The sequence below is a fragment of the Mixophyes fleayi genome, chromosome 6, assembly GCF_038048845.1.
Source record: "Mixophyes fleayi isolate aMixFle1 chromosome 6, aMixFle1.hap1, whole genome shotgun sequence".
In the NCBI taxonomy this organism is placed as follows: Eukaryota; Metazoa; Chordata; class Amphibia; order Anura; family Limnodynastidae; genus Mixophyes; species Mixophyes fleayi.
The window spans coordinates 80,449,871-80,594,049 of record NC_134407.1 but is presented as its reverse complement, the minus strand read 5'-3'; the positions used below and the strand labels follow the sequence as shown (position 1 = coordinate 80,594,049).

Sequence of the window (144,179 nt, the reverse complement as noted above, 5' to 3'; positions counted from 1 at the left end):
ATCACCATGGCGCCTGTGATCCGCTGTGCAACTGATTGACAGTTGCCATACTTGCTTCCTCTTGCAAAGGATTGTTTAACACTCAATTGTTGTAAACTACTAGTAGTCTTCTTCTTGGTCTGCTTCTTGGTTGAAGATCCACCCCCAGCAGCAGGTGCAGCAGCAGTGGGCCTAACGCTCAAGGATTCTTCTGAGGAGTCCTGAATAGGGAAGGAGTCAACTTGCCTTATAAACTTGTGAGTATATTGACGATGAAGGTGTTGGGGGTGTAGATTGCAGGTGCTTGGAGCTAGCTGAGATAAGGGAGGTAGCTGATGCTGGACTGCTTGTTGTTATTTTTTAGCATAAGTTTCTGATTCTCACAAAAACTTTCCATGAACTTGCTTCAACTGGCAATAACATGGATGAGGTTCCTAGATGGTTAAGGTCCCTACCTCTACTAACTATGGCTTTACAATGCTACAAATGGCTAGACAACTGTTGTCAGGATTTGTGTAAAAATAATTCCACACATAAGAGGTGGATTTTTTGGTTTCATGCCCAGGCATGACAATGGCTTTCTTCTTATCGCTGGTAAGAACTGTTTCCACTGGTGCATGACTTGCCACAGTAGAGTTCATTAACAGCACTGTTTGTTTAGGTGCCTTAAGCCCATTGTTAGCTTGTTTTGTTGGGGCCCAAACAAACCAAACAGTTCAGCCACTGAACTGCTTGGTTGCTGCAATCTTTGTTTGAAAGTTTATGAAAATAATATTGTGGCCTGTGAGGTGGTCAAAATTGACTGCAAATGACTTGAAAAGTAAAGGTACGGAGGCAAAGGGAGGAAAACAAAGGCACCGAGTGATGAAGAAGGGGAGGGGGGAGAGAAAGGCACTGAGTGATGAGGGGGTAGGGGGGGATGGTGAGCAGCATGGCACAGTAATGAAGGAGAGGGGGAGCAGCATGGCACAGTGATGAAGGAGAGGGGGGAGCAGCATGACACAGTGATAAAGGAGAGGGGGTAGCAGCATGGCACAGTGATGAAGGAGAGGGGGGAGCAGCATGGCACAGTAATGAAGGAGAGGGGGGAGCAGCATGACACAGTGATGAAGGAGGGGAGGAGCAGCATGGCACAATGTGATGCAGGGGGGCCAAGTGAAAGGGAGAGCAGCATGGAGGGCGCAATGTGATCATTAGGGGGCACAGCGTGGTTGTAATGAAGGGCCACAGTATGATGTTGAACGGGCATAGTGTGATCATAAGGAGGCACAGCGTGTTGATGATAAAGGGTCACAGTAATGTGTGTGTGAGGGCACAGGGGGCTTGTGGCAATGTAGTGTGTGTGAGGTAGGTGGTGGCTAATTAATGGGTGCTATTTTGTTTTTAGGGTGATGGTGGGGCAATTTAATAGCGGGGACTATTAATTTAAGATGGGGTGGTTTGGGTGCTATTGAATGTGGGGGTGAGTTTGGGGAGAATGATGTCTCTTTATTAAATGTGACTATGAATTGTTTAATGGCAGTCATGGTTGAGGGAAATAGGTTTATTTATGATATGTAAATACTATTAATTTATTGCTGGGACTGTTTGCAGGAAGGGAAATAGGTTTATTTATTAAATGGGAATACTATTATTTTAATGTAGGGTCTGGAGGAAGGCCTAATTATTACTCGTTAGTGCTATTGATTTAACACCAGGGCTGGTTGGAATTTTCTAAATGTACCCGTTATTTTATCCAAATAGGGCCCCCAACATTCCTGAATCCAGGCAATCCGCAACTAAAGAAACCAGCAGCCACAGGAGGTGAAAGTTACAAGAACAGCTAGGAGGAAGCAGAACAGTCTGTGAAATGTTGTGATTCTAGTGGGACAATCCCGATTTTTGGAGAGGGCACTGCACCCTTGTGCCAAAGGTGAACACAACAATGCAGATTTTTTTTCTGTAGGAGGGTGGCCTAGCGTTTTTCACCTGCTAGCCACGCCCCAACCGTGTGAATTCTCTCACTTTTGCCATGCTCAACTATAAGGGGGGCCCCATGAAGTTGTTGTACCGGGGCCCTGAATTCCTCTTGGCAGCCCTGGATCTGTCCAACATGGAACCATCAGGAGGATGGGCAATATTCCTGCAGAGGTTTAGCAGAAGACCTGAACATATAAGAAACCTGAGACTGTTTAATATAGCAGTTTCCTTTCTAGTCAGCCAGAGGTGACTGGGATTTTCTGTACTTACTGTATTTACACTCCTGCACCTGCTGTTAAATCCTGTCTGAAGTGTGAGGCTTATGTGTGTGGTAATCAGCTTATTATGGTACACACAGTAAATCAGCAGAACATGTCTTCACTGAACACTTCACGTCCCTAAATAATAGCAAATGCTCTATCCATAAAAAGTGCCTAGAATATCCAAAGATGAATCCCAAATCTGTGTTCCCTGTCTTTCTTTTGAAAAAACAGTAAAGAATTCGGTAGAGCTACTGGATAAAGCCTCTGTGAAGAAGAAAAACATCAAGAATCTAGAGACATATAAGTACGTCATTGGTTAGCAGAAATGCTGTCTATCTATTTAGTTTCAAAATATCACATACAAACAATACACTATATGGACAAACTATTTGGCCATACCTGTTAATTATTGAATTGAGGTGTCTCAATCAGACCTGTTGCCAGAGGTGTATAAAATCAAGCACCTAGCCATGCAGTCTCCATTTGCAACATTTGTGATATAAAATGGGTCGTTCTGAAGAACTCAGTGACTTCAAGCGTGGTACTGTGATAGGATGCCCCCTTTGTAATAAGACGGTTCGTGAAATTTCATCCCTGCTGAATATTCCACTGTCAACTGTAAGTAATATTATTAGAAAGTGGAAGCATTTAGGAACAACAGCAACTCAGCCATGATGTGTAAGAGAATGTAAAATCACAGAGCAGGGTCAACGACTGTTAAAATACATGGTGTGTAAAATTCGCCAACGCTCTGCTGATTCCATAGCTGAAGAGTTCCGAATTTTCACTGGCATTAATGTAAGTGGCAGGAGCTTAATGGAATGGGTTTCCATGGCCAAGCAGTTGCATGCAAGCCTCACATCACCAATGCCAAGTGTCGGATGGAGGGGTGGGAAGAACACCGACACTGGACTGTGGAGCAGTGGAAACGTTTTATGTGGAGTGACAAATCACGCTTCTCTGTTTGGCAGTCAGGAGGGCGAGTCTGGGTTTGGCGGATGCAGAGAAAACGTTACCTGCTTGACTGCATTATGCCAACTGTGAAGTTTGGTGGAGGAGGGATAATGGTATTGGGCTGTTTTTCAGGGTTTGGGCTAGGCCCCTTATGAAGTGAAGGAGTAATCTAAATGCTTCAGCATACCAAGTCATTTTGGACAATGCTATGCTTCCAACTTTGTGGCAGGCCCTTTTCTATTCCAACATGACTGTGCCCCAGTGCACAAAGCAAGGACTACTCTTTGGTTTGATGAGTTCGGTGTAGAAGAACTTGACTGTCCCGCACAGAGCCCTAAGCTTAACCCAATCAAACACCTTTGTGATGAACTGGAACAGAGATTGCGAGCCAACTGTGGCAACCTTTCGGAGAACCTGCCCTTTTCTACCCACATGGTCAAAAAGAGACAGGTGGCTCTTGTGGGCCCTTTTTTTCAAACATGTACATATTACAACAAATGGGGATCCAGTTCTCCTTGTGGCCCTTGGTTTCTCCGGGCACACAGAATTGGCCAATCGAATTGCTGCACCTAATAACGCTATTTACATAAGATCATTATTTTATGTGCTTTAATTCTTTACAACATAGGTTATGGTTGTAGAATGTATTACACTTATCAAATAAGCTTTTGAATGAATATAAAACCCATTTTCATTGGACTGAGAAGTTTATATTTAGCTTATAATAAAAGAAACATCTTATCATTCAACACTCCAAATGTCTTAGTGGTTATTTTCCATGACAAAGTTATTGTCATCACAAAAATTCATATGTGCCCCCCAAAACTTTTATATGGAGATTATCATTCTTTTCCTCCAATATTCCTGGACAGCTTATCGCTCTTTATCTCTAGCAACTGGATGAGATTAAAGACTGAGGGGTATATTTACTAAACTACAGGTTTGAAAAAGTGGAGATGTTGCCTATAGCAACCAATCAGATTCTAGTTCTCATTTCTTTAGTACGTTCTACAAAATGACAGCTAGAATCTGATTGGTTGCTATAGGAAATATCTCCACTTTATCAAGCAGTTTAGTAAATATACCCCTGAAGGTCTGAGTTAGAGTGGGACGTAAGTCCAACTGCAGGCCACAAAAACCTGTTTTGTTTAGTTTTTGTGTGTACGTGCAATGACCTCATTTATATTCAAATCTAAATCACATCCAAATCCAAGCCTCAAAATATATTGTCACCTTACTGTTTCTAGGAAATTATGGATTCATTTAAGACTTCTTGTGTTGTCTCGCATAGCTTTTTGACATGATGTCCCTTGTGTTCTGCAGTCATACAGCATGACATATTTTCTGATCACAGAGGAAATGGTAAATTCAATTTAGACATGTTCTGCTGCCTGTGTATTCTGAGGTGACTATCAAGACATTGGGGGGAAATCAACTGTCCGCCAGGTGACGCAAAGGGGTATATTTACTAAACTGCGAGTTGGAAAAAGTGGAGATATTTCCTATAACAGCCAATCAGATTCATTTTGTAGAATGTACTAAATAAATGATAACTAGAATCTGATTGGTTGCTATAGGCAACATCTCCACTTTTTCAAACCCACAGTTTCTTAAATATACCCAGAAGTGCCTCCGGAACAGTCTGCAGATTTTACTAAAATCTCAGCCCATTTTCCATTGCGTCCCGTAGAGATGCGAGGAAAAATGAGCAGAGATACTGTACTGTATTAGCTGGCAATGTGTGCATCCAGCACCTCGTGGCTAATTGAATTCCCCCCATAGAGTCTTCATACATCAGGTAGGGGCACAAGGGTGAATGGTAAGCACAAAATATTCAACTCTTTTTTTTTTTTCTCTGGCTGAGTAGAACAGACTTATTAGCTATGCTAACAGTTTTGGGGTTGTTGTTTTTTTTTTTTTTTTAAATACTTTCTATTAATAACATCAAGTGCAAAGAGAGACATTACAATAATTCAAGGGAGGTTCTGTAGTAACATTACATAAACACATTTTGGATACATGACACTGCTCAACAATACTTTTGCATTATGAAGTCAGCTATATGCCAGTCTTGCACTACAGTGATGTTATAGTTTTAACATTTCAAACAGGTGGGTTAAGAAGGTATAGGAAGCAGAGATGATAGAGGTACAGTTCAGGGTTGTAAAGGGAGTGTGGGAAAAAGAAGTTCACGCAATAAAAATGCAGGAGTGGTCTAATTGGGAGTCCAGCTATAAATCCGGTATTGATTAGAATCTGAGTAAAGGTTTATTGTGATAGGAAGCCCATGGGACCAGGTTTTCTAGAAAGATACAGAGGAGCCCCTCAGAATGCTGGTAATATTTTCCATCTGTTAGGTGTGCCGACCACAGACCATTTGAAGCGCTGGAGGAGTAGGATTCTTCCAGGAAGCAGCTATTTGACAGGTTGCTGCATTAGTAATGTCTGAAAAGTTCATGGGCATAGGAAGGGAGATTTGGGATAGGTAAGGGCAAAAGTACGTGTTTAGGTTTGGATGGTAAAGGGACCTCGAGAATTGTTGAGGCTAGAGAAAGGACAGGTGCCCAGAACAGGCGTAGTTTGGGACAGTCCCACCATATGTGCATAAAGGTTCCAATATGGCCACATGTTCTCCAACAAGTAGTGCTCGTCTGCGGGTATATAGTGTGAAGCCTGGAGGGGACATAGTACCATCTATGGAGTAATTTATTGGCATTTTCATTAATTCATATATATCTGACCAGTCTTCGTGGTCTAAAGATTCTCCCAGATCAGCTTCCCACTGTGTATGGAAACCATCCTTAACCTTCGTAGTGAGAGGAAGTATAGCATTATATAGTACAGAGATAAGACCTTTTGTTGATAGTCCAGAGAGACAGAGGTTCTCGAACACAGTGGGCGCTCTAGCCGACAGCTGGGTTTTGACCGTTTGATGGAAATGCCTGACCTGCAGATATTGGTGGAATTGCCCCATGGTGAAGTCACAGTGCTTTGCCAGATCAGAGAACTGTGAAAATAATGCAGTCCTAGTGATATGAGATAGGAGTAATAGTTTGCTCTTACCTGCCCATTTGCTAAACATAGGTCGGGATAGGCCAGGTTTAAAGTCAGGGTTGGACCAGAGGTGTATTAAAATGGGGGGGTAGGAGAGAGAGACCATTCTGTTACATTGGGACCAGATTGAAAGGGAGAAGGCCACCACTGGGTGAGATTGTGCAAGGGTTGGGTGCTGTGTGGTAGGAAGCCAAAAAGTGGAGCAGATCGTCGATCCCTCCAGTAGATCTGACTCTATATCAACTATATCTCTCTATATCAACCCAGATTCTGGTTCCAGGTGGACAATGCCACTGTACACATTAGGCTAGATGGGCTGCATAGTAGTAATTGCGGAGATTGGGAATGCCGAGGCCACCTGTCATGGAGGTGCTTTGGAGAATGCGGGCGAAGACCCTGGGCCGTTTGTTTGACCAGATAAAGTGCATTAGAGAGGTCTGCAACATTTTGAGAGCTGAAGGGGGGGTGCTGATGGGGAGAGCATGGAAGAGGTACGGTAGTCAGAGTAGTAAATTCATCTTCACTGATGTGATCCGACCCACCCTTGATACCATGAGTTTGTCCCACGATATCAAGTCTTTTTTAATACAAGTTATGAACTGGGGATAGTTAGCCTCATATAGGTGTTCCAAATTTCTGGTGAATGCCCAGATATCTGAAGTGATCGGTGATCCAGTGAAAGGGGAAATTCAGTTCCAAGAACTGTTTCAGTTTGAGGGGGGAGGATATGAAAATCTAGGATGTCAGTTTTACTCATGTTAATTTTGAAATTTGAGAGAGTGGAGAAGGTTTCGAGATCCTGAAATAAATTAGGGAGCAATGTTAGGGGGTTAGTTATTGTGAGAGGAAAATCATCTGCATAAAGTGTAATCTTATGGGTGTTTGAGAGTAATTGTATACCAGTGATATCAGGGTTTAGACTTATTTTTGTAGCTAGGGGTTCTATGATTAGCGCAAAGAGGAGTGGGGATAGAGGGCAACACTGTCGGTTCCGTTTCGGATTGGAAAGAAGGGGGAGGAGCAGCAGTTCACCTGGACTGAAGCGGTGGGGTTGTAATATAGGGCCGAGACCCCAGTGAACAAATGGTCCTGAAAGCCGTAAGTTCCAAGAGTTTTCATCATGAAGGGTCAGCCAACGTGGTCACATGCCTTCCAAGGACAATAGGAGGGAGGGATGTTTGTGCTCGTTTATATGTGTATAAGATCTGTAGTCTTCCTTGCGTTGTCCGTGACCTGTCTTCCTGGGACAAATCCGACTTGGTCGTGGTGTACTAGTTTCGGGAGTACAGTGTTGACTCAGTTTGGGAGGACTTTAGCATATATCTTCAAATCGACTTTCAACAGTGAGACGGGGCGGGAGCTACTACTAAGAGAGGGGTCTTTGCCCTCTTTTGGTATGACCATGATCCGGGCTCAAGTTGTGACTGGGTCAAAGGGGGCTCCATCAAAAATTTAGTTGAACCAGAGGGTAAGCTTAGGACTAAGGATGCCAGCGAACGTTTTGTAGTACTTAACTTGAAAGCCGTCCGGGCCCGGAGCAGAGGCAACCTTCATGGATCATAGAGCTGCGGTGGTTTCTTCCTCCGTTTTATCTGAGGTGAGAAATTCGACAGCAGATTCAGAGAGTTGTGGGAGGGGGCAGGAGCACAAATAAGTGCCTATCCTCCCCTGCAGGTCAGGGGGCGGAGGGTCTGAGGCGTTTAAGTCATAAAGCGAAGAGTAATAGTTTTGGAATTCTTTAAGGATCAAACTTGGGTTATATGTTATTTAACCTGTGAGTTTATAACAATAATAGGAAATTGCATTATGTGTGCGCCTCTGTCACAGCCTCTGAGCCAGGAGGAAGTCAGCCTTATCAAAAAGTTGTTGAGTCCATTTATGGGTGTGGGCTTTTATTTTAGATAAGACCGCGTTGAGTTGGCCCCTCACTATCGCCAGCTCTCGCAGGTGTGATAGATCTAGTGAGCAGTGAGTGGAGCAGAGTTTCTAATGAAGCTCTCTGTTTTCATTCTTCCCTTTGTCAGTCAGCAGCTATACTATTTATCTGTCCATGGATAGTGGCCTTGTGTGCCTCCCAAACAGTAGATGGAGTTAAATTGGGTGTCTCATTTAGGGCAAAGAAGTCTGTGAGTGCCTCTGCTAGCTCTAGACGGGTAGTGGGGCTAAGTAGAAGAGTGTCATCTAACCTCCATGTCGGACATCGTTTAGAAAGATTAGCTATATCTAGTTGGAGCAATACTCCCATGTGATCAGTCCAGGAGAACGGCCGCACCTCGGCTCCGTGAAGTTTAGTGCAAGTAGAGAATCCACTAAGAAATAGTTGATTCGGGTGTACACACCGTGGAGATGTGAGTAGAATGTGAATCCTCTGTCAGTACCGTTGACCACCAGCCAAGTGTCTAAAAGAGAGTATTCTTTGAATAGGAAAGCAAATTGTTTGGTCAGCTGGGTTGGGTGTGTTTGGGGCATAGAAGGAGATGTGGGCGATGGAGATTTATCCATGATGGGGTCTATGATCATGTTAATGTTGCCCCCCCCCATGAGCAAGTGGCCCTCAGGATGTTTGCTGACAAGACTAAGTAGCTTCTGGAAAAAGGGGATCTGACCACTGTTAGGAGCATAGCAACAAACTAGGGTGATTGGGAGTTGGCCTAAGGTGCCCACTAAGATGAGGAAGTGGCTGTCTGGGTCTGCAATCGAGTGGCACATCACCAGTGGTATAGATGGGCGTACAAGGATGGCCACCTCCCTATGGTTAGAGGCGGCTGAGGCAAAAAAAAGTTTGAGAAAGAAGTTTGCCCTGGAATGTCGTATGTGGCGGAGTGAAGTGGGTTTCTTCAAGGAAGACTATGTCCGCATGTGATTTCTTTAATGCAGCCAACAGTACGGAGCGTTTCTTGGGCATAGTCAACCCTTTAACACTAACAGTTAGTATTTGGATAGGCATTTTTTAGAGGGGAACTTGAATCGTGCTACCAAAGGGCTGCTCGGAATTAGGGGCCCAAGAATGCCTCTAGGAGAATGCCTCTAGGCCCAAGAATGCCTGTTGGTCAATAGGCATAGTAGTAGTCAAGAATCATGTGATGAGGGTTAAGGAGGGTAAGAGTTGTGTGGTAGGGGGGAAAGGTAAGTGTACACTGTCGGCAACCAACTAGGGAGAGGAGAAGTCCGGTCATAGTATGTGCAACCTATGGTTGCTGGACATCGGAGAGAACGGAGGCTGCTACGACAGGTTGCAGCACCGAAGGAGAGTAATGGGGGGTGGTTTAGCAAGAGTCAAGTTAGAGTAGTAGGTTTGGATGGGGGGGCGTCAACAGATATAAATTGAAACTGTGGATACAACATTAACATAGGAGAGAGCTCTATCATCAGCCGCCGCCTCTCTTCAGCCCTGGTTACCTCCTCCCATGCTCGCATCCAAGACTTCTCCCGCGCTGCCCGCTCCACTGGAACCAGCTCCCCCGCTCCATCAGAACTTCCCCCAACCTGTCTAGCTTCAAACGGGCCTTAAAAACCCACCTCTTCCTTAAAGCCCTCCAGTCCCCCACCTAATTGACCTCCTCTTAGTCTCCCCCTACCACCCTCCCACTCCTGCCCTCCCTCCTGTCCCCCTCTTACCTCCCTCCTTTTCATTTTCCTCTTCCCCCCCTCCGTCTCTGCCTCTGTTCTCCCCATTCCCTCCTCCTACCATTGCGTCACTGTCCGTCCTACCCTCCCCATAGATTGTACGCTCCTTCGAGCAGGGCCTCCTCTCCTTCTGTTCTCCACCACCTTAACTCTGCTCTTCAGCTCCTTGTCTCTTCCACGAGGTCCTCCTGCCCTTCTACCCCTCTCTCTACCCCGCTTAGGGCTCTCACCTCTCATCTAGCTGTACATTGAGCTTCGGAGTTACTGTGCTTTTTGTTAACTGTACCGTGCCGTCTCACCCTGTATTGTGTTTCTATCTGTCCCTGTACGGCGCTACGGATATCTAGTGGCGCCCTATCAATAAAAAATAATAATAATAATAACCGTGATATTTGGAAAGGCGATGTTCCTCAGTGGTAGCGGATGATGAATACAGTGGGTGGGGTGAGATGTCTCCTCCTATCAGCAGTACAAGTCACAGTTGATCACTTTATGATGTGATCTTGGAAGTGCAGTCGTCGTGCCTGTATAAAAAGAGAGTAGGTAGAAAAAGACAATGGGGAAAAGGAGAAACAATGGCAGGGACCACCAGGGAGAGAGAGACTCTGAATTTCAAGTCAATGTTCTGTGTCATCCAAAAGCACTCATCATATCGGCATGAGGGAATTATCAATTCAATCTCCTATAGGTGTAACCGTACATTAGGGAGAAGTATAAGAAAACAGCCTCGTCCGGTGGGACGGTCAGGACAAAGATTCGGGAGTAATTGTGAGTTACTTCCTTAATCGGCTCAGGCCTTTTCCCATTCGGCAAGCGGCGGGCCCCGTGATGTTCGTGGTGCCACTGATGGGGCCGGAGAAGCTGCAGGGCCAGGTGGAAGTCCTAATTTAAGTATTAGGACACAGTCAGCTGGAGTCTTGGCAAAGAAGGGGTCAGGTTTCTGTGAAGACCTGGAGTCAAAAGGGAATACACCACTGATAGCGGTATCCATGCTGGCGCAGTATCTTTTAACTCCCAATGCTTTTGAATGGTGAGAGGGGCCAGGTCAGCAAACAATTAAATGTCCTTGCCGAGGTACAAGATGGAATTGTGATTACTTGTAGCCTGCATGATTTTCTCCTTTATATAGTAATAATGCATACGATGGATGACATCTCTAGGTTGCTAGGTTGCTGGCCTGGAGCCGATCGGTGCCGGAGAGATCTATGTGCTCTGTCCAGTAGGAGATCTGTATCCGTAGTATCCATTAGAATAATATTAAAAAAGCCAAGCAGGAAGCTGTTTAGGGCTGATGCATCCACAGTCTCAGGGATATTTTTGAGACTAATGTTGTTCCTTTGTGCCCTATTTTCGATATCTTCACATTTCTCTGTCAGAGATGGTACATCTGAGGGTAGCTAGAGATCTGCAAATTTAATCTGTTTTGGTCTCCAGTTCATCAGTGCGGTCACCTAGCTCACTGATATCTTTTCGAAAGTCAGAAATCAAGAAAGCTTGATGGAGTTCTGTGTGAAACCTTGTCTTGATGTCTTAAATCAGAGAGTTGATTAAATGTCTCATGGTGGAAGGAATTTCATCCTCTCCCATTGTATCCAAACTTGGTGAGCGGTCTATCTTTAATTGGGCCACTGTGGCGGTTTGTGACTAAGATTGTTTGTTATTTCTGTCAAAAAAGTTTGGAGGTCAGTTTCGTCCTGGCCGCCATATTTGATCAGTTGTATCCGTGCAGGTTAAGTTGCTAAAGACAATAAGTTGACGCCCCTACATAGGGTAATTAGTACTTATTAGCTGGGAGAAGGATCAGAAAAGAATGATTGTGAGTGGTCACTCTGTGATGCCGTCACCAGGCCACAAAGTGTGCTGTGGTACTTACAGGTTATGCTATAGTGGCGGTGCTTAGGGACCAGGCTATACCGTATTTCTCCATGTATAAGACGCACCTTTTTCCCCCAAATTTTGGGTCTAAAAAAAGGGTGCAGCTTATACAGTGCAAGGGCTATTACCTGAATGAAGATGACGACCCCTGGTGTGAGGATAAGGGAGAGGAGTCCCCACTGAACCAATTTGCACTTCCTAGTTTCGGTAAAAGGACCTTCAGGTGCCTCCCATAGTCTCTGATGTCTCGGAGCTGTCAGTCACGTGACCGGCAGTTCCAATGACCGCCGATAATTGAGCCCAGCATGTTTGTAGTATGTATACAGTAGACTGCACAGCATTGATGACAATAGACAAGTCACGTAGACACGCATGTAGAGAGTGCTGTAGAAGGAATAGTTAATTTGTTCGTTCTGAGACAGAATATTTCGTTTCAGAGTCACAGAAGCTAACAAAATTCGTTAGGACATGTGGATAGCTATAACAAGGCGGTTTTAATCAGTGGGACAATGTGACAGTAGTGAATGAATGAATATTGTGCTGTTATTCTCCGGACTAGAGGACCAGACAAAGGACCAGATGAAGAGCACAGATCTGAAGGTAAATAAATGTCAGTGTGTATGGATGAATCGCCAGACTGATCGGACCTTCAGTCGTAGGTATTATCCTTTGAGATAGCACGTCGGTCTGAACAATTCTTCAGTGTGTACCCAGCTTAACCGTCCAGCTTTATCCTGATATGTGAGACATTAGGGAGGTATTACCTGTTCACTGCTGCTCTGAGACCTGTCTAAAGCCACAGCTGTTGTCACCCCAATCCTAAACGACCAGGTGTCATAGTTTTTAGGGTCTAAGCCGACAAAATTCAATCCACCAAACATCGACGGCCATTTAAAATCACAGCCTCAAATTGCTCTATAGTAAATGCGTCAATTTGGAGCACTAAACCACCAGCTTTGTGCAGTTTAAAACCGCCACCAAACATGCTTTTCAGTAGATCTACTGCTATGCGTGAAAGTAACACCAGCGTGGTCTCAGAGGCCGAGTGGCAGCATTGTGGTTTGTTCCTTCATCATTGTCCCTTATTGTCAATATAATGCGCACTTCAGACTTCAGTATGTTAACAGTGGAAAAGTTAAGGCACAAAGAGTTAAGCTAAGAGTTTTGTAGCTGGCAGCTGGATTGGAGGCTGTGTTACTCATCCAGAGTGGGGACTGCAATAAAACACACCCTTTCTGTACTTCTCAGAACATGTGAGTTTCAGTTTCGTTTCTTTTCATCTACCTTCAGCCATGGATTCTGCTGATCTGGGAGACGAGCTGAACTGCTCTATCTGTTTGAATGTCTATACAGAGCCCGTAACATTGAGCTGTGGACATAACTTCTGCCAGGTGTGTATTGTGAGTGTGCTGGATACACATGAAGGATCTGGAGCTTATACCTGTCCTGACTGCAGAGCAGAGTTTCAGGAGCGTCCTGCACTGCACAGAAATGTAACTCTGTGTAATATAGCAAAGCGATACCTGTCTACTCATTCAGAGTATGAAGAGACTCGAGTTTGCTGTACTTACTGCATTCACTCTACTGTACCTGCTGTTAAATATTGTCTGATGTGTGAAGCTTATCTGTGTGATAATCATCTGAAAGTACACAGCAAATCAGAAGAACATGTCTTAACTGAATCCAGTACTGCCCTGCACAGCAAAAAATGTTCCGTCCATAAGAAGGCCCTGCAGTATTACTGCATGAAAGACTCTATTTGTATTTGTCTCACATGTTGTCTAGCCGGAGAGCACAAAGGACACCAAGTGGAGCCACTGATTGAGGCCACTGAGAAGAAGAAGAAGAAACTGAAAAATATTTTGAAGAAACTTATCTCAAAAGAAAAGCAAACAGAAAGAAGTCTCCAGACTCTGCAGGAACACCAAAGCAGAGCACAAGAGAAAACAGCTGATGAAGTAGAGAGAGTCACTGCCCTGTTTAGAAACATCAGGAGACAGCTGGAAGATCTAGAGAAGATAGTCCTGAGTATGATCTCCAGGCAGGAGGAGAGGGTTTCACTCATTTCTGATCTAATCCAACAGCTGGAAATAAAGAAGAATGAACTGTGTTCTAAAATATGTCACATTGAGACGCTGTGTGACACTACTGATCCATTAACTTTCTTAGAAGAACAGGAAACAAACAGAGAAGACTTTTGTGATGTGAAAGAGGGAAACATAGAGAAAGAGAGTAAAAAGTTCCTTATTGTAGATGATCTAGATAAAGATCTGATTTTAGAGACCTTGAACAAAGGTTTTTGTGATATAATGACTGGAGCAAAGAAGATGATCTCTGGTCATAACGAGGAAGACTTATTACTGGATGTAAACACAGCTGGCATCAACACAGAGATATCCGCTGACTTAAAAACTGCATCTTGGTCACAAATAAAACAGATACTACCAGAAACATCAAGGAGATTCCAACGCTATCAGGTCTTAAGCACCAAACATTTTTCCTCAGGACAACATTTCTGGGATGTGGAAACTAATAAATTAGGGGTATGTAGTTTAGGTATGTGCTATCCAAGTATACCTAGGAAAGGGGATGTTGCAGACATAGGTTATAATAATAAGTCCTGGTCTTTGTGGAGGCCCTATAATAGTAATAAGTATTTACTGGTACATGACAGTAAGGAAATCCAAGCAACTCACAATATTTCATGTCAGAGATTCAGAATATATCTAGATTATGAGGCTGGGCAGCTGTCATTTTATGAGCTATGTGACCCAATCAGACACTTACACACATTCACTACCACTTTCACTGAGCCTCTTCATGCTGCATTCTATGTATGTAATGCCTGGATCAGAATCAGGAGCTAAGGATCAAATTGTGCTAAAAACAAGTCAAAGATGCTATTTGTTTTGAATGCAATCAGTAATGGTATATATTACAACAATAGGTTTAGAAGAAATATCAACTCTTTTTTTATACATATCCTCCAGTTGATATTATGATTTGCAAACATTATTATTCACTGCTCTGCTCTAGTTTACTACTTATCAGCTTCTCTTTACCACAAAGGACTTGTTCCCGCATGTAAAATGTGCAAAACACCTAAAAAATGAATGCATGCCTTAGATGTGTTAAATTGATGCATTTCTATCTTTTACCATGCACTTTTGCTAATAAAATCTTGTAGTGGTAGTGCACATTAATGCATGAGAAATAAGTCATTCTAAACTCTAAATATTTAAACTTTATACACAGCATTAAAGTTCAAGAATTCAATCGTGGGAACGATTCCATAAGAAACCATTCATACTATTTTTATGTGGTTTACAGGCGATAAGCCCGATTTGCTTTTGACAACATAAACTATTGCTCTCAAACTTCTTTTGGCTTTTACACCTAGAGAAGCAGGGGTGAGTAAACATCAAACTAAGGGGGTACCGTGCATCAGGATTCCATTGTTCTGCTAGTTAGTGGTAATACAAAATGAATTTATGTGACTGTAGTTTTCTTTTAAATAATTTAAACATGTCTAGTATAATTACTGACACGTCTCTTGTGCCTTTTCATATTGCAATTGCATTTGGAAAGACTACAGGCAACGATTTATAATCTATGACTTGAGTCAAATAACCTGGTGAAAATGTGGGAAACTTTAACCAAAAGGACAATTGTTTTTTCCACTCTGTGTGCCCATGTACAAGAAAGTACTTTTTTTCTCTCTTGTTTTGCTACCATGCTGTAATATTAAAATATGTATAACCTAAACATATTCTCCCCATTATTACAATTACAAATGTTTGTGTATAGTTATAATCTGCTAATAAACATTACAAATTCTGCTCAGGATTTTACTTGTCATGTGAGGGGAATTATTCACTTACAAATGTTATTTGCCAGGTAATATTGCCTAACCCAGGAGAATACCGTGCTGTTGAAGCTCCTGGCTAGTGTGAAAACCGATGCAATGCTAGTGGTGTGCAAAGACAAGACATCAATGTCAGTGGTGCAAGTGTAACTAAGATTGTATTGTACAATAGCATGGCCTAATTACAATGGGAGATTATGAAGATGTAGCTACAGGTCACACAAAATAGACTCTTCAAGGTTTTGCTGAGGTACTATGGATTGCAGCAATCACAGGAGTTACTCTTACTCAGAGGGCCCAACTACCATATGTAGAACCCATGATGCTAGCCAGGGCCCACTAGAAGACCTCCGACGGTCTAGAGACAGTAGCCTGGGGGAAAGCACAGTAATGGAATGTTAGGGAGTGTTCAGTAAGTACTTGATTGATGTGTTTAGTATGCAGTTTAGTATGCAGTCTAACAGGCTTATTTAATAAGATGACAAAAAGCAGTCTATCTTTGCTCCTATTAGCTAGCACAATTTAGCAACAACAAATTTGTTAATTAAAATGTATTAATAATCTAGGCACTTATATCATGCTTGCAATAAATGTTAATCATATTTAAAAGTATACAAAAAATATGTTTGGTAAATGTCCACGAAAAACATTTGTGCACTTAACCCCTTCAACACCCAAATTATAACTTCATAACACAGTGTTGTGGGCCTAAAAGACAGTTTTGGTTTTTTTAACTGAAAATTTTTATTGAGTTTTAGAAAAACAATTCACACGCATAGCAGTGGTTACACATCAGCAGATCCAATACAAAGGTCATTAGGCACTGCTCAGATATACAATCAAACATAGAAACAGTAAAAGGCAATAATATGAAACACTGCTTATATCCAGGGCCGCCGAGAGGGGGGGGGAGCGGGTACATTTTACCCGGGCCCGGCCATGCCAGGGGGCCCGGGCCGGGCCCTTGCTGCTATTTTTTGTCATTTTTTTTTTTTATTTTATTTTTTTGTATTTTGCGTATTTTTATTTTTTAAAAAAAAAAATTCCCGCGGGGTAGGGGGAGGGGGGGGGGGGCGTTGGTGGGGGGAGCTATAAGAAATAATAATAAAAAAAAAAAAATCAATACTCACGTGACCGCGGCGCCGCGTCCCTCCTCTCCTGTCTTCTCCATTCACACTGACTGTCGGGCGTGACGTCATCAAGTCACGCCCGGCAGTCAGTCAGTGAGGAGCGCCGCAGCCTGACAAGACCAAAGAAGAAGAAAGAAGAGAAGACAGAAGAGAAGAGAAGAAAAGAAAGAAGCTGACAAAAGGTAAGGAAAGAAACTGAGAGGCACAGAGGAGGAAAAGAGAGGGACAGAGGAGGAAAAGAGAGGCACAGAGGAGGAAAAGAGAGGCACAGAGGAGGAAAAGAGAGGCACAGAGGAGGAAAAGAGAGGCACAGAGGAGGAAAAGAGAGGCACAGGGGAGGAAAAGAGAGGCACAGAGGAGGAAAAGAGGCACAGAGGAGGAAAAGAGGGGCACAGAGGAGGAAAAGAGAGGCACAGAGGAGGAAAAGAGGGGCACAGAGGAGGAAAAGAGGGGCACAGAGGAGGAAAAGAGGGGCACAGAGGAGGAAAAGAGAGGCACAGAGGAGGAAAAGGGGGCACAGAGGAGGAAAAGAGAGGCACAGAGGAGGAAAAGAGAGGCACAGAGGAGGAAAAGAGAGGCACAGAGGAGGAAAAGAGAGCCACAGAGGAGGAAAAGAGGGGCACAGAGGAGGAAAAGAGGGGCACAGAGGAGGAAAAGAGGGGCACAGAGGAGGAAAAGAGGGGCACAGAGGAGGAAAACAGCGGCAGAGAGGCACAGAGTTATAAAAAAAAGGGGCAAAGAGGCACAGAGTGAATAAAAAGGGGGGAAAGCAGCATGGAGGGCGCAGTGTAGTTGTGATGGGGCTTGTCGCAATGTAGTGTGTGTGCGGTAGGTGGTGGCTAATTAATGGGCGCTATTTTGTTTGTAGGGTGATGGTGAGGCAATTTAATAGTGGGGATTATTAATTTAAGATGGGGTGATTTGGGGCCTATTGAATGTGGAGGTGAGTTTGGGGAGGATGAGGTTTATTTATTAAATGTGACTATGAATTATTTAATGGCAGTGATGGTTGCGGGAAATAGGTATTGCTAGGCTGTTTGCATGACGGGAAATAGGTTTATTTATTACATGTGAATTCTATTATTTTAATGTTGGGGCTGGAGGAAGGCCTAATTATTAATCGTGGGTGCTATTGATTTAACGCTGCGTCTGACTGAAATTTTCTAAATGTAGCCATTTTTTTCCCAAATAGGTCCTTCTACATTCCAAGATCCAGGCAAGCCACAACTAAAGAAACCAGCAGCCTCGGGTGGAGAAAGTGAGAAGAACAGGTAGGACAGAGCAGCATAGTGTGTGAAATGTTGTGATTCTAGTAGGGACAATGCCAATGTTTGGTGAGCCCAGTGGGCGCAGGCCAAGACTGAACTGTTTGTGTACACACTGCATTCTTTGTATACTACACTGTGGTGCTGGATGTCTTAAAAGTCAGGAGTGCTTGGACATATGTGACGCTGTGGTGAATTCAGGAGCTAGTGATTTTGATGTGCTAGCTATGCGCCCAACGGTGCATTGCCACGGCCCCAAATGTATGACCACATTCCCGAAAATTTTTGCACCGTCGTTAGGCTAGCCACGCCCCAATGGCGCATTGACACGCCCCTGAATGTATGACCAAACCCGCGTCGTGTTTTTTGCGCCGCCTAACGGCGGCGCAAAAAATTTTTAGGGCTTACTCAACTATGGGGGGGCCCCATGAGTTTGTTGTACCCGGGCCCTGAATTCCTCTTGGCAGCCCTGGATTTGGGGCTATTAATTGAATATGAGGTTAAGTTTGGACAGGAGAGCTATTTATTAAATGTGAATGTGGATTATTTAATGCCAGGGATGGTGGTGGAAAATGGTTATATTTATTAAACTTAAATGCTATTTATTGCTAGTCCTGCTTGGAGGTAGGGAAATGTTGGGGCTGGTTGGAGGGAAATAGATCTATTTATCAAAAGTGAATACTATTATTTTAATGTTGGGGCTGGAGGGAGGCCTAATTATTAAACGTGTATACTACCGATTTAACGCTGGGGCTGGTTGGAGTTTTCGAAAAGTCATGTACCCATTTTTTTTACCAGATAGGACTCCCAACATTGCAGGATCCAGACAAGCAGTAACTAAGCTAAAGACACCAGCAGCCACAGGTTAAGAAAGCAACAAGAAAAGGACACACATACTCAGGTACATACAGTAGGCGCACACACATACTGGGCCCCACCTAACATTTATTTGGCCCCATCTACATGATGTCACTTTCAGGCTTTTTTTCCAGGGCCACTTTAATTTCCCAATCTGCCCCTGCCCTTTTCTATGTAGGTGGGGCCAACCCAAGTCCAAAATTTGCAAAGCGCAAGTCACCTGCACCTTTAAATGTTGCATACATCATGACGTTGCGATGCTGGCAGCGTGCAGGAGCTGCGAGGACCCTGCCCAGCTGACCACATAGAGCAGATGAAGCAGAGGTAAGTCATATTTACTTTATTTTATTGTAATTCTTTTTTTTTCAAGCTTCACAATGTTACTTTTTTACCTGGGGGGTAGCCTGTTCTTGGCATAATATTGCTTGGGGCACTACTCTGTGGCATAATATTGCTTGGGGGCCTAATTTGTGGCATAATATGATTTGGAGATATTATTGTGTGGCATAATATGATTTGTGGCATAAATTGAACAGGGGCACTACTGTATGGCATAATATGATTTGGGGGCTTTACTGTGTGGCATAATATGATTTGGGGGCATTAATGTGTGGCATAATATGATTTGGGGACTTTACTGTGTGGCATAATATGATTTGGGGGAGGCATAATATGATTTGTGGCATAAATTGAACAATGTGGCATGAATTGAACTGGGGCACTACTGTGTGGCATAATGTGAACATTTATTTGTTGGTTCCATTATTAATAATAATTATATATATATATTATATATATATATATATATATATATATATATATATATATATATATATATAAAATCTCTCTATCTAAATGCACAATTGGCACACCTGGGCTTGACTAGATTGTGGCCAACCCCTGATCTGCAGCAAAGGTAATTCCCATGGAGCCAAGGTTGGGGGTGGCACTGTATATTCTCACTAAGGGTAGTAATAGTATGCGGACACACAGGTTAAGTGTAACTATTCTGAGACAAGGTGCCCTTCTGCTTGTATATGTGTTTTGTGTGTGTTTTCAATTTTTGTCTTTCCTTTAAACATTTTTTCATATTTGTCTGTGTCATTATAACATCTACACAACTTCCACTACGTATGTAGTGCTTTTAGGGCACTGTCCCTGAAACTCAGGACTTCTGTTCTGCCTTCCGGGAGATATGTCACACTTCTTTGAGCAGGCAGTGTACACTTCTGTCAAAGGTGTACGCAACAATGCAAGTTTTTTGCTGTAAGGGAGTGGCCTGGTGCTTTTCACACTCACACGCACCCTTTAAACGTGAGATCTACTGATTTAACATTGTGACTGGTTGGGGAAGGCAGCTAGAGTGTTCCCTCATTGCTAGGCTTTCCATATTTTTTTTTTGTAAATCTCTTTTTTATTGAAAGATTGAACAGCTTTTACAAACATATCTATTTTGTATAGAACAATGCATTAAGGATATTCAAAAATATTACGTAAAGACATATATACATGAACACGATTCAACAATAGTTCAGCATAACAATATAGTACCATTTAGTATTCAATAATACATCATGTAGGGATGGGGGAAAGACAAAGAGGGATAGAGAGAGGGAGAGAAAGGTAGAGCGGGAGGCTTTCCATATTTAATGTACATAACCCTTTTTCAAAATAGGACCCCAACATTCCAGGGTGCAGACAGCAACTGAGCTTAAGACATCAGCAGCAGCAGGTAGTGAACGCTGCAAGAACAGGTAGGAGAGAGCAGGACAGCCTGCCAACTGTTCTGATTATGGTGGGGCAAGACTTTGTCCCGATCTAAGGGGTGGAGCCTAGACTATGCCCTCTTTATATACATTGCATTCTTTATATACTATACTTTGCTGCTAGCCATGCACTTCATGGGCTGACCACTCCCACTCTAGTGTCTGTTCTCACCTCTATGGTGGCTGGCCCACACTCTCTGGTGTGCCCCTACCGTATATATATATACACACACACACACACCTGCTAAAGCACCTTCATACTCCCAGGAAGTGCAAGAAACAGGTACCTATTAAACTCAACACTGGTAACTGTACACCACTACTACTAATGTATCTGCATTACATGTACTTTGTTGTTATTAAACTTGGATGTGCAGAGATACCTGTTTCCTCCACACCCAGGAGCAGGCTGGGCTGGGGGGAATCTGCCCCCCGGGCCAGTGTTATAGTGGGCTACCTTGGGCTGGGTGACTGGGCCACTTTAATTTTTTCCTTTAAAATGTTCCTAATAGGCTGCTGAGTCGAAGGGGGCATCAATAACACAATTTGCTGTGAATGCGGGATCTTCAGGAGGGGAGTTAAATAAAGTTGGCAAGTGTGGTCTACCCACATGTAACCACAAGGAGTACAGAGGTAGGTGTAATGGAGAAAAACACCACCACCCACAAGGCAAACAGGGGGTTGCACACATACAAGCCGAGGAATAAGGTTGAATGCAAAAAGGAGTTAACAAAATAATGTTTAAATAAATGAGTCAAAACTGCCATCTACTGACTCAAGTCTTTATTGCAGCTAATATAATGTACTGTATGAAAATGAATAGATGGCCAGTAGATTGTGTTCGCTATACATTCTACTTATAGAGAATAGGGAGTTATTTACTGTAAAATTTACAAGGCAGGTCACATCTAAATTTCCAGAAGTTTTAAAGGTTTTTTATAAACTCGTTTCTGTATTCAACTGCTGTGGCATTTTTCAGGACTGCATAAAAAAAGAGTAAGTTACAATTTATGTTGAGTCAAGGCAGGGGCTGATTCAGTCCTCCTCGCTGATGGCCCAATTGGCTCTCCACCTATTTCACCCTATTCTCTGTGTTTCCCACCCCAGCTTCCCTCCCTTCAGCTTGGGCTACTGTCTCTTCCTTCATCACACATGGGGCGGGTGTGTGCAGAAAACATGTCTCTTATAGCAATCATCTGCAGAGCAGCTTAGCAGATAATTGTGATGCTGGGGTATTAATGTAATATAGTCTGGATTTTAAGATAATGTCGGGGTTGGTGAGGACTATTAATGTCCTCATATCCTGTCCAGTATATCCCGCTTCACATTGCTTACCCCGTCTGCCACTGCCAGGTGTTCTTACCCTTCCATGGTGGCAGGTGGAGAAGTGATCAGAGTGCTCCATTGTACTCAGGGCCGGATTAAGGGAATGGAGGCCCCTGGGCTAAGGGGCCCTCCATTCCCCGCGAGGCCCCCAATGTGAGCTGTCCGCCGCCCCCCACCCCCCACGAGGACCCCCCCAAGCACTTACCTGTCAGTGCAGTCCTCCGTCCCGGCGCGCTGTAAGCTCCTTACTGAGGAGATCTCGCGAGAGTTCATGAACTCTCGCGAGATCTCCTCAGTAAGCAGACTACAGCGCGCCGGGACGGAGGACTGCACTGACAGTACTCAGCAGCATCGATCGGGCCGGGGGCGCCCCCGCCCCCGACCGATCAATAATGCTGCTGAGGAGTTTGAAGGGCCCCCTGGATGCCCGAGGCCCCTGGGCTATAGCCCAGTTAGACCTCGGGTTAATCCGGCCCTGATTGTACTATGTTTAAGCAACTCACATTGCTGCTCCATGATGTTGGCGTTCTGGGCAGAGTGCTCCTGACATCATCGGTGGGAGTCAACAGTGTTTTGTGAAGAGTAGAGGTTGTAGCTGCTGTGAAAACCAGAGCCCTTCTCCATATGTCACATCACATATACCTTCCCCAATCTACCATTGTCACATGATTCCTTCCACATTCTCTCCCAGTGACATATGGGGTGATGGCTATGTGCAACTCTTGCACATAAGTCCGCTAAGTCCATAAAAATCACCTGAAGTTATATGAAGTTCCTGCTGATCTTTTCACACAACCAGGGCCATCTTTTCCATTTGGGCACGATGGGCAGCTGCCCGGGGGCCCCACGAGCAAGGGGGCCCCATAGGCATGGCTCTTAATGAGAATAAATAATCCTGCAAAAGAAAAAAACCTGCAAAAAAAACCTACAAGGGTCACTGAGCAAGTACATCTATCTATCTCTATCTCTATATATCTATATCTATATCTGTATCTGTATACATCTATATATCTATATCTAGGGATCCTGGTGCACTGCTTTGCCCGGGGGCCCATAATGTTGTTAAGATGGCTCAGTCCACCCCCAATCAAGTTTAAAGTTCGTTAACAAACTTTTTACAGCACCAGACTATTACATTACATCATCACACCTGGTAAACAATGACACATTTGCTGAGCAAATTTACTAAGGATACAATGAGAATTATTATATTAAAGAATATATGCAGGAATACATAACTGTAGTATGACAGCACTGTAACTAATTAAACATAATTATCCTTCATCATACAGGAAACATTCTCTGTATATAGGTCAGTAGAAAGTTCTTTACATTGCACAGAGGTCAGTAGATTCTACTCTCAATATTATATATCAGTCATTAGTACGCTTTCTGCATTTTATATCTATATTGAATATATATCACTAGAATGCTCTCTAAACAGCACTCTAATGCTGTCTGTATTGTATTTTAGTCACATAATGCTCTTTGTCTTGTGTAACGGTCACAGAATGCTCTCTGTAATATATACCAGTCACTAGAATGGTCTGTATTTTATAGTGGAAATTATGCTCTCTATTTTGTACATCGCTTACTGTATTGTATATTGTCATATCAATCACCAGAATGCTCTCTGTATGGTATATCTGCACATTGGTCAGTATAATGCTCTCTGCATTGCATATCAGCATATTGGTCACTAAAATGGTCTCTCTATTATATAAAGGTCAGTAGAAAGCTCTCTGTATTATATAGTGGCATTTTCTCTGAAGAAAACAAGTGAAGCTATGACCTCTTACATAGCAGGAGCCCAGAGCAGACAGGCTCTAGGCATCTAAGAAATATGTCCAGAGCTATGAGGCATATCCCCCTCCCCACCCCCCTTTACAATGCAGAACCTCTTGGGGCATATCAATAAGTGTGGATGGATCAGAAGATAAAAGAGTGGGTCTTGGAGGTTCCTGGAGTGCCATGGGTGTGGCAGCCAAAATGGCAGTGATGTCTGCAGAGCAAAGAAGACAGTAGTCGAGGCAGAGGTCGAGGCAAATGGCATAAATATAGAGAAAGCAAATACAGCCACCCCAACCTGTATGAGAAACATGTGTGAGCCTGTGTGTTCACTCAGAAAGGTACCCAGAAGCCTAGAAAGAGGCATGTGTAGTGAACATGGGGCTACGAGCTACGACTGAAACTGAGAGATCATCTCCTATGGCAAGAGGTGATTGCACCTGTTGAAAGTCAAAAGTTAATTTGCTTATTACAACTGTCCTTTTGTAACAAACTGCTAGAGGGGGTCTGGCACCCAATATTTCAACACCTGGAAACTGTACACTGCTCCTACATTAAATATACTGTGTTGCTTTCAAATCTGCACGTGCAGGTGCCCTTGAGGACCTAAGATCAGAATCAGATAAACTGAGCTAGAAACAGGTGACTGACCCAACTGCACTTTAAAGGTAGGTGCCAAGGTGAAATGTACACCACCCACAAGGTGATTAGGGGTTACAAATGGCTCCCATCATGCATTGCAGGGCAATGAACATCCCAAAGAGGGGTTATTGGCTCAAGGTGAGGTGGTGTTACAGTTGACCTAGCCAGAGCAATACCCGTAAGACATCATCTTTGGATGTCTGCACCCTACAGTGCTCTCTGTATTGTCTTTCAGTCAATAGAAAGCAGTCAGCACTGTACAGAGGTCAGCAGGAAACTATGTATATTAGTATTTTGGTCACTTGCATGATTTTTGTAAGATATAGAGATTAATAGAATGTTTTCTGTATTGTATTTCAGTCCTGCTAGAGCCCAATGATGATTAAGCCTTCTGAATTATTTTGCACCTAATGGATACTGCAACCAGGGATATAGCAGGTTAATAATAATTCATAAAGGTGAGGTCTGTGACAGTTTAGACTCACCCAGATTTGGAATATTGTAAAACAAGCTCCACTAGATATTTGAGACGCTTACAGCTCGTCTTTAATATTTGTAATGATGGCTGACTTGAAAGAAGACCTGATATGCTTGCTCTGCCTAAACATCTGTAAGGATCCTGTACACCTGAACTGTGGGCATAACTTCTGCTGGGTCTGTATTGGGGATGTGCTGGATACACAGGAGAAAGCTGGAATTTATACTTGTCCTGAATGCAAAGCAGAGATTCAGAAGTATCCAGTGCGGCAGAGGAACTACTCCCTGTGTGACAAGATTTTCTGTACGTACTGTATCAGCTCTCCTGTACTTGCTGTTATATCCTGCCTGCATTGTGAAGCTTATCTGTGTGATAATCACCTGCGAGTACACAACAAGTCAGAGGAGCATGTCTTAACTAAACTGAATTTTACATGTTCCAAGAATGTCCACATTAATTACTGTTCTGGAGATGCTGCCTGCTGTCTTTCTGAAGAACATGAAACACACCAGGGGGAGCAATTGAATAAAGCTTCACAGGAGAAAAAGGAAAAACTGAGAAACGTCCTGGAGAAGCTTACCACAAAGAGGGAGGAGACTGAGAAAAGAGTGCAGGGTCTACAGCAGCGCAAGAGAAAAGTACAAGAAAAAGCATCTGGTGTAACAGAGAGAGTAACCGGACTGTTTATAGACACCAGAACACAACTGGATGACTTAGAGAAGAGAATACTGAATGACATCTCCAGACAGGAAGAGCAGATTTCCCTCTTAGTCTCTGACCTGATCCAGCGGCTGGAAATTACGAAAGACGAGCTGTGCAGGAAGATGCGTTACATTGAGGAGCTGTGTAACACGACCAATCCGCTATCTGTCTTACAGGGATGGAAGTCAATCAAAAATGATTTTTTGGAAACTGATAAAGACCATAATAAGGACAGTGAGACGAATGCTGTAAAAGATCTAGATGAGGGTCTGATCTCAGTGACTTTACACACAGCTTTATCTGAAATTATTAGTAGTGTGAAAAGGGGATTCTATGTCCAGCAGACACCAGACATTGTGCTGGATGAAAACACAGCTTCTAATGATATATGTGTTTCTGGTGACTTGAAAAGTGCATCAGGGTCGGCAATAAAACAGAATCGCCCGAAAACTGCAGAGAGATTTCAGTATACACAAGTTTTAAGCACCAGGAGTTTCTCCTCAGGACGACATTACTGGGAACTAGAAACATGTGAAACCGGGAACTGGAGAGTAGGAATGTCCTATACCAGTATCGCTAGGAAAGGTTATCCCTCTCTCATTGGATATAGTTCTAAATCCTGGTGTTTGTGCAGATATTTCAATCTATATTTTGTTATACATGACAGAAAAGTAATCCCTATTCCTCATAAACCATTATGTCAGAGATTAGGCATATATCTGGATTATGAAACTGGCCAACTATGTTTTTATGAGGTATGTGACCCAGTAAGACATTTATACACCTACACTGCCACCTTCATTGAGCCTCTTCATGTTGTATTCAGTGTATTTACGGGATGGGTAAGAATAAATTAAGCTAGGGTAAATTAGTGATTCTAATCTGCCTGGTGATATGTGATATTATGGAAAGGTAATATTTATTGGTTATATATGAAATATTACAATGAATTTTTTTTTTAGTTTTAAACAATTTGTGGTAGAGAGTTTCCCGTAGAACCAAACGAGGTTGCTCTCGTGCCAGAGAGATAGTTTGTTTATAAAGTACCCATTACCTATACACATAGGACACAAAAATTTTGTGGCATGAACCTATATTCGAGAAAATGAAGCCTGTCAATTTACTAGGAACTAGTTTCATCAATGTGACACTTTGTGATTCCACTGTTTCTGGCTAAGCCGATAGGCCTCACCTCACTGAATATAGATAATGACTAAATGTTAAATTATATTAGTTGGTAAAGCATCCGCATTTAATACCACTTTCCATTCAGATTCAATTACTGGGAGACTTTTGAAGACTATATACATGATAGATACAGAGCCGGCTGAAGGGCATGATTACTGAGGCAATTGCCATTGTTTCCAACTCATATACCATGAGACAATATTATTTACAGATGGTTCCCACCCACCATATTAGAAAGCTATGACAGCACACTAGCACCCTACCTAACCATGATTGAAAAATAAAAAAATAAATACATTTACTGTGTTTCTGTTTATTTTAAAGAATCTTTATCACTGAAGACACACTATACGTTATGGACCAGATCAATTTTAGCATTTTTGTTACATTTACGTTCAACTGAAAATATTCATTAAAATTTCAATTTGTAAGGGTATCAAAGCAAAATACAATTTTACATTATCGGATTTTTGTCTTCACATTTAAGGCTTTGTTAAAATATTGCGATGATTGGTTCGGAGACTTGGAGAGCGCTAGTTTAGTGGGGGTTGAGGGGATGAGCTGCTTATTCTTTTTATTTTATGCCTAAGAGAAGTTGAACCAAGTCTAGATAGATATTTAATTTTACCTCAGCTAACACCTTAATCTAGTAGTCAAAGGCTAGTTACTGTCTGTTTGCCTAGCCATAAGAATGACAGAAGTACAGCAAGAAATGAAGTGATACAAGTAATGTAAAATATCATTTGCAAAAGTTTCAAATAAGTTTCCCACAATAGTGTAGAAATACACAGTATAAACCTTAAAACAAAAACATCAGGTAACCAAAATATACATTGCTGTATGCATAATTTTCTGCTTCCAAATATAAAGCAATTAAAATTTGTGAAAAATAGTTGGAAATTACAAAGTAGTGCTGAGTTGTGATAAAGGGATTCCAGAATCTCCTGGAGGTATATTCACTAAACTGTGGGTTTGAAAAAGTGGAGATGTTGCCTATAGCAACCAATCAGATTCTAGCTGTCATTTTGTAGCATGTACTAAATAAATGCTATCAACAGGTTAGTAGGGTGCGCCAAGAGGAGTCACAATTGGATAATCATAAAATATAAAAAATATATATAATATATTAGATTCGAAAAATATTACTAGGATGGCGGATCTTGTAAATATAACACATTTATTGATACATGAAAATCAAACCATAAAGGTTTACAAATCAACTCAATCTGAACATAGCAGATAATGAGCTTATAAAATTCAATGTAATATACCTCTATATATAAGTGTCTGGACAGTAGACGATAAAAAATAAAAACCTGATGTAACACATGTGTTGTTAAAAAAAACTTTGGATCCGTTTTTGAAAAAACAAAAAATATATGATGGAATAATCTCACCCACTCGATGTGTTCCTCTGAATAAACTGGGTATATCCTTTCATTGGTGATGTCTGAAGTAAGACAATGTATGTCTCTATCTCCACGTTACCCAAAATATGAGATGTTGTGTAGTGATCTCTTCAGGAATATCTCCATGTATAATTAGAGCACTAAATACTCTGTGCTCCACAATGACCACAAGGAAGAGATGTTTATCCAACAAGTTTCATCAGCTATTGCACTAAGCTGGTAACGGTGTTGCTCTTAATCAGCGTCCAAGATGTATCATAGTATAATAGCCAATTGGCGGATAGATGAATGGGACATAATAAAACCCACAGTTTAATAAATATTCCCCCTGGACTGCTACTTCTATTCAGCTGTGTAAATAAGTAATGATCTTTTTAATTAAGCAATGTATAGCTTGCATAGATGTAGTTAATGTAGAAGTCAATTAGTTAAAAATGATTAAGGCACAGACCTTCATAGCTAAAGGAGTTCCAATTAGATTAACAACCTATGTGTCAAGGGTGAGAGGGGTTACTTCAACCTCTAGAAATAACTCATTTATAGAGATAAGAGAGAGGGATAAGAACACAAGACAAGTCTGGGGAGAAAGATTTACAGAAGTCTTTGTACAATTGATTGATGGTCATAACTACATTGTAAAGGATTGTGTTAATTATTATACTATGTAGCCACAACAGAGTATGCTATGTTTTCTGTATAAATATTAGTATACCAGTTTTGGTAAAGTAGGGCAGATTATTTCAGACAACTGTGTTTGTGTCTCCGATCAATTCTCCAGTGCGCACTGTATACCTGAATTAGAAGGGGTTTTACAGGTGGCAAAAGGTTTATTGCCATTAACAAGCTGCTAGAACCAATTAGCCCAATTGTCACTGCAATGCCATCTCAGCTCAGCTTTACCACCACTTTGTGGCTTGACTGTTACTACTCTGCAGCTTCAGCATTGTTACTGTATATGGATTTATCATTATTACTCAGTGCATCATCACTGCATGTGGATTTAATGTTATCATTTTGTGCAGCTTCACCATCATCACTGGCAATTACTGCTCAGTTTGGATTCACCCCTATTTCACTGTGGGCTTAGTATTATTGCTTAATGAAGTAACCTGAGGATTTGTAGGATAATGGACACAATATAAACAACCTCAGAGCTGTAAACAGTTGGGATGTGGTCACAATATATCTGTTTGACATTTTGACTTTACTGATACTCTGCAACTTCTTAAATCAAAAGTAATTAAGAAATAACTCCACCTCCCCTGCTGTCCTGCACCTGGATCAACTGCTCCTCCCCACTCTTCAGTACCTACTTCTCATTCACCCACATTTCTCACATCAAGATTAAATATAGCAGATAACACGCAAAAGGGGTTGAAGTTCATTACGAAGTACAATTCTAAGTCAGAAAAAGTTAAGCTTATGTTTTTTTTTAAAAAAAAAACTTTTATCCCTGCAAAACCTAACATTATACTTCAAAATAATAAGAATTTAAAAAAAATGTTTGGCTGCTATTTATTGAAAAGTAAAAAGGAAACAGAATATAGAGAGATACAACATAAGGTTTTTTTTTTAAGAAAAATCTATAGGTAATGATAGCTGAGGGCTGGATTAAGCCAGAGGGAAAACTAATAGCTTTGGGTGGGTACATAATCAAGTCGGATCACTAAGGGTTAACAAAAGGAGTAGGAGGGTAAGGTGCAACAAGTGTCATGAAGGGGCAGGCATAAGGGATCAGTCTAAAAGAGTGGGGGTGGAGTTATTCCACTCTCTTGGCCCAGGACAGCAAGCAGAGAAGTATAATTTTATTGCTACCCTTTATTTGCTATATTTCAATTGTTTCTCTTCTCTTTCTTTCACTTGGCATTCTTTCACACTTTCATCCCCTTTCCTTTCATTACTCTCTGTTTCTTTAATTTTTTTCCCTTTTTTCTCTTTCCCCCTCTCTCCCTGCTTTTTCACACCGCCCCCCCCCTTTCATTTCCCCCTCATTTTCCCGATCTGATTCTCTCTCCCTCTCTCATTTGTGAATTCCTTAGTGCAATGGAGGTAAGCAGTGCTTCGGCTTCATATTCAGCCAAATGGCGCGACAGCGTCATTGCTGGGATGATGTCTGTCCCCCTCCCTGCTCACCGCTCTCCTGTCAGAAGGGTTAGTGTTCTGGATAGATGCGCGTCAAAGAAGGGATACCGTCCTGCCCGTCGCGTGAGGGGAAGCTGGTACGTCACTTCCGTCACGTCACTCCCGGCCACGGCACCCATGACTTGGACGAGTTCTGGCCGCAGCACAGCAGCAGACTGGCGGTGAGGCAAATCAGAGGGGCGGGGGATTTCTCCCCACCGCGTCCTCAAGGGCAGGGGGTCCCTCCCTACCGCGTCCTCAAGGGGGACAGCAGTTCAGCAAGTCAGGGGGTTCTCCCCCCCCAGCTACGGATAATTTTACTGTGGGTGGGAATATGGGACACAGAGGGGCTGGTAGGCGGGTCCCCCCTCGCCAGGCTCCCTCTTCTGGCACTGATTTGTATTCGCCCATAGGACATGATGGGGGAGGGGGGACTCACACCCTCCCTGGCGTCTCCGTGACACCCTGTGCATTACAGCTGAATTGCGCAGGAGCGTGGGGATGGTAGAAGACAGTGGGCTCCATGGGTATGAGGCCCGCCGCTAACCGGCAAGTGAGCCTGGCAGGGGCGCTAGGCACCAGCAGGTGCAATTGTTTAGTAAGGAGAGCGAGCCTTTATGGCGGCCCTGTTCAGAATGGGGTCATGGTGAGAGCAGTGGGCAGCAAGTGGAAGAAAGGGTGGTATCTGCAGCACCAGTAGGATACCTCAGCCCTGCGGCGCTGTTATGATGGCGGGAGCACCCAGGGCAGGGACGCAAGAGGCTGAGTCGATGGTGGGTTCATGCAGCAGGGCATTCAGTTCCCGGTCATCGCTGTATTTGTTTGACGAGGATGAAATTAACCTCTCTTTCCCAGCAAATGACGCGGGTTACCAGGCAATGGATGCTAATCAGTATTCTCGCAGCGGCAGTGACCGGTCCGAGCTACTGAAGGAGGGCCCGGCTTCCATATAAGGTTCCTCTGGTGGATCTCGGAGAATTGGGGAGTCTGTAGTTGACAATGTTGATAATGAATTGCCAATCTGGTCAGAATGTTATAGCACTAGTCAGGATTTTGATAGTTCTGGCTCCTGCCCTCCCAAATTGATGAAAATTCTGCGCAAATATTTTGTCCCACAAAAGGGTATGCATAGGACAGGTGGGCACCGTAAGCATAGTAGGGCTAGCCGGCTCACAGTGTCCAAGATGCTGCGCTGCGAGAATACGTCCATATATACAGGGGATCGCGCTTCAGTGCGGGATAGGATTCTTAAGGGGCGGTACATGGACATGTTCACCGTTACCGAGAAGACCAAGAAAGCTGCTGCACTGGCGAAGGATGGTGTCGGTAAAGTTACAAAAATTGGATGAGCGGAGCATATTTGTTTATGGCATGTTACCTTTAGTCTCGCCCTGGGGAGTACATGGAGGTGCTGAAGTACCTTCAAATGATACGTGGGATGTATGTCTCATCTTGCCTGGGAATCTTCTAGCGTATGATGAGGAATTCAGGTCAAAATACGACGGCCACCTGAATCTGATATTCGGGTTCAAGGACGTTGAGGCCTGGCTTAAAGTTACGGAGGAGGGGTGGGGTGATCCTGTACCTGCGGCCAGAAGGCGTTCACCATGGCGAGGGAGGCCTGGCAGGCCGTTACAGCGGAAAGGGCAATGTTATGCCTTTAACAGGGGGCACTGTGAACGAGGAGCCACATGCAAGTTCACGGATTCCTGCTTGCTCTGTAGTGGGCCCCACATGGTCAGTGACTGTGACAGACCAGCAAGAGGGGGTGGAGCAGGGATCTCCGCACTTGCTGGAGCTCGTTAAGGCATCTTTCCCAATAGTTTTTTCAAGCCCTGCCCGTTGGCTGGACAGATATCCATGGCAAGCGGAGGCAGAGATTTTGCGTTCAGGGTTTCTTCAGGGTTTTCGTTTGCCAATTGAGAGGTGTGTAATGTAAAGTCGGCATTTTTGTTTCCTGAAGTTTTAGCCGAAAAGGTGGGGAAGGAGGTGGCTTTAGGACGGATGTGTGGCCCCTTTTCAGAGCCCCCTGTGAAGGGCATGGTGATTTCTCCGATTGGGGTGGTTCCTAAGAAGGCACTGGAGAAGTTCCGCCTTATTAAAAATCAATTTTTCCCCCTGGGGCTTCAGTAAATGACGCTATCCCGGAACATTACTGCAGTGTTTCCGATCAGTCTTTTGAATCTGCATTGCACTTGATGCGTAGCTTTGGAAAGGGGGCTCTATTAGCAAAGGTGGACATTGAGTCCGCGTTCAGGCTTCTTCCATTGCATCCTGACTCCTTTCCCTTCATGGGATTTCAAATGGAAGACGGGTTCTATGTGGATAAGTGCCTTCCTATGGACTGTGCTGTCTCTTGCTCATTCTTTGAGTGTTTCAGTACATTTCTGCACTGGTGTGTGATGGCTGGGACAGGTCACAGGGGGGTCACTCATTATTTGGATGACTTCCTGGTGATAGGCCCGGGTCAGTCCGCAATCTGTGGAGAGATCCTATTCTCTCTGGTTGCCCTGGTTTTCTTTCTGGGGGTTCCAGTTGCGCATAATAAGATAGAGGGATAAGACAGGTTGTGAAATTGCTGTCGTTGATAGGCACGTTGCTACAGTCCCCAAGGATACGGCCGAAGGAGGCGCAATCTTTGTTGGGGATGTTTAATTTTGCCTGTAGGGCTATACCAATGGTAAGGTATTTTTCCGCAAGCTAGAGAGGGCGACCGCCAGCTTCACTCGGCCTCACTGTCATATTCAATTGTCACAGGAGATTAGGGAGGACTTGTGGAAACTGTTTCTGCAAGATTTCAACGGTGTCCGTGTTTGGCCTGAACCCTCGATTTCAAGTCGTGAGTTGCAGTTATTCACGGATGCCGCGGGCTCAGTTGGGTTTGCGGCCTATTTCGCTGGTTATTGGTGCATGGCCCTGTGATTGGGTCCGTGCCGGTTGGACAGCTAATTTGGTCCTGCTGGAGCTTTTTCCCATCATAGTTGCAGTGGATCTGTGGGCAGTTAGGTTTCAGGGCAAGCAAGTTGTCTTCTGGTGTGACAACCTGGGAGTGGTCTAAGCAATTAATAAGCAGAGCGCTTCCTTTGCCCCAGTCATCTGCTTTCTCCTGAGACTGGTTTTGCTCTGCCTGTCCTATGACATCTCCTTAACGGCTCGGCATATGCATGGGGTTCACAACAGTTTGACGGATGCTCTGTCTATGGGGAATTGGGATAAGTTTCAGATTTTTGTCCTGGAGGCGGCTATCAATGGTTCTCCCTGTCCCACTTATGTCTGGCAGATTGTGAGGCCGGAGTAAGGAGCCTGGTAGACTCCTCGTTAGCTCATTCTACGCTGCGTAGATTTTGGGCTGCCGAAATTTGTGTTGTCCGGCTATAACGCCGGTAAGTCCAAGGCAGCGATGTCCGTCTCTCTCGCAGGTATCTAATTTTTTTACAAGCTATATGGTTTAGTCGATGTGACTAAGGGTTTCTTAATTGCTAAGGCATTGAGGGGCTGGGCAAGGAAGCTCCCCATTCTCCCTGATGGTAGGAGACCTATTAGTCCAGGGATATTGAAAGATTTGCTTGGTGTGATATCTGGTGTAGCCCGGGATCCATATGAAAGCAGTCTTTTTAGCTCGGCCTTTGTGATGCTCTTCTTTGGTGCATTTCGGGTGAGCGAGTTGGTTGCTTCTGGGATGGTAGCTGAAGACGTAGTGTTATCACCTCAGTCGATATCTTGCAGGGTGCGGCGGTCCAAGACGGATCAGCTGGGTAAGGGGCGATGAGTTACATTGTTGCCTCGGCGCGGTTAAGCGATTTGCCCAGTGCATGGGGTCGCTAGCTTTTCGAGACTAAGGGCGAAGGATGCGTTGCCATGGCTGGTGCATAGTGATGGGTCCCCACTCAAGCGGTATCGGTTTACAGTGGTCTTTAAGCGCACGCTGGACGCCTTGGGTTTGAATAGCGCGCAATTTGGCACACATTTGTTTAGAATTGGTGCGGTCATGTCTGCAGCATAGATGGGGAGTCAGGTCCATACATTCAGGAATTAGGCAGATGGAAGTCTGCTGCATATCAGCGATACGTGAGGCCCTCTCTTCTCTCTTGAACTTTTCTTATCCTCCTTTTCATGAGTGGATACAGGACTCTGTTGCTTGCTGCTTTTGGGTGCAGGGGCGCGAAGGGATTTTTCCTCTAAAAGTGGACCTGATTGGCTATTGGTACCACAAGGTTTTGACGGTTTTTACCTTTGCCTATGTTGCTCATCCTCTTCTTCTGCTTAACCTTTGGCTAATTCTTTTTGTTTCCTCCTGATCCCTCCCAATTTTCATTCTTCTCCTCGGAGTGGGTCTCGTTTGTCTCGATGTGCAGTGGCTTCTGTGTTCAATGACCTATTGGATTGCTATGTTGCTGTGTGATGCTTTAACGGTGTTGTTTTTGCTGCATTACAGTTCATGGAACTCCGCTGAAGATCTGGGTCCTTGGTCACTCATATGTACTGGGCGGCATTGCGCCCTGTGGCTGGTGACACAGCTGCTTTCCCCTGCCCATTAGTAGTATCCTGGTTAGGTTGGAGGGGAATGAGGTGGCCTAGTTTTAAAGGACTACTGTCCAGAAAAATAGCGGAAATTGTGGCTCCCCATATTCTTGTTATACATCTGGGGGGTAATGATTTTGGCAACGCTAAATCTATTGAGCTGTGCCTAGCTATAGTGTTCGACCTAGCATGGGTGCATGCCTCCTGGCCTGAACTGTTCCTGTGCTGGTCCGATATAGTTCCCTGGCTAGTGTGGAGATCTTTTCCAGACGGAAGAATGGCAGAACGTGCCCGCAAGAAGGTAAATGTGGTCGTAGCCAGGTATCTGCAGTCAATTGGTGGACTGCGCATTAAGCATCCGGGAATCAGGTTTCAGAACTCGGGCCTCTACAGGCATGATGGGGTGCACCTAACAGATATAGGGTTGGGTATTTTTATAGGTGAGATTTATGAGGCGTTATGCAACTGGCTTAAGGGGTAGTATGGTGGCGGGCCTAGCTTCAGGAGGGAACCTGGTGTGGCAGGTGAACACTCTACAGGATAAGCTAAGTGGTAAAGCACACATTTATGTTAGTCAGGCTTTTGGAACTCATGCCCTTCAAAGAGGCGGCTTAGGTTTGGTGTAAGTACAGTTCAACTGGGCTGACTTGCGGTGCATTAGGATTAGAGGTGTGCGGGTTCCAGGATGTCTTTAAGTTTAAGAAACAGTGTGCGCTTATCGGTGGACAAGGTCAAGTACAGTGTTCTCCCGCCACCATTGCAGTTACGGTTTAATTTAAATAAATTAGAGTTATTTTGCCAACAAGTTGGTGTGGTGTCTTTATTATATATTACTTAAGAGTTAAGGTTAAGACTAATGTTTATTGATTATGTTATCAACCGTAAGCATTTTATTACAAATGCTGTAAACCTAGGTGTACAACGTGTCAACACATGAAGAACAAATGTAAGGAGTTTAACTTTAGATAAACCTTTTCTTACTTTGTTGGTGGTTCAACACATGTATTGATATTTGAATATGTACTAAGAGTAATATCTGTCTTGACATTATAAGCACTATTGACTATGGAATGATCTAACTATTAGAAATATGTAATGTTTGTCCATATTGAAGAATATGAGAATGGAATTACAAGAAGTGACTAAACTGGAAATATGAGGTTTTGATTAAAGCTTCATGTGCCGAATACAGGGGCGGGCTAGGCCGGACAGAAAAAAGACTATTTTGGGCCGGTGCAGGGACCGGCCCAAGTCTCAATTGCTTGGTGGCTGGCCCCTTCTCTGGGACCAGCCACCTTCCTTATTGGCCGAGGCTAAGCCCTCCCTGCCTTAAATACTGAACCAGACCAATGAGAGCCCAGTACTCAAATTGCCCACAGGCTGTTCCTTGATGGAATTAATCAGCCTGCAGACTTGCACCGCTGTTGCGCACGCGCCTGGCTGCCCTGTAATGCCGGGACGCGGCGCTGGATAGAAGAGCGTCTGGCCGTTGCTATGGCAGCGGCCGGCGAGCCCCCGGAAGTGACGTCCCTGTCGTCATAGCGACGGCCGGGACGGAGGTAGGAGAGTTGCGGCGGCTGGGCACCGCCGCGGCTCGTAACAGTACCCCCCCTTGAGCAGGGGTCAAAGCACCCCGACATCCAGGTTTGCCAGGGAATTGTTTGATGAAATCCTCAATGAGTTTGCGGGCATGTAGGCGTCTCCACGGAATCCAAGATCTTTCCTCTGGGCCACGATTTTTCCACTGGACTAAGAAGTGGATTTGCCCCTGGACCTTTTTGGAGTCCAGAATCTTCTCCACCAGGAGTTCCCTGTGGCCCTCTGGGATGACAGACTGAGATCTGCGTAAGTAACGAAGCCTAGACTTACGTGCAGGGATAGCCGGCTTCAGGAGAGAACAGTGGAAGGTATTCGGCATCCTAAGTGACTGAGGAAGCTTTAGCCTGAAGGCGACAGGATTGACCTGTTTGATGATCAGGAATGGGCCAATAAATCTAGGCCCTAGTTTTTTACAAGGCTGTTTGAGCTTGATATTGCGTGTGGACAACCAGACTTTTTGCCCCACCTTAAATGAACAGTCCTTCCGGTGACGGTCTGCAATTTTTTTAGACTGGAAAGAAGCCCGAGTTAATGCAGAATGCACCTTTTTCCAAACAGATTTAAGGTATGAAGCTGTGGAACGGATCTCTGGAAGACCGGAATTGTTGAGTGATGATAATGAATTGGACCTTGGATGGAAGCCAAAATTACAGAAAAATGGAGAGACTTGGGTGGAAGAGTGAGATGCATTATTGAAATTCTGTGATGTAGAGACGTAAATATTGCTCCAAGGACTGGTTCACTCTCTCAGTCTGCCCATTAGATTGAGGATGATAGGCTGAAGAGAGACTTATGTTAATTCCCAGGAGACTGCAGAAAGACTTCCAGAATTGGGCGATAAATTGGGAACCCCGGTCGGAAACAATATCAATGGGTAAACCATGAAGACGGAAAACATGTTCCACGAACAGCACAGCCAGATCCTGAGCGCTGGGGAGTTTGGTTAATGGAACAAAATGGGACATTTTGCTAAAACGATCCACTATTACCCAAATTGTGTTGTTTCCTGAAGAACATGGCAGATCCACGATAAAATCCATGGACAGATGTGTCCAGGGTCTCATAGGCAGAGACAGGGGCATAAGTGGACCTGACGGAGAAGTTCTGGAAGTTTTGTTTTTTGCGCAATCTTCACAGGTGCGGACAAAACTCTCCACATCCGAGGACAAGGAAGGCCATCATACAGAACGTGCAAGTATTTCAAGGGTTCTGGATATACCCGGATGCCCTGCTGATTTGTTCTCATGGGCCTCAGCGAGAACCGCTCTTTGAAGATGCACTGGAACAAAAAGACGTCCTGGAGGTGTTTCGGAAGGGGCAATTTTCTGAAACTGACGTATGGTGTTTCCTAGGTCCTGAGTCAACCCAGCGTGAATGATAGAAGCCGGAATGATAGATGATGGTTCACCAGTGGGTAATTGATGAGGTAGAAAGCTCCTGGACAATGCATCCACCTTGATATTCTTAGAACCGGGTCTGTAGGTTAGAATAAAGTTGAAGCGGGTAAAGAATAAGGCCCACCGAGCTTGTCTAGAATTTAACCGTTTGGCGGATTCAATGTACAATAGGTTTTTGTGATCAGTGAGGACTGAAATAGTATGGACTGTACCCTCAAGCCAGTGACGCCACTCCTCGAACGCCCACTTGATTGCCAGAAGTTCCCGGTTACCCACATCATAGTTGACTTCGGCAGACAAAAACTTGCGTGAGAAGAAGGCACATGGATGCACCTTACGATCACCGTGGTCCCTCTGGGATAAGAGAGCACCAGCGCCTACTTCCGAGGCATCAACTTCCAGAATAAATGGCAACTGTGGATTAGGGTGCTTGAGGACCGGAGCAGTAGTGAACGCTGTTTTAAGAGCTTCAAATGATGCAATGGCCTCTGGTGACCAATTACAAGGATCCGCCCCTTTGCGGGTAAGGGCAGTGATGGGAGCCACAAGATCCGAGAAAGCCCGAATGAATCTCCGATAGTAGTTTGCAAAGCCCAGAAATCTTTGAATTGCTTTTAGATTCGTAGGACGTACCCAGTCCAGGATGGTTTGGACTCTACTAGGATCCATAGAGAATCCATCAGGAGAAATTACATATCCAAGAAATGACACTTTTTCGACATCAAACTCACAGTTTTCAAGCTTGGTGAAGAGATGATGTTTTCTGAGTTTAAGCAAAACCTGTTTGACATGATCACGGTGTTAGGAAAAGAGACTTTGAATAAATCAGGATGTCGTCCAGATACACCACTACAAACTGGCCCAGGAACTCACGGAGTACTTCGTTAATAAGGTCCTGGAAGACGGCAGGCACATTACACAGACCTAAGGGCATGACCAAATATTCATAATGGCCTGATTGAGTGTTGAAGGCCGTTTTCCACTCATCGCCCTCTCGGATGAGTATAAGATTATAGGCGCCACGTAGATCTATCTTGGTGTATATCGTAGCGTCTCTCAATTGATCAAACAGGACAGAGATGAGCGGAAGCGGATAAGTATTTTTGATGGTGATCTTGTTCAGTCCACGATAATCAATGCACGGGCGTAGACTACCATCCTTTTTGGAAACGAAAAAACATCCCGCTCCTGCAGGAGACTTTGAAGGTCTGATGAAACCTCTTTGCAAGTTTTCCCCCACATAGTCTTGCATAGCCTTAGTCTCAGGGCCAGAAAGAGAGTACAACCTTCCCTTGGGCAACTTGGAACCTGGAAGCAGATCAATGGCACAATCGAAGTCTCTATGTGGAGGTAGCGAATCAGCTGCCTTCTTGGAAAACACATCCTGGAATTCGCTATACGCAGAGGGCAGTTGATCCTGGTGCGACTGCAGGAGCCGCAGAGACATGGTCAAACAACTTTGAGAACAGTGAGTACTCCAACGAGTAATTTCTCCCAGATTCCAGTCGATTACAGGATTATGGAGGTGAAGCCATGGATGACCAAGAATTAGCGGAACAGAAGGGCAATCAATGAGGAGAAGAGACAAGGTTTCAGAGTGAAGAGACCCAACTGTAAGACGTAGGGGCGGAGTCGTGAAGGATATCCTGCCACCCGATAAAGGACCCCCGTCCAGACCGCAGACAGTAATAGCGGAATCCATTTTGATGAATGGAATTCCAATGGACTTGGCAAAACTTGTATCCAAAAAGTTGCCTGCGGCACCGATATCAATAAAGGCTGAGGTTTTACAAGAGTGTGATCCATAGGTAAGATTAGCGGGATCTATTAATGCGTTTTTAGAAGAAATGAACTGCAGACCTAGATGAATCTCTTCCACCTTCTCTAGGCCTGATCTTTTCCCGACTTGTTGGGGCAAGAGCGCAGAAGATGACCTTTAGTTCCACAATATAGGCAGAGGTCTAAGGTGCGTCTCCTAGATCTCTCTTCCTGGGAGAGGCGATAGGCGCCTAACTGCATCGGTTCCGCAGCTTCCATGTTAGGAGGAGGCACAGAAAGGAACGTACTGGGAATGGATGTTTCCCTCTCGGTTCTTCTTTCCTTGAGGCGTCTGTCAATTTTGATTGTAAGCTGCATGAGTCCCTCCAGGGAAGTAGGTGACGGATACTGTACCAGGGAATCCTTTATTTGTTCCGATAACCCCAAACGGAATTGGCTGCGTAAGGCTGGGTCATGCCACTCGCTATCAGTGGACCAGCGCCGGAATTCAGCAGCGTATTCCTCTGCAGAACGTTGGCCTTGTTTTAGGGATCTGAGGTGACCCTCAGCAGACGCTACCCAATCCGGGTCATCATACAAAAGTCCTGGGGCTTCAAAAAAGGATTCCACAGACCTCATAGAAGGACTGTCAGAAGGCAAGCTGAAGGCCCAGGACTGTGGGTCCCCCTGAAGCAAGGAAATCACGATACCCACTCTTTGCTGTTCAGAGCCAGAGGAACGGGGTCGGAGACGGAAGAACAATTTACAGCTCTCCTTGAAGTTACGGAAGAGATTCCTGTCCCCAGAAAATTGATCCGGCAAATTCAGCTTGGGTTCCATAGCAGGAACTAATGGTTCTAGCTGGGCTTGGGCTTGAGCGGCTCTGGTGGCCTCTTCCTGAGCAGACAAGCGTTGAACCAGGTTCTGGACCACTTGTGAGACGGACTGGATCTGACCTGCCAGAATTTGAGCTGGAGAAAGGTTTGCTCCGTTATCTTCCATTGAAGCGAATTCTCCAAAGATTTGGGCCGGTTATAATGTCAGGAACCCCTCCAACCAATACAACACCACCCGGAGTCTACTCTGAGTCAGGTGATCGCTGGAGCCCCTAGTGGTGGGGACAGACTTGGCTGCAGACTACAGAAGGTCGTGTGGCGTGTATCAGCTGCGGGGAACCCAGGAGCAGAAGTTAATGGCAGGCAACAGTTCCAAAGCTCAGGCCGAGGTCAGGGGTCACTTGCTAGGAAGAATAGTCAAGAAACAAGCCAAGGGTCGAGGTCACGGGCAAATCAGCAGAAACAGTGGTACAGGCCAGTAGGTCAAGGGCACAGGCAAACAGGCAAATCCAGGAAACAGGCAGAGGTTATACACGGCAGAAATCAATCCAAAAGGCTTATCACCAAAGGTACAGGAGTACAACAGCAGGCAGCAACACAGGAACTGGAAGCTATAACCGGCAGGGAGGCTAAGCCCTCCCTGCCTTAAATACTGAACCAGACCAATGAGAGCCCAGTACTCAAATTGCCCACAGGCTGTTCCTTGATGGATTTAATCAGCCTGCAGACTTGCCCCGATGTTGCGCACACGCCCGGCTGCCCTGTAATGCCGGGACGCGGCGCTGGGTAGAAGAGCATCTGGCCGTTGCTATGGCAGCGGCCGGCGAGCCCCCGGAAGTGACGTCCCGGTCGTCATAGCGACGGCCGGGACGGAGGTAGGAGAGTCGCGGCGGCTGGGCACCGCCGCGGCTCGTAACATATATAAAATAAGGCTGGCTTTCTTTTGTGCCCTGCTATGGCCTAGAAGTGTAAGATACATATCTGATAAGTAGACAACTCCGGTTTGTACCTCCAAGAAGGTTGATTGATTTTTATATAATTATTTTTTTTGCATTTTATACAATTTTATGCATTTAGATGCCATCTTTAATATTAATGTTTCATGCGAGATGGCATTCATTGTGTGACACATTGGGTACTTTAGTAGACCCGACCTCACGATCGGGTCTACTAAACAGGATGTGATTTATATATTTGATTATATGAAGATATTAACATCTATAGGTATACTCTGAATATGTTTTTATTTGGCTTTTAGCCTATTTGTTATTTGGTTCTGCATAACCTACTTGTTTTTATTTTTTGAACAAATGTGTTGTTTATCTACAACCTCATATACTTTGCTTCTCTTTTACTGGGTTTAATATATTACTAAATTTTAATTACATTGGCACCCCTTTCTTAGTTTTTATTATCATAGTTTTGTTATTTGAGGGTGTGGCACCCCTCAGTTGGGGAGCGACATTAGTTTCCTGTTTCATATCATAACAATATATAGTCTATTAAAATATTAATTTTTTGGAGTAAGAGCGCTTTAGAGCTGTTTTGTTTCACATTTCTCACATCACATCGCTGTACAGCTGCTCAGTTTACCTTCTCTATTTTTACAACTCCAATTCACCACAGTTTTTACAAACTCCTCCTCTCGTCAGCATCTTATTTCCCCCTCATTACTTCATTTCTTCTTAGAACCAACTCTCTGACTGACTTACACAAGTAGAACATACTTGCCAATCTTTGAATAGCGAATTCCGGGAGATCCCAGGCAGGAGGCGTGGTTGGAGAGCTGGAGGTGGCGGGGCGCGGTCAATAGCGTTATTTTGGGGCATTTTTGGGGTTGGGGCCAAAATGAAGCGATTCATCGCAAATCGCGTCATTTTGGCGAGTAAATTGCAGTATGCGGGATACTTGCCTGTTCTCCCGGAAGTCCGGGAGATCTACTCGGATTTTGGGAGTCTCCCGGACATTCCGGCAGAGTTATTATTATTATTATTATCTTTTATTTGTTAGGCGCCACAAGGTTTCCGCAGCGCCGCACATAGTACAAACAGTAGACTATACAGGGTATAACAGTACAGAACAATAATCAAAAAGTACCAATACTTCAAAAACTCCAGGCAGGCAGATGCAATAGACACGGAGCAGAAGAACGGGTAAGGAGACAGGAGGGAAGAGGGCCCTGCTCATACGAGCTTACATCCTAAGGGAGGGTAAAACAGACCAGGCACAAGAGGAGCCAGTTGAGGGAATGGGAGAGAGGGGAGAATGAGCGCAGGAGATGGGTGTTAAGTTGGCAAGTATGAAGTAGAAACAGACCTTACACCCATAAATCATCCTCCCATATCATCTTTTTCACTCTATTTCTCATTGAAAAATCTATTTGTAACAAAGTCGCATCAATCCATGATCTATTAATTTCACAACATGATCTATTTATTTAAAAATCTCTCAACCTCCTTGCAGTTACAGAAACCTGGCTTACTCCCTCTAAATTAGGGGTGGATCTAGACTTTTCTTTTAGGGATGATGGTTTATTGATTAATCACAACTCCTCCCCTCTCCAGACCCAACTCCTCCCCCTCTCCAGTCTCGACTCCTGTAACCCCTGTGCCCTACAATACTATGTGTCACACAAATTGATGTTTTTCAGGATACAAATCAATCAGGTTTGTTCTTTGCTTTATTTTAAGTAAAACACTATGGTGTCTATGCATCAATAAGATGCAGTGCCTCTAAATATTCATCGTTGCACCACATCGCAGTGATGCATATTTATGCACCGCTAAGATGCACCATGCCGGGGCTACTCTGGGAGACCCGGCGAAGTGATCCCACTCTGGCAAACTTTTTTTCTATTTACCGTCAGTGCTTAATGATGGTGATAGGAGGAAGTGCACAGCACTAACACTGTATCGGATTCTGCGAAGCCAGAGAGACTTCGGCAGATTTTCATAGGAAAAGACAGGTAACGCCATCCTGAGATGGCGTTACCTGTCTGAAAGCTTATCAAAGCTTCATGCATTGCAGAACATTGCAGTCCCCATAGTAATCTATAGGGACTGTGATGCTGCACAATATTTCTGTGAAATCTTCTCCGTGAGGCAGTTAATGCAGGCAAACGTACTTAAGATGCCGGAAATAGTAGTTTCCGCATCTTTCAAGTGTCAAGAAAGCTTGATGCATAGACCCCTTAATACCTATAAAATCAAAACAATAAGTTCAACAAATAACAGATATGTTTGCCCCATCATCACACTGCTGCCCCCTATATCACTCGGTGACCTCTTATCATTCTTTGACCTCTTACCAATCTGTGCCCACTTATTCACAGTACCCCTGATCACTCCGTGCACTGTCCCCCTCATCACACAATTCTTTGCTTACCTTCCTACGGTCATCTTTGCTGTCAGTTGCTCCTCTCAGCGCATCTCCTCACTGAAAGGGTAGAGTTGTGATGATGACATCTCGCCCAACAGTAAGGGAGGAGGAGTACACATGGAGCAATGTACTGTCCCATTGCACTGGAGGCGGTAGTGTGCTAAGGGAGGCGATCGCTCCAATCATCCCCCTAGAACCACCTGGGGGGGGGGGGGGGGGTTGGCCTTGCTGTGTAGTGGGAGGAGCCACTAACCTGGTGACATTGCCACCAACTTCAAAGACAAAATCAACAACACTCAAACACATATCTCCTCATACCTGATCCTTCACTTTCCTAATTCACATTATTATCCCTAGTAACTGAGGACAAATCTCTGAACTTATCTATTCTATTTCTATCCTTCAAACCTTCCATACCACTCTGTAAATCCCTAACATGCCTCCCCATACACCCCAGAATCCAATTTAAAATTCTCACCGTCAACTACAAACCTTTGACAACACCACCTCTTATATATATATATATATATATATATATATATATATATATATATATATATATATATTGTGGCAAAGAGGCATATTTGTCACAGTTCCCCTATAAGAAAATGGATAAAAACACAACTAGTCTGCAGCAGCAGGCTGAAGACAGGGTTAAATTTTCCCTGGGATCCTCTTTCAGCACATACACACACAGGTGTTCCACATGGGTGTAATTGGTTTATTTTGCTGTGATTTGTTTGTACTGCTTGGGTGGAGGATAAAGACACTTTTTTTATTTGTGGGCGGGACCTCCGATGCCAGTAAGTGGCCGACTAGTAGTCAGGAAACTATTGTTTAGCCAGATGTAGGTGGTGGGAGATTTTGTGATACTCTTGCTGGATATGACTGCTGTACCATCGCTGAAACTGTTTAGCCATTCTGGCAACTGCTAATCAACAGTGAAATGGTTCAGCAAACCTGTGTGAGATTCCAGTGAATGCAGTACTTTATCACATGTGGTGTCATCGTCAGGGCCATCTTTTCCATTGGGCACGATGGGCAGCTGCCCAGGGGCCCCACGGGCAAGGGGGCCCCATAGGCACAGCTCTTAATGAGAATAAATAATCTTGCAAAAGTAAAAAAACCTGCAAAAAAACCCTTCAAGGGTCACTGAGTTAGTACATCTATCTATCTCTATCTCTATATCTATATACATCTATATATCTATATCTAGGGGCCCTGGTGCTCTGCTTTGCCCGGGTGCCCATAATGTTGTTAAGATGTCCCTGGTCATCGTGGAATCTGTAGGACAGCTAAAACACAGCCGTCCTCCCAGCCTTCAGACGCAAAGGTGGGGAGTGGAGTCTGTTAAAAACCACTATAATGCATCAAACTGTTGTAATGATTTATTTCAAATGTTGTTGCTGTGAAGAGACAAACCTGTGAGTTGGGCGTGGTCCCCAAAAAAAATATGTTTTTTTGTTTGTTTGCTATTTACCAGTGAAGGTTTCTAAAGCACATGTCAGCTTTGGGGAAAAAACAAAACAAAACAAGAACAAATTTATTTTTTGGGTAATTTTAGTGCCACACCTTGTGGGTCACTTAGTTGTGAATTGGGTGTGGTCCAGAAAGTTTGTTGTTTACCTGAATGCTGAGAGGAGCTAAGTTTCATTTCCCAGTACAAACTCCTTTGAGAATGGAAGATATTTTAAGAATCCTAATGAATGTGGCAGCAGTGCAGGAGGAAAATATCCGACTTCTCCGTGAAGAGATTGCTCAGTGTAGACGGGACAGGGAGGCTCCAGCTACCCCCACGCTACAGAGATTAACTTCTGATGATGACGTGGAGGCATATCTAATAGCCTTTGAGTGTGCCGCCACCCAAGCCAAGTGGCCATCTGGGACATGGTCTGAACACGTGGCTCCCTATCTTTCAGGAGAAGCACAGCGCACCTATATAGACCTAGATGAGGACCAGGCTGGCGATTATCAGTTGCTGAAAACGACCATTTTAGAGAGGGTTGGAGTCACCAGAGCAGGGGAGGCCCAACGATATCATGACTGGAGACTCTCCAAAGATTTGCCGGTTCGGGCTCAGCTTGCTGAACTTGGTAGAACAGTAAAGAAGTGGTTGCAGCCAGAAAAGAATACTGCGGGTAGAATGATCAAAATTTTGGCCATTGACCAATGTATACAGGGTATGGACCGAGGGTTCCACAGATGGGCACTGCAGGTGAACCCTCAGTTGTATGAGGAATTGGCTGCTGCAGTGGAGAGATACAGCGCCTTACATATGCCCAAACCTCTGTTGACCACTCCAAAGTTTGTGCCTCTGGCATATGGAACTGGACCGGATGTTGGTGAGGAGAGATTGCCTGATAAAAAGACGGTCAAACCTGCATTAAGTCCAAACTGCTTCGAGTGCAAAGAGCCTGGACATTTGAGGGCTCAGTGCCCAACGTTAGTAGAACCTATGGATTGTTCACTAGCGCACATACAACCAACCCATCCGAGCTACCGGGAAGTCCTGCTTGTTCCGCGTGACTTTGTTTGTGAATCACCATCTGGTGCTGGCTCTGGTAGAATCGGGTAGTGAACCGTCTTTGGTTTCCAGCTCCATATTACCAGAGAAACTGACGCATAATCTGCCCAAAGTGAAGGTACTCTGTGTCCATGGGACTGCCTAGGAATGCGACAGGACTCTTTTGCCTGTTACTGTGAATGGACAGACAGTAACACTGGTAGCTGCCGTTGCACCAAAACTGCCATACACTTTAATCCTGGACAGAGAATTTCTGCTGTTCAAGCAGATCCTCCAGGAGCGAATCCAGCCGGACACGTCGGCAACTGAAGCAGCGGCCGAAAGTCCTGCCGTGACGGAGGAGCTTGAGGGAACAGAAAATGTAAAGTGCCATGATCTACCATTAAACCTGAACCAGATAGTTCAGGAAAATACACCTCCTAAGAGGTTGGAGCATAGACAAAGAAGAGCTGCACAAGTTCCAAAGCAGAACCGGTTGCTGGCATTGATCGTTGGCGTGACCTCAGGTGAAGCAGCTACACCTCCCAATGAGGACTCAGACTGTGCAGGATTGTCTAACTTGATTCCACTAAGAGACTTTGGCCGAGACCAACTTGGAGATGTTGCCTTAGCTAATGTCTATAGGAATGTAGTTGAGATTAATGGGGTAGAGAAGGCTAACAAGCCTGCAGAAGATATTGCCTATTATATGGTAAAGAATGATCTGTTGTATAGAGTTTGCTAATGTACAGGGTAGAACTGTAGAGCAATTGTTAGTGCCACAAATCCATACACCACTTGTTCTCAAAGCTGCACATACACATCTGTGCGGGGTACACTTGGCAGAAGATAAAACGCGGGAGCGGATATTGCTCAGGTTCTATTGGTCAGGAGTGTACAAGGCAATAAAAAGGTGTTGCCGGATGTGTCCAGTATGTCAGAGAACATGTCCAAAGCCAGACTATCGGGCCCTGCTAGTTCCCGTCCCTGTGGTGCAGACCCTGTTTGAGCATATTGATATGGATTTGGTAGTCCTATTAGAGAAGTCGGCCCGCGGCCATCAATATGTATTGGTCATAGTAGACTATGCCACCAGGTATCCCGAAGCTATACCTTTGTGCAATATAAAGTCCAGTACAATAGCAAAAGAACTCCTTCTGTATTGTACCAGGTTGGGTACCCCAACCTGGGAAGGCCATCAACAAAGCTGCACCAACATACATCTCCTCTCTTGTCTCAAAATATCTCCCAACTCGGCAACTCCGTTCTGCACAAGATCTCCGTCTCTCATCCACCCTCATTACATCCTTCCATTCCCGGTTACAGGACTTTTTTCGGGCTGCACCCACTCTATGGAATTCTCTCCCTCGCACAGTAAGACTCTCCTCTGGTCTACAAACTTTCAAGCGTTCTCTGAAAACCTACCTCTTCAGACAAGCTTATAATATTCCTCTGCCACCCTCTTAACCTCGCTACTTTTAGCCTGTTACACAGTTTCCTGCGGGTCGGCTGCCCCTTGACCAACATTGTTGTATGACTGGTTCATTTAGCTTATGAGTCACTTTTACCTTGGCAGTCTGGCTGGGCCAAAATGCAAAATGTAGACTTAACCTCATGTGTCAATCTCCCATTGTCCCATAGATTGTAAGCTTGCGAGCAGGGCCTTCTCACCTCTTTGTCTGTTTTACCCAGTTTGTTTATTAGTTTATTATGTTTGTCCCCAATTGTAAAGTGCTACAGAATATGTTGGCGCTATATAAATAGATGAGGATGATGATGATGGGACGTGTAGCTGTGAAATCATTGAGGAATCCAATAGTAGCTGGAATAGCCCCATTGTATTAGTGGCCAAGCCAAACAGGAGTATTCATTTTTGCAACGATTTTAGGAAATAAAACAAAGTCTTCCATTTTGACATCCAATGCCCAGAATTGATGACTTAGTGGAAACCTTATCCAATAGTCTGTACCTCACAATGTTAGATCTAACCAAGGGCTACTGGCAGATTTCCCGAACGCCAACTGCCAAGGCTAAGACAGCCTCTTCAACCCCAAATGGGTTATTCCAGTACAAAGTTCTGCCTTTCGGGCTACATAGGACTCTCTCCACTTAGGGACTCCCCGCATACTTAGATGATAAAGTCATTCACTCCCAGGACTGGAAGACACATCTACCCAAAGTAGAGGCAGTATTAGCCTCACTCAGGGAGGCGGTTCTAAACGCCAATCCAGAGAAATGCGCATTGGCCATGCGTGAGGCCAAATACTCAAAGTAAAGGCTGTTAGAGATTGGCCCAAGCCTGTGCGGAACACCCAGCTGAGAACCTTTCTGGGTCTAGTTGGGTACTATTGCTGGTTTATGGCTAATTTTGCCACTAGGGCTGCTTCTCTTACCAAGCTCCTAAAAAATGCTTGTTCAGACAAGTTGGTCTGGTCAGAAGCAGTGGAGGCTGCCTGGCGGGATCTTCGAGTGTTCAGCACCAATACTCTAAGCACCGGATTTCAGCAGGAGATTAAATCTCCAAACGGATGCCTCTGGAGTAGGTTTGGGCACCGTGCTCTCACAGTTTGATGGGACAGAGAAACCCATCCTCTATCTGAGCCGCAAACTTCTGCCCAGGGAAGAGAAATACTCCACGGTGGAACAGGAGTGCCTAGCCATCAAATGGGCCACGAGGCTCTCAGGTACTACCTCCTGGGTAGAGAATTCACCTTGGTCACTGACCATGCACCACTAAAGTGGATGCATAGAAACAAGGAAGTGAATGCCCGGGTAACTAGGTGGTTCCTAGCACTGCAGCCCTACCACTTCACAGTGAAGCATAGGCCAGGGAGTCTGCACAAAAATGCAGACGCCCTTTCTCGCCGAGATGCGCTCTCTGCAGTCTCAGCGTCACCTAGGTTGGCGACACTAAGGGGAGGGGTATGTGGCAAAGAGGCATATTTGTCACAGTTCCCTTATAAGGAAATAGGTAAAAACACAGCTAGTCTGCAGCAGACAGGGTTAAATGTTCCCTGGGATCCTCTTTCAACACATACACACACAGGTGTTCCACATGGGTGTAATTGGTTTGTTTTGATGTGATTTGTTTGTAGTGCTTGGGTGGAGGATAAAGACACTGCTTGTATTTGTGGGCGGAACCAACGATGCCAGTAAGCGGCCGGCTAGTAGTCCGGGAACTATTGTTTAGGCAAATGTAGGTGGTGGGAGATTTTGTGATATTCTTGCTGGATATGACTGCTGTACCATCGCTGAAACTGGTTAGCGATTCTGCTACTAAACAGCGAAATGGTTCAGCAATCCTGTGTGAGATTCCAGTGAATGCACAATATATATATATATATATATATATATATATATATATATATATATATTCTCCAAAGTAGTCAAAGATAATTAGTTAATACCTCTGTTCATGTCAATAATTTGTTTCCACATGTTCAAAGTATCAAAGTAGAGCAAACCAGCACAAGTGCACACAATATCAAAATAAAAAACAAATGTAATACAAAAATAGAAAAAAACCCCACATACAGTATTACAGAGACACAGCCCAACAATCATTTCAGTCAGAAGTACTGACCTTCTTCAGGGGCCCCTGAAGCAATAGCACATACTTGTCTTGATTGTTGCCCCTGGGTGCTGTGTAAGCTAGCTACACCTGTGTACCAGGTCACTTTGTAAAACAAAACAATAAAGCAATAAATAAATGTTTTTCATACCTGATAACGCAGTTAACCCTTCCTGCTGTGGTAGACAGGTATGGGGAAAAAATGTAAGTGACCTATTTCAGCCAGATGCAGAAATAAAAACAATGATTTGCTTATCATTATAAATATCTGGGGATTAAAATAAAAAATGGCACAGAGCTCATCCCTTCTATACAATAAAAATGTGTAACATATAAGCAATTTAATTAGCTATTGTAGTACTAAGATGTATATAAGTGAGATTTCCTCCAATGTCGCTCATATTAAGGCAGTACTTTTGCAGGTTGCAGGTCTGGTTGCTGTGCCAAGGTCGAGGTTTGGATAGTTGGAGACTATGGCGTAAATGTATCAAGGTGCGATTTTGCAAAATCAGCGATTTTCTCGGGAGAGTTGAAACTCGCAGATGTATGAAGCTGAGATTTCATGCAAAATCGCCAGATTTGTGCTTCTGTCAAAATCGCTATTTGCAAAATCGATAGAGATCAAACTCCCGACTGTTTGCCACTGCAGCTATACAAGTCTCAAATGCATGAAGCTGCAATTAAGCAAACTCAGGAGAGTTTGCTTTCAAACATACCAGATACAACACGCTGCTTGCTAGCAGAGTGTTGTATAAACACATCACTTACACTGCCTGTCACACAACTGCCGGAGCTCTGGCAGCTGTAAAAACTGTAAAGAATAGATAAAAGTTAAAGAAAAAAAAGCGTGGGGTCCCCCCTCTATTTAGTCTTAACCCTAGTGCTGCCAGGCCACTGCTAGTTCCGTGAAAATCGGGGAAAAATGTTGCGTGTTTACACTTTTGACAGCTACCGGAGCTCCGGCAGCTGTATGACAGGACAGTGTAACAGTGATGTGTTTATAGAACTTGCTGCTACAACACAGAAGAGTTAGCTAACACAGGAGTGTTTTACATCGCAGCAAATCGCCAGAGATGACCAGCGATTTTGAAGATCAGGATCAAAATCGCAGCTTGATATATTTCAGAAATTTTTGACTAAACATCGCAGGTTATCACCCGCGATTTGCTACGATTTTAACACGCTGAAAAAATTGGATCTTGATACATTTACCCCTGTATGTGGTTGCTGGAGCTGCATTGTCTAGTGCTGAAATGAGCAGTCTAGAAAGAAGCAGTCAGGTCAGGAGAGTAATAGGAGAAAGTAGATGTTTTAATGGATGGAGTTGAGAGTATTTAGGTGTTGCGCGTGTGTGTATGTGTATCTGTATTCCTATACTTGTGGGGACATAGACTGCTTTACACACCAACACTATGAAGACCTTAGTGGGGACAAAATATGAGGCCCCCACAAAACTTACCAATGCTAGTCAATTCAGGGGATCTTGCAAATGTACTTCGCATCAAAATCCGGCCAGACCCGGTAAGTCACTTTGTTGGACAAAAAGTGTGTGTTTTTCTGAGGTGAAGGGGAAAGTTTGTGCAACAGGAATAAGAGATGATCACATCCTTCTCCTGCTGAAAAGAATGTGGGGACAGTGGGTTATGACACAGACCAGTAGTGGCTCTGGCTATAGCCTGGAGAGAAGTGGAGACTAGTGATGGGAAATCTAGTTCATTTTGAAGATTAGTTCATTCTGATCTAGTTCACACAAAAGATTAGTTCAAAAGATTAGTTCATTTCACTCATTTGACTCAGTAGTTCATTTCACTCAGTAGTTCATTTCACTCATTTCACTCAGTAGTTCATTTCACTCAGTAGTTCATTTCACTCAGTAGTTCATTTCACTCATTTCACTCAGTAGTTCATTTCACTCATTTCACTCAGTAGTTCATTTCACTCAGTAGTTCATTTCACTCATTTCACTCAGTAGTTCATTTAGTTCATTTAGCTCAGTTAGATCACTGGCTCTGGAACACTGCTGAGAGAAGTGATTGGAGACAGATCTAGTCTATTACACATACTGTAGGCATATATACTACATCTCATTAGATGAGTTATAGTCCTGTTAAAATGATCAGATAAGTTTAATATGTCAGATCATTTTTAATATTTTAAAAAGGGCAATCACTTATACAAAAACTAGTAGTGACATGTTGAGCTCTGCAAAGTTAGTTACATTTTCATTATTATTTTTTATTTCCATAATATGCAAATGAAAAAGACCCAAATTCAGAGTATTATGATGTGTCACTTTTTTGCTTTTAAAATTGAGATCAGTGCAATCAGGATATAGGGGAGATGTATCAAACCTTAGGGGGGAATTTTTACAGCTGTAAAAAGACCCCAAATAGGCATCAAGTCACTGGGGGCGGGGCCAAAATGGTGCAATTCACAAAGTCCCGCCCCCTACACCAATACCCCGCTCCAGGAACTCCCAGACATAAACAACATAATGTTGGCAATTATGACTAATCAGCTTCTGTCATTTATCTAGCAGAGTCTATAAAATGACAGAAACTGATTAGTTGCTATGGGCAACGTTTCCACTTTATCTCTCTTGAAGGTTTAATACATCTCCCCTGTATATATGGTGCAGTAAACAGAACTACAGTATATAACATGCAGCACTCAGCAGTGCAGTGTGAGCTGACAGGGAAGGGAATGTATCCTGTGACTCATGAGCTAAATGATCTGAATGATTGAAAAGATTTGAAAGAGTGTAAAGATTCGAAAGAGTGGAAAGATTCGAAAGAGTGGAAAGATTCGAAAGAGTGGAAAGATTCGAAAGAGTGGAAAGATTCGAAAGAGTGGAAAGATTCGAAAGAGTGGAAAGATTCGAAAGAGTGGAAAGATTCGAAAGAGTGGAAAGATTCGAAAGAGTGGAAAGATTCGAAAGAGTGGAATGATTTGAAGAGTGAAAATGATTTGAAGAGTGAAAATGATTTGAAGACTCGTATGAGTCACTGAGTGAAATGAACTAGATGAACTAATGAACTCCTGAGAGAATGACTCATGACTCATAGTCAGTGATCAGCTCCACAGTCTCACACAATGTCTGAGCACAGCAGCGCCATCTTTGGTAGTTTAGAGGTACTGACTCATGAGTATTAAATGAGAGAGCTGAATAGAAACAAAAGAGCCAGTGTGAATGAGACAGTGAGTGAGGCTGCTGGAGCTGCTCGGCTTTATCTTTAACTCCTCCCACTTGTTTTAGTTCCTGGTGAACTAATCTTTGTCAGAGCTGTGAACTAAATGATTTAGTTCACTTTGAAGATTAGTTCATTTGAACTAATCATTCGTGAACTACCCATTACTAGTGGAGACGAGTATGTCCCTAAACCTTCAGATTAGAGTAGTACAGACACCAGCAATGGCTGTGGAGATGCGCCATTGCGGTTCAGTGGAACAAAGTAAAGGAACACAGTGAACCGTTCTATGCACAATGATTATAGACTTGATGCCAGCGGTGTTTTGAACACAGAAGGCCGAAAAGATGATGTGGTGTCCGTCCAAGCACGTTCTAAAACAAGTGATGGCAGCAGGGAGTATAAGAAAAAGGAGCACTGTCTGTACTGTGAGAAGCGCTTCTCAAAAATAGCCCAGCATATCAAACACGTTCACCGTAATGAGATTGAAGTACCCTGAGCACAAAATTTTCCAAGCACTCAAAAGAAAGGTGAATGAAGTTTGCACATCTTTGGAACTTTGCACACAATGCTGAGGTGATGAGGACAAGGATGCAGCGTTCATTCCATGCAAACTTCCAGACAAAGAGATGGTTGCCCAAGGCTTTAAGCACTGCGCTGCCTGCCAAGGCTTGTTTGCCAGAAAATACCTGTGACTACACATGAAGACATGAGCTAAACCAAAGGGGTACCAAACCTAAACCTGGCAAAAACGAGAAATGGGCAGGCTACTGTTACATGCCAGAGAAGCTACTCCTTTGGAAAGGATTGAAGACTTTACCATTCCATCAAACTTTCTGCATGTAGTAGATGCGGTGAAGCTGGTAGCTGGCTATGACAAGGATACACTCTCACTGGCACTCAAGGTTGGGCAGGACATGCAAAAGATATTGAGCTTTGTGGAGTGCTGAGCAATGATGGAGGGCTGCACTGCTACTGTTGAAAATGCACAAAACTACAGGAAGATCTATGAGGCAAGATGGAACAAGTTGATTGGCTGTCTTGAAAACTCTTAAGGAGCTGAAGTGGATCATGCCTCAGCTCTTACCTTTCACTGAAGATGTGAAAAAGAGGCACTTGTACTTGATGAGAAGCAGCAAGCATACCAAAGCTATATATCCACCGAGCCTATGCTTAACAACTGGGCATTGCTTGCAAAGGTCACCCTGGCACAGATGATCTTGTTCAATTGAAGAAGGTAAGGGGAAGCTTCCAAGATGCTGTTGACTACCTTCTCTTCAAGAGATACTTTGGATCTCCACGAAGATGTTGCTCTAGCGCTTTCCGCGCTTGAGAAGAAGCTCTGCCACCACTTCACATGGATTGAAATCTGGGTAAAAACGAGGGAGAAAAGTTCCAATCGTGCTGACACCAGCAATGCAAAGCGCAATGGAATTTCTTGCAGAGAAGCGTGAAGAATATGTAGTGGCTACACAAAATGTCTATGTTTGCCAAACAAGCTGCCTTGTCACATATCGGAGGCTCTGATTGCATAAACCTGTTTGCCCGAGTGTGTGGAGTCAAATATTGTCTTCCACAAAGCTTCGAAAGCATGTTGACACTCTTTCAACTGTCCTCAATCTGAACGACACAGAATTGGATCAATTGGCAGATTTCCATTGGCACGAGATCAGGGTGCAGCTCCAATATTAAGGCCTCCCAGTGGGTATCCTCCAACTTGTGAAGATCAGCAAACTTTTAATGGCTCTTGAGAGTGGTAGGCTGGCTGAACTCAAAGGCAAGAATTTGGTAGAGATGGACATTGATCTAGACGGTAAGTTGGAAATCTTGTATCGGATGTATGGTTTTTATTTTTACCTCAGTCATCTACATATCTATTTTTTTTTAGAACCGGTCCTGTTACAGAGTGACAGGTTGGATAATGAGCAATCCCTGACAGTGAGACAAGTGGTCATTCGGTCGATACTTCCCCATCAGAAGGGAAACAGTATATGGACCCAGCAACATCGGACAAGTGCCCAGCCAAAACTTGTACAGGTCGGTGTAGCACACAGTTTTATGGGGAGCCCTAGACACAGTTTTGTTATGCAAAAACAGGTTGCCTTCTCTGTTTTTCGCAGATTCATATTAGACCACTCTGCTTCCTTTCAGGTTGTAAAGAAGTACAGAGAAAAACCTGGGACAGAGATATGATCCAGGCTGTGGAGAAACTTATAATCAAGTTTATCTAAGCATGATTGTGTCACATGCATCACGGCTGAACCATCAGCACTAAAAGATTGAAACTGGTTAGCACTGAAATTCTACATAAAGAACTGTATAACAGCTGTATAGAGAAATAAATATTAGTTGAAATGATATTCAGTGGTTGACCATGACTGTAATCTGCTAGTTAGCTGTTGTTGTATGCGGGTGTGTGAATGTCCTCAGACGGGCCAAAATGTATGAAATTTTCCCCACCATGCAGTCTGCAGGGGCGGGCTGGCCCGGGGGGCAGGGGAGCATCGGTCCCCCGGGCCGCTCAGTCTGTCACCTATTCAGCTAGGAAGGAATTTTGAAACTGGACCTGGGAGGCGATAAATGACAGCAACATGAACGAGGGTAGGAAAGAAAAGATGGATAGTGTGGACTTCAAAGGAAGAGAAAGAAAAGATGGGTTCTGGGAGTATGATTTAGAAGGTGCAATATGGAGCAAGTAGAATGCCTACTCCACCACTGTGTCTATTTCTGGAACTGGTAGCATGGCAGAGAGAAAGTTCCCTGTAGTAGAGAGCGGCAGGGGATGTAGTGTCAGGAAGTAAGCATGTAATGTTAAGGAGGCTGAGGTATTTTGAAATGAATGGATCATGGGTAAATGTGAGTTTGTTACAAACAGATCTTGTGATCCAAAGTGCACAGGAAAAGAGGAGGGAGAGTAGTGGGTATATGTAGATAAACCTAGCTTTAAATAATTGCCATTTTAAACCTGGCTGGCAATAGAGTAAAAAATCCTCAATTTGCCAGAATCGCACATTGATACATTTACCCCTTAATGTCTGTTTAATAACATAATACTGTTTTTTTTTTTTTTCAGGATTAAGTTTAAAGTGGAAGGAAAGGCAAAATCCATCAATTATTTTCTTTTATTCCTATTGTGATTTCATTATGAATTCCAGACAAGTGAATACCTTGGAGACTGGGTGCTATTGTGCAAGGGTGCTATAGAGAGACATTGGGGGCATTGCTGAAACTTAGATGTGTGGGGGAGGGCTGTTGTTGTAATGTGAAGGAGTAAGGGGTGAGAGGTGTTGCTGTAATGTGGTTTTGGTATAACAGATTGCTGTAATATGGGGTTTGGGGGTGGGGTGTTTAGCTTTAGTGTGTGGGAGGGAGTTGCTGTAATAGGGGGTTATTGCAGATTGGTGTTGTGTGGTTTGGGATGGCATTGATGTGTGTGTGTCTTGGGATTATTTATTAATGTAATGTTAGGGGTAATTATTTGTGTAATAGGAATGCTAATAATCTAATGTTGGGGTTCATTAGGAGAGATAGGCATATTTATTTAAATGTGAATGCTATTGAATTATTGTTAGAGCTGGTTGGGTTACTAGAGTATTTATTAGTTGCTCGGCTTTCCAGAATAACATTTATCCCTTTTTCAATCAGAGCCCAACATGTCAGGATATGTTCATGCAACTTAAGACACCAGCAGGTAGTGAACGCTGCAAGAACAAGTACGAGAGAGACTGACAACTATCAAAATTGTCTTGACTGTCTCGCAGGACTTTGTTCCAACTCTAGGTTAAGTCAGAAGGTATATCCCCCTCTTTAAGGTGCTCTGAGTGGTGCGTGCAGCATTGCCAGTGTGTTTGATGACCTAACACTGTATAAGAGATAGCTAATCCCCTTGCTTTCTGGTCACTCCCATATATGGTTGCATGGAGGCACCCACATTGGCAACCCCTTCCTTCTGTTGATTTGAACACACTTACGGACACCTTATATTACCAATTCGCCCTTAATATAAACTTCCAAGCCGTCAGGAGTTTCTGGTCTTTACATTCAGCTGGCAGGGCTGAAAAGAGAGTTGGGAGCAATCGGGCTCTGACATCTGGGTTTTTTTTTTCTGATGTTGTGGGATCCCACTGGAGGATTAGCGGTGTAAGGCCAGTGGGGCGCACATCTCCAGGTAAGTGCTGTGGAGAAGGTCAGTCTGTAAAGGGGAGGGTGATCTGCACTGGAACAAAATACCAACCATGGATATGGAATCCTATTAGGAGGTTCCTTGACCAGTGATGGCTGATTATTAGTTCTGCCCTGAATGAATATAATTGGGGGAAGTTAATATTGAGTATGAGGGGCTAGTTATGATGCTATGATTATGAAGATGAATTAGTTCATGATCTTAATTATAATGAAAGTTTTTTTTATGAGACTGAGGAAGTTATTGAGGGGTCCGATGAATGTGATTGAAATTAATTGATGATGATGTAGTTAATGATTATAAAAAGGTTACCGATGTTGAAGGGGTTGCTATGATGAGGCTGAAGGCGTTAACTAATGATGAGGGGCTGATGAGAGAGTTAGTCATTATAAGGGGGTTAATTATACTGTTGGAGGTTAATTGGTGTTGGGGAGCTTGATGTTGCTGTAGAGGTGTCACAATCCAGCACTCACCTGAGCCTGTGTGATGTGTGTGAAAAACCTGGTCTTTTTAAAAATGATTAAAACTCTCCCTGTCTGTCCCACACGCTAACTGTGCCTTACCAATTATGCCACCACCAACTTTCTTCGGTAGAGCTGACACACTTACTCAGCAAGCCTTCGGTTGTCCCGTTAAAGTAATCTACCACAATCTACTTTAATCAGAGTTATCATAAACCAAATTATCTCCTCTGACCCAGAGTTGTCATAAACCAATCTCCTCTGTTTCAACTGTGTAGAATTCTAAAAACCAAGCTAAGTCTGACACAGGAATTTGTAAGAACACAGGGACATGAACTTATTATGTGTAATTTAATATGAAAAATAAATCCATAATTCTTAAGATGACAAACAATAAAACAAAATGACATACAAAGATATAATACAATAGTTTATTGCAAAATAAAAAAAAGAATAAAACAATAGAAATGGTAAACTTAAGAATGCTCAGTTTCTGTTTTGCTGGAAAGGCATGAATAAAGGGATAATTCTCAATATGAAATAGACTCCCAAAAAGTGAACAGATCTGTTAGATTTACAGGACATTTTAAATATGCTGCAGGAACCCACAGCCCCCCTTCCACTGTGATATCACAGTTATAAAGTCTGTGTAAATACAAATTAGTTTTTATGACCTCTTCTTAAACACTTTTCAAGTCAGGCTTTTTTAACACTGGTTTAACTTCTTACCAGAATGTCCTATAAAGATATGACCTCCAAACAGTTTATAGGTTACCCTTTATTTGCATACCAAATATGATTCTTGTACGTATGGCATTTGAGAAAATAAACACTTCCCTGTGTCCCTATATCCCTTCATACTTATCCCAGCTGTTTATTCATCTAGTTAATATGTCCTGAGATTACCAAGAATGTGAGGGGTCTGTTTGCTGCATATCACTGATACTGATATAACCTTAAAGATAAACTTCAAATACCTTGGCTTTTGCAACTCAATATAGCCTCCCTCTCAGGTTTTCACCCATGGCTGGACACAGAGTTCCTCTGAGCCACACCAAGCTAACACTATGAATTAATTCCCAAACACATATTTACAGTTTTATGAATAGTAATTAGCTTGCATATGACAGGAGGATATGAGATTAAAATATTTAATGATTAGGAGGAGGTTAATGATTGATGACAGGATTGACTGATCAGGAGGTCGATGATTATTATGAGGTGGTTTTACTATTACCTGTTACCATAACCGCAAAGGTAGGAGGAGTAACCAGAGTCAGGAGGCAATCCAGGGACAAAGTGAACTTGTCTTTGGACTTTTTTTTGGAGTCAAGAATTATTGCTGTAAGAAACTCCTGGCATCCATTGACCTTGACAGGACAAGATGTGTGTGCTCGATGGGGCCTGAATTTTCTGGACAAGGACACTGGTTTGGGAAGCAATATAAGGTATTTAGAATTCTGAGAGAACAAAGGAGATCCAATCTGAAGGCTATAGGGTTAATTTGTTTAATAATGACAAAAGATCCAATGAATCTGGGACAGAGTTTCTTGCAGGGGTGTCGAAGTTTGATATTTCATATTGAGACTAAGTGCAAGCAAGGGGAATCCGAATAACAAAGCCAAGGTCAGGGCAATCAGAGTTCAAGCAGGGTCCAGAAACAAGCCAGGGGTCACAATAGGAATCAAACAGCAAACGGATAGAGTATCCACAGAACTTGGAGCAGATCAGCTAGTGAGGAACACAGATGCTATAAATCGGCATGGAGGCTAAGCCCTCCCTGCTTTAAATAGCTAAACCCACCAATCAGACAGCAGCTCTGTCAATCAGCCACAGGAGGCTGTAACCATGAGGGAAGCCTATTTGTGCACGTGCCCGGCTGTTAGATTTGCCAGGATGCAGCAGTGAACTACAGAGCATCCCGGCTGTTGCCCTGGTGACAACTGGGATGAAGGAACGTAAGTGACGTCCCAGCTGTCAGGGCAACAGCCGGGACTCACCTCGGTGTCAACAGAAGAACCGTCGCTGTGGTAGCTCGTACCACTACCTAGTTAATATTTTCTCTCATGTATGATGACCCCATACTCTTTATTTTAGACCAAATGGTCCCCCACAATGCCTTAATTCAGCTCTGAGTAGGTGCATGGTGGGGTATTAGGGAGATGTGGATGAATGTGGATTAGCTAGGGCAGATAATGAGCAAGTGGGCAGGAACAATTGATTCAAGTTGTGACCAGCGCAATGCGGGTGTGGAGGCTACTTTACAGCTCCTGGCTTAATAGAGGAGTCTCTATAGCTTTGACAAATGGTCCAGTATGCAGACAGTTGGGCTGAATGGGGCCAGCGGTCAAACAGAGATAAGGGCAATCACAGGTGAGCTCAGTGGGCAGCTGAACAGATATGACAACTGCAGTGGCAGTTGACCTCAGTGGGACCAGCAGATGAATAGTGGTTGTAGTTCCTAAAAGCACCTTGTTTTAGGTGTGATGCCAAACCTTAGCACCAATATGTAGTTTACCAGCAGTATCCACAACTTGTGAGTATAATAAAAAGTGGAAAGTAGAGCATGGAGCTGAACTATTTATCTATCTATCTCAGCACTGGCAGACACTTGGGGAAAAAGTACATTTAAATACAATGGAAAATAAATGTATTTAATGTTTTAGCAATATAATGTGAGGATATTAGTTTAATATGGCTTATTAACTAACAGTAGTAAATGTGGAGCTATTAATATAAATGGTGGTTGATGGTGTCTATTAATATAGAGTAGAGGCTAGTATATTTTTTTTTTTTTGGTGTTCCTTAAATGTGTGTGGATTGACTTAATGTTTTGTCGGGGGAGGCATAGAGTGTTCCCTTGTTACTCAGATATCCAAATGGTGAATAATACCTATGTCTTTTCCAAACAGGGTGCAAACAGTCCAGGATCCGGTCAAACAGCAACAGAGGTTAAAGCACCAGTAGCAGCAGGTAATCAAAGGAGCAAGAAAAAGGTAGCAGGGCTGCGCCGTTTGGCAACTATCCTGATTGTGGCCATACAGTCTCGATTTGAGGTGCCTGTCCACCTTATTACCTAAGAGGACTTTGGAAGTATATATATCAGGGAGGATTGGGGGTACACACACTAATTTTGCACACAAGCCTACTAATTATTTAAAACGCTCAACTTATATGTGTTCACCTAAGGGTTCAGAGGTGGTGGAAATGTTTCTTTCTGTGTTTATTTTGTTGGGGTGCTGGTATGCGTTGCCAGGATAGACAATATCAGATGTTAAGGTGCTAGGTCTGAGTTGCTGTTTGTGGTGAGAACAATACCCGTTGCTGATGGACACCAAAAGTTTGCAATTATACACAGGAGTCTCAATAATAATTCAAGAGGGACAAAATAAAGCTCTTATTAAACTATATCTAGTAACAAACATACCACACCATTGTGCTATTATTGGAAATAACTGCACTGGTTGTGTTGGATAAGTGGATTAGCAGTATTTTGGATAGCATTTTGATATCTATTGAAGGGAGGATGCATTCTGGCCAAGAGTGAATTATGGTTTGGAAAGCTGCAAATAAAGACGCAAGATGGAGGGTCAGATGTAAGCCGAGGTCAGGGGTCACAAGCAAGGTAGAATGGTCAGATATATGCCAAGGGTCAGGGTCACAGGCAAAACAGCAGAGTCCAAGATACAGGCCAAAGGGTTGAGGTTACAGGCAAGCAGGCAAGGTCCAAGGTACAGGCAGAGGGTCACAACAGAAGGTCCAAAAGAAAGGTGACCAGAGTATCCACAGGGACTGGGACTAGCCGGAAAGAAGCAGGTCAGCAACAGAGCAAGACTAAGCTATAACCGGCAAGGAGGCGAAGCTGTCCCTGCCTTAAATACTGAAGGTGGCCAATCAGAGCCTAGCCCTGAAACTGTCCCAGGCACTGCCTCATAAAGAATAATAATTATTTATCCCCAGCTGAGTACACTTTCTGCACACGCGCCCGGCTGCCCTGCAACGCCGGGACACGGCGCAGCAAGGTTTGGTGTCCGATCCTTGCCCTGGCAGTGAAGTGACGTCCTGGTCGTCAAGGAGACAGCCGGAACGCGAGGCAGAGGAGAGAGCCTCGGTGGCTGTGGACACCGCCGCAGCTCGTAACACATTCGACAAGATATTTCCTTTTGCCAAATTCCACACTCTACCCACCTTCATCTACACTCCACAACCCATCCTTACTTAATTCATTCTCTCCAGAAACTGAAGATGAAGTTTCTACACTCATCTCATCCTACAACCTGCCCCCTCAGCGCTATTCCTTCCCAACTTCTCTGCTCCCTCTCCTCCACTGCAAGCCCATCTCTAACCTCTTCAACCTGTCTCTCTCCACTGGCACATTTTCATCCTCCTTTAAACATGCGCTCATCTCACCAATTCTAAAGAAACCATCTCTTGATCCAGCCTCTCTCTCCAACTACCGCCCTATTTCTCTACTCCCCTTTGCCTCCAAACTACTTGAGCAATTACTGTATAAACCTGTCTCACTTTATCTCCGCTCATTCAATTCTGAACTCTCTGCAATCAGGCTTTCGCCCTCAACCAGGGACGGACTGGCCATCTGGCACTTCTGGCAAATGCCAGAAGGGCCGATGGCTATATGGGCCGGCCCGACTCACCCTGTCTTCTTGGTGGCTGGTGAACCAGCCACCTCTGCTGCGTGCTCCCCAGCTCCCTCCCCGGTTATGCTGTGCAGCCAGTTACACTGGTGAGTTTCCTGTTTTTTTTTATTTGCTTTTTTTTTTAATGAAGAGGGGGGGTGGCGCGATTTTCGGGGGGATCGCGGGGGTGCTGCAATTTTCGGGGGGGGGGGGGGGTCGCGGGGGTGCCGCGATTTTCGGGGGGGTCGCGGGGGTGCCGCGATTTTCGGGGGGTCGCGGGGGTGCCGCGATTTCCGGGGGGTGCCCGCGATTTTCTAGGGGTCGCGGGGGGTGCCGCTATTTTCGGGGGGGGGGGGGGGGGGGGGGGGTTCGCAATTTTCGGGGGGGGGGGGGGGTCGCGGGGGTGAGAGCCAGGGGGTGCTGGGAAAGGGGGTGAGAGCCAGGGGGTGCTGGGAGAGGGGGTGAGAGAGCCGAAGGGGGTGCTGGGAAAGGGGATGAGAGCCAGGGGGTGCTGGGAGAGGGGGTGAGAGAGCCGAAGGGGGTGCTGGGAAAGGGGATGAGAGCCAGGGGGTGCTGGGAGAGGGGGTGAGAGCCGAAGGCGGTGCTGGGAGAGGGGGTGAGAGAGCCAAAGGGGATGAGAGCCAGGGGGTGCTGGGAGAGGGGGTGAGAGAGCCGAAGGCGGTGCTGGGAGAGGGGGTGAGAGAGCCAGAGGGGATGAGAGCCAGGGGGTGCTGGGAGAGGGGATGAGAGAGCCGAAGGGGGTGCTGGGAGAGGGGGTGAGAGAGCCAAAGGGGATGAGAGCCAGGGGGTGCTGGGAGAGGGGGTGAGAGAGCCGAAGGGGGTGCTGGGAGAGGGGGTGAGAGAGCCAAAGGGGATGAGAGCCAGGGGGTGCTGGGAGAGGGGGTGAGAGAGCCGAAGGGGGTGCTGGGAGAGGGGGTGAGAGAGCCAAAGGGGATGAGAGCCAGGGGGTGCTGGGAGAGGGGGTGAGAGAGCAGAAGGGGGTGCTGGGAAAGGGGTTGAGTGCCAGGGGGTGCTGGAAGAGGGGGTGAGAGAGCCGAAGGGGGTGCTGGGAAAGGAGGTGAGAGAGCCGAAGGGGGTGCTGGGAAAGGGGGTGAGAGCTGAAGGGGGTGCTGGGAGAGGGGTGAGAGAGCCGAAGGGGGTGAGAGAGCTGAAGGGGGTGCTGGGAGAGGGGGTGAGAGAGTGGAAGGGGGTGCTGAGAAAGGGGGTGAGAGCCAGGGGGTGCTGGGAAAGGGGGTGAGAGAGCCGAAGGGGGTGCTGGGAGAGGGGGTGAGAGAGCCAAAGGGGATGAGAGCCAGGGGGTGCTGGGAGAGGGGGTGAGAGAGCGGAAGAGGGTGCTGGGAAAGGGGGTGAGAGAGCGGAAGGGGGTGCTGGGAAAGGGGGTGAGAGAGCTGAAGGGGGTGCTGGGAAAGGAGGTGAGAGAGCCGAAGGGGGTGCTGGGAAAGGGGATGAGAGAGCCGAAGGGGGTGCTGGGAAAAGGGGTGAGAGAGCTGAAGGGGGTGCTGGGAGAGGGGGTGAGAGAGCGGAAGGGGGCGCTGGGAAAGGGGGTGAGAGCCAGAGGGTGCTGGGAAAGGGGATGAGAGAGCCGAAGGGGGTGCTGGGAGAGGAGGTGAGAGAGCCAAAGGGGAAGGGGGTTCTGGGATAGGGGTGAGAGAAACAGGGGGTGCTAGGAGAAGGGGTGAGAGAGCCAGGGGGTGCTGGGAGAGGGGGTGAGAGAGCCAGGGAGAAGGGGGCGCTGGGAGAGGGGGTGAGAGAGCCAGGGTGGTAGGGGGTGCAGGAAGAGGAGTGAGAGAGCCGGGGGGTAGAGGGTGCAGGAAGACGTGTGAGAGAGCCAGGGGAGTAGGTGGTACAGGAAGATGTGTGAGAGCCAGCGGAGAAGGTGGTGCAGGGGGTTAAGTGAGAGGGACAAAGGAGAAGATGGTGCAGGAGCATAGGTAAAAGAAAGTGTAAAGGGAGAGACATCTTAAGAATGGGAATGTCAGGGATGCAGCCATCATAAATAACAAGTAGTAATGAAGAATGGAAATGCACAGAGGGGACAAGTGTTAAAAAAAATAAAAAATCAAGCCTTCATACTCCATTCACCTATATTTTCTATACCCCCACTCCTAAATTTCTGCTTCGACCACTGCTCTCTATTCCTGCTCCCGACTGCCTGTGTGAGCTGACAGCTGCTGATCCCTCCTCGCCCAGCGCACCCACTAGGAGAACAAAACACAGGATGCCATAATCAGGTAAGTTCATATATTTTCTCGTGTGCAATATGTTTTTAACCATCCTTTCTTGAACTGGGGACACTACAGCGTATCCAATAATGTTCAACACTATGTATTGCTCATTATTGCGCTGTAATGTTTTTTGCATATTTAACTGTACAGAGATTTTTAATTAAGAGGAAAAAACATTGCTTGTCATAAATTTTATCTGTAATTGTGTCAATATATCTATTTTTGTTTGCATTGTAAATGATGTATTAAGCTGCTCTTGGGACTCACACTCAGTATCTGATATGTTGTACCAATTTTTATTTGTGAATGAGTTTTTATCTGAGCTTTACTAATGATTTGGGGGCACTACTATGCCATAATATGATTTGTGGGCACTTCTGCATGACCAAATATGAATTGAGGGTAATACTATGTGGCATAATATGACCTTGGGGCACTATGATGTGGCATAATATGAACTGGGCACACTACGGTGTGGCATCATATGAATTTCTGCCAAAGGCAAGTCTTTCATTGTTGAATATGACGGGAGCCCAAAGAAGTTGCTGTATCGGGGCCCAAAATTCCTCTTGTCAGCCCTGCCTGTGAGTCAAGGGGGTAGACGCCTCCAGGTTAATAATCTAAATGTTTCCTATCTAATCAAACTGATGGATCACATCCAATTATTTCTCACCCACCTCCTCTATCCCCCTTAATTTATATACTGTGTTATTTAAAATGAATAGAAAAAACGCATATCCAATTACTGTAATAAAACAAAAATATTTTTCTCTGACATTTTGCTGTAGATGGAAATACTTTTAATGCGGCCGTGTGGGTTCAACTGATCATTCAATAGTTATGTTTTTTTTAGATATATGTTAGTTTTATTTCATGTGGAATGATTCATGAAAATTCTTCCATTACTATTTAATTGAGGGAAAAGGGTACCTGTTACCTATATGTGTGTGTAAGTATTCTGTTCGTTGTTGCTATTTTGTGGGAGATTTGAAAAAAGCAAAACATTGTTTCCTACAGTGGCGTCTGTATAATTGGTGGTATTGCTGTAGTATGGGGTGGCGTGCTGGTGGCAATGTTGTAGTGTGTTTGGGGCTTAGTATTGCTAATAAGTAGGAGAGGGTATTGCTATAATGTGGGGGGTGACGCTGGATGCTGTAATGTGGGGGGTGATGCCGGTTGTTGTAATGTGGGGGGTGATGCCGGATGCTGTAATGTGGGGGGTGATGCCGTTTGTTGTAATGTGGGGGGTGATGCCGGTTGTTGTAATGTGGGGGGTGATGCTGGCTGCTGTAATGTGGGGGGTGATGCCGGTTGTTGTAATGTGGGGGGTGATGCCGGTTGCTGTAATGTGGGGGTGATTGATGTAGTATGAGTGTGTGTGGGGGGTTATTTATTGCTGTAATTTGGGTACTAATAATGTATTGTCATGGTGTTTATTGATGTAATTGGGGTGCTAATAATGTAATGTTGAGGGTCATTAGGAGAAATAAATACCCCCCCCACACACACACACACACATACTACATCATGTTGTACTGCGCCAGCATCAGTGTGCAACAATATAGTGCATGGAGCCCACAACACGTGGGCCTGTGTGCTTTAAATGCCAGGGCTGATTTTTAGTCCCAGTCCGGCCCTGCCCTCAACATTCCACTGAAACTGCTCTCACAAAAGTGATCGATTATCTTCTTACTGCAATGTCTTAAAGTCATTTCTCCATACTCATTCACCTGGACCTCTCTGCTGCTTTTCCCACTGTTAATCACCCTCTTCCCTACATACCCTTCACTCCATTGGCCTTAGCGACACAGTTCTTTCCTGGTTCACTTTCTACCTATCGAATCACTCCTTTAGTGTTTCTACCTCTGGCACATCCTTCCCTCTACTCCCACTATCTGTTGGGGTCCAACAAGACTCTGTTCTTGGCCCCTTAGTTTTTTCATTGTATATCTCTTCTCTTAGGGCACTAATTCGCTCACTCAGCATCCAGTACTACCTGTACGCTGATGAAACCCAAATGTATCTCTCTCCCCCTTTCCTTTCCCCTTCTGTACTATCTCATGTAACCAACTGTCTTTCAGCTATCTCCACATGGATGTCCCAACGCTACCTAAAGCTCAACATATCCAACACAGAGCTTATTGTCTTCCTTCCTGCTGGAATCACCAGCTTTCCTCAAATCTCCCTCACTGTTAACACCACCACAATTTCCTCAATCTCCCAAGCCCGCTGCCTTGGGGTCACACTTGACTCCACCTTCTGCTTTATTGCTCACATCCAGACTTTTCCCCCAGTCCTGTCAATTCCATCTTAAAAACGTTACCAAATACACTTACTCAACATGCTACCAAAACACTTATCCATTCTCTCATCATCTCCAATTTTGACTACTGCAACCTCCTATCTGGCATTCCAGACACCCATAAATCCACACTTCAATCCATCCTAAATGCTGCTGCAAGGCCAATCTTCCTTTCTTACCACTCCACATCTGCTGCACCATTTTGCAAATCCCTACACTGACTCTCTGTGTCCTCCAGAATCCAATTCATATTACTCAAGTTTACCTACAAAGCCCTCAACAATACCATCCCTACATACATCTCAAATCTCATATCAAATTACTTTCCCACCCACAGTACCTTGTCTTATCTCTGGTAACCACTTCTCACTCGCACCTACAAGACTTCTCCTGCGCTGCGCCTCACTTATGGAATTCACTAAAACACCCAATCAGGTTTTCCCACAGCCTTCAAAGATGTTCTCTAAAAAAAAAAAAAACACTCTTTTTTTAAATATTACCTTATCCCTGATAATACTATTCACACTAATACACCCTCACAGCGGTCCACTCTAAGCCACACACGCTCTTTTGTTTCTGCTGTCCCCTTTTCCACTTAAAATGTATGCTCTTATGAGCAGGGTCCTACATACCCTTTGTTTTTGTGTCTACATTTATTTTGTCTACCTTGTATGTCCTTGTTCTATGTATGTCCTTTTCCCCCTACTGTACGGCGGTGCAGAGCACTGTGGCGCCTTACAAATCTACAACAATAGTAGTCTTTTGGTGAGCATGTATGAAGATATGTTGAAAGTGCATATGATAGTGTAAATGTTAATAGTTAAGCTCCTGACATGGTGCAAATATGGAGTAGTTGAGATGAGCAACATTTTGCAATTCCATGGAATAGCAAAGAAAAAGCAGTTTGCATCGCTGAAACAGCAAGTTGCACTGTGAAATTTGATTTGCAGCTTTGTGCATATTATTATCCTTTATATGATGCCACAGGATTTCCGCAGCACAGTACAAAATACAGACAGTAGACCATACAGGGCACATCTTTTTGTCTGCCTCTGAATTAGAATCAAAACAACAAGTGGTTACCATAGAAAGGGTTTAATTTTCTATACCTTACAACTTCTCCGATTCGAGGGCTCTGTCTCGCTATCCCAATCAGGACTGCTTTGTCCCGCGGGTGGAAAAGTTGGAAAGTGTTTTCTACTCACTGCTGCTCTGCATGGCAGAGAAGCAGTTAACGGGTGAAATGGGCATGGCAAGGAAGGTAGGGGAGGAGAGAATGGGCAGACTAGAAGTTCACCCACGCCTATGTGACCATACCCCATTGTGAAGTGACCACTCCCCATCAGGACATGGTCATTCCCCCTCTCCCAATGCCACATACCCAAATGTATTGTATTATATTCTATATATTTTTAATCTAAAGACTCTCAGCTCAAGATATCTGGTTTGTACAACACCACAGGAGCTTAGACTGTATTCTGTGGTTTATAGTCATTTAATGTGCACTCTATTCCTTCAAAACATAAACAATTATTGAAATTTGTATAACCAAGTGTACTTTATCTGTGCCTCTGTTCCTTAATAAGTGTACCATGTAATATCAAGTGTATACAGAACGGAAGCAGGTTATTCTGCAGTCTAACACTAGAGGGCAAGCTTTAAACAGAAATAAAAACAAGTTTGCTCTTAAAACGAACATATAGTCAAAAGAAGCATTGTCAACTAAGAAGGGCTTATTTTAGTTGCAGTATAGTCAATCTAAAGATCCAGTGCACGCATTTAAATGTCAAAGGGTAAAATACATGTTTTTCATACAATTTAGTACTTTGCAATAACAGCATGTGTTATATATTTCATGTAGTCTACTGCTGGCAACACACAATCCATTGCTCGAGCAAAGAGACATCTCAAATTTGGCTACTTATAAGTGTGGCGCAATTGCAACAATACAGACATTTTGGCCAATTAGGAGGATGACATGGGGGGGGGGGGGGAGGGGGTCTATTAGGCCAGTGGGCAGGTGACCACACAGTTTGTCAGCAGCTTTCTTGTGCCTGTTAGGGCCAATATCATAATGTACATTACCCCCACCATCCCTGCAATGTAGTAATGAGTGGTGCAATTTAAAGCAGTTTCTAACAGGTAAAAGAAAAAAAATGACTGCACCAATTTAAGGTGGATAATGACCAATCAGCGACTAGTTTTAAAATAGCAATTAGTTCGGCACGAATTCAACAACAATTATCTGTGGTACATCTAGGTCTGGTTTGTGCAATAATCCCATAAGAGCTTAAACTAGACTACAGATGCTATACCATCACATGGCTCCTAAACCACATCCAATCACAATGCCACAGGAGTAAACACTCATATGATTTGCCTATATGCACTGCACTTCCTCCAAACAATGGATGGACCATGAACGTTATATTTTTTAAGCCTGTCCAGAAAATACTGACAGAGCGCTCCTCTTAGTGATCATCACATCAATGTGGTCCACTTAGGGGTCTATTTACTAAGCTGCAATGGCCATCGCAGCTCTTCTATTAATTTATCAAGAAGATAAAGCAGGAGGAATCAGGGCAATCGCTTGCCTTAATCTGTCTAACGCTGGTCACTGCAGTACCCATAGACTTGTATGGGGACTGCAATGTGATCCAATTTCATAAGCAGTACAGTGTTTTGCTTTTCTCTTAAAAACCACCTGAAGGGGTTAGCTTACCTTTTTAATGGAGTCCTATGGAGAAGTGCCTGTGTCCATCACAATGCCGATGTGCGACTTCAGTAGCCTCTAGGGTTAGGTTCTCCATTCACAGTTAGGCTACTCGGTGAAGGTGGTTTTAGTTAATTTTCCTTGGGGGGAGGCGCGGATGGTGGCTTGATAAATTCAAGCAGCAGGATGTTTTGTACCGCTGTGGTATACATAGATGAATGATACCAACACCCACTAGCCACAAATATTACATAGACCCCTTACTCTCTGTACACCTTGTGAGACAGCAGAACAACAACAGTGTACCACAGGTAGAGGACAACTCTTGCAGTAACTGATTAGATATACATTTAACAGATATATCCTTATAAAAACCAGACGTGAGGAATCAGGTCTTCCAAAACATTGGGGCTAAAGATAACAGGCCTCTAGTACAAAAAAGTATTTGTGTAGACAATAGGACCCTCAGTGAATGGGACCCTCCACAGTCCTCCGAGATCCTACAAAACAAAGCATTCTCACAGTGTGAGCATCTGCCAGACATGAATAGCCGAAAGCCACGTTCCACACACTGAACCATTGTGACATCTCTGAATAAAACACTGTCCTCTGAGGGTCAATGGACAGTCAGAACAAACAACTTTATTCAAAAATAAAACAGCCCACTGGACTCAATAGTACATCAAACTATGCCCCATCTCTACAGACTACTAACAGAGCCTGATATTAACAGTATCACATTATTTTACCAACATGATGAGCACTGTCCCCTTCTGATCTGAGGTTAGTAAAAACTGGACTGGGGAAAATAAATCACAAATACCATTGCTTATTAGGGGTAGGTAGAGCACACATTACATTACTTTTGTACACTTTAATTTGCAGACTGCTCAGCTTCGAGATTAGAAACGTAACTTTTTCATACCAACATCTGAAAAGTACCATTATTAACAAGGATGAGCATTCTGCTTATGGTGCCTTATGCCGATCACCCACTGCAGTGAAGAAAATGATTGTCACTCCACTGACCCCTTTCGATTTACTTCAGGTGTAGAGTATGCATCGCATAAAAGACGCAGATGTGCCGTGGGCCTGGACCACAGGTGAAAGTATGAGTTCATCCCCACACAGATTTGAAAGCTTATCCGGTGTTAAAAAATCCAAGGTAAAGCAGGATGTTTAATGCAAGTGGGTAACTGGCCTCAAGATATATGCAAACTTTTATGTTCCATAACACATTGAAAGTTTGATTCTTTCTAGAGTTTGTAATCTTCAGCCATGTCTTTGTATCATTATTTTGATTGGATTATTTTCTTTTTGATGAACAGTTTTGTGCATTGGATACTTATCCGAAACCAGGTGTCACATCATAGGATACTACAAATAAAAATTTTGCCAGATGATCTAAACAGAAACAAATAGTAAAGTGACCCAAAGAAAATGCAAAAAGACTGTATGGCATTAAATATCAATGACTTTAATACAGAGCTGAATAATATGCATGAAATAGCGGAATCCTTTGTTAAAAAAAAAATGATAATAGATATGTCCACCTTGCTTTTTCATTCTACAGCAGGCTGCCATGGTATAAGTGATAAGCTACTCTAACAAGATTTGCATGGCAGAAATGAAAAGTGCATTCCCGACTCATACACAAGGAAATGGACAGTGATGTCTCAGCAGCTCAAATGACTGCATTTTCAGAGGCTGTCAAATATGTGGGAGGGGCTTCAGTTGTCTCTAAAGGAGTGGGGAGATTAGACTTAACTTTTAACAGAACTGCAGGGAAATTTCAGGGTAACATTAAATACTGTATTTTACCTTCATGTTTCATATCTGAAAATTTCATTTTTGGGATCTTGTGTTTTTATAAGCAGTCATAAAATGGGTTTTTATAAAAATGGTTTTGAAACAATATTATAGCTAATTAAAACACAGACTATCATCGCTGTGTGATGAATCATTCAAAGCCGACTTATATTGACAGTTTTCTTCTGTCTTGGTACAATTCAGATTATGCATTTCCTTCTAAATAATCATAATGCTGAATCAAATTTATTTTACATTCCATAAAATAATACTTGTAATCAGATCTGGATGATCATTGATGAACTACATGTTAAAGAAGTTTTTGTGTGTTTATGAAATCTAACCTCTTGTAGTGAAACCTAAAGTTTGCTTAATAAATTTAAGTTGCTTACTGCATAGGTGTACATTTCAAACTACAAGAAAACCCCTAAAATTAAACATTTTTAAACCTTATGCAACAGACACCTATTCATACATGCGAGTATATGGGTTCTTTATCTGAAGATATTGGTTTAATTTAGTTATAGCTGATGGACACAGCCCCTGTGTCAGGATAGAAGGTAGTGCACTATTCCAGTTATTTTTATTATTTTCCAACTGCATATTATTAATGTGATATATAAGAGAAGCATACTTAGCTTACAATTTTGCGGTTTCATTTATTGATACAGTCTTATGTGGGACAGATTTTTCAGGAACAAGCCACTAAGTATTCAGGAAAGCAGTGATTCTTTTTCAGGAAATAAATCTACTTTTACCTGCCACATCCGAGGACACTCACCTGATAATAGCTGTAAAGATCATCTGAAAATCTGCAAGGACTGGAAATGAGGAAGTGAGTATGTCACCTGATTGGACGGCCATGATTACCAATCACGTGGTCTTATGCCACACCATAAATTCAAATAATTTCATCTCAAGGTATGGTTCAACCCATTCCCCTCCTACAAATATAGCAGTTTGGGAGCAGTATCCGCTAAAAATGGGGTTCCCAGGGAAAGCAGAGGTGAAATGCATGATCCAAAAGTAAACATCCCTTTTTAATCCAAAATGGAATTTCTAGAAGAGCATTAGTGCACTTACCTACTGCAGGTTGTGCTTTGCCATCATGAAGATGTACAGCATCAGAGATTTTACAATAATTAGACAGAAATTAATCTTGTTTTTTTTTTTTACATTGGTTTTTATTCCTTTCTAAAATTGCCACCGTTTCAGACAGACAGCTGCACACCATGATAGTCAGACAGTTTTGATACTTATTTGCACTTTGTACCAGCTGTGAAACACTTTGCCCTTCTTTTAAACATGCCTTATAGAATCTTCAATAAATATATAGCTACATAGCCCAAGTTATGTACAAATATCTTAGGCAAAAAATATTATGTTTACAAATTTATATACAATAAAAACAAACAGGAAAAAAAATGTAAACAGTCATATCACAACTTCAACAATAAGAACATCGGAAAAGAAATTAGAGGTGGGGGAGATGTATAATTTTTTTTTACGGATTTTCAGTGGAAGGGAGATTGGGGGTGTTAAAATTAAGTGTGCTTTTAAATAATATGCAGAACCATTTCATGTTAATATGTAGTGAGAGAGAAACAACTTTCCCAGCAGTGGATTTTAATTGAGAAAAGTATCCATATTTTAAACCAAGGCCCATTTAAATAAGACTATGTAGGAGGGGGTGGGCTAGCCCCCTAAAAGTGCTCATTGCCTATTTTATAATTTGTAAACAGACAGCTGAAACTCTACTGCCAGTTGGCATAGTAACTAAACATGCAAGCATCCTTTAGCAGTCTGACTACACTGCTCTATTCTAGGCGGATATCTGGTTGCTTGTAATGTGTTAGCACAGAATTGCTCTGTTATTAAATAAGCCCCATAGATTAGGAAAAATTCACTATCTTTCCCGATCTGATCAAGATACTAGTCAGTGAAACCTAAGCTTTAAACTACAAAGCAGGTGTAAAGTGCAACTGTTACATACATACAGTGGAGGCAGCTATTTTGAGGGCTAAACCAATATCAATGAGATTGCGGGTATTCAATTCTTTAGGAGCTAGCGGCTCCCCTGGTTCCCCAGTGAATGGATTGGCTGCATTCTCAGAAATACTGGATCAGCCCACAAAATGTTTGCTCTACCAGGTAGGTGACAGGCACCCCTTGAACAAATGTCAGTGCCCAGTTAAATGGAACTGGGTAAAAATAAAGGTATATTTTCTCTTTTAAGTGAACAGGCAAAAATTATGTGAAATATCTATATACAAATAATGACTTATTGTGTATTCTGCTTTTACACTTGAAGGGAGGATTTAGTTTCCGTTTTCACAAGACAGGGCGTCTACAGGTACTGAGGGTACGACAAGAGATAGACTTGGAGGTTTAACACAAACATGGAGCTTGATGACACGGCCGAAGTTACATTGTCAACACTGCTTAGTTTAAAAAAGAGGGTGAGGTGGGGAGAGGGAACCAAGAAAATAAAAACATTCTGATTGATGCAAACTCAGCTGCAACCCTGTACGAGATTAGAGGAAAAACAAGAGTACTCGGGGCTGGGAACCCCAGCCTTGTGCATCCTTGGCAGGTGAGTGACCCCATTAAATGTCCATTTTCTGCACCTGCTGCGTCAAAAAAGCCTCAGCAACACGTTACAGGCGGCTGCCGTGGCCGTGAGATTTAGATAACCTTTAAATATGAATGGTTGTGTCGAGTCTGAAAGTGATGCCACGGCCAGTTCACAGCACTACAGCAAACCAGGACACAAGAGGAGGAAAGTCTTAGAAGCGGTGGTACGGAACATCCAAGATGGTGGCAGCAGCAGAGAGCATATTGCGCAGCCTCATTTCCAGCTGAAGTAAATATAATTTAACCACTTTCCTGTACCGGGGGTCTGCTGTGGCACCCCTTCCCCAGGCAGTAAAGCATGTTTTGTTCTTTTGTAAATTACCGCAGAGAAACCCTGAAGAGTAAAGATTAGAGTCTGTCCTCTGCCTCCTAAGCTCATACACTGAGAGGGAGCATTCCAGGCGGGGATGGAGGTCGTGATCCTAAAATACCTGGGGGATCGTAGCCGTTCACTGCCCTGCAGACACAAAACAGAAAATTACTACACTGATAACAAGCAAATATTCAGTATTCAAATTCCCATCTTTAAAACCGGATAATACATTGATTAAAGTTAGGGATAAGCAACTCCATCCCATTACCACGCACAAAACAGGCCAATTTACTATGTGGAACTACATCTATGTAAATGAAAAAAATTTAAATAGACCAAAAGCACAAGGAAAAGAAAGTTTAACCCAGTTTAGAATTGTTTTAATACTAATGGCAATCTGCAAGCAATTCTGTTTTTAAAAGTAAAATAAAAATTTGTGTAATTTCAGCTTTGGAAATAAATGGATGTATTGCAATGCTGGCAAAACAATCCTGCCACCAGGACAGGATAGAGCAGTGGGGTCTATTCTAATGGAGAGACGCTATCCCAACACACAGGCTAATATGGGTGACTGTTGGTCATCTTCCAAACGCATTTATAAATAGGTCTTAAATTTTGCCCATGTTCATAATGTGCATTGCAAGCTACAGCCCTGAAGGAGTGGAACCAAGAACTAAAACACCTAGTACGTAAAATGTGGGAGTTGTTGATGCCCCTCGCTGATATACTCCAGTTGTGAATTTGAATCAAGCGTGTGGGACTAGCGCACAAGAGACCCACACAGGTAATCTAAGACCTTGGCTTCCAGCAGATTGGACAAACCGCATGTATAACTGATTTAATATTAGCATAGTATACACCGCCCATTACTTTTTCATGGAGTTTTTAATCTGAAAATGACAAGTTCTCCACAAGCACAATGCTGTAAAAGAGGAGGATTGCAGGAATATATGTAAAGATAAACGGCTGCTCAGCAATGCTATCGGCAATTTTGTTAATAAATAGGCAAACAATAATACAATTCTGGGAACTGAAAAAGTTCATGACTGTAGATCCATTCCAAACTTTGAAAACAGGCAAGTAGATCAGAATAGTTGCTTATACCCAACATTAGCAATATACACAAAACTTATTGATTTTTAACACCAAAATAAAATAAGTCAAGATAAATAGTATTACTTCCAGGAATTCTGTAGTTTCACCATAACAGAGCTACCAGTGCACAGTACATACTTACATTTCACAAAATCAGTAAAAGCACTAAAGGCAGGACAGGACAAGGATGCACAATATAAATGGTCATTTGCACACAGGCATTTATGTCAATTGAACAGTAATGTCACAGGATGGGAGGAGGGGACTTTGCACCTATCAGTGCATCCTCAGGGCAGCAACTGCCCACACTGAACACAGAACAGGGGTGGGGGGGAGCTCTGTTAGAATGAAGTCACAAAATGTGTGCATTGTCAGATACCACAAACAGTACAGAGAATTTGCATACCAAACAGTCTATTATCACCCGCCTGCTTCTTAACCAAATGTACAGCATACACCTATAACCAAAGCACTAACCACGAGACTATGGCCCATCAATCCACTAAGAGCCAGTGACTTAACATGAGACATTTTGGAATGCAGTCACTAGCTTCAATTGAATTAATGGTTGGACTATTGACTGCCACCACTGTGCATGGATGCCCAGTATACTTCAAGCAATCAGGATCATAATTTGCTTGATATAAAAGATTTGTTACCTTTTGAAAAAAATATTATTGAGGAAGCTCTTCACGACACAACAGACTTCCTGTAAACAAAGTCTTTTAAAGAACACAACGAGAACCACAGAGCCTAAAACTGGGAAGTATTGGAACAATACCGAACACTCGGAAAGTAAGTTTATATACATATATGATTCTAGACACAGAAAGTTATTCACTGTGATTTATAAAGAGCTGACATATTACGCAGCTCTGTACTCGATACATTAGCTAGTAGAATAATAATTGCAGCAGCTGGTGCATGCTGAAACCATATTCTGTCTTAACTGCTATAGGTCACAGCACCTTTACCCTGTGCATCAGTATTCACCAATGCCCTTGAGTGACTGTAGCTCTTCCCAAACATGATACATAAATTCTAACACATGCAAACTGTCTCTTCCATGAGCCATGATGGCAGCTAGAACATTAATGTAACTGGACCTGCACACGGTTTTTGTACTTTTTTAAAAACTCTTAAACATTTGAAAATATATGTTTCTGTGGTTTCAGTTATTTTACAAGTTACTTGAACCTGCAAATATTTCATATTGAGACTTTAAACTAGAGTCTGGCCACTCATGTACCCCTAAACACACAGCCAGCTGTGTTGTGAATAAGGTTCAGTGTTACTAGCACTTCTGCTGGATTTACAAAACCCTTACGTTACAGCATGATCATGATGACAGCACCTCACTGCCTGAAGTCTCAGGCTTTGTTTAAACTTGATAATCCTATTAAAATTAACTGACACATAAGACAAGTGCTGCCAGGCTGAGACTAATGTGCACAGTCTGCATGGAGACAAGGAAGGTACAAAAGAATGTGTGCTAAGTTAGACAATTGGGAAGGAAGTCGCTACCCTGAAGAGCTCATACTTTACACTTCCTCCAGCTACTGTCTAGAAAGCAAAACATTGGAGACAGAGGTGGTCTCAATATCAGCTATTGTTGACAAAGAAAGGAATACGCAGACATACCATTTCCTAAAATGTTAGTGTATGTTCCGTTTATCACTCTGGTGTTTAATGGATAAGGTACAGTGTATGGAAAGCGCTGCTCCATTGACAGTGTAGCCGCTGCTCTGTGATAATCCACTATATACGTGAGAGAAGGTGGACAACAGTATCACTTCTATACCATTTATACACAGAGCCAAATGTTGACAGACAGAGCACCAGTCACCTTTACACAGCTTATTTCCCATGCTTCACCCATGCTCAACCTTTATGCCTGCGTTGATGACAGGGCCATGCTACAAAGCTAAAGATAACATTTTCTAGTATGTAAAATGTAATGGAATTTTGCATTTTACTTCATTGGAAATAAACAGTTTTTATTATGCATTATTTGGTTGTAAGGTTCATAAGTTAGTTTAGATTTTGGTGTAGAACCTGTAGATGCCACTTGTTGCTACTACTGTCTATGCAGAGAGTTAGCTTGTGAGTAAAATGACTCCAGAGATAGAGAACTATGGAAAAACTATCAGAAGAAAATAAAAACCCACAATCAGTCTAGGTATGTCTTCCTAATGAGATCCACTGCAATGTCCAAGATCATCACTTTAAAATTACCATCTGCACATTGCTAATCCCATAGATGTTTACTTGAGAAAAATTGTTGGCTACTTGGCAATAACCATAACCAATGGGGAGCTGGGAAATTTAGAAGTGACGGCATGGAAAATGTAATTGAAAGGAATAGGATAGTTTTACAATGAAAGCAGGAAAAGTGGCGGTACAGCATACCTCCGTATACCAGCCCACCTCACTGACATTAACTTGAAAAGCAAAGGAAACAGGCAAGACTGTCCTACTACAGAAAACTGCCTTGTAAGGTAGAATTGATTTGTGGGGAGGGGAATGAAAATTGTGATATCATTTAGTGAAGTAGGTTAAATACATTTACAGGAATAAGAAAACAATCCCTTGGTTTCAGTGATGTGATCATGGGTTACTAAATGTGTCCCCCACGCCACTGGTGAGTCATCCTAGCACTAAAGGAAAATAAGGGTAGAGGGGTTTGATAAAAAAATAAAAACATTTTCTAAATTCCATATGCTTTAATTTCACTGAAGTCATTATTATACATAAATTCAGGCTCCTTTTCCTGACAATTATATGGTTTCCATAGTTAACTAAACACCTAGCATCACAAGGCTGGAGCTACATAAAAGCATCTCTTTGGATACAAAAAGTGATGTGTTGAGACCTTCCCCGCTATACCCAAATATCCCAGAGCAACAGAACTAGTAACTGGAAGTTACCATGTCAGTGCTAGGTCTCCTCCACTTACAGAGGCAGGGGAGACAGACACCGGCTTCTCATACAAGCCCACCGAAGGGATGTGATTGAACTACAGGAAAGCGACAGAACAATGATTGGGGCTGTGCTCTTTATATTAAAGAGGAAAACGTGACTTATTTGTGTAGAAAAGTGTATTTCAAGTTTATATTTCTATAAATCTTTAGTATAGGATTAAGTAATGTCTCACAGAGAACCTCTTTACTCTGAATATTGGAACTTATTGAGAAGCAACTCTTGCCTACATGCAATGCAATCAGTTCATTAGTGACATGCTTTTAGTCTGCAAGGAGAGCTCTGTAAAGTATGCACTATGTTATAAAGCCCCTAAAGAAAAATATTGCCTTAGCGAATCATATTTTCACATGACATCTGCTTAATATGTACTCACTTGTGTAACAAGACCTCAAGGCTTTTGGCAAACCATCTAAAATTCACATAACGTGGCAAGAACTAACTGAGCAACCACACTCCAGCCATGTACTAATACAAGACAATTGTTTTTCATTGCTGGATTTGCCAAACTGCCATTCAATGCATTTCAATTCACTCCCCAATGTCTTGGTCAGCAAGGATCTATTTATTCGTTAATGGGCCTCCAAAAATACATTGTAAGTTGCCTTGTTGAAAAGAGCTACTACTTACATTCACATGCAAAAATATGTAAATATGTAAACGTTTCAGGAACTTCTAAACCTAAAAATACATTTGGTCACATAGATAGGATTCAATAATGAAATGAAAAAACAGCCCGCTAACCATTAATAAACTCGACTGATCCAGTTGAAGGCAAAAGAAAACCCCAATACAAGGCAGATGGCCAGATTAACCTCCTTCCTAACCACATAACTGGTAAACATATTCATTTCCTGGATGGAAGGGCTGATATAGAAGTCTGCGATTGGAAACATAGGGACACTGCTGGGAATCTTTCAGAGTCAAGGACAATAACTTCTTGACAGAAGGTAGACAATGTGGCTACTTCCAGTGTCAAACAAGTTAACTTCTGTTATGGTATGGAAACTTTTCCATTAATATTTATGAAAATGATAAAATGCCTTTCCATACTGGACAAATGGATATTACAGATGCAGTATTCATTTAACACCCACAGCACAAGAAAATTCTCCTTCCACTAATGAGAGTTCTACACTCATTGGAAAGACGTGAGCTCCCAATCCAGGGGACTATAAAGCTATAGAATTCTGTATTTGGAAACATCCATCTTACTCTGCTTATCCTGCGTTTCTGCAATAAGCCTCACGTGTAGGGCTCCTTTTCTGTATGTATAAACCTTTCCAAATGTCAACACACGTCACTGTTCTTGCTCAAACTTCTACAGCGCCCAATATCACTGGTTGATGCCTTTATACTGTTTAAACCATTTGCAACTGTACATGATGCAATTTGCCAATAAATGTCCCTGACATCCGTTAGATAAACTGTAAAAAGGCCTTTAAGCATTACAACTGCAGAGAGCCTTTCCATGCGGTTAGTCTGGACATACTAAAGAGAGGTGTTAAAATGGCACCCAGAGGTAATCACCAACATGCAACCTTATCGTTAGGTTCAATTACCCATGAACAACGTGGGGAAAATGACCTTTTCCTGCCTAGTGGGGGGGAAAAGAAAGACAAATTATTCCATCCATCTAGATGCAATTAAAATGCTGCCCAAATTCACCTAATGGCCACTTACCTGGGACTAGGAGCCAAGTCTGAAAAGAAAAATACTTAAACAAAACACCACCTCTACTGCCAATCTATCAGTAAGACCGGTGCATGACATGTCAGAGGGGCAACTGTACATCAAATAGCAAGAATATAGCTATGCACTATTCTTTAAAGAAGAATTCCACTCAAAATTTAAAATGTAGTTTAGGGTGGAGTTCAGTAGCTTCTGATGTAGTAGAGAATACTACAATAATGTAGTGATGCACTCCTCTCCAAAAACATTGTCACTTTTACAAACAGGCAGCGGTGTTGTAAATACCTCTCCTCACCAACTTCCCTTTTATGCAAATAATGCATACACAGAGGAGAGGCTTCAACAACTCCTCTCTGTTGAAAGAATGAGTAGACTGTTGTAGCCACCTACGGGACCACCAAATCAGGTAAAAAGCAGGAACACGGCTAAGAAGAAATCTGTATTATAGCATAAGGTTATGTGTACACAACCATTCGTTAATTCAGCCTCTCCTCCATTCTGTTTTTGACTGCAGAGAGGAGACTGAATCTGGTGCAGACTATTGATCTCTGCGGAGAGCACATGGCCGTCTTTCCAAAGATGACAACATTGACGGGGGGAAATACTGCATGTTCTATTTTCCGTGCACCTATTCGGTCTCAGACTTTGGCGAGATGGCTGTGTGCCCTGTAATGGTAACTCCCCATAGAGATGAATGTTCTCTGTCTTAGATCAGTCTCATCTGTTCTTCAGACAAAAATGTATTGGTGAGGAGATGGCATTAAAAGGCATCTCAAATCAAATAGATGGTGCCAAATAAAATCATTATGTTTGTTTCTTTCTGAAACAATGCCCGATACTTGAAATAGCACTTCTTGCCTGGTAAAGACTCAGACAACACATGGTCATTACCATATGACAATTTGTGGAGAACGGTCTCTTTAGCAAATCTCTGTATCCATGTAAACAGAGCAGTCCAGTTTGTTAGCCCCTAACAGTTGCAATTACTACAGCACAATCCTGAGTCGTGGACACCTGAAAGGGGTAATTGCCAGTATTCAACCAATCCCCTTCCCCCTCCTATACGGAGAGGTACAGTTTGAATGGATACAGATGTTGCTTAGGAAGACTAGTTTTTCACACACTGTGAAATGGCAGCAACATAATGTTTCTGAGTCTTCAACTGGAAATTTCAGGCAGAAGAACGATTTCAAGTACAGTGAGATATTTCAGTCAGTAGTCTTGGTGTACAGAGTACACTGTACAGCTTTCCATATTTGATAGACAAATTGCAAAGAAACAGATTGGCAGCACATGTGATTCATAAAGCAACTAGTCGTAAAAACATCTTAGTAAAGGTAAACACATCCTCTGCCATGGCATACAGACTTTAGCCTTAGTTCCTCTTTAAATATCCTCATATGTGAGTATTGCTCCATAGGCTTTTTGCAAGCTGTGTACAAACATTGAGGAGAGTGATGTGTATAAAGTGAAAGGGTGAGGCTTATTTACAGACAGAACTGCATAAACAGGAAGTGACTGAGCAAAAGTGGTTTCATGGAAGCAAAATACAGCTCATGTTACATAAAAAAAGCTCATGTTACACACACGATAGCTCTGAAATATGAAGCTCAGAAACTAGTTCATACAAATCTTCTCGGGGATAAACGGACCACCACGATCAATACAATAGCTTAAAACTCACCCTTTATCGAAATATGTTGTGTGCCCTGGATAGGGATACTTTGTCCCACTGTTTAATATGCTACTACTGCTGCTGTTCAAGCTGCCAGGTACATAGGATTTCCGGGAGGCCTGGTCCTTGGCAAAGTTCCTGCATGCTGCTAACTTGGATTCTAAGGCCTGCGGACAGGTGCAAGAGCAGAAGTAGGAATAATAAAAAAGGTAGCACATACTATGAATCATCTTTATCATAACCCCTGACTGGGCTGTCCAAACAAGGTCCTTTACACTTAGTGGAGGCATCTATTTTATGGAGGGAGCCAAGAAATGTCTTTGTGATGTTACTGGTCACTGACAAATGCTAGGTTATCATGAATATTGGTCCACAAAATGGCTGCTTCCTCTGTTTTTCCTGTGTTTGCGACAGGTTCACCATAAATATTTGTTGCTCCCAGCTTCCTCAAGAGCAACCTTAGACTGTTGTATAATTTTTTTTTCCCACAGAACCCTGTGCAAGCAAAGGACTGCATTACATTGGTGCAATATTATTAAGAAACCAGAAAACTTCTGATAGTTCTTATTGGAAACTAACTTTATTTATTGTTAGATGCAAAGTTCAAATAATCAGTCTCAAATACAAAATCTAGAATACTTACACCCACTTTTCTCAAGAGGTCCCCAACAATGTTAAGTGCAGATATCCTGGCGGACGGAGTAAGTGGGGTGGTACCAAATCCATTTGGTATACCTAAGAAAAGACAAATGTGCCATTTAGTCCACAGAAATAGCAGTCTGCATCATGCGCATATAACACTTCCTGCTCCATGTTGGCCTTCACGTGGTTATCTTGACACTTTTAGGAAACTTGAAAGCAACGACAAAGCTAATAGGAACTTAAACACTCTCTCCTCTCGTGCTCCTAAATACCTTTGAACCCTCTTCATTAGAAGTACCTATGAGCTGGCATTCGGCCCCAGAGCACCAGATAAGCCATAAAGGCTACAGAACTCTGCAGACTCACCGGGAAAGGGAATTGGATTTCAATGATATATCACAACTTTGCCTACAAGGCATATTTCTATGCCACTCAATAGCTGCAGGATATTTCACAGTGTTGATTTCAGACAACTGTAAAATGAGTAAACATTGTAGGCAGGTAACTAGAAAATAGGGCTAGCAAAATTCTTGCACACATAGGCAAAATGTTTAGCAATAGAAGGGGAATGTATTAAAATAGAGAAGATCCAATAGACTTATCAATAGGCTTCTAAAGGTTGGCTAACATACATGGTGCACATTCTTAAGCACATAAGTAATAGCCTACGGCTTGCAACTTTGTATGAAATAACTTCGTATAAACTGCTTGAATATATGAAGATAAAGTGGCAACATAAAATGTTTCAAAACGGAGGCAATCTTTTCCAAAAATGGAGCTATATAATAAGTGAGGAATTGAATTCTATGTGAGTTGCCATGCATGTCATTTATATGTGCCGAATGCCGGAGTAGCTATTCAATTCTGGTATTCACTCCTTTTTGTAGCACAAATATGAGCGTAATCAAGCCCTATATCCAGGAGTGATAAGTATTGCAGGGCAAATACTTCAATAATTTGCCCCGACATTCGATGTGTATAAATGGAGAGAGGGACAACTCAAGCAGAATTGAAAAGTCCCTATCGGATCTGAAGTCTTAAATTGGTGATGGAAAAGCTCAGAAGTAATGTTGTAAAATATTTACTGAAATTGTTGATGCATGGAAATAACAACTAGCAGACATGGTAGAAAAACAGAAAAATAATTTAAATGTGCTGGAGGATAAACACTAAAAGATTAACAAGTAAAAACAAAAACTACATGGATGATATCTGTTGGGGCAGGTCAAAAATAGGTCTGAAAGAATTCTGCAGGAGGCATTTAGAGAAATGATGTGTAGATTCTATATATGTTGTAAGTTTCCTGTGTTTCAACCTCCTTACACCAAATCAAAGTTGCTGTTATTTGTACACTATTTAGGGCCTTAAAAATGTTGCAGTATTTTTATTCAAATATGTTTCAACTCTTCACCCAAAAGTACCAACCTCTAAGCAAAATAACAACAATCCAGAAACCATGAACCGCAAAAGAAAGATGGGAGAGCATCTTTAGTACATTATAGGCAACAAAAGGCAAATGTAAACTAGTCTAAAAAAAAAATGTAACATATTCTAGTAAAAGATAATTTTTCAGCAAACGGGTAAGGAGAGGTCTAGATGCTGCCTTCTGTCTTCCGGGCTGATGCAACATTGAAATAAAAAAACCCTATGAAACTAAATGGGGAAGACCTACCTTTCGGAGAGGTAAAGCTGTTGTCTGAGATTTTGCCTACAGGAGTGGCAGGTAACGAGAGAGAGGCCTGGACGGCAGAGTCTGTCTTCTCACAGTCTAAAGTCGGGGAGCTAGGGGCGGATTTTCTTGTTCCATCAGTCTGTCTTTCACGTACTGCCAATTCCTGCCTTAAATCTACCGCAAAAAAACACAAATTATTAAAAACACATATATAGGGTCATATTCAATTGGCGAATTACCACCAAACGTAACGCGACCTGCGCACTATTACCAATATTACGTTAATATTGCGCATTAGCAGCATCAATACGGTAATTTCAATACCGCTTTTAGCTAACAGCTCAGAACTCCGTGTTAAAATGACCGGATTAAGAGTAATAGGTTTAATGATGCGGTGTTAGGGGGGTTGAGTTGAATTCCCCCAATATAGTCTGACCCTGCTTATGGCAATCACATGAAAACATTTCAGATGATTACTCTCTGAAAGGTTTTAATGGTGCAAGTGTCATTTGTTAAAATGTTCATAAAACACCCAAATAATCCTGTGCTGTGGACATTGCCAGTTGACATAGGGCCTTTGATGCCCTTCCCCATCAAATACAGCTACAGTACAAGTGCAGACAACACCAAAAAATGACAAGTGATTTTATATCCATATTAAAAAACTGTACCCAAAATAATTACTAAATACTATAATGCACGCTGTAGCAATTAAAGTTCTATCCATTTATTTTCAGTTTATCAATATATTTTATCAAATTTGTCCAGAGGATGCTAAAAATAAAGTAAATTAAATGTAAAACAGCACTCTGCACATGTAGCCCCGACTAGATGCAATGGATTTAAAATGGTGGATCACTTTTAAAGAACCACTACTCTAAATCAACTGTCTCTCAGTGTATCACTTTAGTAAGGGAACCCTGGCTGTTGCCATATTCCAGCCACCATATCACTCTAGTCCATAGGAGCAGCAGAGGCATTTTGCAGCTGAAGGATCAAAGGCCATTCTAGGCAATAAAACAGCTAGGGTGGGAAGTGTATATCAAATGCAGGGCACTGATTGGGTGACCATGGCTCCTGTCCAATCAGGAGGCACATTCAGTACACAACTAACATCCACACTATTTTGAAAGTGACAGAGCAGGCTCTAGCATTAATATGTTAACATATAGTGAGAAGGATTGGTTACTTAATAAAGAGTGGGTGATGCAATTTAAGCATTCATTTTCATTTCACATTTGCTGGCAAAGTAATAGCATTTTAAAGTAAATAAAGTTATCAAATCAATACTCTCCCCTGAGCACGGCCAACAAGAACACTAGTTTAGATGAAAATATCAGTGTACATTTCATGATTATCTTTCAATAACAGACTTAAGGTACTTAATAAATTACAAAAAAATAAGAAATACAGTTACAAATGTTTTCTATTCACCGTGTCTCACATTGTTTTGATAAAATATTTCCCTTTAAATAAATTCCAGAGATATATTTAGAACAGTACGTCAAGTTAAGATCTGGTAGCACCTTTGGGTGTGTGCAGAAAAATGTTCACATACAAAGACAAACATTTTGTCCACAATGAGTAAAGGTTAATTATGATCCAAACATAAATCATACCTCGTGCCTCATCCTTTAATCTCTGTACAGACACCATCAAAGACTCCTTTTCATCAAGTTCGCTCTCTAGAAAAGCATTTCTTTCAATCGCCTGATTCAACCTTTGCTCAAAGTCTTCCAAAGATACGATTGTAGCACTGCACACAGATAGATAAAAGTATTAACTAGCAGTTTACACCTTCAGAAATGTTCTATACAAAAGGAAGGAAAGGAACTAAGAAGTGCTCCTGGCTTTTTCTGGCCATAAGCCTTTAAGACCTTGTCAAATCAAACATCTCAGGGCAGATTAAGGTCTGCCCAGCCAAACAATGACATTACAGCCTAATAATTCGCTAATAGCACAGCCATAGAACCTCTTCCTGTTGTGTAAAGCAGTCTAGCCACATGGCTTTCACAGAGTAATTATGGACTGGAGAGTGTAAAGTATCTTAATAGCAAATGACTAGCTCACATTTCGTTGCTACCTGGAAAACTAGTCTCACCTACTTAAATACAGCTTTTGAGGACTATCATGTGAATTTACTACCTGCTAATTAGAGACCAGTAAAACTATAATGAACACATGTTTCCTACCGCCTATGTCAATTTCTACTACGCCAGCTCTCTCCCTGTTGTGTAAGGTCTCAGGGAGAAGCCCTGCTGGGGAAACATTTATCTCCAAGTAATAGAGGTCCCATCTTTGGCTTGCCCAAAATCCTCATACAGAGGAGTCGTACAGTGTAACAATCAAAGCCATCTTTAGGTCTGAAAATGAGAAGAAGAGGCCAACTGGCACTTTGACCTGGTCAGTGAGGATGCACAAGCAGGGGCACCCAGCAGGGCTGGTCAATGAAGCTCTGCATCACAAGGGGAGAAGAGGCGATGTGGCTATAATGTTACAAAAAGTTAACCTTAGGTTACAGATCAATTAATACCATAATTTGTACTGTGTTCCCCAACTGGAACAAGAATATTAAGGGCTCATAAACAGGGACATGAATATTATGCATTATATACACGTTTACATCAATAGAACAGAAAAGAATGTAAGACTGGCATGCATACATATTTTCTGCCAAGCATAATGTTTTTTCAGTTTCGCAGCATTTAGAAGCGTTACAGCTTGTACAATGTGATGGAGATCTATGGGGCTAATCATTAAGCACACAACATGCACTGACTGCAGTGTGGCTTTGCGAACACACTTCTAATGTTCTGTTAAAAGCAATGACAAAAGCATAAGGTTTTGTCTGCGCTAAACATTTGTCAACACTCACGTGTAAGAGTCCTAAAAATCTAGAATGCTTTCTGCAAAAATTAAAAACCATACACAACATAAGGCCTGTAATGAACGTCTTCATTAGGAGCACTCTAGTGGACAGTAAGGTGTTTATGATCACTATGCAATACTATAGTCTAGTACAAATCAACACACCTGTGGTTTGTACCTTATCTGCCTTTGTTCTATTTACAAAAATCATTATCTGCATTCATTGACTTCTGTCATTCACAGAAATATTGCACACAAAAGGTGCACAGTGAATTAAAGGGACACTAACATCAAACATATTTTGTGGTTAACTGTGCAGTATTATTAAAGGCGAGTATATATACTTGATATATGTTTAGTTATTCCTCTGTAAAAGCAATGAGCAAACCAAGGGAGTTGTGCTTGTCACCACTTTGCCAGCACTGTCATTATTCTTTTCTGACCTTTCCAGCTAATTCCCCTAATTACAATATAGTCCACCCCCCAATATCATCATATACCTTGCTATTAGGCCATCTCCACCTTATACTGTCTCTCCTTGTTTCACCCATAACGCACCACCAGCAGCTGCGTTGTACAACATACACTTCCAGCTTCTACAATTGTTATTCCGCTTCCTTATGGGTTCCCCAAACATCTGATAATCTAAGGTCATTTGTGCCGAGCCATCTTTACATGCTGTTTCATGTCATTGTCTGTAATTTATGTCATGATCCCCTCAGTGAACGCTGCATAGTATGCCAGCGCCTTATAAATAAAGGAAATTAATAATTAGGCCACACCTCCAAGCTACTTTGTTGTGAGTGAATTAGTATAATAAGATTGACAGGTTCAACCTGAGAGGAGATAAACAGATGGAGAAGAGAAATGGAACTATACTAATTCGTGAGCTCTACAAGCAGATTTACTAGTATGATCATAGCAACTTGGTAAGGTCCTATAAATTGAATATTGTTATGCACCGATATGTATATTATAAAAGTACAAAGGAGAATATAAAGAAACATAGGGTTAGATTTTCACATATCACACACTTGCCCACAGTCTGAGTTCAACAAAAAAAAAAGTCCAAAATAATTTGGAAACCAACTCAAATTTGTGTTCATGTCATGCCAATTTCAAGTCCTATTATAACCTTTTCTATGTAATATGAGTATACATAAAACAATAGGTATATATCAATATGGGAGTTCTCCTTCAATATTTTCATTTTCCATATTGCACCCCTATTTCTAGACTACTATGTTTTTGTCTTTAACAAAGAGCTATCCAACCGAGTACTACAGTGCAGATCCCGGATGTAAGCGGTTCTACTTTCAACATTGACTATTCTAGTTGCAGCTCTTGGGGTCCTGGCTGTGAGATGTTCTACTCACAGTATGGACTATAGCTTAATACAGGTTAAGCTGACAAATTGTAAAGTGGTGCAAAAGGGCCTGTCCTGAAGCCATAACTTCCAATATATACTATAAAGCAGTTGATTTTAAATGCGTCCTCAGTCCACCCTTTACCCACAGTGCTTCCCAGACATCCTTCCAAGAAAAAGGGTGTATTTATGACCTGGCATCCAGAGGGAAGGGAGGGGGCTACTGAGGATCATTGTGGTTCACGCAACCTAGATAGCAAGAAATGTAGTTTTACTTTAATCCCAAAATTTCACTACAAATGTTTACCCTTTGCTGACACTCAAACTCTCATTAGGAACACAGACCTGCACACCAGTATGTAACTCACCGTTTGGCTCTTTCTAAGTCATCGTTAGCCTGTTCAAGCTCCCTCACGTACTTATGGAGCTGATCCTTGATACTCCGAGCCCGGCCCAGCTCATCCTCCAGGAGAGAGACCTGCTTGTAGCTCTGTGAGTACTGATGTTCAAGCTTCTCCTGTGGAGTGGAATAGTACCAAGAGGCTTTTTAGTAAAGAAATTCAACAAATCATCTCATTTGTGGCAGCCACCGTCTCATTGAAGTTTACAGTCTACCACACAGACGCATACACACTAGTGTGTATGTGTGTGTACAGCATTCAATTAACCTAAACAACTTGTTCAGGGTTGTGGCATGAGACCAGAGCATTTGGAAGAAAACCACACAAACACAGAGAGAAAATACAAACTCCACTGCACACAGAGTGTGCCCTGATTAGTATTGCTGTGAGACAGCAATACTAACCACTGTGCAGCCACTAAAGTCACAATGGAAACGTGATATGTATTTGCGACTTTCCTCTTTCTCTTCTGGGTATTATATGTTGGAGTTGGACCATGTTTGAAAAGAAGGAGTTTTGGAAACAAAGTTATATATACATTTGTGAGCATATTTCAACATATATATAATCTTTATTAGTCACGTACAGCACCATTGTGTGTCATTTAATTGTACATGAGAAAATTCCCAAATTAATTGGATTGGGGAGGAAGAACACCCTACCCATTCAGCATGTTAAGCTATACAAACCTCATCGGATAGGTGTAAACGAGCATCTTCATTGCAAACATCACTTTTGCCAAATATCAAGTGAGCATTCACAACTTCATTTATAGGAATATTTCAAACAGAACGCATTAGTCATTTTCTTCCTCACTCTTTGAACTGTCCTGAGGGACTTTGCTACATTAGGTGGATAAACAAAGCATAATGTAGGTGGAAAAGGCGATTCTTGCTACTGATACAACACACACAAGATGTTCACCTCCTGCTCAACAAGGAAAGAAAAAAAAGAACAGGCAAAGTCAGGTTCACACCTTTAACGTTTCCACCTCGAGTTTCAGTCTTTGGTTGTCAGATAGCAATTCTCTGTTCCTCTGTTCTGCTTGCACCAGCTGTGTCTCCAGCTCTGCTTCCAACTCTCTGCTCCCTTCCTGAAACTCCACAAGCTCGTCACGGGCTTCCTGGTAACTAAGAATTAATCAGTTATGAGATCGTATGCTTGCAATATATTACATTGCAAGGAGATTAAAGAAATGTACATAGAGCCAAACAATTACACGTATAGGCAGCATGAATGTATGGATAAGGGATGCAATTTAATAACCGGGAAAAATGGCCCTAATAGGATATTGTATATCAAAAGAAAAAGAAAAAAGCAGGTGACTGAGGGGCACTCAGAACAATGGATGAGTATATTTATTTAAATAAAATAAAATTTTATTGATATGCATTAAAATTTATTTGATAATTCATCCTATACCCAAAAGCTGGCGAAATATTAAAACCAAAAACAAAAACAAAAATGGATAAAATTGCAGATCCACTGCAAACTTAGCTCGGTGGTCCTATAATGGTTAATAGATTCTAAATAGAAGGTATCGCTAATGTAGGTTGATATATAAATGTATTGGTAACAAGGAAGATAATATATATATCTCTTGGCTAAGGGTTCCCTAATAGCAAATAAATCTCCTATATTGTCCCCAATGATACATTAAATCTCTAACAGGATGTCTGTGTAATTGAGAGAAACCCCTAGTGGTGACTTTTAAATAGCTATCTAATGAGCTATAGGGTTAATGTGTCTCTGAGAGAGTATAATATATATACATAAGTTGTTTCAAGGAGTTGCGTGGACACCCTAGTATAAAAACGCTGAGTGGAACAGTATGAAAATCCCTAAATACCCTCTATTTATATAAAGAGAAATCTCTCAATCATGGGGTAGGGAAGATGGTCTCAGCGTTTCCTAAACAATTATAGGTAACAAGGAAAATGGTATATAAGTTTCCTTTCTAAGGGTTCCTAATAGCAAATGAATCTCCTATATTATCTCCAATGATAAATTATATCTCTAACAAGATATCTATGTAATTGAGAGAAACCCCTAGTGATGATTTGTAAATAGCTATCTAATGAGCTATGGGGTTAATATATCTCTGAGTGAATGTGATATATAAACATAGAGTCAATGCAAGGAGTTGCGTGGACACCCTGGTATGAGAGCGCTAAATACACCAATATAGATCTCCCTAAATACCCTCTATTATTTGTAAAGAGAAATCCCTAAATCACGGGGTAGGGGAGATGATCTTAGCGTTTACTACTAAATTAGCATGTTGACACACAGAGCTAAGAAACGCCAACGCACGTTCACAGATACTCTCTGAAAACTCATCTCTTTATTAGATCTTACCTTACTCCCAAGGATACTACTCACACTAATGCGCACTCGCAACTGTCCCAATATCCACTCTGAGCCACACTCGCTCCTCTTATTTCAGCTGTGCCCTCTTCCATTACAATGTAAGCTATGTCATGAGCAGGGCCCCCCAGCCAACTGATTTCCAGTCTGAATTTATTGTCTACCTTGTATCTCCCTGCTTTATTTATGCTCTGTTTTGCCTACTGTATAGTGCTGCAGAACACTGTGGGGCGTATTCAATTGTTCCTCCGGCCGCCGGAAAAACGAGCGCGTTAAAACCATTACCGTTTATACGGTAATATTGCGCGTAAATACCGTTCATACGGTAATTTACTCGCTGAATTTCAGGGAGCTGCGAGCTGAAATTCAGCGAGTAATTACCGTATAAACGGTAATAGTTTTAACGCGCTCGTTTTTTCGGCGGCCGGAGGAACAATTGAATACGCCCATGTGAGTCCTTACAAATCTAGGATGATCATAATAGGCAACGAAAACTCTTATTTACAGTGCAGGTTAAGCTTCTTGGTGCAGAGGAAACAGCCATGTATGAGGCTTGAGATAACACAGTGTAGCAGGTAGCATTTAGACATTGACATACCTCTGCTTGTAAGTCTTGGACAGTTCTCTCCAGTAGACTATTTCTTCTTTGGGGCTCAGAAACTCTGGGAGTTCATTGTCCATGTTTAGGGAAATCTAGAAAAATGAAGAAATTGTTTGTCTGATGGAGAATAGATGCGTGTGGACATGAATGAACACGTGCATAACAAGAACAAAGGCTTTTTCCAGATGGAATGAAATTTCTGAAAAATATTTAGGGGGAAGTATTTGAGCCAGCAAAACACACATGAAAAAAAAATCAGACCAATTAGGAAGACCGCCTGTTTCTCTAGACTTTTGTGGACACAAAATGTATTAAGGAAAGTCAGGAGCCTGTTGCTGCAGGTCACCACCACTGTGAGTTTCAGTCTCTGCCAACAGTAGACCGAAAGATTTAAAAAGCACCATTTTTATTTCCATGGGATTGCTGCTTTAAATCTAAGTCACTGAGAACAATCATGTTAATAAACATTTATCCAAGGTTTGTTTCTTCAGGCTATTATTAATGATTGATAATTCTTCAGGCTTTGCACATTGTTATGAGACTACCATGGCAACAGTGATGTGACATATGATGTAGTGAGCAGAGTGGCTTTGGTATGTTCTCTGAGCTCTGTTTTTCACTGTCACATTCTTCCCCTCTGCTATTACATGGCATGCCGAGAGCTGCGAGTCAGTGTCTATTTAGTAGGCTGACTATTAGCAGCCACACAATGCGTTATGCGTCTACTCTGTGCCATTCTATGCCATCCCTGACATAGATTGTAAGCTTGCGAGCAGGGCCTTCTCACATCTGTCTGTTTTACCTAGCTTGTTTCTTACTGTATTTGTCCCCAATTGTAAAGTACTACGGAATATGTTGGCACTATATAAATAAATGATGATGATGACGACAACATGCTGTGACCCTGTGGAAGCCATTACTGTCTGCCATCCAGAGAGGTACTGAAAATGAGAATGCTCTATAGCAGGAAAGCCAAGGACAATAAGTAGTAAAAAAAAATAAAAAAATAGAAAATAAAGGTACTTATTTAAAAGGGGAAAAAAAAACTTGGTAGTCCTACTTTAAAGTAGTTCTTATAGGAGCATAAAGAACTATAAATATAATTTAAAATGTATTGTTTGCATTACAGTAAATGGTAAAAAAAAATACCATATGATAGAGCCGTCACTGGTACGCTTAGGTGTGGTATGTTCACAAGTAAGTGAATAATGTGGTGGTAGACCTCAAAATAGTGATCTACTGAGAGAGCAGAAGTGTGCACTGCTAGTAGTCACATGACAACCTCGGAGGGACCAGCAACATAGCCAGAAGCACTCTAATGATGCAGCCGGCACCACTGGCAATAAGGAGAGCACTGACAGTGTGGTCCTCATAGAGAAGAGATTTTTTTTATTTTTTTTCCCCCGAGGGCCAATACAGCTCTGATGGGCGCATTCCACTGCAACATAATGCAGACAGCTCTGTGAATAACAGCGAGTACAAGCTCCTACTTGGCTAAATGCAAAAATAAAGCATAGAAGGATATGCAAACCTGTTTGGGTTTCAAATATATATTATATTTGCTCAAGTAAAAGATAAAAACTACTGGGGGTTACTGCAACAATTCAGCTAGGTCAACACTATCATATTTACATATATTTCCATATAGCCTCTACTGGATATTTCAAAAAGTCACCAAGCAGCTGTATGACCACATACAATTTAATGTTTTAGTCCAAAAATTTTTCTAAAGATCAGATCTCCAAGGCGACCGATTATACTCAGAGTATGAAATAGCTGTAGCAGTGCATCTATACAGAGCACCGAAAACACTGACACTACATTAGACAAGACTTCACAGACTTTTACTGAACAGAGCAAGTAACACATCTACAGCAGCCACTGTGACAGTCATATGACACCGTCCATCCCTGTGTCTACAGGAATAGATCATTTACTGTACAACTACAATATTCCTCACATGAAGCCGGTCCATTTAAAAATCATGAAAGCTGTAGCCTGAGATTACTGAACACTCAAATTCAACTAAACTAAATACCACAAAATGGGCGACACAACCAAATGTTAGAATGCAGCAAATTTCTAAGTCGTATGAGCCCCATACAAAAAGTATTTAGGGGTGGGGCTACACACAATACAGCAATTGCACAGTATATTAACAAGGAAAGTCAGAACTTGTTCTCAGCTTGTAGCCTCAGCACTATGCCATTACTGTGGCAAGAGTCACACTCTCACATAGAAACCCTGGTTAAAAGTTAAATAAGCCTGATTAGTGAATGTCATAAGAACAGCTCTGGGAGCAGTAATTGCTTTGTATTATATAGCACTTTACTTACTAAATTATATTCAAAGGGGGAACAGTTCTAATGGTTCTTGGATGATGAAATGAAGAGTAATCTGCTATGCAGGGGTGGGGGGACAATTTCACTCTGATACCACTTTCTCCAATGTTATTTTCCCAAACCCTAATATATATTCCCAAACCTAATAAATGTTCATCATGTCCATTTCCCTGCTGAACACTGAAATTTAGTCTTTGTGAAAGTTCTGGCAAAAAGATGGAACAAAAATATGACTCAACTGATTGATTTGATCAGGGCTTTGTCCCTACTATGCAAGTCCACAACAATATTAGCAAGACTATAAACCTCATTTCCTATATTAACAAGCTAAAACTCCCATCAGTAGGTTTGGCAATAGATACAGAGAAAGCCTTTCATAGTCTAACTTGGCTGTTTAGTTTTCAAACGTTGATGATAGGGATTATAGTGTAGGGCATGGAGAACTGTAGAAAGTTTCAGTAAAGCACAAAATCTCAGTGTTGACCAACGTGCTTTGTTAATACGTGCTTGGTTAGAGCAATTTTACTAGACAATGTTGCCCTTGTCCCTTAATATATGCCTACTGTATAGAACCTCTAGCTGCCAAGATATAAAGGAAATTCAGACTGACACCAAGCAATACAAAATCTCGCTACTTGCGGATGATTATTAACTCTAGCAACACCTCAAGCCTTGCTATGTAACCTGTTTGTAGGATAAAAGAATAATGTATCAGGATACAAGGTAAATACTAGAGCAGATGCTTTAGTTTTCCTTCTTTCTCCACAAACTGCAAAATTGCTGAAACTCAATTTTGAATTCCAAAGGAGCGCTTTATCTGGGCATCTTAATAACTACAACCCACAAGTATTAAACAAGATCTAAACACCTGGGGGTAAATGTATCAAGCGGAGAGTTTTCCAGTGGGTTTGAAAAGTGGAGATGTTGCCTATAGCAACCAATCAGATTCTAGCTAACATCTCCACTTTTAAAACCCTTCGGAAAACTCTCAGCTTGATACATTTATCCCCTGGAGTCCTGTTTATATCTTGTAGTTTGACAGAACCGATGATATAACAATGAATGTTCTAACAAGGCTGTTGCACTTATCTCAAACATTACCAATTAGAGTTCCAACTTTTCTCTCAGATTTCTGCAATCACTGTGCTGCAAATTTAGAAAGAATGGCAAGAAAAAACAAACAAAAAAACTCCACGGATAAAAAGAGCCCGTTTTGCAAAACCCACATAATCTGGGGTACTGGGTTTCTGTATTTTAGAAGGATATTCCCATGCAATACAACTAAGGCAAATACTTTTCAGGCTTGTTGGCCCAGTCCAAAAAATAGGTTAACATTGAGGTTGCTTTGATGAAACGATTGAGCTTTCTCCCTTGAAACAGCATAAAAGAATATATATCCAGTCTCCAACAGAACACAATCAAAACCTTCCATAAAACCTGAGGATCATTTAACCAAGCAACTGCACCAGGACTTACATAATAATTACCAACAAGGGCTTGTTCACTTGGAGTGGTTTCTCCTACTTGCGCACTTTGCTCATTTCCACCCATAAGATTTCCATTACTACTTTCTCCCCATATTTACCTTCCTGACCCCTTTATCACCATTTTTAGTCACACACAAAATTGAAAAATAAACCTACAGTTGTTTGACTTTAGATTTAAGATTTGTTTTTATCTGTTGTTCAAATACTTCCAATAGCAATACTCAACTAGCTACTCAATATTAGTCCTGGAAGGTTAGTCCCCTTTATTCTATGGTCCTGAGTCAATAAAGAAACAAAAGCAAAAATGAGTAACTTTGCACCTTGCCAAAATCATATTGCATTGGAGGGGGATTGAACTTTAAAATACGATGGCAGTGGATTTATATTTGGGGTAGGGCATGTCCTAGATCAACTTAAAATTTCAGTGTACAAATAATTCAACAAGTATTTGTGTGCTACATGAAAAAAAAACCAAAACAGTATTTAACTTTTTGTGCAAAATAAAAATAAATAATTTGCACTCCCTGCATTGTAACAGGGTTTTGTCCAGGAGAAAACTTACTCATTTTTTGCCTTACTTTCCTTAATGACTCAGGCCCTATACGTTTATGTAATTGTGTACCAGACACTTGCAACATGTTGTTGTTTGAGCCTGTACATGTTCATTTGTTATGTATGTTCTTTGTTTGTAATCTGCTGTTGTAAATAAAGAGACATACAAAAAAAAAAAAAAGGAATAGAAATGAAGAGCAACCCATTTATTGCCCATGGGCCATGTTCTGGGTGCTATATTCAGTGACGATGGTGACCGGGATATCTGGAGCCCCCACTAAGTGTAACGTACAAAGTGGCTTTTAACTAGAGATGGTCACTGACCCCCGTGTTTTGGCTCTGGATTACCGTCGTGTTTTGGTTTTGCAAAACCGCCATTGCGTGTTTTGGTTTTGTTTTGCTATTTTGTTGGAAAATCAATGTTTTTGGGCCTAAATTAACCCAATTTAGTGCTCCAACTGTTTCATAGATAAATAATCTAATTGTAGAGGTAATAAATCATCCAAAAAACAGTTTAATTCCTGATTGGTGGGCCTTCATTTATTCTACACACAAGACAGATTGTCTTCCTCTCCATCTATGCATATTGGCAATGCAGCCATCGTCTTTGGATGTATATTACACCCTACACTTATAGTTAAATATGTAAAGAAATGGAAAAATGCAGTTTGCTTTCTGTCTCTATAGGCCCCCCTCCACTTGTTTAAAAAAACAAAAAAATTCAGCCATTATAGACTGTACAATATTAATTGAAATGGACAAAGCCAGTTTGGGGTCACTCTGTCTATGACACCCTACCCTTAAGGATAAATTGCCCAAACAGCAGCCTTTCAAGACGGTACGTGATATGGAAATGCCACAAGTCCCTTTCCTCTTTGAGGGTAGATTGCACCCTACACTTACATAGAAAGTTTTAAAAAGATGTTATCGTCATCATCTTCATCCTCACCCTCATCAGTGTGTACGTCATCATCACAGACTATCAATTTATCGCCGCTTGAATCCGCCATTAGAGAACAGTCAGTGCTTGGATGTCTTGGATGGTGAAGGCCTTCCTCGTGGAAGATGTAGGTCATTTTTATAAACATAATTTTCTCCACATTTTTGGGAAGTAACCTTCTACGGCGATCACTAAGTTCCCTGCTGTGCTGAACACTCGAGGGTGGGCAGCTTAAGTATTGCAAAGCAAGTTTGTACATGGGTTTCCAAATGGCCTGCTTTTCTTCCCAGTAAGGAAAGGGACTGTCTGACATTTCCATATCAACTACCTCTTGAAAGTAATCCCCCACCATCCTTTGCATGTTTATACTCGTATTGGATGGAGTTATGGCCAAAGTGACACATTTTTTTGAAAAATCCTTCAAACCAGCCCAGATGTTAAATTGTTCTGGTCTGCCCCCTGCGTCTTACCTGCTTCTTTTTGGGAAATTTAATTTTTTACGAGCAGCAGCAGCTTGAGAAAGTGAAGGAGGACACGTCGTCAAGCCAAGGCCCAGTTCAGCGGCCAACTTGCTGAGCAATAGCTCCTTGGAAAAGTTCACATCTCGCTCATTTACAAGTAAAGACTCAATGTAGGTATTAAACCTTGGATCAAGCACAGTGGCCAAAACGTACTGATCCGAGTTCAAGATCTTAATAACTCGAGGATCATTGTGAAGCGAATGAAGTACTTGATCAACAAGGCCAACATACTTTGCTGAATTGCTTGCTTTCAGCTCCTCCTTCATTTTCTCAAGCTGCTTTTCCAATAATCTAATTAAAGGAATGACTTGGCTCAAACTAGCAGAGTCTGCACTCACCTCACAACTTCAAATGGTTTCAGCACCTTGCACAGCACTGAAAGGATTCCCCACTATGCAAGAGTGAAATACATCCCCCCTCCTTTCCCAATGTCATGGCTTGTGCAATATGCTTGGATGGCTTTGCGCTGTTCCTCCATCCTCTGAAGCATGTACAGGGTGGAATTCCACCTAGTTACCACCTCTTGCTTAAGTTGGTGGCAGGGCAAGTTAAACTGCTCTTGGAGCTGCTGTAATCTCCTACATGCTGTGGCTGAATGCCTGAAATGGCCTGAAATTTTACGGGTCACCGAAAACATCTCCTGCACCTCTTGGTTATTTCGTAGGAAGCTCTGCACCACCAAGTTGATTGTGTGAGCAAAACAGGGAATGTGTTGGAAATCACCCAGCTGTAATGCTCGCACTATATTGTTGGCGTTATCAGAAATGACATACCCTGGGGAGAGTCCAAGTGGTATAAGCCATGTATCAATCACATCTCTTAGTTTGCATAACAAATCGTCAGCTGTATGCCTGTTAGTGAAGCCGGTGATACAAAGAGTGGCCTGCCTGTGACAAATGTTACGCAGTGGTGTACATGCTGCTGCTGTTCCTGCTGGTGAAGGTGAATGACCAACCCAGTGGGTTGTCACAGTCATATAGTCTTTGGTTTGGCCATTTCCACTTGTCCACATATCTGTGGTTAAGTGGACAGTGGGCAGAATGGCATTTTTCAGCGCAATCTCTACATTTTTACACACTTTTTGGTGTAGTTGTGGAATTGCTTTATGGGAGAAATGGTGTCGCGATGGAATTCTGTAACGCGGACACAAAACCTCAATTAACTGTAAAAAACCAGCTGCGTTTATTATGGAGATTGGACGCAGACCTAACACTAACATTGCAGTCATGGTGTCTGTGATTCGCTTGGCGACTGGGTGACTGCTGTCATATTTGCTTCCCCTCGCAAATGATTGTTTCACAGTTAATTGCTGAAATGTAGGACTGCTCATTTTATTAACCTGCCTCTGGGATGACGATTCACCCCCAGCAGCAGCAGTGGGACTAACGCTTTCTTCAGAGGAATCAATAATAGTGCAGGAGTCATCCAGCCTTAATAAGTGGGATGCCGGGCTAACTCCGAGTGCTACTGAGGATATTGAGGAGGATGGTGTGGTGGGTGTATTTTGTAGCCGTCGGTGAGTGGAAGGTCTTAGCTGATGATGGATTGCTTGTAATTTTTTGGGAAGAACTTTCAGCTTTTCCCAACACTTTGCCATGAACTCTCGTTAAATGGCGTAACATAGACGAGGCTCCAAGATGGTTAAGGTCCCTCCCTCGACTGACTGTGGCTTGACATACACTACAAATGGCTATACAATTGTTGTCTGGATTTGGGTAGAAATAATTCCACACATAAGAAGTGGATTTTTTTTGTTTTATGCCCAGGCATGACAATGGCCTTTTTCTTGTCACGTGCCAGAACTGCTGCCACTGGTGCAGGACTTACACAAACAACCTCATCCTCATCAACATCCTCATTAGCTCCCTCGTCGCCTACACAAATCTCCCCCTCATCCTCTTTTAATTCCAAAGTGGCATCCTCAATTTGTGTATCATCGGCTACACTCGGGCTATTAAGGCACACATCAGCAGAATGCTCACAATTAGACATCCCACTGTTGGATGGACTCTCCACAGGGATTGGTGTCATTTGTGAATCAGAGCAAACATTATCCTCTAATGCCTTACTGTTATCTTGCAGCTCGGCTTTGACGCGTAACAGTAGTTGTGCACCAATTGTAGGCTCGGTAACTTTTTGAGATCTGCCACTAATAGCCAAAGGTGAAGGCCTCATTCTCTCTTTTCCACTGCGCGTGTACTATGGCATGTTGGAAAAAAATTTTTTTTTTTTTTTTATCAGCACTTAACTTTTGCTCAGTAACACTTCTTTTTCGCTTCAACACAGTAAATTTATTTTTTGATTTTGTTTTTTGGACTGATTTCGAAACACTCTGTAGTTTTACATCGCCTTGCCCAGATGACGTACTGGGAACACTACCATCAGGACTGGTGACAGAACCTGGTTGCTCATTCTGCTCATATGTGGACTGCTTTGAATCCATTCTCAGCCCAAAGCACTTGTAGTGCTAAAAATTATTTGGTAAGATACTGCTGACAGATAGTAATTTTGACATCCAGAAATATTTATGCACAATTATGGGGGACACCCCAAAAGCACTGGGGAGTGCCAAATATTGAAAAGAAAAAAAACCTCTATCCTCCTCTTCTCTAGCGATTTTTGTTACAACAATTGGAATAAGAATATTGGATTCTCTGTCCCTGCTCTAATCAGCCTGTGACTACACCCTGCTCTCTCCCTCTGTCAAATGGTGATGGATTGCTGTGGAGGCGTGTATTTATAATCTTGAAGTATCGCGAGAACCGAGCCCCGACGACGTCACAATGACGTTCGGCCTCGATTTGGATTCGGAGCGGGCGGGAGAGTACCAAGCTACTCAGCTCAGTAGTCGGATACCCAAAGTTCGGGTGGGTTCGGTTTTCAGGGGAACCGGACCCACCCATCTCTACTTTTAACATAGAGCTAGTTAAACATAAACACAAATAAATAGGTACATTTTCAGAATAAATACACGAGATAGCTGTGATAATGGGCAATGGTAGAGGGTTGAGGGATTTTCCTAGACTTCCTGCAGTAAATCCATTGAACACAGACAATCAGCCACTATTGCCCATCTTCTGCAGAGTGGCAGAGAATAATAGCTTGCATTCAGCTGCACAGCAAATATTTCAAGATCTGGAAATGTTATACCCAATATGCACACACAGCATAATATATATATATATATATATATATATATATATATATATATATATATATATATATATATATACACATATATACACACACACACACACACACACACACACACACACGAGTCTATAAAAATAAATGTTGATGATATGTGTTTTATGTCAGTCTTCCTAGCTTGTGACCACAGCAGCTTACATGGCAAATCCTGGTCATTCAGCAAGATTACTCACCAAAGCAACACATTTACTGCCCTTGACATATGTGAAAACATCCACTTTTAGGTACCAATGGTTATGTTTTTATTGTTTTACAGCATAATAAAGAAAGGATTTGCGGGCTTCGCCAGTGTAAAAATGGCATACAGTTGCAGAATTTCTAAAATGATGCTTAATTCACAAGCTTGCCCCTTATTCTACACAAGATAACTACAGATGCTGTGGAACATTCCTTAATATGAAGAACTCATCTCAGTGAGACAAGATAACGAAATAATCACTATGAACTTGCAGAACAATAGTGGCTTATCCCATGGATTCATTTCCTGAAAGGAAAGAGGATTGTTGTTTGAACCAAGAGAAATCTGTAGAGATATTTCTGGTCACTACACTTCCTTTTCCAGATTCCCTTCTTTGTGTGACATCAGTCGGCTGGAATTTGCTGTAAGGAAAGACTGAGCTGTCTGTGTAAACCCTAAGTGATGTAATCTGAGAGAACTAGAATCCTAGAGCAAGCGCTTCAATCATGAAATTGGATACATATCATTTAATACACAGGACAATTAAATAATCACCTTGAGAACCTCTAAAGTGTTAAAAGTCCATATAACAGGATAAGTAGTTTTCATATTATAGTTTAAAGGCTTAAAAGAACTTCTGAAACCCCCATTATAAGGTTTACCATGAGACTTGGAAATTATTAATGGCTGAGGTTGGTAAAGGCTCATTGTAGAACTGATAGACGGGACACAAGGGAGACAGCCTGACCTGACTGCCATAATAGAGCAGAGTGTGGGAACAGTTCACAGTTTCAGTATTCACAAGCACCAGCCTGGAAACGTGCAATGATGAGCCAAGTACACAATAAACAAAAGAAGTTAGAAGCTCCCAACTCCTGTGTCTGTAAAATACCGCTAAGACAACACTACAGTTTTGTTAGTCTTGGGAGCTTTTCTGGGGAAAATTCCCTGCCATCATTATGTGTGAGGTGTGGCTGCAGTGTCGTAAGTTTATGTAGCTCAGGAGCAAGCTCCTAAGTAGACCTACAGAAAGCGGACATTTTGTAAAGATTCATTTAAATTATATATACATTCAATTATAAGTTGACAACATCCAATTGAATTGATGTAAAAAGACATCGCAGGCTAAAATTATCAGAAAATACATTCACATTAGGTACACAAATAAAAAAGGAAGTCTAGTTGAGGCAAGCAAATAAAATAGTTGCACTCTTTACCAGCCTTCAGCTGAACATAAATATATTCAAAAGTCTGACAGAAAAAAGTACACATTTCTCAATATTGAAGCCTAAAGTAGTTCCAAAGGTGTAGTCCTGATGCACGTGTTGCCATTGTGCAATAAAACAGCTTTTAAACTTTGTTTTTGAAGAATCTATGAATGTATATGTACTGTGTGTGTGTAGTGTGTACTGTGTGTGTATATGGTGGAAGGCAGGGGTTACAATGTGCCAGCACAGGGCAAAACTGTATTTGGTTCCACCTTCGCCAGCTCACCTTGTAGTTGTTGTGTGTGTGCAATGTTCCTTTAGACAGTATGGGATTTAGGCCCTTTCTAAATTTCAGCTCCAGGCCCATGTGGACCTTAATCTGGCACTGGGCAGGGGGAAGTTTTAGGACGAGAACTGAATAGCAACGTTCTGTACTACCGACTGAATTAAATTAATACTTTGTTTTATAATAAATGTAGGCAGAATACATTTATTATTTTAAAGAATATGTAAAAAATGACTTAATCATAAATACAAGTTTTGCAGAAAAATGTGATGCGATATGCAAAATCAGGTGATTCGTTTTCATGTTCAGAAGTATCTATAAGTATCATATAAATTGGTTAAAAAAGCTTTTTCATCGCAGACCTGTGTTATGTAACATATAGCCATATTTGACAAACACATTCCATTTAAGGTGACTCAAATGTTAACAGAGCACCTAAATAAAGCTCACACACACATTTACAGAATGTACTGTCAGTTTATATCCTGTAACTACTTGTTACACAAGACTGAAAACTCCCATGAACCAACAAAAACATAAGTTTTTCTCAAGGACAATTTAACATAATCGGAAGATATTTGACCGGGAAAGGCCTGCAAAAGAATGAACAATCAGTGTAAAGGCAGAATAGACATTTCTGCAGGGGGGCAGAAACCTTACAATGACAGCTATAAATTACCTTGTCCTGGAGTGGACTTGAGTTATTTATGGTGGTATGCATGGAATGTTATCAAAACCAAGTCCTGTTGTTAATGGCCAAAAATGGACGGCCAAGCCAACTGATCATCCAGTCGTCGTTGTCTTCTAAAAAGGGAATGTAGAGGTGCTGCACATAGCAACCAATCAAATTCTGGCTATTATTTAACTAGTACATTCTAGAAAATATCTAGAATCAGATTGGTTACCATGGGCAACACATCCACTTTTCCTTTTTAGAAGGTTAGATAAATCCACCCTCTGAATTCAAAAGTGGATTGAACTGCATGTATTTTAATTGAGAGATTATAGTTTTGCAATCCTACATATGTCCTCCATTGCCCACGAACAGAAAACGTCTTTCCGCTCCATCATATGCAAATTGAAAAGTGTATGAAGCATTTGCTCGGTTTTTGAAAATCTGCTTAAAAATGACCAGACAGCTAGGAAAAAAATTATACCGCATGTGCTTCACTTGTATATTGACAGTATTGTACAGAAGTACAATTGCTTTTTCAGAAAAATCGGATGTGCTCAGCCAGCTTTAGGACAGTGCACACTGACCCTTGATTATCTGTGCCAGTGGTGGAAAGCATTAGTCAATGTAAGCAGAAAGTGTAGCATCTGCCTGACGATAAATGGGTTCTCCACATAAAATAAGAACACAATTATGTACTGCCTGAGGACAGGTTTCAGCAATGCCAGTCAGTTTTGGCTCCGCTATAACTTGATAGATAGACCAAGCTTTGTCTATGACCAGCATGGTGGTGTGCAGTGTACTGTCCAGAAAAATGATGATCCTCTAAGAGGTCACAAACATTCCTATTGGTCAGAGTAATATCCCCTCCTTCTAGTGACTTAGAGAATGCACATATAGCAGTCTAGTGATATCTGTTTGGGCTTTGTGAACGCTTCAAGCTGGATCCATGATCTCATAATGTTTCTCTGCAAAAGGTATTGTGTAGGCACCTTGTGGGACCAAGGGCCCCCTGAAATATAGTCTGTTGTCACCACTGGTCCATCACCACCACAGGCAACTGAAGCACAATCATGGCCATTCAATCAACTGGGTCATAGATAACACGGACGTAACAGAAATAGGGAAATATGATGGATTGTGAGCTTGCTTGGAAAAAAATAAAAAAAATCCCTTAACAAGCAGTTCTGACATGTGATTGAAACTTCCCCAATTTAAATGAAAAACAACATGCCTGAAGGTAGATATGTTCAGAACTTTAAATATACATCAATTTGTATTTTAAATCATGAAAATAGGGGGGAGGGGGGGATTTCACATGATTCTGAAACCAGTTGTTGCATGGATAAAGTTTTTCACACAATTAGGGATGTAAATTGTGTGGCATGTGCCATGTGGAGTCAAACAGCAAATTAGCAACTATTTGTTGCTTTCAGCTATTAAATATGACTCTGTAGCCCCTATTGACTGTCACCCCCGTCTACAGAAAGCATGTAATCAGACACTGCACTGTAACTGAAACACTGCCAGAGGGGGTCTGCAACTCCTCATAAAAGCTATGTTCTAATAGGAAAGCTATCAGAACTTTTCTTAGTCTCAAGACAATTGGTTCGATGCTGTGATAAGTGTGACTTATCTGGAACCACTGTCATAATTTGGAAATTCTATTTTAGAAAATACTGTAAAACTCAGAATAGAAGCATACATAAAATGCATGAAAAGCACCATGAAAAGGCACTAGCTAAATAGAATGCCATGCAAGGATTATGAAACAGAAAAACAAAAATGGGAGACAGGCACCTGGAGTAAAATAGTTCCCATATTTTCACCAGATCATATACAACAAGACATAGTAAGTGCAATTTCACTATGTACTGTCCACAGAGAGGACATAGCTATATTTGGAATAGGTGGGGGAGAAGGGGTATATGCAGAACGTCTAAGTATAGGAATAGGCATTGGTAAGAATTGAAAGAAAAGACCAGAATTCACTTTATGATCTGCAGCCATCAACATTATGTTTTAAACACACATTACCCAACAAGACACTATGGTAACAATGTATAGAACGATATTCAATAGCAATTGCTTAACCAGGTGAAAAGCATAGGCATGTCTTTGAAGCAGACACCCATGTTAGCACTATAAGGAGTGTTTGAATGGAAAGCATACAGTGAAAACAAACTAAAGAAAAACTGAAATAGCCCATTCAGAAAACATTAATGAGTCCAGAGAATGTGCGAGTCTTGCTCCTTTGATTGAAGATCTGTTTAAGGCAGGTTTAGGCAATGTGAGGCTATTCAGCTGTTGTGGACCTAGATGTTCCAGTATGTCCAGCCAGCTTCTTTTCTACAACTGCTTGATGGGTATCACAAGCCTGGTCTATGACAAGCATGATAGTATGCAGTGTTCATTCAGGGCAGTGATGATCCTCTGAGAGGTCACATACAGTCTTACTGGTCAGAGTAAGTTCCCCTCCTTCTAGTAACCTTGATGTCATAGAATGGGTCCTTTTGCAGATCACACATTAGGTTGGTCTGTGACGGGATGGGGACATCTTTTTACCAGCTTGCCTAGACAGTCACAGTGTCCGTTTGGCTTGTGTGAACCCTTCAAGCTGGAAACGTAATCTCTTTCTGTATCTTGATGTTTCACTGCCAAAGCTAGAATGAGGTCCCTAAAATAATTCTGCTGTCCACTACAGCTCCAGAGTATTCCCATCACAACCATGGACATCTGGGGCATAATCATGGTCATCCCAAAGGCAATAAAATCAACATTTCCCCAAATATCACTGACTTAACGGGAACAGGGAAATATGATGCACGGTTTGTGTGTTCGCTCGAAAACAAAGAAATTAAAGAGGAAAAAAAATCCTGACATAGCAGCTTCCCAGATGTGATTAAAATGTTACCTAATTTAAATGAAAAATAATATCAATATATGTGAAGGTAATTTATGCCAGAACTAAATATAGACATGGATTAAAGGGTGGGGGGGATTCAACATGAATCTGCAATTTGGCTGTATAATGTTTGGCAAGTACAACAGGGAGCTAAAGAGTTACCTAATATTTTTGTTGTCTTCAGCCATTATAACTGGCTTTATAAACTCTATTGACTGTCACCCCAGTCTACAGAAAGTTTGTAATCAGATACTACACTGTATCTAACAATCTGCCAGCGGCATGGGCCTCCAACATCTTATGTTAATTATGCTGTAATAGGAAAGTTATAGGAACTTTTTCTTGTTCTCATGATAATGCAGACTTGTCATTTATTTGGTTCTAAATTCCGGCAATTATAACATGATTTATCTGGAACCGCTGTCTTAAATACACAAAACAGGTTGTGCATGACAAGGAATGCCAAGATGACAGGTAGAATAAATTGTGGACAAAAAGGGGGTCATGCATTTCTAATATACATAAAGGAATGCAGTAATTTCCAATACAAGTTAACAATTTTGTTTCTTACTCTAGACAGAATAGTGGGCATCCCTAACGTGAGATGCATACTGATACAAGAGACTGTGAATCGAATCTTGTATTTTCCTGGGTACAGGTGGCGTTTGGACTGTGTCAGCTGAACCGCTGTTATGTCAAAGATTTAGCAGGGTTTATGCAACAAAACTGATTTTATTCAGGACATTTTAAAATTAAAAAAATATGATCACATCCAATAATGTATAATATTCTGCCCAGCTAACATTGATTGACCACTAGTTTTTATCAAAACTATTCAGAGAGGTCTGTATTGAGCATGTTTCAGTGACAATAAACCTGAATTTTGGCACAGGTTGTGGTTTGGACAGACAAAAAATCTATTGCATGGAGCCTGAACAATCGGGTGTCAATTCATCACTATCCAAACGGATACATTGGTTGTATACCATGTGACATCACAATTTCTAGGAATATGCCCTAATTCCTATAGCTCTAGAGGACCACATATAAACTACAAAGACAACAGATGGTCCTTCTGTTACCAAAAGTTAATCTTAATAATCATATGGACAGATCTCAGCTGTTATCAGAACTGTCTTCTAAAATAAAGCTGGGAGTACACTACAGGTTTTTCACCCAATTATCGTGCCAATCACATGATAAACGACTGTTAAGTCCAATATAGCATTAGTGTGTACGCTCCCAAGATCATGTTTTATTGTACCAAAGCCTGTCATATTGTTTGGTTTGATTTTATAAACTGGCTAAAATTTACTACCAACTATGGAACATTATCGGGAAAATTCTGAAGTGTGTATGCACTCACGACCAGCAGTATAGGCAGATCAGAGTCACAATCTTTTCAGCAAATGGTTATGACAGATGAGTAGCACAGATCTGACGGTAAATTGTGTAGGTGTGTACACATGAATCAGCATGCTCATTGGGACATTCAGTCGCTGATAAAATAGTTACAGATGTCATCGACAGATATTTTCTGTAGTTTGTATCAGCTTAACTTTATGTATGAACATATCAACAACCATTGTCAAATAAGAAGGAAGAACAATTCAAATAAATGCGATTATAAAAGCAAACATTTTCACACCAAGACATACATAAGCTACACACGTCTATACATTTAATGACTGACAATAAGGTCATTACTAATACAGAGGCTAAGTACCATTGATAACACATTTTTTCTCTATTTTACCAAACTACATACATACAACATGTGAAGTGTGAGTGTTTGGGGATTAAGTATGTCTGATGCACAGTGCTGGTATTCTGTAGCCAGCAAATTTAACAGATAAGAATTAGGCATGTTCAGATCTCAGAAAAATGCATTTCCCCGTAGGCTAATTCAGTGCACATCTCTCATAAAATTAACATCAACATGAACCCAGGTAGAAATAATATGGTGATATTCAGGAGGCACCAAGGTGGGGCAATTACTTTTTGTTTAATGTTTAGTAATAAAATTCTGTTGACAGGACAGGGATATACAGAGGCTTGTCTTTTTACAACAAATGTCCCATGCCATCCAGTTCCAGAGTCATAAACAGCCTTGCTAACAGATGCTGATTCCCACTGCTTTAATACTAAACAGGCAGTCCTACTTAATACTAAGCTTAATTCATAAAGTGTCAACATTCTACATGACATGTGACTGTTGTAGAGTACACAGGAGTTTAGGGTACTAACTAAATCCACTAGTGTGAAAATAATTGAAGACTTGTGAGTGCCAGGCAACATGCATGAGACCAGCTGCAGTTTATATACAACAAGGAATAATGAACAATGGAAATTATACTTGCTAAAATATCCACAATAACTGGTTTCTGCTGTGTAAATGACTGCGCAGCTGTACAGTTTTTCATTTAAAGTTAAACCATCATAGTAAGGAAGTACAATGTTTATGGGAGTATAATGCTAGAACTTACAACTAACTGTATGTGTTCAATTTCCTTGCAATGGCATAAACTAAAAAAAAAAATAATGACAATAAATATTAAAGTCTATGATCATTTGTAAACAAGCAGAAAAATATTGCAGATACTACACAAAACAATCATGTTTGCATTAAGAAACTTGCTTATTAAAATAAATAAGCTCTTACTTTACATAAACATTAAACATACAACATAGTGCCGAGTTAAATCAAATAATCTTGATGCCACATAATTAAGAAACTGCAATAGCAAGAATCACAACTATTAACACTGCCTGCAAGTATTCACTAATATCAACACATTTTAGAAAGGGTGAGAAAATAAGATAAGAGGCTCGTAATTAACAGTTAATCCCACAAAAGAAGAAACAAGAAAACAATCAAAAGATGGCGTGAAGTGTTTAACATGTGTTCCTAAAGCCTGTTAAAACACTCTGACATGGATAGTCCCCCCAAAAAATGTAAGTTTATGGACCAGTGCACAAGCACTTTCTGGCAAGTGTGTCAATGTTGACGTTGTCTGCACAGTACACTATCGCAGGCACATTTGAGTACATGCTTCAGCAGCTCTGGTAAAAGCAGGGATGTGTAAGAGCCCTATTTCTTAACAACCACATAAAACCAGTTACAACATTATGAGACCATGACAGGGTAATGGGAGCTGTGAACAGTTCCTGGAAGTCACTGAAACACAAGTAATTTAAACCTAAATGAAATTTAAAAATCAAACTCTGCAACATTTATAACAAAGGAGCATACACTCAAAATATCTTGACCCATGGGAAAAATTACTTTCACCTACCATGTTATCCCAGCAACTGCACACACCCCTCCCGTGGGGAAGGAGGGCAGGGACTGAGTTTCAGACGTGTCAGTTTACAGCTATGGCCACAGACACAACACAGGGAATGAATGATCTCAGTCTTAACCAATCACTGGTGTGCGATGTCTACACCCTAGCTTCAACATCCAGCCTGTCAGAGATGAATGTGGGTGGTACCAGGGTGACAGTTTTCAGATAACTCTTCCCTACTCCTGGTTGGAAATGGTATACAGACACAGTAACCATTTTTGCAGCAAATATTTTTTTCAGGGGTATACTAAGAAAATAGTCTTGCATCAGTTAGGAAAATAATCTCAAAAATTCTATGTTAAAGTTCTGGCTAAAAATATTTTAAAAACACCATCTATTTTTCACCAGATACTTTGTATTTGCAATTTTGTGATGCTTCAAGTTATTTGAAAAACAAACAGTATTGTTTATGGAGTGCAAACAAATCCAACGTGGCAGCAATATACACAAATCAATATATGTAGACCAGCCACATGTGTCACATACAAATTCAGCAATCACCTTAAAGCCAGCTTTGCCCCAATCATGAAAGCAGACACACTATGCTGTTAATTTAAAGATATGCAAAGTATGTTCCTAGATCAGTGATACGTTAATATATATTCCAGACATGTCTCTTGTATTACTTATTAATCACCTAAAATAAGCACTGTCATTAAATCGACATTGGTGGGCACAAATAACTGCATTGCTCACCCAGCTTGCCCCCCTATGGGATACTAAACTAATCTTGAATGCTTTGTCAGTACAGGATTGTGCTGTCTCACCTCTGACAACAAAGCGATACCCCAATTAAACACTTCAGGGTTACAGCACAACAATCTGGTGCTTTATATTAAAAAGGATCAAGGACCTTTGTCAGAGTATGAATTATAATAAACTATATTAACATATGTATCCCTAAAAAAAAATATGTGTTATCTCACTTTCCTTCATCAATCAAAACTCCAATTCCAGCTCATGTTTTCACGTCATTATCAAGTGTAGCGTCCATACCTCAGCACTTGCATTTTACATGCAGCACACCATATCCCTAAAAAGTCCTCCTAGATTTCATCTCTCCTCCATCCTGTTTTCAGCACAATTTAGACCATTAATTTATCTCTGTGCTATCCAAAAAACATACCAGTAGTTTAACGTTAGTGCGTGTGTTGTTTGTGAGCTCTCTAAGGAGGGAACTGACGTGAATGTTTATTATCTGTAAAGTGTTACATAATATGTTGATGTTATATAAATAAAATTCAATAAGTATTATTTCTCACAATCTGCTACAATCTCATCTCCTCTTTTTAAACTGTCAATCCCATTCTCAGCCTCATTTGCATCCCCCCTATCTCTTCCTGCCTTTACCAACTTCTTCATTTCAGACTGTCTACATTTTCAACCTCCTCCACTCCTGCCGGTGTCTCCCCCAATCTCAGCTCCCCACCCCCTGCCTGTGTTTCCCCAATCTCAGCTCCCCATCTCCTGCCTGTGTCTCCCCTAATCTCAGCCCCCCACCTCCTGCCTGTGTCTCCCCTAATCTCAGCCCCCCACCTCCCGCCTGTGTCTCCCCTAATCTCAGCCCCCCACCTCCCGCCTGTGTCACCCCTAATCTCAGCCCCCCACATCCTGCCTGTGTCTCCCCTAATCTCAGACCCCCACCTCCCGCCTGTGTCTCCCCTAATCTCAGACCCCCACCTCCCGCCTGTGTCTCCCCTAATCTCAGCCCCCCACCTGTGTCTCCCCTAATCTCAGTCCCCCACCTCCTGCCTTTGTCTCCCCCAATCTCAGCCCCCCACCTCCTGCCTTTGTCTCCCCCAATCTCAGCCCCCCACCTCCTGCCTTTGTCTCCCCCAATCTCAGTCCCCCACATCCTGTGTCTCCCCTAATCTCAGCCCCCCATCTCCTGCCTGTGTCTCCCCCAATCTCAGCCCCTCACCTCCTGCCTGTGTCTCCCCTAATCTCAGCCCCCCACATCCTGCCTGTGTCTCCCCTAATCTCAGCCCCCCACTTTCTGCCTGTGTCTCCCCTAATCTCAGCCCCCCACTTCCTGCCTGTCTCCCCTAATCTCAGCCCCCCATCTCCTGCCTGTGTCTCCCCTAATCTCAGCCCCCCCACCTCCTGCCAGTGTCCCCCTAATCTCAGCCCCCCCCCACCTCCTGCCGGTGTCTCCCCTAATCTCAGCCCCCCCACTTTCTGCCTGTGTCTCCCCTAATCTCAGCCCCCCACCTCCTGCCTGTGTCTCCCCTAATCTCAGCCCCCCCACCTCCTGCCAGTGTCTCCCCTAATCTCAGCCCCCCACCTCCTGCCGGTGTCTCCCCTAATCTCAGCCCCCCACCTCCTGCCGGTGTCTCCCCTAATCTCAGCCCCCCACCTCCTGCCGGTGTCTCCCCTAATCTCAGCCCCCCACCTCCTGCCGGTGTCTCCCTTAATCTCAGCCCCCCACCTCCTGCTTGTGTCTCCCCCAATCTCAGCTTCCTGTCCTCGCACTGTGTATCCTCCCAATCTCAGCCTCTGAATCCTCCTTGTGTCACACATATGTCAGTCGGTATTCCCGGGAGGATGAGACTTCATATTGGGCGTGACGCGCCCACCGGCAACCATCACATGACAACGCGACCTAGCTCCCGGTTCTCACCCAGTCACGCAGGCCGCTCCTCAGCCGCTGTCCCCGGACCGGTCACTGGAGCAGCGGTTTCCGGCAGACACGGAGCGTCATACGTCACCAGCTGTCTGCTACTAACAGAGGGCGTGTGCCGACCGGCGTCACGTGATGTGCCCCCTCCTCCTGCCTGGAGAGTAACGAATTCCTATCACACAGAGCGGTGTCTGCATGTACATCACACGTACGTGTATGGGAAGGTAACCTATGGCTCTCTAACTATAGAAATGCTAAGCTCTTGTTATCAGCCATTCTGGAGATCACCAGTCTGCCTACGTTTGTAAGGGTAAAGATCAAAGACCATTAATCTTGTTGTTCTTTATAAGCGAGGTAAGCGGGGCTCCATTCTGGTGTACTAGCACACCCTCCAATCTGGTGTCTACTGTATGGAAAGACCTCCAATTCTAGGGTATGACAGACAGGGCCGTAATTAGGGCTGTGCGATAGGGGCGACTGTCCAGGGCACAGCACTGAAGGGGGCGCAATTTAGGAATGTTTTAGGTTAATTTGGTTAAAATTGAGGGCTAGGGGGGCGGCATTTGTCTTTCTCGCCCCAGGCGCTAGAATTGTAAGTTACGGCTCTGATGACAGGATCTCCAATCTGCGGTCTAGTGCAGTGAGGTGCAACGTAAAAGATGTGGAGGACCTTCCAGCCTTGAAAAGGGGTGCACAGAGGAAAGAGGGAGAGCTCAGTGTATTCCCTCCTCTTAAAACGCCAGGATAGTACGCAGTAGGTAAAAATAAACTCAACATAAATTTAGAGTTGTGCTTCCTTAAACCCCCCCCCCCCCCCTCTTGTTTATGTTCATGTGTCTTCTAAACACAGCTCCACTTGGCTTTTTAAAAGGGTCACAGCAGTCTTTGTCACTTATTTTGTTTTCAATAAAATCAGAATTATATCGCAGAATGGAGGCATGAACAAGTGTTACTGAGGGTGAAGATGTGGAGGCTGTCACGCCTACTACATCTGTCACTGTCTTTGTCTCTCCTACTCAAGCGCCCACCCAAAGATCATCATTTATTTATATAGCGCCACTAATTCCGCAGCGCTGTACAGATTCATTCAAATCAATCCCTGCCCCATTGGAGCTTACAGTCTAAATTCCATATCATACACACACACAGACAGAGAGACTAGGGTCAATTTGATAGCAGCCAATTAACCTACTAGTATGTTTTTGGAGTGTGGGAGGAAACCCACACAAACACGGGGAGAACATACAAACTCCACACAGATAAGGATAATTTTGTGCACAATATAGCTATATTGCGGTTAAGCTCACCTGCCAGCGTCAAGGCATCTCCTGTAAGTGAGTCCATAAGCTAGTGACACAGTGATTTTTATATATTTTTTGTTTCTGAATGCCGGACAACATTTTTTCTTTTATTTGCACATTGGTCTTATTTGTCCTTGGCTGCCGTCTCAAATGATTTTATTCACTTGTACACATCTCATTAACTTAAAGAAGCGCGCCTTTTTCTCTTTCACTTTTTTCCACACAGATAAGGCCATGTTCGGGAATTGAACTCATAACCCCAGTGCTGTGAAGCAGAAGTGCTAACCACTTAGCCACCGCGCTGCCCAAAGATGACTTATTGTCTTCAGTCTTTACCATGGGAATGTGTCAACATTAAAATCTTATTACATTTTACTTTCATGTTTGTTTTTTACTTTGGTGTGCAACTATTATTTTAAAATTTTGCACACTGATTTGTTAACAGTGTCAGATAGAAAACTGTACACTTTTCCATCTGACTCAGAAAATCAGAGTGCTCGGAGGTCAGCTAGATGTTATTCACAGCTCCCACCAGTCTTACCCACTAGTAACTAGCAAAAAGTAGCCAGAGTGATTGGCAGAGGAGGAGGGGTTCCGCACAACCTAAGTTTTTATTGCCGGGCCCATCTTCTATCACCAATCTTTTAAACACTGTACTTGGTTTCCTCTTGTAACCCCTGATAACAATTGTGATGATATGTATTATTTAAAAAGGCCAAGACAAACCAGAAACAAGTTGTCTCATGACATTCCTCACTTAGTAAATACATAGTAATTACTTCAGTGTATTATGTGCACTGAGACTTTTATATCCATAATGTCACTTTACATACTTGCAGCTGTATATTTATACAATAATCATAGCTGTACACAAGCTCATGGGCAAATATACAATAAATTGGCGGACCAATACATAACCAGAAAAAGTAACTACATTGAGGCAGCTCTCTCAGACAGTAGGATTTGGGCAAACAAAAAAATAAATTCACTTTAAAAATTAGATTATGTGGAAAGCACAGTGAAGCAGTGTTTTATTTTCCACCTTCGGCTAGGTCACCATAAGCCCTATCACTTATCTTGCAGTTTAGTGCCGGTGTTGTTAACCAGTTGGTCGAACCTAAAACAGGAAGCCAAGCTCTGTGTGATCTTCACTTCTTCCAATTGACTATTTTGAATAATGCAGTTAACGCATGCACTCATATATTTTGTTGGTTATTAATACTCTTAATCATCAGCTATTTATATAGTGCCACTCTAATAGAGTGTATCTACCATTAACTGAAGCTGAAGACTTTCTGATTTTGATCATATGCAGTTTTTGCATGCAAGCAGCTGCATCAGTTGCCCAACAACAGTGGGTTTATTATAGTTGGTGCAAATAGTTTTTTCTGTCAATAATTGCAAACCTTCTGATGAGCAGATGACGCAGTTTCAGGTGTATGACTGTAGGTAATTGCACCACCTAAAAAAGATTCTTTTAATGTTAGATACATTATTTTAGATAGTGTATCTAATCAATGGTAAAATATAAAAATATACTGTTTTTGGGCGTTTTTTTTCTGTATTTAAGTTTAAATAAAATTCCAAATTGGACTTATCCTTTAAAAACAAAATTACACTATTTTTAATCAGACAGTTTTTAAAATAGACATAATTGTTGAACAAGGAAATACTTCATGTTGCTTCAAAAGCCATTAACAAATTTCTCTGTCCTACCACTGGGGGACACTGCGTTACCTTGGGGTATAGTAGGTGGGTCTGGAGTTAGGCACTTATAAACTTGTTTGTTTCCCTGACTCATCCCCCACTATGCCCCTCCTCTGTAGCTGACTTCAGTTGTTGTAAGTGCCTTCTGGAGAAAGGTCACTTCTGTATAGGCTCCTGCCTATACTTAGTTTAGCATTAGGTTTTCCTGTTTTTATTTTTCTTTCCTTTTCAGGTGCAGCGCTGGACTGAAAAGACCCAGAGGAGTGAATAGTCCCGGGGGATTAATTCACTCTGAGTTCCAGCGCAGGTAAGCAGCTCTTCAGCACGCTCCCTCGCACCTCTGCCGGCAGTCATCCCCTAGAGAGAACGAGCAAAGGGGCCATGTTTAATTTGTTTTAATTATGCCTTTAAAGGCAAACTTTTCATTTGGGCCATTTTTTATTATATATTTGGCCTTATACACGGCCGCGGCCACAATCAGATATGCGGGCGGGAGTGAAGGTGTCTCCTCCTCTCCGCCCGCAGACTTGCCGGCAGCCTTTCCCCCCTCCTCTGCCCCTAGACAACGAGCAGTGGGGGAGAAGGACAGGCATCGCGCTCTGTGGAGGCGATGAAACTGTCAGTGAGACCGCACGCACCCCGGGCACGGCAGCGCGGCGGTTCTCACTTTCCCCCGGCTGCAGCCATATTCTGTATATGGGCTGAGCGGCGGTGAGCAGGGGCGGACATGTTAGGAGAGGGGAGTGCACCTCCCCCTCTCTCTCTCCCTAATGGCGCGAACGGCGGCCATCTTGGATCCGGAGCGCACACACATCAGTGCATGCTGTTCCTGACTGCCTCTCTTCACCTGGTAATGTTGGATCGTTTTTAATCATATTTGTAAACGATTGTCAGCCTACTTGCCACACAGGACTTTTATTTCAGGATCCTGTGACTGCTGTATATATTATAGGATTACCTATTTGACAATATTGGTAGTTCAGGTATAAAACCATCCGGACAAAGATGCTGTTGTTCACCATCTTTCACAGATGGAGAGGATTTTATCTTTGACTGTTGCTACAGTCAAAATAAGGATGTAGTTTATTCCTCACCAGAGGATGTCTATTTCCATCTTGTTTTTACTATCAAGAGGAATATTCTTGCTGATTACACTTACGAGGTGGATAATCCCAGTTTAAACTGTACACAGTTTTCGCATTTGCAAGACAAACAGTCTATACTTGGTTTTCAACCTAAGTTTTAGTGACACCCTAGTTGGGAAAATGTTATCCTCATATCTTAAACTCGGTGTCTGTCTTTTCTCAAAGACCAGGTAAACAGTAATAGGCTGGCTAGGTTTTCACCTTCCCTAACTCTCCAGAGTCAATACAAGGGTAGTAATCCCTGTTGGTGACAATCCTGTGGCTTTTCAGTTCGCTTATTCTGCTGTCCCCGGCGGGAGCAGACAAAGAAGTCCTCCCACACACAGCAAGGGCTGGTAAAGGATTTTATCTAGTGGCTTTCAAACAGAAGAAGTGCTCTAGCCTTTATTCACATTAAGGGTTAATGGGGTGGTTTGTATTCACCCAGCAGCATCATAGCTGGTAGGCATACAGCTATTCAGCTATGATACCTATAGTTAGCCACATGCTCACAGGACTATGTTCCAATATCATAACTCTCAATTTGCTCTATTACAAAATGAGTATCCAAAGGCTTCTGGCGGTAGGTGTGCTTTCTTTGTTTTATGTCAGCGACACCAGGCCATGATGTTTACGTGTTCCATCCGTTGATCTGAGGTCAGGGTGCCACATTCCGAGTTAGGCTTAGCCTTACAGGGGTGGTTATAGTTTATGTGCTGTGGAAATCAGGTAAACATCCATAGATTTGTGGACATTCCCCGAAGGTGGAAGTTATTTATTACACCCAACGCTTAGCTTACAGCTAGACGTTTTCAGCCAGAACATTATACTTGCAGCCTCTCAGCAAGAAGCAGGACTGCATTATTGGGTTCACAGGTGATCACTTTGAGCCTACCCAGCTTTTCGCTTGTTCTACCACGCTAGAAGCGTTGGCTTATGCCTTATCTTCTAGTTCGGGGTTTTCAATAGCTTCCTACCAAAGAACACGCTCATTTCTTTTCTACACAGTTGCTCCTGGCAGAATTTCCTTTCGGTTACAGAAGTTTCTATTTTGCAAAATAGGATACCAAGTTTCTACTGGTATCTTTGGTTCTCCTTGTTCGTAACATCTCCCATGTCTCAACAGGGAGATTCTTATCAAGGAAGGCTGATTTCATGGCTTTGGACGTGCATAGCACCCCTTTGCCTTAATTCACTAATTTACCTTTCGGGTGGTGCTTAGTCACATTGTTTTTATTAGTGAGTCAGTTGTTCTTCTTGGACAGAGGGTCAGAAAACCTGTAGAGATTCGGTCTCAGAATGCAGTGCTGTTGCATATTTGTAGCACTTATGCAATTCCCGTATCCTAATGCAGGATAGGGGTCGACCTGTGTATGGTCGGAGGGGTGTTCCTTGTGCCATCCTATGGGCCAAGCTAGACCAACTTATTATTATTATTGTTAATGAGGGCCGAATGCCTTAGCAATCAATCCTTTAACAGGTAGAGTGGGTCACCTCAGGGTAATACCTTTGTGCTCTCCTGGTTAGGTCATAGGGCTCTCTAAGAGGGAGCCCAGGTTCTTTTCACATGTTAACCTGTTTTCTCTATCGGCTCTCAATCTAATGACCCTCAGGTGGATTTGTCCATAGCCAAGTCGGGTCTCCCTAGAACTTAGGGGGTGTACAGGTGATTCACAGCTCCTATTTACTCGTGGGAGTTCAAGAGTTTCTAGGAGGGGGCGCATCCCAGCTAGTCTGGTGGTCCGCCGTATGTCTCGCAGAGCAGTGTTCTACTGTTTTAGGGGACTTGTGTTGTCGTCCCTCTTTTCCCGTTTTCAGAGCGGCCTCATCTCGTAGTTCGGCTCTTTTTGTTTTCAACATCTGGTTTGACGTTGTGGCATCGGATGGCTGACCTTTTCGGCCAGAGAATCCTTGCAGGGAGATGGTTGCTACCTTCAATTCAGCGGTAGAGATTCTTCCTCAGCTGTTTTCTTTGGGCTAGAAATTATATTTGGTGTAAATTTCTGAAATTTCACACGTCCCACTCAGGAATCTTTTAAAGAGTTTTCTTTACCAGCTGGCTTCTATGGGGTCTACGCCCTTCTTCTTTCAGCGTGCAGCTTCCGTGGCTCTGTCTAGCTCAGCGGATGGTTGTTTTGTTTAAGTGGTTTCTTTATGCTCAGCCTGGTTGGTTGTAGATTTCCAGGGAGTCTAGTTCTCGTCATCAGGGGGCTTGCTTTGGCCTCCGATGACTCTGAATTAGTTAAACTGTTAGCTCATGGTTTGAGTGCTTCTTGGTATATATGTCGGGCTTACGTTGTTAGCTCTCTATATGAGTGCTCCCTCAGATATCGCTGAGTTAGTTAAGCTGTTTGCTCATGAAATGAGTGCTCCCTTGTTTATCTCTGAATGGTTTAAGCATGGTATCAGTGCTCCCTTAGATATCACTGAGTGACTTAAGCTGTTGCATCAGTGTATATGGTGGTCCTTTGTATATCAATGAGTTGTTAGCTCAATGCAGGCTGTTCTCTTGGATGTCACATCTCGTAGGGGATCTGGGGCGAGAGTGTGTATGGCTCTTCCTCATTTCCTTTATCAGAAACTTAGTGGCGGTTCGAGACATAATTGGTTATGACCATTAGTGCCTGCATTCCACTGACAGAGATTGTAGTTCATCAATCTTGTGCCTCTTCTTTTTGTGTACTGTTTCTCCGACGGGAGATAGTTTGTGCTCTTGTTCGCACAGTTCCTGTTTAGGAATTTAATGCCCATTTAGCCTCTCTAACGCTAAAGAGCGTAGGGGGGACAGGGTCTAGGTGGTCTCTTGCCACTGCATCACGACCAACATTCTGTCTGTACCCCTCTGCAGGTTCCAGTGACTTTTACAGTGCACTTTCCAGGAGGGTTGCAGCTTTTTGTACACCACAAAAGCGTCATTCAATGGCGCAGTTGTACAGAATGGCAGCGTCTGTTTCTGCTGCATATTGTTTCTTTGTTGCATGCCTTTTATTCACAAATGCAGGGTTTTGAACACAAAACATTGCGCACAGCCGTTCCAGAGCGTTCCCGCCCTTGGACACAGCTTTGGTAGCTCCCCAAGGTAACGCAGTGTCCCCCAGTGGTAGGACAGAGAAAAGAGGATTTTTACTCACCGTAAAATCAGTTTCTCTTACTACACTGGGGGACACTGCGCGCCCTCCCTTGCTCTGAAAGTAGTGCTATCTTTGGTGTTGCTTTCTAGATTGCTTCTTCTCTCTTCCTGGCTTGGTTATACAAAACTGAAGTCAGCTACAGAGGAGGGGCATAGTGGGGGATGAGTCAGGGAAACAAACAAGTTTATAAGTGCCTAACTCCAGACCCACCTACTATACCCCAAGGTAACGCAGTGTCCCCCAGTGTAGTAAGAGAAACTGATTTTACGCTGAGTAAAAATCCTCTTATTAACAGCCAGACTTTGACTAGGGTGACAGTGACACAGTTCCTGTTTATAGTTACACTGCAGCAGAAAAAACCCAGAAATAATAGGGCCTATGTCCTAGGGATATAAACTGGTGAATTAAATATAAAGGGCCTGATTCATTAAGGAACGTAACTGCCGATACGTGCAGTGTTTTGCGTTAAATTGCACTGTGCATCAGTGGATCATCAACAACAATTATTTATCTAGCGCCAGCAAATTCCATAGCGCTTTACAATGGGGAACAAACACAGTAAAAAAACAATACTGGGTAATACAGGCAGACAGAGAGGTAAGAGGGCCTGCACGCAAGCTTACAATCTACGGGACAATGAAAGTTGGATACATGAGGTTAAATCTACATGTTGCAATTCGGTCCAGCCAGATTGAAAAGATAAAAAGTGATACGTATGCTATATAAACCAGTCATACAGCAATGTTGGTCATAAGGTTGTTGTCTGGTGTGAATTGTGCAAAGGGTGGTAATAGGGTAACCTAGTGAGGTTATGAGTGTGGTTGAGGAATGTTAGAAGCTTGCCTGAAGAGGTGGGTTTTCAGAGAACGCTTGAAGGTTTGTAGACCAGAAGAAAGTCTTGTTGTGCGAGGGAGGGAATTCCATAGAGTGGGTGTAGCTTGAAAAAAGTCCTGTAACCGAGAATGGGAGGATATAATCAGAGTGGATGAGAGACGTAAACCTTGTGCAGAACAGAGGGCCTGATTCATTAAGGATCTTAAATGAAGAGGTATCTTATTTCAGTCTCCTGGACAAAACCATGTTACAATGCAAGGGGTGCAAACTAGTTTTCTGTTTTGCACATAAGTAAAATACTGACTGTTTTTTCATGTAGCACACAAATATCAACGTTAAATTTCAGTGTACAAATAAGCTATCAAGTATTTGTGTGCTACATGAAAAAACAGTCAGTATTTAACAGAAAACTAGTTTGCACCCCTTGCATTGTAAAATGGTTTTGCCCAGGAGACTGAAATAAGATACCTCTTCATTTAAGATCCTTAATGAATCAGGCCCAGAGTTGTTAAGTTGGGAGATATTTTGAGAAAAGTGATGAGATGTATGTTGGTACAGTTTTGTTGATGGTCTTGTACGTTAGTAGAAGAATTTTATGTTGGATTCGGTAGAAAACAGGCAACAAATGTAGAGACTGACAATCTAGCTGCTGCATGCAAAATAGATCGTAAGGGCTCAAGTCTGTTTTGGGGAAGACCAGTAAGGAGGCAGTTGCAATAGCCAATGCGGGAGATGATGGGTGCATGAATTAGAGTTTTTGCAGTCTCTTGTGTAAGATATGTGCGTATACTAGAAATGTTTTATAGATGTATGTAGCATGATTTAGATATAGAGTCGATGCAGGGAACAAAGGATAGTTCTAAATCAAGGATCACACCTAGGCAGCGAGCTAGCGGGGTGGAATTTAAGGTCATGTTGTCAATAGAAATGTCAGGTAGGTAACCTCTGTTGGTGGGGGGTATTATTAACTCTGTTTTTGAAAGTTTGAGTTAGAGAGAGTACATCCAAGATGAAATGGCAGAAAGACAGTCGGTAATGCGGGACAACATAGATGAGATCAGGAGAGGATAGATAAATTTGGGTATCATCCACATAAAGATGATACTGATGTCTAAGGAAGCTTATTAGTTTTCCAAGAGAAGTGGTATAGATAGAGATCAGCAGAGGACATAGTACTGAGCCTTGTGGTACTCCAACTGATAAAGAAAGTGGAGCAGAGGTGGATACAGAGAAATTAACACTGAAAGCGATTAAAGAGGTAGGATGAGAACCAAGATAAGACAGTGTCTTGAAGACCTAGATATTGTAGCGTTTGTATGAGAAGAGAGTGGTCAACAGGGTCAAATGCAGCAGAGAGATCCAGGAGAATTAGAAAAGAATTATGGCCTTTACTTTTAGAAGTGATGAAATCATTGACAACCTTACTCAAAGCAGTTTCTATGGAGTGTTGATTACGAAAGTGCCACTGTTTCAGAATTTGAATCCTAAGGTTTGCCGAGATTAGTGCTACTCAAATAGGGTGCGAAGTCTAACGAGGTATTCACCAGGGACTGCTGCAAGGTGGTTTGGCCTTAGCTGCGTCTGTCTCGCAGGTCGCGGCCCCTACTAGGAGCAAAACCCCTTTGCGAGATCAGCCAGAATGGTAAGCAAGGAAGTGTAGGTTGTATAGTCAGCTCTGCAGACGATCAGCTTACCACTGGGATGGCGGCAGATACACTAGGAAGAGTCAGTCCTGTAGTCAGCAGGTACAGCTGGAATGAAGCGAAAAGAGTGTCAGTTCTGCGGACAAGCCGATTACAACACAGGAATGGAGTGTAGAGAGTCAGCTTTGCGGATAAGTAGGTTATCACACTGGAATAGAGTGTGGAGAGTCACCTCTGCACACAAGCAGGGACCACACAAGAAAGGAGCCACGTCTAGCATCGGAAGGTAACTTAAAGAACAGGCACCAAACATCCAGGGGAGGTGCCTTTTAAAGTTTGGAGCCAATTTGAGCAGCCAATAGGAGAGCAGCAGAGGATTTAGATAGGACATGCGCAGACCCGAGTCCAAGATGGCGGCGCCCGGGACGAAGCGGACAGCCAGTGGGGGGAAGACAAGTCTGCTGGGGATCGGCTTTGCAGCCCGATCGCCCGGCGTGTGACAGGAAGCCTGATTGAAGAGGGTCCAATAGGTTGTTTGCAGAAGAGTTGTGTGGGAGGAGAGTGTAAGCAAGTCTCTAGAAGCTTGGAGGGACATGACCAGAAATGGACTATACTCCAGTGAACGCAAGAACTTCGAATTCATCTACAAAGGACACTTCCTGCAGCCTACAATTTCAGGGGCGGAATGGGGAGGGAAAGGGTGTATGCACGTAGTCAATTTCAGTCGTATCACTTGCTCGAGCTACAGGTTGGGTGTAAGTGGCGATTGATAGTGATGACTGTCGCGTATGCATGCTAGAACGTGTGTTTGCAATCAAGCGCAACTGTAGAAATATAGTTTATGTACAATAGACATTAATAACATCATGATAAATGTATTTAATTGGAAAAAAACACATTTTAAAACAAACGTTTTTTATTCATTAATGACTATATTATTAACAGGTGACAATAATTGAATACTTTTTTTTTTTCTGCGCATTCTCCTGGGACTTTACATACCACATATGTATTGTAAGTATCCATCGTGTATTATGTCTGCCTCGATACGGAAAGTGCGTACCTAGACCCGTATTCAACAAAAGACGTTTCTTCACCTCCGCTTCCAGTTGAATATGGACGTGAGTATGTCCGATTTACATGCATTTAAATAAAGTGCACAATATGTTTATTTTGCGTGTCTTGATGAATCGGGCCCAGAATGTAAGCTCTGCATTTTTTACAGTACTATATTTTATTTCAGGTCCTGGAGAATTAAATACTGGTATAATATATATTGTAAGATTATACTGGCAGGATATATTACCATTTAAAGCACACACAGTGAAATGACTACAGATATTGTTGTCTCTTTTGTTGCTCATTGCCGCGTAGCCTGATCTTGTTGGCAGCTCATCAACCGAATGAGTCATTAGTGGTGAAATGTTATCGTCACTTGGTAAGTCATATGATGCTCACTGGCAGGCTTAGAAATAAAATGAGGAACCAGACGCTCAAACTAGTAGCTTCAATTAAATATATGAGGACCAAACATACATATCTACTAATACAACATGATACTTTTGAGATTTAGTTTAGAAGACAGCAATACATGGTCTCCTTTGGAGTAATAGTTTGTTTGGCTGCTCTTTGTAAGAGTCTGCTGTGCAGCTTTTGGACAGTTTGGCCCACTCCCTCCCACTTAAAACTACTGTACATTTTGTGTTACCTTCTCTGCAGCTGTTGCTCTCAGGATACAAAAATTAGCTGATGCCCCCTGTGCTGAGCCTATTTGGCACTTTTTGGGCTGGACACATTCTAAGATCAATATCAGTAAATTGTATATGCATTACTTACACAATTGTTAGAGAACAAATAGCCAAAAAGTGTGTGGGGGAGGGGGGATTATTGAAAATGAAATAAAATTGACCAAAAGCAAATTTGAGTATTATTTTTTTTTTCACACTACCAAAAATACATTGTGGTTCTTGCTTTGGCATCAATCCACCTTTCCAAAACAGACAAGTGGCCATATTTGAAATAGGGACAAGGTGGGAAGATAGGGCACTTTTAGTGCTTTCCCCCACCCCCTGGATTACATATTTTTTTGTAATACAGTAGCTCAGCGCTGCCATGCTCAGTGATATCATCGTGCACCAGTGCAGTAATGTTATCACTCCATAACACTTTTAACTGCCCCCACGAACCGGAAACATCAGTGGGCTATGGTTAAGTATGATGTTAACCATATTGAACCCCATCAGTGCTATGGATGAGTGGGATACATCACTAGCACTTTAGGGTTATATGTGTAGGAAGAGTCTCACTCATCCTTAGCACTGAAGGTGTTAATATGACACTCGCATATATTTTTTACCCAGGTGAATTATACGTTATTATTTGGAATACATTAAACTGTATGGAAATATTCATTATAGTGGGAACAAATTTGCAATCTAGAGCCATACTGGCTAAAGGGGGGGGAGGGACATATTAGCTGTGTGTTTGGTTATATAGCAGTATTTGGGGTATAGGGGGCATATTGGATAATTTGGATGCATTTGAAATGTACCACCTATGTAGTGGTGTGTAAGGCTATTTGGAGGTATATGGTAATGTGCTTGTAAATATTAGGCTATATAAAGGTACAATATGATGGCTGTGTGTTGACATTCTCTATATCGGGTTCTGTGACGGTATACTGAGGCCTTTGAAGGGACAATTGTGTCTAATGTTCTTGGGACTTCATTAGTCCACTGTGTGCATTCAACACTTACATTTTTTGCCATATATCATTTTACTGCCATATTCACCACTAGGCTGCGATAAGCATTTCCAAACCTCAGACACAGAGGGGCATATTCAATTGTTTGAATATCCCGCTGCGTTAAAACTATTACCGTTATTACGGTAATAGTAAGCTGGAATTCAGCTCGCGGCTCAGGGAGCTGCGAGCTGAAATCCAGCGAGAAAACTACTGTAATAACGGTTTTTACGCGGTTTTTACGCGCACTATTACCGCAGAATGACTTGACACCATCATTGTCTCAGCTCTATTTGTAGACTATAAATTCCACAAAATGCAGAATTTGCAAATATGTTACGGAATGCCATTACACCGAATGCCAGAGCAAAAATGGAACTTGCCAGAACTTCACGCCAACAATTGGATTTCAGTGAAATTCCATTGCAACTTTGCTCATGCCTACATGGCAGATACATATTTAATTGTGTAGTAAATAATTTTTATTTTTGCCGTAATAACATGCTAATGTAACATTTTGTCAGTGCTCTTTGTAATCCTCATAATCAAATAGCTTGGGAGTTTGGCCTAATGACAGGGAATACGTCATGTGTCACATAATTAGGGTGGGGTCATTAGGACGTAGCCCAGTCAGTAGAAGACTAAAAATATGACAGAGGGCAGGGACAGAAGTAGTAGACACAACTTCCTGAGATAACATCAAACTATGAATAACATATACATTCCCTTGTACTATGCACAATTAAGCACATTGAACAGAAATGTTGGGGGTCACAGTACCTTTACATGTTTTAAGGATCTTGCAACTGATGTAATAATATTTATAAACAGAACAGTTGTCTGCAGTGTATGAAGTAACAGACACATAAGGCAGGAAGTGGGGTGAAAACATGGGGGGAAAGTGATTTCACAGGAGGACTTAATGGTGCGTTTGAGTGAATCACAGGAAATGTAGAGAAGACAGGAAGTAGATGAAGCAAGTTTGTTTCTTTCAAGAATAGCTCAAACCTCCTTCCTCTCTGCAATCTGAGTACAGTGGAAGTGTGTGGCTTTATTTTAGAATGTTGCAGAAATCTTTTTTTTATTCTAGCTAGGAGTGGCCGTGCTCTGTAAACATGATTATTTATTTCTGCACATTTCTTACATATATGAAGATGCATATAACATTACAATTTTATTTATTTTATATTTTTTGTAAAAGGCTGTCCTTTTCTTTATTGAAGCAAGATTACATTAACATTAAGAAGTTGTATATAACAATCAGTGTCAAAATACAGAAATGCTTATCAGTCAAGCGCAAACAATATGGAAAAAAAAATCTTCCTCCTGTATGTCTATAATAGGATGATTTTCTTTACAGATAGTTAAAAAAAGTTAGTGTATAACATATTTCATTTGAATAGGCATGTAAAAATGAAAAAAACATATCTTTAAGAATGCTCATGACAATATTACGGCATCCAAGATATAGAGCACAGAGATGTATAGTCCCCCTCAGGCATGCTTTCCGAGGCACGCGGAGACCAGTATAAACCACTTCTCTACAAATGAAAAATCTAAAGAAAGATCAGTGGATCTTGCATATAAATTCGAGTCTCATACCAGACCGTGGAATGGAAACATTTCCAAACATGTCCAATATATGGGGGTTGTAACATGTTTATGAAAACTCCCAAGTTTGAAAGAAAAATGTTGTCTTTCTTTTTGGAGAGATGCTTGCAGCAAATCTATGCGGAAAATGAAAAACATGTATTCCTGACACAGATCAAATGACAGATGGGGGTGAGGTGGGGGGTTGTGCTTTGAATCCACATCTGGGTTGTTTTTCCATGCTGCCGCTAAAATAGCGATCAAAAGCATTCTCCCTCCTTTGGACACTCTTAATGTTTTCTGGAACAATACCTAACATTGCCCACTCATCATCATCATCATTTATGTATACAGCAACGGCAACCTCTGTAGCGCTTTACAATTAGCGACAAACATTAATAGACAATACTGGGTAATACAGACAAAGTGGTGAGAAGGTCCTGCTCGCAAGCTTACAATCTATGGGGCAAAGGGTAAATAGTCAACCAGTTCTTCAGTAGAGATCTCTAGGCCTGGATCTGGAAGTGACAAAATCATACAATGATACAAATCTGTCGATGAAAATTGTCATTTACTCCATGCTGGACTAACGAGAAACTCAATAAGGTTGTCCTGAAACGGTGATAAGTAAGATCTCTGGATTATATTAAGTAACATATGAAGAACATTGTGTAATTTGTGGCTAGTTTTCTCTACCCCCATTACATAGCGCTGTGGACCCTTTGTGGTGTCTTATAAATAATAATAATCTTAATATGCACCTCTTAACCTACATGCAGGCAGTGCAGCTATTTTGAAGGCTGGACCAATAGACAGAAAAATGTAACTTATCAATTCACAAGGAACAAGTGCTATCACTGGACTACAGTCACTGACACAAAGCTGCATTCTTAGTGATTTTGCTAGGTCCTACTAATAGACTGCATTGTTATAATTGGTTTAGCCCATAAAGTATCCGCCTCCACTATCTGTAGCAGTGGCGCACGCAGGGGGGGTTTCTGGGTCTCCAGAAACCCCTCCCCTAACAAAGTGCTCCTACATACGGCACTGTACTATACAGCAGCCACGGCGCTGTCAAAGAAGCGTCCGCGGATACAGCACCGCCGCAGACTCTTCTTTGACAGCGCCGCGGCTGCTGTATAGTACAGTGCTGCCGAAACGGAGCTGCGCATGCGCAGCAGCTCTCTTGCTGTTTTTTTTTTTCGGTGGGGGGAAAACCACCCCCCCTAACAATCATTCTTGCGCCCCTGTGTAGGTGACAGTTTCATTTTGAGAACAGGACTGGGATATTTGTGGCTTACTTGTTAGGTTGCTTAATTGAACGTTGTCCAGAAAAACAAATACTATGCTGCGTATTGAAAACATTGTTGATTGTTAATGAGATACTGCAACTGATGTCTGCAAATATGAAAGATGACTGCTCCCTCTAGTGATATATAAAATACATAGCAGCTACAATTTAAAAAAGTAAGACATTCACATCAGCTGGAGAGACAAAGGTTGCCTAAGCAGTATCACAACTTGTGACATTCTCCAGTGTCTTGACCATAACTTTCTTACTTAAAAGGTGTTTTGTTGTTTCTGTGTGTGGAAAGAGGGGGTATGAGTGTGGGACTTAGAATAGGATTGCCCCCAGCAAAAAAATACTTAGAAAAAAGTAAAAACATAAATAATTCAATGAAAATAAATTAACATTTTTATCATATACAATATTTTGCTCCATAAGTGCAATTAATTTATAAAATAACAAATAAATGATAGTGTTACTTTAAGCCTCTGTGCACTAAGTGTGACCTATTATCTAGACACATTTCACACTTGGCTCCCAAACTTGAACATGAAACTTGACACAAAAGCCCTTTCTGCGAGATGGTATTCCTATACACGATAAAACCTGATCTGTGACCTGAATTTAAATGTTTAAATGACTGACATAGGAGAACACACAGCTTTGCTCATTTCACAGGACAGAGTTTAAATCTGGTTTAATGAGCATGTGTTTTATTCTAAACTTTAATATTTTCATCTTGCATATCGAATTACATGATTCCAGGCATCTTTAAAGCATCAAAAAATAATTTTGTCAACTGTGTTAAAATATGAACACTTAGGTCGGAATACAATTGGCCGCGTTACTCTTGAAAGTAACACAGCCTGCGCACTATTGATGTTACTACGGTAATAGTGTATAACAAATAAAGAACAAAAGTTGCGCAGAATCTCCTAATATTTATTCGATGGATCAATGTAGATAGATACAGCATATAAAATAAGTGCACAATATATAATGCAATAAAAAAGATCAATTGAATAGATGTTCAAGCCACAGTTAAACCACAGGTGTTGATACAGATAATATAATATAATTTTATATTCATAAATACCCCTTGAGCCTGAGATGGTAATTAATATATAATATTATCCAGCTGATGAACTAATGTTATATATCAAAATAAATTGACATATATAACAGGCATATCCCTCCTGAATATTTAAACGGTCATGCATGCGTCTTTTAAATATATAATCCACAAGATATATAGACAGTGGTCCAGTAATAGAGGATCATATATAAATTTGCAGTCCAGAGTAAAGTTAGATTTCTTCGGATCTATATCCTTCAGGGTTATGTATCAAATATCTTAATGTAGCTTGTATATCACAAGTGTAATTATAACATCCTAATGTCGGATTCGGCACGTAATGGACTTCTTACCGTCTAAGTGGCTATAAAGTAATTGAAGCACGTACCTCCGATCGTTCTGTCTTCAAAGTTGTATACCTTTCTATTTCTTTTCCGGATAAGAGACTATCTAAGAGACTAAGATATTTGATACATAACCCTGAAGGAGAGAGGGCGCTGCTCAAGGGAGCTTACAATCTGAAGGGAAGGGTAGATCTACCAAGACACAAGGGATGAGATGGGGACAGGTTCACGAGGAATGAGAAGGAGGATGGGGGAAGAAGGGATGAGAGGAAGAGGTTTACCCAAGTAAGCAAAAGTCCCGTCTCAATGCCCCAGCTATAGACCCATCTCCCTGCTAACGTAACATCAAATTGTATGCCAAACTCATAGCCAACAAACTGAAACTTATTTAACCTAAACTGATCCACCCCAATCAGGAGGGCTTTATCCCGGGTCTGGAGGCTCAAGAAAACAACACACAAAAATAATTGATCTGGTCCATTATGCATCCGCTTCCACACACCCTTGATCCTTCTGTCCAGAGATGGCGAAAAGGCATTTGATATGGTAGTTTGAGGCTTTATGCTGGGGTTACTTGGCCACTTAAGACTAGGCACTGCAGGGTTCTGAAGGATCCAGCTTTGTATACAAATCCGACAGACAAGATCAAGATCAACGGAGCTTTCTCCGAACCGGTTGGCATTATCAATATCATGAGACAAGGCTGCCTGATATTTGTATTATGCATGTAAGCATTAGCACGATCCATTAGGGCCAATCCAGATGTCTCTGGACTGCAAATGAGGGATAAAGAATTTAAATTGTCTCTCTTTGCTGATGACCTCCTGGCAGTTCTCACAAACCCCATTGTTTCACTTCCCAACTTGATTTCTGAATTCCAGAAATTTGGAACTCTATCAAATTAAAATCAATGACACAAAATCTGTTGTCCTCAATATTTCGGCTTCCCCAGGTGTAGTTGAGGGCCTAAAGCATTCTTTCATATTCCTCTGGCATCCCATCCAGTTAAAGTATCTGAGAGTCATTATTAACTTTTACTCATAACTGCGAAGCTCCGCACAGACTTGAGAGATTGACACCCTAAGGGCTTTTCCCTGATAAGGCACGTTAACATACTTAAAATAAATCTACTTGAGTCCTGCACCTTCTCCACACCCTCTCCATATATATTCCCAGCCTCTGGTTAAATGACTTCATCTGGAAAGGCAGTAAACCTCGCTATAAGCATGACATCCTTTATAAGCACAAATATGCAAGAGGTCTACAACTGCCACACTTCACCACATATCACAACACTGTAATGCTGAACAGAGTCTTGGACTGGAGGAGAGGTGATAGTGTTAAACAGTGGGCGTGGATAGAGTGATTCATGCTGAAGGCTTCAATCCAGAACATTCCTTGGCTCTCTACGCTTCCCTCTATACACCACCCAATGATAATCCAAACCTTAAGACGTTGTACCAGACTTCAAGCCATTGAATACATATCCTCACTCAATTCCCCCTTGACTCCGCTTTTTGACATTCCAGGCTTTCCCCGGGTAAATCGGGCGTGGCAGCGGTTGGAGTTTCCCGGTTCGGCCAGCTAATAGGGGTGTCAGGCGTCTTGCTGTTTGCTGATATCCAGATGAAATCGGACTTTCCCAATTCTGAGGGGTGGAGATACTTACAACTAAAACATTTCTTGTGTACCCTGGAGTTCCGTAAGATGGCAGTGACGGTGCTTACCATATTTGAGACTTTGTGCATTTGAGAACAGTACTGGCGGGACATTTTTCAGACAACACATATTAGTTCGGTCAGTGTCTGAGTTATAGAAAATGAGTATAAAGTCCTATCCAGGTGGTGCCGGTGTCCCAGCTTGTTGGTTAAGATGTAACCAGGTCTCATGGATCTATGTTGGATTTGTAATCTAGCCCCGGGCTCTCCTCTACATATTTGGTGGGAATGCACAGCAGTCCACCACTTCTGGGAGACAGTGATACTTATATCTAATGCAATCACTGGGGTCGAGGTTCCAAATTGTCCAAATTTCTGGCTGCTAAATACTATGGAAATGCCCATTTCTCAGTATATGAAATCCACCCTGAAATACCTTAATTGTGCCGCATAGGCTGTGATAGCAGTCCATTGGAGGTCTCCATAAAGGAGAGGTTCGCAAGACTTGACTTACTTTTACCTGTCCATGGATGACTTGATTTTATTGTCCATGTACAAGTTCCATGAATATTGTGCTTTGTGGTTCGATTGGATAGAATTCAAAGATATCCCTTTGTTTGCTCTTTGGAATAAGTGAGTTCTAGATTCCTTTGACCTGCCCTATTTCCATTTCGGTTACAGTCACATACACCTTGATCTGTCAAAATAGATGATAATTATGTCCCCGGATACCTGACCTCCTGCTTCCCTACCTCCTCTGTCCATCCTTCCTGCATACTATCCCATTATATAGCAGAAGTGCTCTGTTGTTTATGGTTATTTCTATCTGCTCTCCTCCATTCTGCTAATTTTGTTTTTGCTGCTAAGCTGATCTGAGACAGATATATGGTGGCAATATTTTGTTAGGGATTACACATCCCCTGCTCCTGTATTGTCTTGTTTTTGTAAGTCACCAAAGCTGTACCACTTCAATAAAAATTGATTGTACAATAAAAAAGAAAGATCATTAATTTGCCACAAATTGCGTCATTGATGCCCCTGTCCTGTCCACTTCACTAGGATCTGGGCAGGATGCAAGAGGATAGCCTGCTCTCCCAAAATAAAAGTCTCTTGGGCATTCCTGTAGAGTGGGCAAGTCTGATTAAAATCCAACATGCCGAAAATGCTCAATGCAGTATTTTACATATATAAATGTTAAACTTGAAAAGAGCAAGATTAGTTGTCCTCAGGATCAATTACCTGTTAAGCAACTGCATTTTAAAGGCTCTACTAAGGAGCATTTGTACAAATGACGTTCCAGCTCCTAGTGCTCCAATGTACATGGAAGTTGAGAGTGTACACACAGGGTTATTTATTTATGGTTTCTTCTGTTCAACTGCAGTTACCGCAGCTTAAATATCTGGTAAATATGATCATTCATCTCTACAGCGAATGGGACTGACAGTTCACACTATGAATGCTGCTTTTTGTGTTCATCGTTCATCAAGCATTTTTCAGTGAGTACTGACTTCTCAATAGCTGCAGAGATAAACTCTATTTTACTATCCAAACCACAGGAGCTGAATTAATTTTTATTCAAAAAATTAATACAATATTGTATATAACATCCAGGTAATACTACTAAACTCAAAGCATGAACTATATTGGAGATTCAGAATTGAGCTGGACTGTGTATGGGTCATTATTAAACTGTTATTTCACTGTGTTTGTTTTATATATGTTATTGGATATTCTGCTGCCTGATGATAATTTCCATGTATTATATATAGTTACTATATATTATTCTGAGGCTCCGAGCGGTGGAGTCATGTGGTGACGTCAATGTACATAAGTGGGCAGAATGTGACACAGCGAATCTCGTCACTCCAACCCACCCACTCAGACTTCCAGTATATTTATAACATGCCAACATTTTACTTCAAGCTGTCCAATTAGTAAAGGGGAAACATACATTATTTGAAAGTACAGAGTACCTTGCTCATGAGGGTTTACAACCTGATCCAGTCCCTGAACTTGTGCTCTAGATGCTCTATCCTACATTAAGGGGCCTATTTATCATCCTTCATTTTTTTGGTTGAAACTTTTCAATCCTTATCTCCTTGATAAGGATTGAAAGTTTCTGGCTATGTATCAAAAAAGATCTCGGGGACAGCAGTGCCGATAACCTCCTGTCCCTGAGAAGTGACTCACCTCTTCATCGCAATCTCTTCTCATCCTCATCCTCATCTCATTCGAAGAAAGCTGCACTGAACTTTTCTTTTTTTGTGTTAGTGCGCAAATGCGTCGACAGAAAACCTTGTGCATGCGCACTAACATCCTGGACGGCAAGAAGGTGAGTCATGTGACAGGGAGGGATCACATGATCCCTCCACACATGCTCTGTCCAGCTCTGCTCTTCAGAGCAGAGCGGACAGCTGAGATAGATTTCAGCTATGTTAATGTACGCCAGCTTCAGATGACGTTCATTAACATGTAGAAAAAGAGAACGTTTTCACAGGGCACACTTTAATACATAGCGTTAATGAGCACTCCCCATAGACTGTTATGGGGAGTGCTCAGAAAAACGCTAATAGATGCAAAGCAGCAGATATCTGAGATATCTGCTGCGATGCTACAATAATACATAGTGATTTACCGGGGGGGATAACTTTGATAAATAGGCCCCTAAAACATTTTCTTATCACAAAAGTTATCTGTGTCAAAAAAAACACTACAAAAATGCCAGTAAAAACACTGGTTTGCAAGTCCTTCTCTGAGTTGTGACCTCACTTCCTCATGTGAAAGTCATCTGTATCCTGACCACGCTGCAAATTAACCCATTCCAAAGTTCGAAAAACACTGTGGATAATAGGTTTATCTGTACTGCCCATGACAGTTCTTTTCCCACGCCTGATCCGGCATGTCCTCTCCCTCTATGTTTATTTCCAACTTTGTTCTCAGGGAGCCTACAACAAAAGTGTCGTATAATAGAGGCATTCATCCCAGACAGCGTTCTGTGCGTCTACGCAGAGTGCTTCAATAAGAAAGCCTGCTGGCTTTTCTACTATAAATAAAGAGATACCACAGCTGACATAATGAAGTAAAAGCACTTACCCATTTAACCTTTCCCCAGCAGACAAAATGATCACAATCTAAAAAAAATCAGTCTATCGATAATTGGTGTTTGTTTACATTATATTTTCAGTAAATCTTATTAATCATAAAAAATTTCATTGGTAAATTATGCAGTTTTCTTTAACTTTGCACTTTCTACAAAAACTGCAAATCACACAACTTTGCTACAAATTTTGGTGCTAAATACTGAACTATTTTTGCCAAAATTGCAGGAATATCCTTAGCCTGACCTCTTGTGGACAACACCCAAATCCTTCCCAGGCAAAATAGACACTATTTGGCATCAGTTATATTTACATTTAGGGATCATTTAATAACACTTAGGTGCAGAATTTTACAGAGCCACAGCACCATACACTTGCTTTTGTTATTTTCATAGCTATGAATGGATTGCTGATTGATTGCTGTGGTTCAGCATAGATTTTGCACCTAAAGGCAATTTTCGTAAGTATGATCTTCTGGGGGTTATTTATAAAAGGTCACAATGGTTTTTACACCTACATTCTGGCACGAAAAACCGTATTGAAGCTTTTCATCTATTATGAAAGAGTATTGCAGTGTACTTAGCAGACACGTTTATAACTGTTTATTTTTTTTGCCCTAAAATAACAACAAAATCAATTCTTTGCCCATTTTCAATCTACATCAGTTTTTTTTAATCTGTAAGCCTTTGAACCAAAGACATGACACTCAATTGCCAGGCTCCATAGCAAAATTAGTGGGGTCTGGTAATCTGCTGTGGAGGCTCCCACTCTCCTCTTCTCAGCGAGCATATGCGCCGTAAAGCCCTGTTGGGGCATTCAGTTAATTCTGTAGCGATTGGACCAGCATTCCCTAGCTCCTCACCGCATGAGATGCGCTGGCGGTAATTCTGCCATGTTATTGCCCATCTGTGGAATTCCCTGCCTATAACCCATTTAGCCTGGTCTATACCTGGTTGTTTGCGTGCATTGATATGTTTATGTTGTCCTTGCAGTAACTGCCATTATTGAAGCAGAGGTGCAACTAGATATGATGGGGACATAGCAAACTTGTGATATTAACAGTACTGACATCTTTTGCACAGTCCTGGCTTCCCCAAGTCCCGGGTAATGTCCCAGACCTTATGTTGTAGTGCAATGTCTCTGCAGTCCAGCATGGCTGTCTCTGATTGAAGCGAAGCTATTCTTCTATTGAACCATGGGAGCATAACAGCAGCTGCCTACTGCGCTTCACTTTTAATGATCTCTCCTCTTTCCCAGTCATTCCAGTGCAACTACAGGTGTAATGTTGAGTCATAACTGCTATTTCCAGGTAATACTCTTTAGCAGATCATAAAGCAATTAAATCTATGTAGGGATCTGGTAGTGACTGCAGCGAAAAGTTCCCGCTCTGTTAAGCAAAACTATTGTGCTGTCTTTCTTAAACATATGACATTAGGGGAATCCAGACTGATACCAATCCTTGTCTCACTGTGTATTGACCATTATCTGTCTGTTATTTTGTTGATTTGCCTGATTGAAGTAATACATATATAATATATTATTCAGAAAGTATATAAGGAGATTCAGAGAGAATGCACCATGATCTCAAAAATTTCCAATATTTAAATGTGCTGTACTTACCAGAGCCAAAGTTTTGGCTCTGGTCTGATTGCACAGTATTAATATGTTCATATGTCACTCATCATAATAATTAATCCTTAGTGGGACCACCCACACTGACTATGCATTTAATTGAGTCTCTAATAACAAGTATACCTAAGCCGTTACACTAAATAAATTAACTTGACAGGAGAGTTTCTGAATGGAGGGTTCCCAATGTCAGGTGTAACAGTGGAGTTTCATACTGGACCCTGCCGCCTGGGAGTGATCCTCCATCTAGACCACATACAGTAATAACCGTACTGATACTCTGGAAGGGAATTCCAGAAGATTTAGCGAATCCAATGTCCAGGAAAATTCCAGCGGCACCACTATCAAAGGCTGAGGTATCAACAGAATGAGCACCATACGTGATGTGCACCTCCTCTTTATCTAGGCCAAATCGTTTCCTCACTTATTAGGACAGGAACGAGAAAAATGTCCTTTGATCCCACAGTAGAGGCAGAGGCCTTGAGACCGTCTCCTGTACTTTTCTTCAGAAGAAAGACGGTATGCTCATAATTGGATGGTCTCTTCTGTGTCAGTAGATGCAGCAACCAAAGCAGAAGAGAAAGATGGTGCCTCTTTTTCTGCCTTCCTCTCCTTGATTCTTCTGTCAATCTTAACGGCGAGCTGCATGAGGGTCTCCAAAGATGTTGCAGAAGGGTACTGTACTAGAGTGTCCTTGATCTGTTCTGACAGCCCTAGGCAAAACTGACTCCGTAAAGCCGGATCATTCCATTCCCTGTCAGATGACCATCGTCTGAATTCAGCACAGTACTCCTCAACAGAGCGCCGGCCTTACTTCAAGGCCCTCAGATGAGCCTTAGCGGAAGCCACTCGATCCAGGTCATCATAGAGCAGACCCAAACAAAGCTCTCTCCCCAGAAAACCGAGCCAGCAAATTTAATTTGGGTTCTACCGTGGGAGCCAGGGTGACTTGTGAAGTCCTAGCAGCTTCCTCTTGTGCAGACAGCCAATGTGCTAATCCCTGAACCATCTGTGACAGGGTCTGAATTGGCCAGCCAGAACCTGGGCTGGAGTTGGGTTGGTTCCGTTTTCATCCATCCCAAGGATTCCTCCTGGAAATTTTCACGTCCGGTTATAATGTTAGGCTGCCTGGCTGATAACGAATTTGCAGAACAGATGACAGAGGTCTTCACCTATAGCAGCTGCCTTTCCAGTAGAACTTTATGCCCTCACAGGTACATGGATGCCCCCAGGACTTAACTTCTAGCGTAGTGCAAGTTCGTTAAACAACACCGCAGCGGCGGGCCTGAGGAGGCTGAATAAATGGTAACGGATGGTCAGACGTAAGCCGAGGTCAGGGGTCACAAGCAGGTAGAATGGTCAAATAACACCCCAAAGGGTCAGGGTCACAGGCAAACAGTGAAGTCCAGAATACAGGCCAAAAGGTCAGGGTCACAGGCAAGCAGGCAATGTCCAAGGTACAGGCAAGGATCACAATGGCAGATCAGGCACACAGATATCCAAAAGCAGGTCAGCACAGCACAGGACTGGAAGGCTATAAGCCTTCAGGGAGGCTAAGCCCTTCCTGCCTTAAATATTGAAAGTGGCCAATCCCTGAAACTGTCCCCAGGCACTGCCTAATTACTAATTAATAATAACTACTTAGTCCACGACTGTGTACACTTTCCGTGCATGCGCCCAGTAATGCTGGGACACTGCGCTGTGAGGTTTGGAGTCTAGCTGGGACACCAGGCAGAGGAGAGAGAGAGCCGTGGCGGCTATGGACACCGCTGCGGCTCGTAACACCTGAGCATAATAAAGTGGTACTTGAAATTTGTCTGATGTTCATGCTTAGAGAGAAAGGGGCAAGGAACACTCGAGCGAACAACATGATTATGGGAGGCCAGGAGAGTTGTTGAAGAGAGCAGTGTAGAGCTCAAGAGTGAAAGTGATTATCCTCAGGGAGTGTCAGCTCTTGTGTACCATCTGTGGAACATCGGCTGTTAGTAATGTGCAACTACCAAGAATGTGCTGGAGGTGTTCATTAAAGGAGTGGACTATCGAGAGATGAACCATTTATTTTTACTGTGAACTATTGTTATAACTGTCCAACAGCCAACCTGGTTTTCAAACTTGCATGTGCAATGGCCCCTTTCCTCCTACAAACCACAGGAAAAAGAGAGACTAGCTGGGAAGACCTGTTGCAATAGATAGGTGCACTTATGGCTGGCACCTGCACCACATAAGAAATAGGCTACATCACTACTATTATAAAGCATAGAAGAATCACCAATGTATACAGACTGCTTATTGTAATGCTTATTTGAACCTTTTCTGTTTTTATTTACCCATTTTAGCTGTTTGCATAATGTTGTTATTGTTTTTAGTAGTGGAACAAACTATTCTGAAACGCTTGCATAACAGGTACATTTGTTGATACTGTAACAAAAGGAGGCATTTAGCTTGCAATATGCAGGGAAGTAGAGTAAAACATTGGCACAGTTATGTACCTAGGTGGAGATTAAACCAGGTAAAAACATATGTGTAGTAATAGTTGGTTTACTTACAAGATTTAAAAAGCTGCTTCCTCTCAGGAAACAGACAGGGTGTATCTGAAAGTCTAAACAGAGCCAGGGATGGGCGTGTCCTTTTTAAAGAGAAGGTGGGTGTGTCACCTGTCCATCAAGCTAGGCCTGTGGGAGTAGTGTCGGGTATAAAACCCTGCTTGTTTTATTGTTCAGGGAGATCAACGCTGGTATAGCTGGCTGGTCTTGACAGAGAGCTGGACTATGTATAGTAAGAGTTTAGGGTCTCCATAATTGCTGTGCAAGTATATGGTGTCAAACAATTATTACCATCCTGACAATAAAGAACCATAAAAAGGAAGAAGTTGTACGCGTGTGCTTCACCAGTAGCGTGCTCTTTCCACAATACATAAACACATATAACAAGGAATGTGCCCATATATAATGTTCAGCCATAAGTACCGTTCTCATATGGCGCATGACATTCACTCACAGAAAAGCTGGATTGCTATCAACATAATACCTGAAGGCGATGTCTAGAAAAATAGTTTTATCTACAGTTTTGAATCATTTGAAGGGGGTGTTTGACTAGTGTCTAAGCGCCCCACCATTCTTGTGTTCCCTGTAACTTAGCTGATGATTATGTATGCTAATCTTGTGGGAGGCAGTAACCTTTCTTTTTGTGTGATTAATTAGTGAAACGGCTGGGTGTAACAGGCAGTTTCATGATGTGAGGAGGGGAATGGAGAAAGCAGGGAGCTACAGACAGAGGTAGTGTCAGAAGCAAGGTCCCCAACAGTGCAAAGTAATGATGTGAGACAGGAAGATAGCCAAATGTGCCTATGAAACAAAGTAATATATTCAACTTGTTATTATTTTATTCTGAAATGCAGGATAATGACCTGCGTCGAACGCCAGACAGACTCAATTGCAGTGTATTGGCTGCCATGCCTCTTGCAGACCCTAATAACTACAATTAGGATGTCTGTCTACGCCTCCCTCAACACAATGAACTCTCACTACAAGTTATGTTTCCAGTCTGTTTAAGGCTTCTTTCCAAATTTTTGGTTTTGCAAGTGACCTGAAAAAAAAAAGAGCAAGATATAATGTACACAGTGGAAGCATATCATTTCCAGGTACGTTTGTATCTTTAAAGCAAAGAAGAAAAGTTGCTCAATCAATTTATTCCTGGCAATAGGTCTAAATAAAGGGAGGGGCTCACTGCAAATGCAACAAAATCCTCTGCACTCAGCTGCTAGACAGCATTTTCATTTGTACCTGTGTACACACAGGGTATGGATATCTCCAACGTTATATGCACAAAAGTAAAACACTGATGCTGTCCAGTGAGAGTCTTCTACTTCTGCAGTACATGGCCCAAAAGTGTCCTTCACTGATCATGGGCTGCAGGGCCATCAAAAGGATAATGGATTACTCATACCTCCCAACAATTGGGTATTTGGCATCAGGGCAGGAGGCATGGCCACATCACAATGGGGCGTGGTCATGGCACAATGGAGGTGCAGCCACACCACAGCTTTTGAGGGGCTAGGCTGATCCATACTCCCCTCCCCTCCCCTTCAAACACCTCCATTGGCACCCATGCAGAGCAGCAGTGACTCAATAAAATTCCCACTCACGGGACAAAGCTGTGCCAATCTGAATTTCGGGACAGAGCCCTCAAAACAAGAATGTCTTGCCTAAATCGGTACAGTGTAGGTATGGTTTACTTCATCCATGGCTCCAAAATGGACAGAGCGGAGTGAGCAGTAATGTACAAAGAGCCCCTCAAAGGTGGAAAAGGAATCCCTCTATAAGCTCTATATCAAATGCAATATGCACGAACAGGGAGGTCTGGCAAATTTTAGCCCGGGGTGCAGCCTACTAGGAACATTTTTAAAGGAAAAAAATGCAGGTGGCCTAGTGACCCAGCCCAAGGTAGCCCACTGTGGCGGCCCGGGGAGCAGATGCCCAGCCCAGCCTGCCCTTTTGCACAAGTGTCCAGTACTCTGTGTTGTAAATAATCAGTCACAGAGAACATCCGGAGTACAATACAGGAATGATTGATCAAGGGTCTGTAAACTCCTACTGACTTTGTGTAAACCAGATGTAGTCTGTGGGTCTCCAGCTGTCGTGGAACAATAAAGGCCTGATTTAGAGTAGAGAGCAAACATAGCTCCCTTCCGCTCCCTTCTGGGTGAGTGCTGTAATGCTCCCATTACAGCACTCACCCAGAAGGGAGCTGATACCAAGAACTGGTCGGTAAAAGCTCAAGAGGCTTTTGCATTCCTTAAGCAAGCTGTCACTCACCAGACTGTGAGTGCTTCTTCCCGTGTGTTTAGGAACCGTGGCCGTCCACCATCCTGAGGGTCTGCGCATGTTCAGCCCTTTCAAACCTTCTGTTCAGGTTCCTGTTAGTTAATTGGCTGATCAGGCTACACTCCCTATTTAAAGCACCTGAGTTCCATACCTCGTGGCCTGATCTTGGAGTCTCATTCCCCATGAGCCTCTGAAGGTGTTCCTGTGTTTCCTCGTGTATTCAGCCCAGCTGATTCCTGTGGTTTCCAGACCACTTCAACTCTCCTGTGGTTTCCAGACCACTTCAACTCTCCTGTGTTTCATCGTGACTGTATTAGCTGATTCCTATCCGCTGCCTCCGTGCACTACAGTTATCAACTCACTTCAACTCTCCTGTGTTTCATCGAGACTGCACCAGCTGATTCCTATCCGCTGCCTCCGTGCTCAACAGTTCCAGCTCATCTCAACTCTCCCGTGTTTCATCGTGACTGCACCTGCTGATTCCTATCCGCTACCTCCGTGTACCTGCAGTGTCATGCTTGCCGCTACCCTTCAGTTCTACTCGTGTCTGCAGCCAGCTGATCCGCTCTCCGTGCTTCTACAGTGTTCCTGCCTGTGTCTACGCGCCAGTCTGCATCGGATCAACGCCTCGCTGCTTTCATCTCGTCTAGACCATCTCTACTCTTCAGTGTTCTCCAGGTGTCCAGTTCTATATACTACTGCTTCCTGAGTATTTGTTTCTATCTCTGCTGGTCTACCTACCTGTGCGCTACACCTACTTGATTACCGCTTCTACCCTCCTGGGACTTCGCATCCTGCCGGCTTCCAGCCGTTCAGGTATCTCTGCACTCCTGTCTGACAGCCTGCTCCTGAACCACGGTATGCATAGTTCTCATTGACTGTGCTGGTGTATTGCATATCTTGCTGGACTGAGTTGTTCTCCTCTGGAGTTTACTATCCGCTGAGACTATTGCCATCATTTGACTGTGTTACCTTTTGCCCGGATAGTTCCTGTGACTTTGTATTATTGTGCAGTGCTGTTCAGTCATTACTATATTGTGCATATCATCGTGGAATCAAGTTCAGTGTGCCCGTGTATACTCTGTATTGCATTTCTCTCCCCGTGCTCCTCCTCACATATATATTCAGTGGTACAACTTGCTAGAGGCAGACCACTGATCCCTGTTTCCTGAGTCACCTGTTTCCAGTATCCTTTCACATAGCAGTGGTACAACTTGCTAACGCAGACCACTGACTTCCCGGATACCTCCACCTGGATTCCATTCCTTCACATAGACAGCGGTACAACTTGCTAAACGCAGACCGCTGACTCTCATCACCTCCTCGTTGCTTCTGGACATTCCTCCTCACTATAGCAGTGGTACAACTTGCTACCGCAGACCACTGACTACCCTCACGTTTCCTTTGTCCATTCAGTTCCTCGTGTACTACTACCTGTATATTACCAGTGCTGCTAGTCATAGACTTTCCACGAGCATTCTCTACCATCTGCTGTCTCCTGTTCCGTGATCACCCCGCTACCAGAGTACCATATTACCATCTATACTGCTCTGGTAAGTCCATCACCTGGTGATCCCTGGGTAAAGACTCCTAGTGCTCGTGACACAAGCCTTCTCTTCTGCTTCTATTCTCAAGTAACCAGAGCTCTCTAAACATTTTTTCTCCAAAGTGGATGCTTCCGCCGTTGGTGTAGGTGCTGCACTCTCCCAAAGGTTGCTAACCAACAAAATCTTACCCTACTCCTTCTTCTCTCGCAAATTTCTACCAGCTGAACGGAACTATACCATAGGTGATAAAGAACAACTTCTTATGAAACTGTCTCTTTCTATTCTAAATTAGTAAAGCTGCTTTTAGAAAGGAGTGCAGGATACACTTGGAGTTTTTTTCGATATTCAAAAGCAGGTAGTAGTTTCCCTTAAATGCAAAAATATACATTTGCACTCCTTGCAGTGCATCATGGGTTATCCTCGTGCAAATGTACTCCCTTTAGCTGGATTTGATCCTAACTATAAATAATGTCCTAGGTCTCAGAATACCAAGCCGACTAAAGCAGCTGATGATATACATTTGCCTTAGCATAGTAAACCAGAGTTGCTAACAGTAACTAATAGCCAGGGACAGTCCCATGTTTCAAAAATTTGTTCTTGAAATCTTTCGACCATGACATCCCTCTTTTTCTGCAAGTTATATGCAATTCTTAGCAACTACTCTTACTTACTTTTAGTCCAGGCAAAATAAAGCAATTATCCCTTCAACCTGGGCAAAATCGCTTCAGAAGTTGTTTTTTTTAAAAGCGTTTCTTGCTGAGGAACCATTGCTGAATAACATATCCAAAATCAGACCACGGGAAACCCCCCCAAAAACAGATTTCAAAATAGCAGACTGACTGTTTCCTACTAAAAGCAAAAATAAACTAATTTATGCTTTTTAGAGAGAGATAATGCTTTTATTTATATTTAACCATCTTTTAAATAAAACTTTCAACAATATACTACAACTGTCACGGAGTACAAGGGCGAACTTTGGATCCCCCAGATCCGACTAGTTTGGCACTACTTTACCAAAAGGTGCGGAGTCTAACAGAGCAGGTTGTCTTCGCCAGGAACCCCCACAAGGAGGTATTGTCTTTGCAGCCCCTGCCCCACAGGTCGCGGCCCTCTGGGAGAGCACTAAAAAAAAAACACTTGGAGAGTTGACAATGGATAGCTGGTTACTAATGGTAATATGGAATCGTGAGAAGAGAACGAGGAAGAATCACTTGATGCTAAATGGAAAGCCACTGGAACAAGAAGGAGAGCAATACAAATATAGTCTGCTGAGGAATAGCGCTGAACTATGGGCTGTACACGAGGTGGTGACTCTGAACAGCTGATTGTAGAGTCACTGGAACAGCATGGAGTGCAATACAATATAGTTTGCTGGAAGGTATTTAGGAGCACAGGGAACCAAGACCAAACTCTACACAGAAGTGAGCACAAAGAACAGGCATTGTCAGGTGCCTTAAATACCCAAATAATTATGAGGAGCCAATGAGAAGAGGCCGTAGAAGTGTTAAATGGAAGAACGGGTCTGCCCATGCGCAGATCCAAAGGCAAGATAGCTCCCGCCATCGGGAGGACGAGGCATCACCCACCGAGGCGATTGCCTGCGTGAGGCATGTAAGTTTGCCGGAACCAGCTTGCGGGTCCGGTGTGTGACAACAACACAAACATTTCTCTTTTCATTTTGACGCTAGAATTTTTTTACAGAATTTAACATTCCAGAAAATAATAATTACTTCAAATTCATGTTTTTTAGTTCTGTTAATTAAAAGAGTAAACTTAGTAAAAGACAAACTGTACTTTTATCGTCTTCATCACTGTCATCATATTCACTGTTGGCAGTGGGGTGGTTATTATCTCGCAACCACTGTTTTGGCACTCACCACAAGCTGTTGAACAGGACAATCTATTAGGCTCACATCCACATCATGAAGTAGCTGTTATGGCTACCAGCTATTATCATAAGCTTATAGAACTATCAGCAGAGGTCTTCACCTATAGCAGCCGTCTTTTCTGTAGAGCTAGATATGATCACAGGTACTGGGATGCCCCCAGGTCTTATACTCGACGTAGTGCAAGCTTATGAGTAATTCCACAGCACGGGAATAGGAGGTGATGACAGTAGGCAACATGGTTAGGAACAAGCCAGGGTCCAAGGGCAGGAGCAATCGGCAAAATCAGGTTCAGGTAAAGATCAGGGCTGGCAGCAAACAAGGGTATCCGATGTCCAGGAACATTGTTATGACTACAGTTCTAGATGAGCTTCTAGAACCAGGCTAACAGAGGTCTTCACCTTTAGCAGCTGCCTTTCCTGTAGAACTGATGTTGTAGGGAGGTACTCAGATACCCCCAGGACTTAAGCTCAGAGGTAGTAGAAGCTTATCTAAGTAACCACAGCGCAGGGTGAAGGTAACCAGAATACTGGAAACGGATGTCAGGAACAGGCCAACATCGTGGGAAACTAGCGAGCAGGATAACCAAGGGACAGGCAAAAGGTCTGGGCTGGCAGTGTACAAGGATAATCCCCAAAAAAAGGCTGAGGGCAAAAGGGCAGAGGCGTTCAACCAGGATCCAAAAAACAGGCTGAGGTCATAACAGGGAATCAGGTCACAGATAAGAAGTATCCACAGAAGCAAAGTGCAGATCAGCAAAATGTGCAGCACATGGGACACTATAACTAGCAGGGAAGCTAAGCCCTCCCTGTCTTAAATACATGGAAGGGCCA

General features: G+C 42.4%; 3 protein-coding genes and 1 long non-coding RNA gene across 7 annotated transcripts; 3 read left to right on the top strand and 1 right to left on the bottom strand.

The window, feature by feature from the left end:
• The first annotated feature begins 12,990 nt into the window (after nt 1-12,990).
• Nucleotides 12,991-15,550, top strand: LOC142160306 (E3 ubiquitin/ISG15 ligase TRIM25-like). Its single transcript, XM_075215230.1, has one exon. It carries the CDS (start codon nt 13,004-13,006, stop codon nt 14,576-14,578), a length of 1,575 nt encoding a protein of 524 aa, XP_075071331.1. The 5' UTR covers nt 12,991-13,003; the 3' UTR covers nt 14,579-15,550.
• Nucleotides 15,551-24,912: 9,362 nt separating this feature from the next.
• LOC142095342 (nuclear factor 7, ovary-like) lies at nt 24,913-26,416 on the top strand. The gene has a single exon (XM_075178294.1). It carries the CDS (start codon nt 24,913-24,915, stop codon nt 26,386-26,388), a length of 1,476 nt encoding a protein of 491 aa, XP_075034395.1. The 3' UTR covers nt 26,389-26,416.
• Nucleotides 26,417-72,730: 46,314 nt separating this feature from the next.
• NDEL1 (nudE neurodevelopment protein 1 like 1) lies at nt 72,731-112,037 on the bottom strand. 4 transcript variants are annotated; one of them, XM_075216935.1, is made up of 11 exons: nt 111,926-112,037; nt 91,654-91,748; nt 89,665-89,818; nt 88,656-88,804; nt 85,673-85,809; nt 84,054-84,227; nt 82,383-82,474; nt 81,749-81,906; nt 79,935-79,969; nt 77,035-77,151; nt 74,357-74,442 (listed from the first exon to the last, which is right to left on the bottom strand). In XM_075216935.1, exons 2-11 carry the CDS (start codon nt 91,734-91,736, stop codon nt 74,435-74,437), a joined length of 1,107 nt encoding a protein of 368 aa, XP_075073036.1. In that variant the 5' UTR covers nt 91,737-91,748; nt 111,926-112,037; the 3' UTR covers nt 74,357-74,434. The 4 variants fall into 4 exon arrangements, with proteins under 4 accessions (XP_075073038.1, XP_075073037.1, XP_075073036.1 ...); XM_075216934.1 differs by lacking the exon at nt 111,926-112,037 and adding an exon at nt 109,255-109,341; XM_075216937.1 differs by lacking the exons at nt 77,035-77,151; nt 111,926-112,037 and adding an exon at nt 109,255-109,339 and having other exon boundaries at nt 72,731-74,442.
• LOC142161378 (uncharacterized) lies at nt 111,753-113,601 on the top strand. Its single transcript, XR_012693390.1, has 2 exons — nt 111,753-112,279; nt 113,453-113,601. It is a non-coding gene; the product is annotated as an uncharacterized LOC142161378 (long non-coding RNA).
• The last annotated feature ends 30,578 nt before the right edge of the window (nt 113,602-144,179 follow it).

Coding starts and splice junctions, on each gene's coding strand:
- LOC142160306 (XM_075215230.1), top strand. CDS start 13,004: ATGGATTCTGCTGATCTGGGAGACGAGCTGAACTGCTCTATCTGTTTG.
- LOC142095342 (XM_075178294.1), top strand. CDS start 24,913: ATGGCTGACTTGAAAGAAGACCTGATATGCTTGCTCTGCCTAAACATC.
- NDEL1 (XM_075216934.1), bottom strand. Junction 88,805..89,664: donor TCGAGGTGGAAACGTTAAAG/GTGTGAACCTGA, acceptor TCCACTCCACAG/GAGAAGCTTGAACATCAGTA. Junction 84,228..85,672: donor ATTAAAGGATGAGGCACGAG/GTATGATTTATG, acceptor TTTTTGCGGTAG/ATTTAAGGCAGGAATTGGCA.